Below are 144,179 nucleotides of genomic sequence, written 5' to 3'. Positions count from 1 at the left end.
AGTCAAAATTATTGGAATCCCTGAGGAGAAGGAGAAAGAAAGAAGACTAGAGGATAGGGTTGAACAAATTCTTCATGAAAATCGTCCCAATTTGGGGAATGGAACCAGCATTTGTGTCCAAGAGGCAGAAAGGAATCCCCCCAAGATAACAGAATTTAGAAAGACATAGAGACACCTGATTGTGAAACTGATGAATCATAATTTCAGACAGGAGCTCTTGAGAGCAGCTAGGGGGAAAGTTTCCTTATGTACAGAGGAAAGCCCATCAGAATAACGTCAGACCTGTCCATAGAAACTTGGCAAGCCAGAGAGGGCTGGCAAGATGTATTCAGGGCACTAAATGAGAAGAACATGCAGCCAAGAACATTTTAACCTGCCAGGCTGATTTTCAAAATGGATGAAGAGATAAAGAGATTCCAAGACTGACAATGTTTAAAAGAGTATGTGACCACCAAGCCAGCACTACAGGAAATATTAAGGGGGGTTCTATAGAGGAAGAAAAAATCCAAGAGTGTCATAGAACAGAAATTTACATAGACAAGCTATAGAAACAAAGACTTCACAGGTAACATGATGTCAATAAAAACGTATCTCTCAATAATCACTCTGTACTTGAATGGCCTAAACACTCCCATAAAATGGCACAGGGTTGCAGATTGGATAAAACGACAGGACCCATCCATGTGTTGTCTACAAGAGACCCATTTTGAACCTAAGGATACATCCAGACTGAAAGTGAAGGGATGGAGAAGCATCTTTCATGCCAATGGGCCTGCAAAGAACGCTTGGGTAGCGATTCTCATATCAGATAAATTAGATTTTAAACTAAATACTAGTCAGAGATACAGGAGGACCCTACATCATTGTTAAAGAGTTTATCTACCAAGAAGATCTAACAATTGTAAATATTATGTCCCCGATACAGGAATAGCAAACTACATAAGACAACTGTTAATCAAGATAAAGAGTCATATTGATATGAAAACATTAGTAGGAGATCTTAACATGCCATTCTCAGTAATAGATCATCCAAGCAGAAAATCAATAAAGAAACAAGAACATTGAATGACACATTGGACCAGATGGACCTCATAGATATATACAGAACATTCCACCCTAAAACAACAAAATACATATTCTTCTCAAGTGCACATGGAACCTTCTCCAGAATAGAACATATACTGGGTCACAAATCAGGACTCAACCAATACCAAAAGAATGAGATTATTCCCTGCATATTCTCAGACCACAATGTTTTGAAACTGGAACTCAATCACAAGAAAAATATTGGAAAGAATTCAAATACCTGGAAGCTAAAGATCACTTTGCTTCACAATGTTTGGATCAACCAGGAAATCAAAGAAGAAGTTGAACAATTCATGGAAACCAATGAGAATGAAGACACTTCACTCCAAAACCTATGGGATATAGCAAAGGCGGTCCTAAGTGGGAAATACATAGCCATCCAAGCTACCCTCAAAAAAAAAAAAAAAAAAACTGAAAAATCCAGAATACACCAGCTGTCTTTACACCTTGAAGAACTGGAGAATCAACAACAAATTAAACCAACATCACGCATAAGGGAAATAATCAAGATTAGAGCAGAGATCAATGAGATAGAAACTAGAACTCATCAGCGAAACTAGAAGCTGGTTTTTAAAAGAATCAATAAGATTGATAAACCATTGGCCAAACTAATAAAAAAAAAGAGAGAGGATCCAAATTAATAAAATTATGAATGAAAGGGGAGAGATCATGACTAACACCAAGGAAATAGAAACAATCACCAGAAATTATTATCAACAGTTATATGCCAGTAAGTTAAGCAACTTAGACTTTCCTGGAAAACTGTAAACTTCCAAAACTGAATCAGGAAGAAATTGACAACCTGAATAGAGCAATATCTAGTAACGAGATTGAAGCAGTGATCAAAAACCTCCCAAAAAACAAGAGCCCAGGACCTGACTGATTCCCTGGGGAATTCTACCAAACATTTGAGAAGAAATACTACCTATTCTCCTGAAGCATTTTCAAAAATAGAAGCAGAAGGAAGACTTCCAGACTCTTTTCATGAAGCCAGCATTACCCTGATCCACAAACCAGGAAAAGACCCCACCAAAGAGGAGAATTTCAGACTAATATCCTGATGAATACAGATGCTAAGATTCTTAACAAGATCCTAGCTAATAGGATCCAACATTATGTTAAAACGATTATCCACCATGACAAGGTGGGATTTATCCATGGGATGCATGGGTGGTTCAACATTCGCAGATCAATCAATGTGATGGAACAAATCAATAAGAGAGGAGAGAAGAACCACATAGTCCTCTCAATTGATGCAGAAAAAGCATTTGACAAGATACACCATCCGTTCCCGATTAAAATGGTTTAAAGTATAAGGAGAGAGGAAACATTCTTCAACTTCATAAAATCTAACAATGAAAAACCCACAGCAAATATCATCCTCAATGGGAAAAAGCTTGACAGTCAGAATGGTGAAAATTAACAAGACAGTAAACAACGTGTGTTGGAGAGGATGTGGCGTAAGGGGAACCCTCTTACACTGTTGGTGGGAATGCAAGTTGGTGCAGCCACTTTGGAGAACAGTGTGGAGATTCCTTAAGAAACTAAGAATAGAGCTTCCCTATGACGCTGCGATTGCACTAGTGGGTATTTACCCCAAAGATACAGATGTAGTGAAAAGAAGGGCCATCTGTACCCCAATGTTCATAGCAGCAATGGCCACAGTCACCAAACTGTCAAAAGAACCAAGATGCCCTTTGACGGATGAATGGATAAGGAAGATGTGGTCCATATACACTATGGAGTATTATACTTTCATCAGAAAGGATGAATACCCAACTTTTGTATCAACATAGATGGGAATGGAGGAGATTATGCTGAATAAGTGAAATAAGTCAAGCAAAGATAGTCAATTATCATAGGGTTTCACTTATTTGTGGAGCACAAGAAATAACACAGAGGACATGGGGAGATGGAGAGAAGGGAGTTGGGGAAAATTGGAGGGGGAGCTGAACCATTACAGACTAGGGACTCTGAAAAACAATCTGAGGGTTTTGGAGGGGCAGGGTGTGGGAGTTTGGGTGGGCTTGGCGGTGGGTATTATGGAGGGCACGTATTGCATGGAACACTGGGTGTGGTACATAAATAATGAATTCTGGAACACTGAAAAGAAATTTAAAAATTTTTTTTAATTTTTTAAAAAATTAAAAGTGAGCATGCAATATGTTGAACTAAACATGTAGTTCAAATGATAAGTAGGTTAAAAAAAAAAAAACAAAACAGAAGAAACATGAGAAAGAATTTAAAACAAAAGGAAAAGTTGTATCTGAGAAATACACAGGCTGTGAGGCCACACCAAGAGCTTAATATACTGTATTCCTCTGGCATTGGGGTTTTAAACTTTTATGGGGACCCTGGGATTGTTGTTCTCTTTTTCTTCCAATTTGTCTTCCTGGGGAGGGGTCTGCTGAGTTGTTTTTCAGTCAATTCTGCTCGGGTAGAGTTGCCCTGCTCCCTGTCAAGGGGCTGGGCTCCATGGAAACCAGTTTCTTGGTCTTTTGTTCTTTGGCTGCTTTTGATCTCTGGCAGATTTTTGCACCTTTTTGGGGGGTCAGAGCAAAGGAAAATGTCTGCATCCAGACCTCCACCCCAGAGGAGAGAAGCCACTGTCTGCTGCTCTCTGAATCTTCTAGAACACAGAGTCTCCCCCTCAGTAAGTGCCACTGAATACCACAACCTCCCACCACAGCCTTCTTTTCACTACATCTGTGTCTTTGGGGTAAATACCCCGTAGTGAAATTGCTGGGTCCTAGGGTAGCTCTAATTTTAACTTCTTGAGGAACCTCCATACAGTTACCTAGATTGGCTCCACCAGCTTGCATTCCTACCAACAGTCTAAGAGGGTTCCCTATCTCCACATCTTCGCCAATATTTGTTGATTTCTTTCTTGTTAATTTTTACCATTCTAACTGGTGTAAGGTGGTATCTCATTGTGGGTTTGATTTGTATTTCCCTGATGGCAAGTGACTGGAGCATTTTTTCATGTGTCTATTATCCACTTATATGTCTTCCTTGGAGAAATGTCTGTTCATGTCTTCTACCATTTCTTGACTGCATTATTTATTTTTTGGGTGCCGAGTGTAAGAAGTTCTTTACAGATCTTGGATACAAGCCCTTTATCTGCAACGTCATTTGCAAATCTCTTTTCCCATTCCACAGGTTGCCTTTTAATTTTGTTGATTGTTTCCTTTGCTGTGCAAAAGCTTTTTATGTTGGTGAATTCCCAGTATTTCATTTTTGCTTTTGTTTCCCTTTCCTTTAGAGACATGTCTAGCAAGAACTTACTGTGGCCAAGGCCAGAGGGATTGCTGCCCATATTTTCCTCTAGGATCTTGATAGATTCCTGTTTTATCATGAGGTCTTTCATCCATTTTGTGTTTATTGTTGTGTATGCTGCATGAGAATGGTCCTGTTTCATTCTTCTACATGTGGCTAATTTTTCTAGCAGCATTTATTGAAGAGATCACCTTTTTTCCCCCATTACATAATCTTTCCTGCTCTACCGAAGATCAGTTGACCATAGACTTGAAGGTCTATTTCTGAAATCACTATTCCATTCCATTGATCTATGTGTCTGGTTTTTTGCCAGTACCACGCTATCTTGATGATCACAGCTTTGTGATATTGAGGTATATTCCTCCTATCCCTACATTTTGAAAAGTTTTAGTCAAGAAATGATGCTGTATTTTGTCAAATGCTTTTTCTGAATCAATTGAGAGAACCATATGGTTCTTGTCTTTTCTTTTATTAATGTGATCTACAATGTTGAATGATTTCCAAATGTTGAACTACCCTTGAATCCTAAGAGTAAATCACACCTGGTCATGGTACATAATCCTTTTAATGTACTGTTGGATCCTATTGGCTAGTAATTTGTTGAGTATTTTGGCATCCATGTTCATCAGGGATATTGGTTTGTAATTTCCCTTTTTGATGGGGTCTTTATCTGTTTTTTGGATCAGGGTAATGCTCATTCTATCAGTTTGGAAGTTTTCCTTCTATTTCTGTTTTTTGAAACAGCTTCAGGAGAATAGGTATGATTTCTTCTTTAAATGTCTGATACCCTGGGAAGCCATCTGGCCATGGACTCTTGTTTTGGGGGAGGTTTTTGATTACTGCTTCAGTTTTGTTACTACTTCTGATCTATTCAGATTGTCTGTTTCTTCCCGTTTCAGTCTTGGTAGTTTAAGTTTCCAGGAATGCTCCATTTCTTCCAGATTGGCTAGTTTGTTGGCATATAGTTGCTGGTAATAAATTCTAATAATCGTTTAGATTTCCTTTGTGTTAGTCGTAATTTACTACCTTCTATTTATGATTTTATTAGTTTGGGTCAATTCGCTTTCCTTTTGGATAAGTCTGGCCAGAGGTTTATTGATATTAATTCTTTCAAAGAACCAGCTTCTGGTTTTTCTCATCTGTTCTACTTTTTTCTGGTTTTTATTTCATTGATTTCTTCTCTATTCTTTATTATTTCTCTTCTCTTGCTTAGTTTAGGCTTTATTTGCTGTTCTTCCTCCAGATGCTATAGGTGTAAGATTAGCTTGTGCATTTGGGACTTTTCTAATTTTTTGAGAGGAGCTTGGATGGCTATGTATTTCTCCTAAGGAATGCCTTTGCAGTATCCCACAGGTTTTGTACTGATGTGGTTTCATTCTCATTAGTTTCCGTGAATTGTTTTAAGTTCTTTATTTTACTGGTTCACCCAATCATTCTTTTTTTTTTTAATTTTATTTATTTATTTGACAGAGAGATCACAAGCAGGCAGAGAGGCAGGCAGAGAGAGAGGAGGAAGCAGGCTCCCCGCTGAGCAGAGAGCCCGACGCGGGGCTCGATCCCAGGACTCCGAGATCATGACCTGAGCCAAAGGCAGCGGCCTAACCCACTGAGCCACCCAGGTGCCCCCACCCAATCATTCTTTAGCAGGATGCTCTTTAACCTCCAAGTGTTTGTGTTCCTTTTAAATTTCTTCTTGTGATTGAGCTCTAGTTTCAAAACATTTTGATCTGACAATATGAAAGGGATAATCTCAAGCATTTCATATCAGTTTAGATATGATTTGTGACCCAGTATGTGGTCTATTCTGGAGGAAGTTCCATGTATACTCAAGAAGAATGAGTACTCTTTTGTTTTAGGATGGAATGTTCCATATATATCTATGAAGTCCATCTGGTCTAATGTGTAATTAAAAGCTCTTGTTTCTTTCTTGATCTTCTGCCTGGATGATCTGTCCTTTGCTGTGTGTGGTGTGTTGAGGTCTCCTACTATTAATGTATTATTATCAATACATTTCTTTATTTTGCTTATCAATTGGTTTATATAATTGGATGCTCCCGTGCTGGGGGCAGAGATATTTATAATCTCAAGATCTTCTTATTAGATAGACCCTTTAGGTATAATACAGTGTCCCTCTATATCTTTTAATGGTCCCTTGGTTTAAAATCTACTTTTTTTGATATGAGGATTGCTAACCAAGCTTTCTTTTGAAGTCCATTAGCATAGTAAATGGTTCTCCATCACCTCACTTTCTGTCTGGAGATATCTTAGGTTCAAAATGAATCTCTTGTGGACAGCATATAGATGGTTCCTTCTTTTTTTATTAAAAATTTTAAATTTCTCTTCAGTGTTCCAGAGTTCATTGTTTATACACCACACCAAGTGTTCCATGCAATACGTGCCCTCCATAATACCCACCACTAGGCTCACCCAACCCCCCTTCCCCTCTCCCCTCCAAATCCCTCAGTTTGTTTTTCAGAGTCCACATTCTCTCATGGTTCCTCACCCCCTCCAATTTCTCCCCAATCACTTCTCTCCATCTCCCCATGTTCTATGTGTTATTCCTTATGCTCCACAAATAAGTGAAACCATATGATAATTGACTCTCTCTGCTGGACGTATTTCATTCAGCATAATCTCTACCCATCCCGTCCATGTTGATACAAAAGTTGGGTATTCATCCTTTCTGATAGAGGCATAATACTCCATAGTATATATGGACAATATCTTCTTTATCCATTCCTTCATTAAGTGGAATCTTGGTTCTTTCCATGGTATGGTGACTGTGGCCATTGCTGCTATGAACATTGGGGTACAGATGGCCTTCTTTTCACTACATCTGTATCTTTAGGGTAAATACACACTAGTGCAATTGCAGGGTCATGGGGAAGCTCTATTTTTAATTTCTTAAGGAATATCCACACAGTTTTCCAAAGTGGCTGCACCAACTTGCATTCCCACCAAAAGTGTAGGAGGGTTCCCCTTCCTCCACATCCTCTTCAACATTTCTTGTTTCTTCCCTTGTCTATTTTTGACATTCTAACTGGTGTAATGTGTTATCTCAGTGTGGTTTTGATTTGAATCACCCTGATGGCTAGTTATGATATACATTTTTTCCATGTCTCTGTTAGCCATTTGTATGTCTTCCTTGGAGAAGTGTCTGTTCATGTCTTCTGACCATTTTTTGATATGCTTATCTGTTTTATGTGTGAGTTTGAGGAGTTCTTTATAGATCCTGGATATCAGCCTTTTGTCTGTACTGTCATTTGTGAATATCTTCTCCCATTCCATGGGTTGCCTCTTTGTATTGTTGACTGTTTCCTTTGCTGGCAGAAGCTTTTGATCTTGACAAAGTCCCAAAAGTTTATTTTTGCTTTTGTTTCCTTTGCCTTTGGAGACATATCTTGAAAGAAGTTCCTGTGGCCAATATTGAAAAGGTTACTGCTTATGTTCTTCTCTAGGATTCTGATGGATTCCTGTCTCACATTGAGGTTTTATTCATTTCGAGTTTATCTTTGTATATGGTATAAGAGAATGGTTGAGTTTCATTCTTCTACACATAGCTGTCCAATTTTCCCAAAACCATTTATTGAAGAGACTATTTTTTTTCCACTGGATATTTTTTCCTGCTTTGTCGAAGATTATTTGACCATAGAGCTGAGGGTCCACATCTGGGCTCTCTACTCTGTTCCACTGGTCTATGTGTCTGTTTTTGTGCAAGTATCATGCTGTCTTGGTGATCACGGCTTTGTAGTGAAGAATGAAATCAGACAACATGATGTCCCCAGTTTTATTTTTTTTTTCAACATTTCCTTAGTAATTGGGGTCTCTTTTGATTCCATACAAATTTTAGGACTGTTTGCTCCAGCTCTTTGAAAACTGCCAGTGGAATTTTGATAGGAATGGCATTAAAAGTATAGATTGCTCTAGACGATATAGACATTTTAACAATGTTTATTCTTCCGATCCAAGAGCATGGAATGGTCTTCCATCTTTTTGTGTCTTCTTCAATTTCTTTCATGAGTGTTCTGTAGTTCCTCGCGTACAGATCTTTTACCTCTTTGGTTAGGTTTATTCCCAGGCATCTTATGGTTCTTGGTGCTATAGTAAATGGAATTAATTCTCTAATTTCCCTTTCTGTATTTTCATTGTTAGTGTATAAGAAAGCCACCGATTTCTGTACATTGACTTTGTATTCTGTCACGTTACTGAATTGCTGTATGAGTTCTAGTAGTTTGGGGGTGGAGTCTTTTGGGTTTTCCATATAAAGAATCATGTCATCTGTGAAGAGAGAGAGTTTGACTTCTTCATTGCCAATTTGGATACCTTTTATTTCTCTTTATTGTCTGATTGCTGTTGCTACGACTTCTAATACTATGTTGAACAAGAGTGGTGAGAGTGGGCATCCTTGTCGTGTTCCTGATCTCAACGGGAAGGGTGCAAGCTTTTGCCCATTGAGGATGATATTTGCTTTGGGTCTTTCATAGATAGATTTGATGAAGTTCAGGAATGTTCCCTCTATCCCTATACTTTGAAGCATTTTAATCAGGAACAGATACTGGATTTTGTCAAATGCTTTTTCTGCATCAATTGAGAGGACCATATGGTTCTTCTCTCTTCTCCAATTAATTTGTTCTATCACATTGATTGATTTACGAATGTTGAACCATCCTTGTAGCCCAGGAATGAATCCCACCTGGTCATGATGGATAATCTTTTTAATGTGCTGCTGGATCCTGTTTGCTAGGATCTTGTTGAGAATCTTAGCATCCATATTCTTCAGTGATATTGGTTTGAAATTCTCCATTTTGGTAGGGTCTTTGCCTGGTTTGGGGATCAGGGTAATGCAGGCTTCATAGAAAGAGTCTGGAAGTTTTCCTTCTGCTTCAATTTTTTGAAACAGCTTCAGGAGAATAGGTGTTATTTCTTCTTTGAAAGTTTGGTGGAATTCCCCAGGGAATCCGTCAGGTCCTGGGCTCTTGTTTTTTGGGAGGTTTTTGATCACTGCTTCAATCTCGTTACTAGATATCCGTCTATTCATGTTGTCAATTTCTTCCTGGTTCAATTTTTGGAGTTTATAGTTTTCCAGGAATGCATCCATTTCATCTAGGTTGCTTAGCTTATTGGCATATAACTGTTGATAATAACTTCTGATGATTGTTTCTACTTCCTTGGTGTTAGTTGTGATCTCTCCCTTTTTATTCATAATTTTATTAATTTGGGCTTTCTCTCTTTTCTTTTGGATTAGTGTGGCCAATGGTTTATCGATCTTATTGATTCCTTCAAAAAACCAGCTTCTAGTTTCATTGATATGTTCTACTGTATCTCTGGTTTCTATCTCATTGATCTCAGCTTTAATCTTGATTATTTCCCTTCTTTATGTGTGGAGTTGGTTTGATTTGTTGTTGATTCTCTAGTTCTTTAAGGTGTAGAGACAGCTGGTGTGTTCTGGATTTTTCAAATTTTTTTAAAGATTATTTATTTATTTATTTATTTGACAGAGAGAGAGAGATCACATGTAGGCAGAGAGGCAGGCAGAGAGAGAGGAGGAAGCAGGCTCCCCGCTGAGCAGAGAGCCCAATGTGGGGCTCGATCCCAGGACCCTGAGATCATGACCTGAGCCGAAGGCAGAGGCTTCAACCCACTAAGCCACCCAGGCGCCTCGGATTTTTCAATTTTTTTGAGGGAGGCTTAGATGGCTATGTATTTCCCCCTTAGAACCGCCTTTGCTGTATCCCATAGGTTTTGGACCAAAGTGTCTTCATTCTCATTGGTTTCCATGAATTGTTTCAGTTCTTCTTTGATCTCCTGGTTGATCCAAGCATTCTTAAGCAAGGTGATCTTTAGCTTCCAGGTGTTTGAGTTCCTTCCGAAATTTTCCTTGTGATTGAGCTCCAGTTTCAAAGCATTGTGATCTGAGAATATGCAGGGAATAATCTCAGTCTTTTGGTATCAGTTGAGTCCTGATTTGTGACCCAGTATGTGGTCTATTCTGGAGAAGGTTCCATGTGCACTTGAGAAGAATGAGTATTCTGTTGTTTTAGGGTGGAATGTTCCCTATATATCTATGAGGTCCATCTGGTCCAATGTGTCATTCAATGCTCTTGTTTTTTTATTGATTTTCTGCTTCGATGATCTATTTCTCAGAGAGGCGTGTTAAGATCTCCTACTATTAATGTATCATATCGATATGACTCTTTATCTTGATTAACAGTTTTCTTATGTAATTGGTTGCTTGCATATTGGGGGCATAAATATTTACAATTGTTAGATCTTCTTGGTGGATAGTCCCTTTAAGAATTATGTCGTATCCTTCTGTATCTCTGACTACATTCTTTAATTGAAAATCTGATTTATCTGATATGAGAATTGCTATCCCAGCCTTCTCTTGAGGCCCATTGCCATGAAAGATGCTTCTCCGTCCCTTCACTTTCAGTCTGGATGTATCCTTAGGTTCAAATTGGGTCTCTTGTAGACAACATATGGATGGGTCCTGTCGTTTTATCCAGTCTGCAGCCTTATGCCATTTTATAGGCGCATTTAGGCCATTCACATTGAGAGTGATTATTGAGACATACGTTTTTATTGACATCCTGTTCCCTGTGAAGTCTTTGTTTCTATAGATTGCCTCCATATATTTTTGTTCAATGATATTTTTAGCTTTTTCCCTCTTTTATAGAACCCCCCTTAATATTTCTTGCAGTGCCGGCATGGTGGTCACAAACTCTTTTAAACATTGCCAGTCTTGGAAGCTCTTTATCTCTTCATCCATTTTAAATGTCAGTCTTGCAGGATAAAGAATTCTTGGCTGCATGTTCTTCTCATTTAGTGCCCTGAATGCATCTTGCCAGCCTTTTCTGGCTTGCCAGGTTTCTGTGGACAGGTCTGATGTTATTCTGATGGGCTTTCTTTTGTACATAAGGAATCTCTTCTCCCTAGCTTCTTTCAAGAGCTTCTGTCTGAAATTATGATTTATCAGTTTCACAAACACGTGTCTTGAGGTTTTTCTAGATTCTATGATTTTGGGGGCACACCTTTCTGCCTCTCGGACACAAATGTTGGTTTCATTCCCCAGATTGGGAAATTTTTCATGGAGAATTTGTTCAACCCTATCCTCTAGTCTTCTTTCTTTCTCCTCCCTCTCTGGGATTCCAATAATTCTGACTTTGGAACGTTTCATGGCGTCATTTATTTCCCTAATTCTGTTTTCATGGCTTCTAAGCTGTTTGTTCCAGGCTTCCTACTGATCCCTTTTCTCTATCAGTTTGTCCTCCAGATCACTAATTCTATCTTCTGCCTCAGTTATCCTAGCTTTTAGAGAATTTAGATTAGATTGGAACTCATTGAGAGCCTTGTTAACATCATCCCTGTTGGCTTTCACTTCTGCCCTTATCAATTCCATTTTGTCATCAAAGGCTTTCTCCAACCTAGCTATTGCCTGGATAATTGTTAGCCTGAATTCCCTTTGCAACATACTGTTTATGTCCCTATCCAAAAGCTCTGATGGAGAAGGCCCAGTCTCTAAATTTTTCCTCTGTTGGACATTCCTCCTCCTAGTCATTTTTGTGAGAGATGGCAGAACGGATGTGTAGCTGAATGTATCAACCGTGGTGCAGGCAAGGTGCTCTGTGGAATGCTTCTGAGCAATCGAGAACCCTCAGCAAAAAGAAAGAAAAAAGAAAAGAGAGAGAAAGAGAGAGACGGGAAAAAAAAAAAAGAAAGAAAAAAGAGAAGGCCCAGCCCAAATGGGCCCCAAAGGTGATTTATAAAGTACACAAACAAAACAGACAAACAAAAAGAGTGACAAAAGTAGATAAGAGAAAATAAATAAATAAACAAATAAAAAGAACCCAGGCGAAATGAACCCCAAGTATAAGATTTATATACTACCAGAACAAAAACAAATATGCAGAAACACTGACAGAAGAAAAAGATGGGAGGGTGGTTATAATTTCTCAGTGTGGGCCAGGAAGGTTATTTTGAGTCTTCCTGGATGTATCTTGATATCTTTGTTAAAGGACTCTACTTTCTTGAGATAAAAGGACATTAAAACTGGTTTACATATAGGGGTAGCATTGACTGGGAAAAAAGGATTACCTTAAAGCTTACCTCTATGAATTTTAAAAATAAAATAAAATAAAATAAGAAATAGAAAAGCAAAAGAAAAACACAGGTATATGTATCAAAAAAGTTCAGGTTAAAAGGTTTTTATGGAATTTGATGTACTGAGAATCTCATTGTGATGGTAAATAGGTTAAAAACTTACATTAAAAAAATGAGAAGAACCACAATAGTGGGAATGAATTAAAAATAAAAGTTGTATCTATGAAGTAGTGGTGGTTGTCCTCTTGTTTTTTTTGGAGGCTGGGAATCTGGCTTTCTGTAGGAGGAGCCTGCCCCTTTATTTTTCAGGTAGTCTTTCTAGAGTTGAGTCCTCCTACCCCATCAAGGAGCTGGGCTCTGAGGCAACCGGTTTTTTAGGCTTTGGTTCTCTGGAGCTTTTTTTGTGGGTTTTTTTGTTTTGTTTTGTTTTTGTTGTTGTTGTTTGTTTTTTCTCCCCTTGGCAGTTTTTGGCGGTTCTTTGGGGTTTAGAGGAAAGCAAACTGCATCCAGATCTCCATCTCAGAGAGAAGCCTCAGTCTGTTCCCCTCTGGGTGCTCCAGAGCACATAAATTCCCCCTCTGCCACTGGCAGAGCACATCCCCAGATACAGTCTCTGGGGTCACAGGAACTCCCACTTGTACCCAAAACAACAAGAAATACTAGCCGTGGTTGTCTGGGCAGGTCCAGATCTCAGGGAGGTTGCAACCAGAGGGAGCACACTGAGATTTTCACGCTGGCCCAGGCTGAGAGTGTTCAGAATCTCCCAATCCTAGAGAGCACTGGCTAGTGCCTGCATGGACCTCTCTCAGGGGAGGGTGTGGAGCATGGCTCAGACCCTGGTCATGCAGCATGCATGCAGAGCACACTAGAGAGCACCAGCTGGCGTCCACACCAGACTCCTTCATGGGAGCCACTATCCAAATGCTCTCAGGCATGCTGGTGGCTCAGGGACCAAGATCTGGCTTCTTCACTGAGCTCTTTGGTTCTCTGCCAGCAGTAGCTGTCCTGGGTCCCTGGGCTTAAGTCTCTGTCCCTAACTGCCCAATTCCACCAATTTCCTCTTAAGGTCTTTTGCTCTTTTTGAGTGTTTTCAACCAAACTCCAAGTTAATGCTGGTCCCCAACCACAGGGCATGCTCGTATTGGGGTATTACTTTCCAATGGGTCACTTCTGGTGTCTCTCTACCCCTTTTGTTTATCTTCCGGTATCAGTCCGATGTTCCCACTCCGCCTTACCTGTCCACTGGTGTCTTCTGCCCCTGTAGAGATCCAGAAGTGTATAATTCTAATCTCAGGATGATTTCATAGGTTATCAGAGTTCTTTGGTAGGTAATCAGCTCACTTTAGGGACCAGTTGAAACAGCACCTCCTACTTCTCTGCCATCTTGTCTCCTCTGGCCCCATGATCACTTTTAACATGAATTTTTTCCACACGTATTTTTTCTTTTTCTTTATATGTGGATAGATATATATATAGATGTAGATCTAGATATAGATATAAGCTTCAATGTAGTCCTTTTTCCCATTCAATACTATATATATATATATATGTACATATATATATACACACACACACACCAGTTTTAATTTCCCTGTATCTTTGGGAAGTAGTATTCTTTAACAAAGAGTATAAAATACACCCAGGAAAAACTGAAACACTACCTCGCACACATCAAGGAATTATAGGCCCCTTCCCTACACCCATCTTTTTTTTATTTCTTGTGGGTTTTTTTTGTTATTTGTTTTGTTTTGTTCTGTTTGTTTGTTTTTGTTTTTGTACTCTGTAAATCTGATTCTTGGGTTTCATTTTGGCAGGTTTTTTTTGTTTGTTTGTTTTGTTTTGTTTTGTTTTGTTTTGTTTTGTTTTGTTTTGGTGATAGCTTCCAATTGCTCTAAAATTTCCCAAGGTGCACATTACCTAGATTGTGATTGATATTTTTGACTGTGCATCCCCTCAGCCACAACACAACGGAATGATTAGGAGGAGAAACTCCCAGCAAAGAAAAGAACCAGAGACAATGGCCTCTCCCACAGACTTAATGGATATGGATATAAGCAAGATGTCAGAAATAGACCTCAGGGCAACAGTTATGAAGACAATAGCTAGGCTGGAGAAAACCATTAATGGCAACATACAGGCTCTAGGGGTAGAAATGAGATCTAATAAGGCCAAACTTAAAAATGTTATAAATGACATACAGTGTAAACTAGATACTCTAACAGCTAAGGTAAATAAGTCAGAAAAATGAATTTTTAATCTAGAAGACAAACTGATAGAAAAGAAGGAACAGGGGGAGGTCTGGAACAAACATCTTAAAATCCATGAAAACAGAATTAGAGATATAAATGATGCCCAGCAATGTTCCAATGTTATAATTATTGGGATCCCTGAGAGGGTGGAGCGAGAAGGAGGACTAGAGGATATATTTAAGCAAATTCTAGTGGAGAAGTTCCCCAATGGGGGGAAAGAAACAAGCATTCGTGTTCTAGAGGCAGAGACGACCTGTCCCAAGGTCAAAAACAGATCAACATTCAGGCATATAATAGTTAAAGTTGCAAATCTCAGAACCAAAGAAACCATCTTAAGGGCAATTAGGGAAAAAGACTTCTTATGTACAGAGGGAGAAACATCAGAATAACATCAGAAGTGTCCATAGAGCCTAAGGAAGCCCAAAAGGGCTAGCAAGACATATTCAGGGTACTAAATGAGAAGAACATGAAGCCAAGAATACTTTATCTGGCAAGGCTGTCATTCAGAATGGATGGATAGATAAAGAGCATCCAGGACCAGCAGAAACTGAAAGAATATGTGACCTCTAAGCCAGTCTTGCAAAAAGTATTAAGGGGGGCTTCTATAAAAGGACAGACCCCAAGAGTAATATAGACCAGAAATTTACACAATCTATAGAAACAAGGACCTCACAGGCAACATGATGAAAATAAAATTGAATCTTTCATTAATCACTCTCAACGTGAATGGCCTAAATGTTCCCATGCAATGGCACAAGGTTGCAGATTGGATAAAAAGACAAGACCCATTCATATGCTCTCTATGAGAGACTCATTTTGAACTTAATGATACATCCAGACAGAAAGTAAAGGGATAGAGAACCACTTTTTCATGGCAATGGATCTCAAAAGCAAGTGGGTGTACCAATTCTCATATCAGATAAATTAGATTTTAAGCTAAAGACTGTAGTTAGAGATACAGAAGGGCACTATATCATTCTTGAAGGGTCTATCCAGCAAGGGGATCTAACAATTGTAAATATTTATGCTCCAAAAATGGGAGCAGCCAACTACATAAGCCAGCTGTTAACCAAAATAAAAGACATATTGATAACAATATGTTAATAGTAAGATACCTCAACACTCTACTCTCAGCAATAGAAAGATCATCTAAGCAGAAAAATATACAAAGAAACATGAGCTTTGAATGACACATTGGACCAGACGGATTTCATATGGAATGTTGGACTTCACAAAACAGATGGACTTCACAGAACATTCCATCTGAAAACAAAAACAAAAACAAAAACAGAATACTCATTCTTCCTTGATGCATATGGACATTTCTCCAGAATACACCACATGCTGGGTCACAAATCAGGTCTCAATCGATATCAAAAGATTGAGATTATTCCCTGCATATTCTCAAACCACGACGCTTTGAAACTGGAACTCAATCACAAGAAAAAGTGTGGAAGAAATTCAAACACTTGGAAACTAAAGACCATCCTGCTTAAGAATGTTTGGGTAAACCAGGAAATCAAAGAAGAACTTAAACAATTCATGGAAATCAATGAAAATGAAAACACATTTGTCCAAAACTTATGGGATAAGGCAAAGGCAGTCCTAAGGGGGAAATACATGCCATCCAAACCTCACTCAAAAAAACTGAAAAATCCCAAATTCACCAAGTAACTTTGCACCTTAAAGAACTGGAGAAAAAACAACAAATAAAGCCTAAGTCATGCACAAGAAAGAAAATAATAATGTTTAGAGTGGAGATCAATTATCAATTGACAAATTGATCAAATATCAATTATTAAAGAATTAATAAGATTGATAAACCACTGGCCAGACTTCTTCAAAAGAAAAGAGAAAGGACCCAAATTAATAAAATTATGAATGAAAGGGGATAAATCATGACAAATACCAAAGAAATAGAAACAATCATCAGAAATTATTATGAACAACTATATGCTAATAAATTAAGCAACCTAAAAGAAATGGATGCATTCCTGGAAACCTATAAACTTCCAAGACTGAAACAGGAAGAAATTGACAACCTGAATAGACAAGTATGTACTAATGAGATTAAAGCAGTGATCAAAAACCTCCCAAAAAAACAAGAGTCCAGGACCTGACGAATTCTCTGGGGAATTCTACCAAACATTGAAAGAAGAAACACTACCTGTTCTCCTGAAGCCGTTTCAGAAAATAGAAACAGAAGGAAAACTTCCAGACTCTCTCTATGAGTTCAGCATTATCTTGATCCCCAAACCAGGCAAAGACCCAATCAAAGAAGAGATTTTCCCCAAACCAATATCCCTGATGAATATGGATGCCAAAATTCTCAGTAAGATTCTATCTAATAGGATCCAATAGTACATTCAGTGGATTATCCACCACTACCAGGTGGGATTTATCCCTGGGATACAAGGGTGGTTCAATATTCACAAGTCAATCAATGTGATAGAACTAATTAATAAGAGGAGAGAGAACCATACGATCCTCTAAATTGATGCATAGAAAGCATTTGACAAAATACAGCATCCTTTCCTGATTAAAATTCTTCAGAATGTAGGGATAGAGGGAACATTCCTCAATTTCATAAAATCCATCTAGGAAAAGCCCAAAGCGAATATCATTCTACATGGGGAAAGCTGAGAGCCTTTCCCTTAAGATAAGGAACATGACAAGGATGCCCCCTCTCTGCACTATTGTTCAACATAGTATTAGAAGTCCTAGCAACAGTAATCAGACAACAACAACAACACAAAATAAAAGTAATTCAAATTGGCAAATACAAAGTCAAACTCTCTCTTTGCAGATGACATGATACTTGTTGTGGAAAACCCAAAAGACCCCACCCTCCAAATTTCTAGAACTTGCACAGCAATTCAGTAATGTGGCAGGATACAAAATCAATGCACTGCAATCAGTTACTTTTCTATACACTAATATTTTAACTGTAGAAACAGAAATTAGGGAATCAATTCCATTTACAATAGCACCAAAAATCATAAGATACCTTGGAATAAACCTAACCAAAGAGGTAAATGTTCTATACTCTAGAAACTACAGAACACTCATGAAAGAAATTGAAGAAGACACAGAAAGATGGGAAAGCACTCCGTGATCATGGATCAGAAGAATAAACATTGTTAAAATCTCTGTATCCCTGAGCAGTCTATACTTTCAATGCCATCCTGATCAAAATACCAACTGCATTTTTCAAAGTGCTGGAACAATCCTAAAATATTTATAGGACTAGAAAACACCATGAATCGCCAAGGAACTGCTGAAAAGTAAAAAAACAAAGCTAGGAGCATCACCTTGCCTGATTTCAAGGTATAATACAAACATGTGATCACCAAGACAGCATGGGACTGGCGCAAAACAGGCACATATATCAATTGAACAGAATAGAGAGCCCATGTAGGGACTCTCAATTCTGTGGTCAACTAATCTTCAACAAAGCAGAAAAAATTTCCAGTGGAAAAAAGTCTCTTCAATAAATGGTCCTGGGAAAATTGGGTAGCTATAAACAGAAGGATGAAACTCTATCATTCTCTTGCACCATACACAAAGATAAGCTCCAAATGAATGAAAGACCTCAATGTGACATAGGGATCCATCAAAATCTTAGAAGAAAACATAGGCACTAACTTCTTTGACATGGGCCACAGTAACTTCTTTCAGGACACGTCTCCAGGGCACTTGGCTCAGGTCATGATCCTGGGATCAAGTACCACATTGGGCTCCCAGCTCCACAGGGAGTCTGCTTCTCCCTCTGACCTTCTCCCCTCTCATGCTCTCTCTCACTGTCTCTCTCTCAAATAAATAAATAAAATCCTAAAAAAAAGACATGTCTCCAAAGGCAAGGGGAACAAAAGCAAAAATGAATTTTTGGGACTTTATCAAGATCAAAAGCTTCTGCACATCTAAGAAAACAGTAATAAAAAAAAAGACAAAGAGGCAACCCATAGAATGGGAGAAGATATTTGCAAATGACACTACAGACTAAGGGTTGATATCCACGATCTATAAAGAACTCCTCAAACTCAAAACCCAAAAAACAAATAATCAAGTCCAACAATGGGCAGATGACATGAACAGACACTTCTCCAAAGAAGACATACAAATGGATAACAGACACATGAAAAAATGTTCATCATCATTGCCATCAGGGAGATTTCATTCAAAACCACATTGAGATACCACTTTACAGGAGTTACGATGGCCAAAATTGACAATGCAAGAAACCACAAATGTTGGAGAGGTTCTGAAGAAAGGTGAACACTCTTACACTGTTGGTGGGAATGCAAAGTGGTATAGCCACTTTGGAAAACAGTGTGGTGGTTCCTCAAAAAGTCAAAAATAGAGCTACCCTATGACCCAGCAGTTGCACTATGGGGTATTTACCCCAATTACACAGATATAGTGAAAATAAGGGGCACATGCATCCAATATTTATAGCAGCAATGTCCACAATAGCCAAAGTGTGGAAAGAGCTGAGATGTCCATCAACAGATGAATGGATAAAGAAGATGTGGTCCATATACACAATGGAATATTACTCAGCCATCAGAAAGGATGAATACCCAACTTTTGCATCAACATGGATGGAACTGGAGGAGATTATGCTAAGTGAAATAAGTCAAGCAAAGAATTTCAATTATCATATGGTTTTACTTATTTGTGGAACATAAGGAATACCATGGAGGACATTAGGTCAAGGAAGGGAAAAATGGAAAGGGGTGAAATAAGGGATGGTGAAAACCATGAGAAACTATGGACTCTTGGAAACAAATGGAGTTTTAGAGGGGAGAGCAGGGGGGAATGGGTTATACCAGTGATGGGTATTAAGGAAGGCAAGTATTGCATGGAGCACTGGGTATTATACACAAGCTATGAATCATGGAACACTACATCAAAAACTAATGATATACTATATGGTGACTAACATAACATAAAGAAAAAAGAATGAAACAAAAATTTACAACCTAAGAAACTAACTAAATAAATTAGTTTTAAATAAAAGTTACCAAAAATGTAACAAATACAGAAAGTATATATAAATATAAGTTTTAGAAATAATAAAATTTTTAAATATAGTTGGAAAATTTAAGAAAATAAAGGAAAAATAAGAAAGAATTAAGTTAAAGAAAGCTGGATCATATTTCCCCTAGAACTGTAGCTCACAGCACTCTGTGATTAGTATACTTGGTGTGAGGGAGTTGTTTATGTTAGCCTTCTGGGTTAGGGGACTGTTGTGCTGATTCTCAAGTGGAGTTGCCTTAGTAGAAATGTGACTCCAAGCCCAGGGTGCTCGTTTAATATAAGGATCTCTTTCCCTCACTAGGTGGGCACTCTTTCCTTCCCTGAATTCTTTCAGGGCTGATGGGCATGATGAATATGGGTTTATCTAGCTCTCTATTCCTGGAGCTGAAATTTCTTGACCAGAATCTTCAGTGTCTCTTAGAAGAGCAATTAATCACTCTTGTGTCCCTATTCTCCATGAACACCATATTCACCCTGCCCGTGTCTGATCCCATCCATCTCAGGTGTGTGACTGAGCTCCAAAACTCTAAATTTTATGGACTCCCAGGGCACAGACCCATGCTGCTCCCCCAGGGGAGGGTCTTGCCATGCTTTTGCCACTGGCCAGCCCATCCCAGGCAAAGTTCACAGGACCACACAGTGGTTTGCTGTCCATTGCAAAAGAGTTCAGAGTCCTGGCACCAAGACCTGCTTCTCTTGGCCTGCCTCCCTGCCACTATTACTGAGAACACTGCAGCACTTTCATACCACATTCTTATTTTGACCCAGGGGATCTTCAGCCCATCTCGTTGCACCTGGGATTTCACTCCAGTTTGCCACCTAAGCGGCCCCAAACCAGGCACATTCCCCATAGTAGCAGACTTCTAAAAGTTCGGATTTTGCACTCTTTTGCTTATAATACTTTGTACAGCCTCCATAATCATGTTCCCTCCCTGTTGCCATATACACAGCTATGTCTGCCCCAATCAACTTCTGTACCTCTTACCTTCCATAGGGTGGTTTCTTTTCTACTTGTAGACTTGTAGTTTTTGTTCTCTCAGACCTCCAATTGATCTCTTGGGTGTTCAGACAGATTTGATAACTATCCATCTGTGTTTGTCAGATGAGACGAACTTAGGTTCCCCCCACTCCTTTACTATCTTAACTCCTCTCCTGGAGTTCAATAATTTTTTATGTAAAAAGTCAAAGTCCTCACCCTGAGAAGTCAAACATTATTGACATTTGACAGTGTCTTCCGTAGGGCAGGATGGACACTGGCAGGTAGATGTTGCTTCCAAACTAAGCAAAATATGCATGTGAGAGGAAAAGTGTGATCTAGGAGGCATTTGGAGTTAGTCATGCACCTTAGGATCAGTATGGCAAGAACTAATCTGTCTGAACCTCATCACTAACCATCCACAACACTACCATAGTCCTAGAAATGTTTCCAGAGGCTCCAGTAATGCAGTTTAGGGTATTTGTCTCCAACAACATCCTTGCTTCCTTCATTTAATCCCTGTTTCCCACCTACCCCAACATTTCCCATCCTGCCCCCTCCCATTTGGGATGCAGCAGTAGGAGCCAATGGGAATAACTAAGAGTAGCCACACTTAAATCTGTTCCTTCTCAACCTCTGCCTGTTTTCCCTTGAGCTCACAGTCAGACTTCCCAAAGACCATTGAGGTGAGGTGGAGCTTATCTGTCTTTTCCTAACTGATTTCAACAATAATTACAAGGAAAGCTTCAGCTACTGCTGATCAAACTTCGGGAAGGGCCAAGGTAAGTGTTTTCTCCTGAGCTGCTTGTCCTGATTGCCCTAGCCCTTCCTCTGTGCATGTGCCATTACCATCCAGTTCTAACACCTATCTTTTGCCTCTCTGTTCTTTATATAAATATTTTTTAATTTACTGAAATATTGTATGCATACCATATATTTAAGTCTTTTGAAATATTATTTAGTATATTCAGTGGTGTATAGTATATTCACAGTTATATAACCACTACTACTACCTAATTTTAGAAAATTTTCATTACCACAAAAGGAAACCTGGTACACATTAAGAATCATTCTCAATTCCTTCCTCCAAACACTGCCTAACCAATAATCTATTTTCTATCTCTATGTATTTGCCTGTTCTGCACACTTCATATAAATTGAACCATACAATGGCCTTTTGTGACTGGCTTTTTTCACTTAGCAAATTTACAAGTTTCATCCATATTATTGCATATATAACTTCATCACTTTTACTGCCAAAAAATATTCCATTATATGGACATGCCATATTTGATTTATACATTTATCAGCTTATGGATAGTTGGGTTGTTTAAACTTTTTAACTATTATGAATTATTTTTGTGAGGACACATTTTAATTTCTCTTCTGTATATACTTAAAAGCGAAATGCAAGTTCACATGGTAACTTTATGTTTAACATTTTGAGAAACTGCCAGACTTCTTTCCAAAGTGTGTGCACCATTTTTTATTCCTATCTGCAATTAATTAGTCTTTCTAGGAATCTCCATTTCATCTGGGTTATCTAATTTGTTGGCATGCATGTGTTGTTTATAGTATTCCTTTCTAATTCTTTATATTTCTGTAAGGTCGATAGTAACACCTGTTCTTTCATTCTTGATTTTAGTGATTAGAATCTTTTTCTTTCCCTTGGTTGCTCAGGGTGTGTCAATTTTGCTGATCATTTCAAAGAATCAACATTTGAGTTCATTAATTTTCTCCATACATTTTCTGTTCTCTATTTCATTTATATCTACTCTAGTCTTTTATTTCCTTCCTTCTCTTACTTTGGGTTTAGTGTGCTTTTCTTTTTCTTTTTTTTAAGGTGAAAAGATAGGTTGTTGATCATAGGCCTTTATCTAGAGGTTGTTGAACTTAGGCCTTTATCTATTAATATGAGTATTTACAATCATAACTTTCCTTCTATGCCCTGCTTTACTGTATCCCATATGTTTTAATGTGTTGTGTTTTCATTTACATTGATATGAAAGTATTTTTCTAATTTTTCTTGTGATTTATTCTTTGATCCTTTGGTTTTTCAAAAGTGTGAAGTTAATTCAAATTAAAATCCATTGTGGTCATAAAAGGTACATGGTATTATTTCAATTCTTTGAAATTATTAAGACTTTTTGTGGTCTAACATATGGTCTATCACGATGAATGTCTCATGGACCCCTGAGAAGAATGTGTTTTCTGCATTATTGGGTAAAGGATCCTATAGATTTATGTAGGGCTAGTTGATTTATAGTGTTGTTCAAGTCTTCTCTTTACATGTTGATCTGCCTAGTTGTGCTATACATTAGTGAAAATAGGATATTGAAGAATCTATTATTGTTGGATGGTCTATCTCTCTTTTCAATTCTTTTTTTGTCTCATGTATTTTGAGGCTCTTCTGAGGTGCATATATGTTTTCCAATTGTTATCTTTTCGATGGATTGAGCATTTTATTATAAAATATCCTTTTTGTCTCTAATAACTGCTTTTGCCTTAAAGTCTATTTTGTCTGATAAGTGCAGACATCCCAGTTCCTATGTCACTATGTGCATGTTATGTCTGTTTTCCACCATCTTTCAATTTATTAGTGTCTTTGAATCTAAAATGTGTTTCTTCTAGACAGCATATCATTGGATTCTTGGATTCTGTTTTCCTTGCCTTTCACTTGGAGGTTCTAATCCATTTACATTTAATGTAACTACTGATTAAAATAAGACTTACAATTGCTATTCTGCTATTTGTTTTCTTTGTGTCTGGTCCTTTTTGTTCCTCTATTTCTCCATTACTGTTTTTTGAGATGTGTTAAATATTTTCTAGTGAACAGTTTTAATTCCTTTTCTTACACTATTTTGAAGCATATTTTTATTGTTTCTGTGAGGATTACATTAACATCTTAACTTTAAACAATCTAGAATGGATTAATATCCACTTCATTTTCACAGAATATTTTTCTCCAATAAAACTCCAATTCTTCCCTTCTCTTTTGTGTTGTTACTGTCATGCAGACTACATATTTAAAAATTATCTGCCATCACAAGTGTTGTATGTGAGTGATAAATCACTAATTTTACACCTGAAACTGGTATTGAACTTAAATAACTTGAATTTAAATAAAAACTTGAAAAAATTATCTGCCATGAGCACAGTTTTATAACTACTGCTTTGTGTAGTTGTGTTTTACACCATTTGGAGAAGGAAAATGTTACAAATAAAAATACATTTTACTGTCTTTTATATATATACATATATATATATACACACATACATATACATACATACACGTATGTATATACATATACATATATATATTTATTTATTTATTTATTTTAAGATTTTATTTATTTATTTGACAGGTGGAGATCACAGAGAAGCAGGCAGAGAGAGAAGAGGAAACAGGCTCCCTGTAGAGCAGAGAGCCCGATGCAGGGCTCAGTCCCAGGACCCTGGGATCATGACCCGAGTCAAAGGCAGAGGCCTTAACCCACTGAGCCACCCAGGCGCCCCTATATATTTATTATACCTATATGTATATATACATATACCTATGTATATATTTTATTTATTAGTGATCTTTATTTTTTCATGTGGAATTGCATTACTCTCTGTGTCTACTTAGTTCAACCTATAGAATTTCTTTTAGTTTTTTCATAGGGAAGATGAGATAAAGACAAATTCTCTTAATTTTTTTCATTGGGGGCAGTCTTAATTTTTCCTTGGTTTTGAAGGATATTTTGTCTGGACATAGAATTCTTGGTTGACGTATATTTTCTTTTAGCACTTGGAATATGTAATCCCACTGCCTTCTGGTTTCAATGGCTTTTCAAGAGAGTCAGCTGCTAATTTTTTATGGATTCCTTGTATATCACAAGTTCTTTATTTTTTTCTTGCTGCTTTCAAGATGCTCTCTTTGTCTTTATCTTCTGATAGTTTTAATATGATTTACTTCACTCTGAATCCTTTGGAGTTTATCCTACTTGGAGTTTGTTGTCTTTCTTAGTTTTAGATTGCTTTTCAGCAAATATGGAAAGTCTTTTATCAGTTTTAATCAAATATTCTCTCTGTCCCATTCTTTCCTTCTGAGTCTTCCCCTTATAACCATAATTGTATGTTTGATGAGGTCTATGAAGCTCTATTCATTTTTCTTCAGTGGTTTTTCTTTTTGTTTCTCAGACCGAGTAATTTCAATTGACCTATATATTGGTTTCCTATGGCTGTTGTAACAAATTACCACAAATTTTGTGACTTAATTACAAAAATTTACTGTTTAACAGTTTTGGCCAAAAGTTGAAATAAGGGTGCTATCAGTGCCATGCTCCTTCTGGAAGTTCTATTTCCAGAGGAAAAAAGGAACACCTATTTCTTGTCCCTTTCAGCTTCTGGTGGCAGCATTCTTTGGCTTCAGATTGTAGCACTGTAATCTCTGCTTCCCTTTTCACATCGTCTCCTGTGTATGTGTGCATGAGTGTGTTGGTGTTTGTGTGCAATCTCCCTCTAGAATCTCTCTTATAAGAATATTGCAGTAACATTTAGAGCCCAACAAGGTATTCTTATCTCAAGATCCCAAACTTAATCACATCTGCAAAAACTAATTTTCCAAATAATGTAACAGTTACATTTCAGGGATAAGAACAGTTCCAGGGATAAGAACAGGGACATATCTTTGGAGCCATTAACAATACATCCCAATATTCAAATTCACTGATTCTTTTCTTTGCCAGCTCAAGTCTGTTGCTGAGCCCCTTTATTGAATTTTTCATTTTGGTTGTTGCATTTTTCAACTCCAGAAAATATATTTTGCACCTTACAATTTTTCAGTGTCCTTATTGATATTCTCTATTTGGTGAAACACTCTTCACATAATTTCCTTTAATTCTTTACATATGGCTTCCTGCAGTATTTTGAACAAATAGCCTATTTAGTCTTTGCCTATTAAACCCAATCTCAGAGAATTGTCCTCAGGGACAATTTGTATTAACTTCTTTTTTCCCCTATGTATGGGCTATACTTTTCCTGTTCTTTGCTTTTATCACTTAGTTGTTGTTTTTGTTGTTGAAAACTGGCAATTTTGCATGATACAAAATGGCAACTCTAGATATCAGAATCCTTTCACCCCTCAGGATTTGTTGTTGCTATTCTGTTGTCATTACTAGTGATGTTATAATTGTTCTGTTTAGTGAGTTTCCTTGACTAATTCTGTACATTTTGCATTCGCTGTTATATGAAGGCACTGTAACTCTGCTCAGTTAGCTTAATGGTCAGCTAATGATTGAACAGAGATTTCCTTAAATTATCTGAACCAGTAAGTCTGTCATCCTTTACTGTGGACCTCTGTGTGTACTTTGAGATACACCTTAAATATTCTGGCAAGCAGATAACAACCCAGTCTTAGCTCAACTTCCTGCTTGTGCAGAGCCTTGAGTACAGCCAATGATGACAGCTTCTGGTCTCTTATTTCCTGGACAAACATACAGGCCTGCACATGTACATGTCCTTCTAAATGCCTAGGAATATACTGGAATTTTTCAATGCCCACTACACGCATCTCATTACACAAATTTTCTTATTTTGGACAACTTTTTATTTGATCCAACTAGTATCACTGCCTCAGGCATCTGCAATATTAAAAAAATGCAGTGATTGGTTTGAACAAATGCCTTGGGGGTGTAACTTTGCCTACTGAGCAGAGGGTCTGAGTCAGGTCAAATAATGACAAGCCCTATGAATGGTTTTTCTTTTTTTTTTCTTTCTTTTTTTAAATGAAGGGTTTCCCTCCTTTTCTTTTTTAAAGATTTTAATTATTTATTTGACAGAGAGGGATCACAAGTAGGCAGAGAGGCAGGCAGAAAGAGAGGAAGAAGCAGGCTCCCTGCCAAGCAGAGAGCCCGATGCAGGACTCGATCCTAGGACCCTGAGACCATGACCTGAGCTGAAGGCATAGGCTTAACCCACTGAGCCACCCAGGTGCACCTGAATGGTGATTTTCTAGGGAAATTCCTGACACATAAAATGACAACTTTCAGAGGATGGCTCTTTTGGAGGAATTCCAAACTCACTCTACTAAATTGTTTGCTTTCATAGCTACCAAGTTTGTGATGCTACTAGTTCTCAAGGCTACAACAGAGAACATGACTGACTGTGCCCTGGAAATGGGATAACCTGGTCAAATAAGGATTAAAAAAACTTGCTTCTTTTTACCTTTTTTTAAAAGTGGGCTCCATGCCCAGCATGGAACCCAACCCAGGGCACAAACTCATTACACTGAGATTAAGACCTGAGATGAAATCAAAAGCTGGCTGCTTAACCAAGGTGACCAAGTGGCCCTCAAAAGATTTGTTTCTTAAAGAACTTTAATCCAGGGTGTGTGGGTGGCTCAGCCAGTTAAGTGTCTGCCTTTGGCTCAGGTCATGATCCCAGAGTCCTGGGGTTGAGTCATGTATCCTGCCCCCCCACTCAGCAGGGAGTCTGCTTCTCCCTCTTTCCCTCCTCCCCATATGTGCTTGCTCTCTCTTTCAAGAGCAAATACATAAAATCATTAAAAAAACTTTAATCCACAGAAAGGTTGGTAGAACTTCACCAAAGCTTATGGGAACATCAAGGTCATAATTGACTTATCCACTTTCTCAGATATGGTGAGCTACTTGGAATATTCCATCAAAATCAGACATGCACCAAACTGTACCAAAGAAGGGATCAGAGATCTACACAGTAGCTCTACATACAGGAGGCTTGTTCAAGGAGGGCTCACAGAAATGGAATTTCCCATTGAAAATACAACCCAATCACTCTCCCTTTCACCAATTCACTCACGAGTGTATGATAACCAAGAGTTATGTGTGCAATGTGTGTGTGTATCTGCAAGCAAAATTTTCAGATGAAATTATCGTAGGGCAAGTATGCAATTATGTTTCCATAGGAAATTCAGCCTGTATTTTGTTGTCATTTGGCAAAAAAAAAGTTAATATTTAATTTTTCTTTGGCACAACTCAGTGGTGTAAGTGATAGGCAGGAGCAGCAGAAGTTGTTTTCAAATAAGGAAGGCTGCTACATCAAAGAGGTTGTTGATGGATTCTATATAGTTTCAGAGAGCAGAACAAGAAAGGCTCATAACAAACTCAGAAAAAGCTACCAGGAACAGATATCAGTTCATATTAATAATATGGCTTTTGTATCAGGGAGATTCAAATCAAAACCACATTGAGATACCACATTACACCAGTTAGAAAGCCAAAATTAACAAGATAGTAAACGTGTGTTGGAAAGGATGTAGAGAAAGGGGAATCCTCTTATGCTGTTGGTGGGAATGCAAGTTGGTGCAGCCACTTTGGAAAACAGTGAGGAGATTCCTTAAGAAATTAAAAATAGAGCTTCCCTATGACCTGCAATTGCACTATTGGGTATTTACCCCACAGACACAGATGTAGTGAAAAGAAGGGCCATCCATACCCCAATGTTCATAGCAGCAATGGCCACAGTCGCCAAACTGTCAAAAGAACCAAGATGCCCTTCAACAGATGAATGGATAAGGACGATGTGGTCCATATATACTATGGAGTATTATGTCTCCATCAGAAAGGGTGAATACCCAACTTTTGTATCAACATGGATGGGACTGGAAGAGATTATGCTGAGTGGAATAAGTCAAGCAGAGAGAGTCAATTATCATATTGTTTTGCTTATTTGTGGAGCATAAGAAAGAACATGGAGGACATGGGGAGATGGAGAGGAGAAGGGAGTTGGGGGAAATTGGAAGGGGAGGTGAACCATGAGAGACTGTGGGCTCTGAGAAACCATCTGAAGGTTTTGGAGGGATGGGGGGTGGGAGGTTGGGTGAGGCTGGTGGTGGGTATTATGGAGGGCATGTATTGCATGGAGCACTGGGTGTGGTGCATAAACAATGAATTTTGGAACACTGAAAAAAATTTAAAAAATAAATAAAAAATTTAAAAAAAGAATATGGCTTTTGGGGAGTTAAGATAGCAGAGGTGCGGGTGATCCTAATTTTGTCTGGTTCCTGGAATTCAACTAGATATTTATCAAATCATTCTGAACACCTGCAAAATCAATTGGATATCTAAGAAATGAATTGGTACATTCTACAAATAAGAAAGTGACCACTTTTTGCAAGATAGGAAGTGCAGAGATGTGAATCCAGGATGATATTCAGAAGATAAACCATGGAGGGAAGGGAGCCTGCTTAAGGAGGTTACCAGAAAGTATTATAAGCAGCAGAGTGCAAAATCAGAACTTTTAGAAGTCTGCTACAGTTGGGGATGTCCTTGGCATAAAGGTCCTTGGGTGGCAAAGTGGGCCAAAATCCCACGTGGGACAGTATGGACTCAAGATCCCTGGGGTCACAAAAAGAATGGGGGAGCCCAAGTGCAGCAGAGTTCCAGGCATCAGATTGGAGAAGCCAGCTGAAAAGAGCTAGTCTAGGTGCAGACTTTCTGCTTGGTATTGCCATAAACTACAAACTGCTGCACAGTCATGCAACCACTCTCCTGGCATGGGTCCAGCCAAAGTCAGAAGTGTGGTGAGAACCCCCTCCATCCCTAGGGAGGAATGAAATGGGTCCAGGCCACAAGAGTCTGAAAAGTTTGCAGAATGGAAACTGTGTTGTTTGTGTGCCTGAGATAAAAATGTTCAGTCATAGGCTGGATGAAAACAGAGTTAAGATGGAAACCTGGTAGACAAGACAATTGCTTCTCTGTGAGGGCTCACTGAAGAGTGAGGGGAGTGAACTCAGTATCAAGTTTGTTGTTTTGTTCTGTTTTACTTTTTGTTTGACTTAAAAAATTTTTGTTTCCTTTTGGTTTGTTTTGTTCCTACTTTTCTGTTGTTCTTGTTGTTATTTTTGCCTTTTCTCTCTCCTTCATCTATTCATTTCTGGACATAATAAGATGGAAAAACTTACCAAAAAAGAAAGAACAGGAGGTCATACTCACTGCCAAGGATTTAATCAACAAAGATAAAATATGTCTGAATTAGAATTTTAAAAAAAGTTATAAAGACACTAGCTGGGCTTGAAAAGGCATAGAAGACACTGGAGAATCCCTTATGTAGAAAGAAAATAACTAAAATCTAATCAGGCCAATATTAAAAATGCTATTACCAAAATTCAATCACAAATAAAGCCTCTAATAGGGAGAAGAGGAAAGGCAGAAGAGAGAGTCATTGATATAGAAGATAATATGATGGAAAATAAAGAACCTATAAAGAACAGAGAAAGACAACTAATGGATCATGAAGGTAGACTTCAAAAACTCAGCAATTCCATAAAGCAAAACAGTACTTGGAAAATAGGGGTCCCAGGAGATAGAGTGAGAGAGAGGGACAAAAGATTTATTTTTAACATTTTATAGATAAGAAGTTCCCTAATTTGGGGAAGGAAACAGGCATTCCAGTACAACCGGCACAGAAAACCTCCTTCAAAAATAAATCAAAATAAATCAACATCTCAACATATAGTAGTGAAACATGCAAATTTCAAAGAGAAAATGAAAATCCTAAAAGCACCTTGGGACAAGAGGTCCTAAACTTACAAGTGTAGAAACAGAATGCTGGCATCAGACCTGTCCACAGAGACATGGCAGGCCAGAAAAGACTGGCATGATATATTCAACATAAGAAATTGGAAACATATGCAGTTAAGAAGACATTATCCAGCAAGGCTATTCATTCAAAATAGGAGAGATAAGAGTTTCCAGAATAAATAAAAACTCAAGAAATTTGTGAACAGTAAATTTTAACAAGAAATATTACAGGGGATCCTTTGAACAGAGAGAGAGTTCCAAAGTAACAAATATCAGAAAGGAAAAGAGAAAGTATAAGGAAAGAGCAACTTTACAGGTAACACAATGGAACTGAATTAATATAATTCAATAATTACTCTGAATGTAAAAGGACTAAATTATCCAGTCAAAAGATATAGGGTGTTGGGGTACCTGGATAGTGCTCAGTTAGTTAAGCATCTGTATTTGAGTCAGGTAGGAATCCCAAGGTCCTGAATTGAGCCCCACTTTGAGCTCCTTGCTTGGTGGGGAGACTGCTTCTCCCTCTTCTCCCTTCTCATGCTCCCTCTCACTACCTCTGTCTTTCACTCAAATAAATAAGAAAATCTTTAAAAAATACACATAAAAATAATGAATGAATGAATGATATATGGTATCAGATTGGATAAAGAAGAAAGACTAATCAATATGCTATATAGAAGATACACAGTTTAGACAGAAGACACCACCAGATTTAAAGTGAGGGTGTGGAGAACAAATAAAAGTGCAAATGGACTTCAAAAGAAAGCTGAGGTAGCAATCCCCATATCAGACAAATTAGGTTTTAAACAAAAGACTGTGGTAAGTGTTGAAGTGGGCCACTATATCATACTTAAAGGTCTATCCAACAAGAAGATCAAATAATTATACGTATTTATGCTCCTAACATGGCAGCAGCCAATTATATTAACCAATTAATAAGCAAGTTAAAGAAACATATTGATAAAAATACAATATTATTAGGGGACTTGAACACCCCACTCAGAGAAAAGAACAAGTCATCTAAGCAGAAGTTCAACAAAGAAACAAAGGATTTGAATAACACATTGGACCAGATGGACTTCACAGACACATACAGAGAATTTTTTTTATTTTTTAAATCATTTTTTAAAATTTATTTTCAACATAACAGTATTCATTGTTTTTGTACCACACCCAGTGCTCCATGCAATCTGTGCCCTCTCTAATACCCACCACCTGGTTCCCCCAACCTCCCACCCCCCCCACCTCTTCAAACCCTTCAGATTGTTTTTCAGAGTCCATAGTCTCTCATTGTTCACCTCCCCTTCCAATTTCCCCCAACTCCCTTCTCCTAACTCCCCATGTCCTCCATGCTATTTGTTATGTTCCACAAATAAGTGAAACCATATGATAATTGACTCCCTCTGCTTGACTTATTTCACTCAGCATAATCTCTTCCAGTCCCATCCATGTTGCTACAAAAGTTGGGTATTCATCCTTTCTGATGGAGGCATAATACTCCATAGTGTATATGGACCACATCTTCCTTATCCATTCGTCTGTTGAAGGGCATCTTGGTTCTTTCCACAGTTTGGCAACCGTGGCCATTGCTGCTATAAACATTGGGGTACAGATGGCCCTTCTTTTCACTACATCTGTATCTTTGGGGTAAATACCCAGTAGTGCAATTGCAGGGTCATAGGGAAGCTCTATTTTTAATTTCTTAAGGAATCTCCACACTGTTCTCCAAAGAGGCTGCACCAACTTGCATTCCCACCAACAGTGTTGGTGGGAACACATACAGAGAATTTGTAGTGCAATTGCGGGGTTATAGGGAAGCTCTATTTTTAATTTCTTGAGGAATCTCCACACTGTTATTCAAAGAGGCTGCACCAACTTGCATTCCCACCAGCACTGTTGGTGGGAACACATACAGAAAATTTGATCCTAAAGCAACAGAATACACATTTGTCTCGAGAGCAAAGGAACATGCTGAAGAATAGATCACATACTGGGTCATAAATCAGGTCTCAACCAATACCAAAAGATTGAGATAATTCCCTGCATATTTTCAGACCACAATGCTTTTAAAATTGAACTCAATCACAAGAGGAAATTGGAAAGAACACAAGCACTTGGAGGCTAAAAAGCATCCTACTAAAGAAAGGATGGGTCAGCCAGGAAATTAAAGAACTTAAAAAATTCATGGAAATAAATGAAAATACAGCTGTTCAAAAACCTTTAGTTAGAGCAAATGCAGTCCTAAGAAGGAAGTATATTGCAAAAAAAAGCCTCTCTCAAAAAATTAGAAAACTCTCAAATGCACAAACTAAACTTAAACCTAAGGAATTGGAGCAAGAACAACAAATAAAGCCTAAGTCAAGCATAAAAAAAATGAAAGTATAATAATTAGAGCAGAAATCAATGGAATGGAAACCAGAACAGTAGAACAGAATAAGGGAACTAGAAGCTGGTTCTCTGAAAGAATTAATAAGATTGATAAGCCCATAGACAAAATTTTCAAAAGGAAAAGAGAAAGGACCCAAATTAATACAATCATGAATGGAAAAAGAGAGATCACAACCAACACCAAAGAAATAGAAACAATTTTAAGAACATATTATAAGCAAATATATGCCAACAGATTAGGCAATTTGGAAGAAATGGATGCATTTCTGAAAACTTACAAACTACCAACTCTGAAACAGGAAGAAATAGAAGATCTGAACAGACCCATAACCAGCAAGGGAATTGAAGCAGTAATTAAAAACTTACCAAAAAACAAGAGTGCAGGGCCAGATGGCTTCACAGGGGAATTCTACCAAGCATTTAAAGAAGAAATAATACCTATTCTATTGAAGCTGTTTCCAAAAATAGAAATGTAAGCAAAACTTCCAAAGTCGTCTATGAGGCCAGAATTACCCTAATCCCAAAACCACACCAAGACACCTCAAAAAGAATTACAGACCAATATCCATGATGAAAATGGATGCCAAAATTCTCACCAAATTATTAGCCAATAGGATACAACAGTACATTAAAAGGATTATTCAACACAACCAAATGGGATGTATTCCTGGGATAAAAGGGTGGTTCAAATTTGCAAATCAATCAACATAATACATCACATTAATAAAAGAAAGAACAAGAAGCATATGAATCTCTCAATTGATGCAGAGAAAGCATTTGACAAAATACACTATTCTTTCTTAATTAAAACTCTCTACAGCATAGGGATAGAGGAAACATATCTCAATATCATAAAAGCCATCTATAAAAAGCCCACAGTAAGTATCATTCTCAATGGGGAAAAACTGAGAGCTTTTCCCTTAAGGTCAGGAACAGAATAGGGATACCCACTCTTACCATTACTGTTCAACATAGTACTAGATGTCCTAGCCTAAGCAATCATACAACAAAGAGAAATAAAAGGCATTCAAATTTTCAAAGAAGTCGAACTCTCTTCACAGATGACATGATATTTTATGTGGAAAACCCAAAACACTCCACCACAAAATTTCTGTAACTCAGACAAAAATCCAGCAAAGTGGCAGGATATAAAATCAAGGCACAGAAATCAGTTGCATTTCTATGCACTATAATGAAACAGAAGAAAGAGAAATTAAGGAACTAGTCTCATTTACAACTGAACCAAAAACCTTAAGATACCTAGGAATAAACCTAACCAAAGAGGTAAAAGATATGTGCTCTATAAACTACAGAACACTTATGAAAGAAATTCAGGAAGAAACAAAGAAATGGAAAAACACTACATGTTAAGGGACTGGAAAAAATATTGTTAAAATTTCTATGCTACCCAAAGCAATTTACATATTCAATGAAATCCTTATTGAAATAGCATCAACATATTTTTTCACAGAGCTGGGGCAAATAATCTTAAAATATGTATGGAACCAAAAAGACCCGAATAGCCAAAAGAATGTTGAAAAAGAAAGCCAATGCTGGCGGCATCACAATGCCTGACTGTAAACTATATTACAAAGCTGTGGTCATCAAGACAGCATGGTACTGGCACAAAAAGAGATACATAGATCAATGAAAAAGAATAGAGAGCCCAGATATGGACTCTCAACTCTATGGTTAACTGATCTTTGACAAAGCAGGAAAGAATATTAAACAGAAAAAAAAAAAGACAGTCTCTTCAATAAATGACACTGGGAAAATTGGAATACAGAAGAATAAAACTGGACCATTCTCTTACATCATACAAAAAAATAAACTCTAAATGGATGAAAGACCTGAATGTGAGACAGGAATCCACCAAAATCCTAGAGGAGAACACAAGCAGTAACCTCTTCGACATTGGCTGCAGCAACTTCTCTCAAGACACTATCTAAAGGCAAGGGAAAAAAAGCAAAAATGAACTATTGGGACTTCATCAAGTTAGAAACCTTCTGTACAGCAAAGGAAACAGTCAACAAAAGTAAAAGCAATGTATGGAACTAGAGAAGATGTTTGCAAATGACAAATTTGCAAATGACAAATTTATAGTTAAAGGGCTAGATCTATAAAGAACTTCTCAAAATCAACACCAAAAGAACCCCAAATAATCCAGTCATGAAATGGCCAGAAGACATGAACAGACACTTCTCCAAAGAAGTGTCTCCAACAAACACATGAAAAAATGTTTCACATAATTTTCCATCAGATAAATACAAATCTAAGCCACAATGAGATACCACCTCACACCAGTTAGAATGGCAAAAATTACCAAGGCAAGAAAAAACAAATGTTGGAGAGGTTGTGGAAAAAGGGTAACTCTCTTACACTGTTGGTGGGAATGTAAGCTGGTACTCGGAGAAACAGTATGGAGGTCCCTCAGGATGTTAAAAGTAGAGCTACCATATGACCCAGCAATTGCACTATTGGGTATTTACCCCAAAGATACAGATGTAGTGAAAAGAACGGGCACCTGCATCTCAATGTTTATAGCAGCAATGTCCACAATAGCCAAACAGTGGAAGAAGCCAAGATGCCCTTCAACAGATGAATGGATAAAGAACATGTGGTTCATATATGCAATGAAATATTACTCAGCCATCAGAAAGGATGAATACTTACCATTTGCATAGATATGGATGGAACTGGAGGGTATTATGCTGAGTGAAATAAGTCAAGCAGAGAAAGACAATTATCATATGGTCTCATTCATATGTTGAATATAAGAAATAGGGCAGAGGAGATTATGCTGAATGAAGTAAGTCAAGCAAAGAGAGTCAATTATCATATGGTTTCACTTATTTGTGGAGCATAACAAATAACATGGAGGACATGGGGAGATGGAGAGAAGGGAGCTGAGGGAAATTGGAAGGGGAGGTGAACCATGAGAGACTATGGACTCTGAAAAACAACCTGAGGGTTTTGAAGGGGCGGGGGGTGGGAGGTTGGGGGAACCAGGTGGTGGGTATTAGGGAGGGCACGTATTGCATGGAGCACTGGGTGTGGTGCAAAAACAATGAATACTGTTATGCTGAAAATAAATTAAAAAAAAAAGAAATAGGGCAGAGGGCAATAGGGGAAGGGAGGGAAAACTGAATGGGAAAAATCAGAGAAGGAAACAAACAATGGGAGACTCTTGATTCTAAAAACAAAACTGAGGGTTGTGGAAATGTAGGTGGGTGGCAGAATGGGGTAATTGGGTGATGGGCATTAAGGACATGTGAGGTGATGAGCAATGGGTTTTTCTAGCAACTGATGAATCATAGGACATTATATCAAAACTATTGATGTTCTAGATGTTGGTTAATTGAATTTAAATAAAAAAACCAAATACCATTGTCATTTTTTCACAGAACTGGAAACAACAATCCTATAATTTGTATGGAAATAGAAAAGACTGAATAAGAAAAGTAAAGTTGAAAAGGAAAACCAAAGCTGGAGGCATCAGAATTCCCCACTTCAAGTTGTATTTCAAAACTGTAATCATAAAGAGTATATGGTACTAGGACAAAGACCAATCCACAGATCAATAGAATATAATTGAGAACCCAGAAATGGACCCTGAACTTTATGGTGAACTGATCTTCAACAAAGCAGGAAAGAATATCCATTGGCAGAACGAAAGTCTCTTCAACAAATGGTGCTGTGAAAATTGGACAGCCACATGCTGAAGAATGAAACTAGACCACTGTACACCATACACAAAAATAAACTCAAAATGGATTAAATACCTAGCTGTGAGACAGTAATCCATCAAAATCCTAGAAGAGAACATCGGCAGCAACCTCCTTGACCTACAGTGGAACAATTTTTTGCAAGACATGGCTCAAAATTCAAGAGAAACAAAAGGAAAAATGAACTATTGGGACCTCATCTAAATAAAAAGCTTTTGCAGAGCAAAGAAACAATAAAAAATCTAAAAGGCAACCTATGTAACAGGAGAAGATATTTACAAGTGATATATCAGATAAAGGGCTAGTATTCAAGATCTGTAAAGAACTTATGAAACTCAACACCCCCAAAATAAGTAATCCAGTCAAAAAATGAGCAGAAGACATGAACAGACATTTTCCAAAGAAGCCATTAAAATGGCCAACAGACACATGAAAAAATGGTCAATATCTCTTGGCATCAGGGACATGCAAATCAAAACCACAATGAGATACCACTCACACCAATCAGAATTGCTAAAATTAAGAACTTAGGAAAAAACAGATGCTTGTGAGGATGGGGAGGAAGGGGATCCCTCTTACAATGTTTTTGGGAATGCAAACTGGCACAGCCACTCTGTAAAACAGAATGGATGTTCCTCGAAAAGTTAAAAATAGAGCTACACCGTGACACAGCACCTGCAGTACTAGGTATTTATCCACAAGGTAGAATCAGTAATTTGAAGTGGCACCTGCACCCCAATGTTTATAGCAGCAATGTCCACAATAGACAAAATATGGAAATAGCCCAGTTGTCTATCGGAAGATGAATGGATAAAGATGTCATTCATATACATATGAATTTCATATATATATAATGGGATGTCATTCACATATATATACATACACACATACATGCATATGTATATACACATGTATCTACATATACATATATATGTGTGTGTGTGTGTGTGTGTGTGTGTGTGTGTGTGTATATAATGGGATGTCACTCAGAAATCAAAAAACAAAATCATGCCATTTGCACGGACATCAGTTGAAGTAGAAGGTGAAGTGCTAAGCGAAATAAGTCAGTCAGAGAAAGACAAATACCACACAATTTCACTCATATGTGAAATTTCAGAAACAAAACACCTCAACACAGGGGAAGGGAAGGAAAAACAAAATAAGAGAAAATAGAGAGCAAGGCAAAGTGTAAGAGACGCTGAACTCTAGGAAACAGACTGAGGGTTGCTGGAGGGAAGATTGGTGGGCAGAAGGCAAAATTGGTGATGGGCATTAAGGAGGGCATTAATGTAATGAACCCTTGGTGTTATATGCATCTGATGAATCACTAAATTCTACCCAATCACTAAATTCTAAACCAAGAATATAGTATATGTTAACTAAATTGAATTTAAATAAAGAATTTATATTTACAAATTTGTGTTTAAATATAAATTAAAAATTTATTTTTTAAAAAAGATAGCTAAAATTAACAACTGAAGAAACAACAGATTTTGGCAAGGATGCAGAGAATGGAGAGCCCTCTTACACTATTGGGGGGGGGAATGCAAACTGGTGTAGTATGGAGGTTCCTCAGAAAGGTAAATTGGAACTACCATGTGACCCACAAGTTGCCCTACCTGGGCATATTAAATAACCAAAGGATACAAAAATAGTGATTCAAAGAGGTAAATGCACCACAATGTTTACACCAACACTATCCATAGTAGCCCAAATATGGAAACAGCACAAATATCCACCAATGGTTGAATGGATAAAGATGATGTGGTATATACATTTAATGGAATATTAGCCATAAAAAAGGAAATCTTGCCATTTACAATTACATGCATGGAACTAGAGTGTATTATGCTAATCAAAATGAGTCAGAGAAAGAAAAATACTATGATTTAACTCATATGTGGAATTCAAGAAACAAAACAGATCAAAATAGGGGAAAGGAAGGAAAAATAAAATAAGATAAAATTAGATAGGGAAGCAAATCCTAAGAGACTCTTAGGTATAGGGAAAAAAATCATGTTTGCTGGAGGGGTTGTGGATGGGGGGATGTGGTAAATGGGCTTTAGGCATTAAGGAAGGCACTTGTAATGAGCATTGGGTGTTAAATGCAAGCGATAAATTACTAAATTCTACCCCTGAAACTAATACTACATTATGTGTTAACTTGGATTTTAAGTCAAATTTTGAAATTAAAAAAAATGAAATATGGTAAGAAAACACAAAACTTCAAGTTAAAAAACATCATCCCCACTGTGTCAAAAATGTAAAGAAGTCCTCAGACCGGGTTATTCCAAGACTGGAAGACCTGAGTTCTAGTTGTGGTTTTAGTTGCTCTTAACTTGCTTTGTGACATTGGTCAAGTCCGTTCCCTTCTCTGGGTCTCATCTTTAAAATATCATGATAATAATACATGCAGTACTAGCAGTACAGGGTATTAACATAAGTATATAAGCATCAAATGAGAATGCTGAAAAGGTGCTTGAAGTGTAAATAATTTTACCATGCAATTAAATTCCTTTACTCTCCTCCTTCTCAACCTTTTCTCTCTTTTTTTCATTTTTTTAAAGACTTTATTTATTTATCTGAGCGTGAGAGGGAGAGATCATAAGCAGGGGGAAGTGTAGGGGGATCAGGGAGCCTGATGTGGGACTTGATTCCAGGACTCTGGGATCATGACCTGAGCTGAAGGCAAACACTTAACTGACTGAGACACTCAGATGCCCCCCAAATTTTCTCTCTTGTCCATCCCCATTGTCTTCTTATTTCACTCTATTTTTAATTCCCTCTCTTTTCTTCTTCATTTTGCTTTAAGCAGGTCTCAGACTTCCTGCCAGTAGTGTAGTTAGGTAGAAGGAACACAGCCTTAGAGCAAGAGGGACCTGGGCTGTGCATTTTTCTTAGTTGTTGGGCAATAATTTACCTCTTCGAGCCACAGTTTCATCATTTATAAAATGGGCACAAATAACACCTTCTTTGCAAGGTTGTTGGAAATTGTGGTAGATTGTCTGCAGATATGGCCAGCAATTCCTCCCATCTCTGACAAGCATGTAGCCCTTCCCATTAGGATATTCCCCACTTCTTAAATCTGGGTTAGCTGTGTGACTTGTTTAGACTGTTATAGTGCAGCAGCAGTATTGCTATATCACTTCTGGTCTTATGCCACAAAAGGCTTTGTTTTTTACCCTTTGGAAGCCTGGCACCACATGAAAAAATATGACTAATCTACTTAGAAGAGAGGCCAAAAGGAGGGGAAGCTGTGGAAGATAAAATACTAACAAGGCATGCGGGAAGACTGGGCAGCCCAGCTGAGGTGCCAGACATGAGAGTGCCGACATCATGGATCTTTCAGACCTAGCCAAGCTGTCTGAGGCAACATCACATGTAATATAAATAAGATATTCCCAGCAAGTCTTGTACAAATTGCAGATCACGAGTGGCTTTAAAGCCACTAAGTTTTGGTTTGTTTCACAACAATAGATAAATGAACCAAGGAAACTAAATAAGGTAGTAGAACCCCACTTGGTGGCTAACAGGTGTAGATGCTCAACACATGATTGTTCCTTCCCATTCAGAAGCATCTCTGGGAAATGGCTGATCTATTTAGTGATGCGAAAATTGACTTTTAGAATTCACACATCTGACCTCCAGTGTCCAAGGATGCAGAGCAATTAACCACCTCTCATATACTTATAGGGACCTACTGAGGCCTATACAGGTTAGGATATACCCCCAGTCACACAGCTGAGTGTCCTCCCTTTGCCCACAGTGAGCCCGGGCCACCTCAAAAGCATGCTCATAGATGAACAAAATCTGGGGTGATGATGTAATATCAGGTAAGAAAAATAGTATTTCTTTGACTAGTCATTCAATGATCTGAAGGAAATTAACACTTATGGAGTACTTACTATGTACCTAACATCTCTTACAATAGCCCCAGAAGTGGGTATTATTATATTCTTCATTTTCCCGATGAGGACACTGAGGCACAGAGGCATTTTGGTCAGCTAATGGGTTACTGGGAAGCTATGGGACTACTTACTGTACAGGATGTTAATTAGGGAGGCCTTGGAATTAACACTTGTAGAGGAGAAACATTAGAGAAGGCAAGGTTGAGCAGAGGGTGCTGATGAACTACAGTCCAGTCTTAATGGAAACCTCAGTCCACCCTATGGAGAACTCTGAAACTAGGATGGTCTTGCTCTGAAACTAGAATGGTCTTTCACTGTTGTTCCCTATTGTATCTCTATGGGGAACCAGGCCATTGTATTCCTGCATCAGTCACTGGATTCCTAGACCTTAATTTCTAGCTTAGAGTTATTTCAACTACTCCAATCATCAAGCCATCCCAAAAGGGAGAAAGGCTTAAAGAAATAAAGTGATCATAGAGAAAAGTAGAAACATACGGGCTCTAAAATCAAATCTGGATTCAAATCTTGAAATTTCTCTTTAGTTCTTTAAAGCCCAGTTACTTTACCAGTTATTTAACTTATTTATTTATTTATTTAAGTTATTATATATGTATGTATGTATGTATGTATTTATTTACTTAAGTTATTTAGTATCTTACCAGTTATTCAACTCTGGGCAAGTTATTTAATTTCTCTGAGCTTTGGTTTACCTTTTTGGGAAATGGTAATAAAAATACTTAGCTTGAAAGATTGTATTAAAAATTAAATACAATCATGTACATAAAACATCTTGCAGAGACGTGGCACAGTGTAAATAGTGAATAAATGAGAATTATAACAATAATAAATTATTGTGCACTGGTATGTTTGGTTCCCTTACTTACAGGGTTGAGTGAGTAAAAGTTAAGAGCTACCCAGAAGGAGAAAAGTCACTGTATCTTTTATATTACTTGGTACTTATAGACAATTGTCAGCATTCACTCCAATGAACAAATGTTTATTTAAAAGAATTTGTACAGGCATAACACTCTTATTTTCAAAGAGTGGGGGAACTTTTTATAGTATGAATAAAAAAACCACTGTGGCAACTTAAAACTACGGTTAAGAAAGGAAGGGAAAATACCCCCTTTCCCCAGTCAGGGACTGAGACTTGGATCTAAAGACAACCCCCATCTCTGTCCTTTAAGTCTGAGAGTGACTTGACTAGAGATCTGATTTTGGTAGAGAGGAGAATTGTAGGGCCTGGGGAGTCCTGTGCCTTTTCTTTTATAAGGGAAGGCCACCAACAGAATCTATTGGAAAGGGGATAGCCTGCAGCTGACCTGAGCTGAGGCTACCTTACAGAAGAGGGCAGACCCAAGAGAGGGAGAGATGAATGGAAGGGAAGTCCCACCCTTTTATATATGTAAAATGGTTGGCACTCACTTGAATCTCAACTCATGCCTCTAACCCCTAAGATATATCATTGAGTAAATGCCAGAATAATGGTTTTAAACAAAAATGGTTTTGAACATTTGGTAAAACAGATGTGCTGGGCCCTTCTCATCCTAAGGTTTCCCTACGGTAGAGCCCAATGATTTAGGCAGCAAGTTATTTAGGACTTGCAGAGGGGACGTGGCTCCCTAATTCCACTGTAGGGAACTTCTGCCACTGATTTGAAAAATGAAGGTAATGGGAAAGGCCTGTAGGCCTCAGGATCTCTGGACACACAACCTGTATTTGAGAACTTTAGCATATCTGGGAGACTGGCATGGAAGTGAACTCCATAATAACAGCTAAGCCTCCCAAATGAATGAAAAGGAGGGCTTGTCCAACTTTCCTCTGGGCCTTGCTTAGATGAGATGAAATTAGGGGGCATATGAGGAAGATATATACACCAAGTCTACTGGAAAGTCCAGCAAGAAGACTGTTGTCCCTTCAGAGCCTAAGGCAAAAGTACAGGGAGGGGGCACACTGGAGCCTTCACCTGAAACAAGGTCCTCCTCCAGCCCTCAACCCTTAGGCCCCAGGCCTCAGACACAAGAGGCAGAGAATCACATATGGGCCTTCTGCCCTTCCCTCAGCTTCAAACAAGGTCAGGGATTGAAATGTGGGTGGGAGAGAAGGGCTCATCAGATACACTGTCACTAGCACCTGAACCATATCTCTTCTTAAGTCAGAAACCCCAAGAGAAGAAAGAAATAAGAGCAAAGTGAGAGGGGTTGTGCTTCCATCACATCAAATAGGAAACTCAGTAGAGGTGGGGTAGGGTGGTTTCAAATCAGGACATTAATCACTCTGGCCAAGAGGAAGGGTTATGGTAGCAGAGCTCTATGTGTTCTCCATTTCTTCATTCGTCCTGCTTCCGTTTTGGCTTTTTGGGGTTCCGGGACCGGCTCTTGGCTTTGCACAGAGGACATATAGGTGCATTTCGATGAATTTGTTGATGACATGACAAGCAGGCCTGGTGGAAGAACACAGGATAAATAAAGTCAGTAATTATATTCTTCTAGCCAATGGTTCAGCCTTCTGATCCCCAAGGGTCCAGAAAGAAATTATGACTTCCCAACAGGAAGAGATTACTACTACTTCTCAACAAGTGAGACCCAAGTAAAGAGATCAGTGCCAGATGTAAGGGAAGTAAAGGCTATAAGGAGATGAGGGTCAAAGAGAGTTATTGAGGTAAAATATCCAGAATTTGGAAATAAGGCAAAATGAGAATTACATAGCATTTTAACATTATATTGGAACATGGACCAACAGGCCCTATTAAGGATTATTTAATTCTCTAGGATAGGTATCAGTAAACTTTCTATGCAAATGCCAGGAGAGTAAATATTTTAGACTTTTCAGATTATATTGTGTTAGTTGCAACTACTCAACTATAATTGTTCTACATGAAAGAAGTTACAGATAATACATAAACACAAAAAACATGTGTGTATGCCAGTAAAACTTTATTTACAAAAACTGGGAGCAAGTCAGACTTGGCCTGTGGGTTCTAGTTTGCTGACCCCTGCTCTAGGAGACTGTCCCTTTGTTTGACTATTTACTATTGATCAGGGCCCAAACTGTGATTTATGCTAATAAGCTACAAATGGTTTTGCCCAGTAGAAATGCAGAATATTTCTGTTCCAAAGAAAAGATAATCACAAAGGTTACAGTTTATTGCCCTGTAGGACATCAACCAGTTCTGTATTTAATTTTGCAAACTTAGTTCAAGCATTCCTTTCCTTTTCTTACTATATAGTTATCTGTTTCTCAAATGCTTTTGGAACCAGTTTTGTAATCCTGCTGACTACCTCATTAACAACACATTGTCACTATATATTTGCACAGGTCTTATTTTAACTTTTAAAAATTGTGCTTAGGAGAGCCACCAACTTTCCTGCATTGTAGCCTCTTAGGGAATATGAAACAATAAAACCAGATGGTCTGCTATAGCATGTATACACCAACTCTTCCTCTGTGTCCCAAGCAAAGGCTACTTTAGAAAGGGACCAAATTGGTAACTACAAAGCCCCAGTCCTAGCCTTCCTTGGGGCTCCATGAAGATACTTTGCTTCCTCCACAACCCCTAGCCAGATCACTTACCTTCATAGGTGGGGGCTGCTGCCTAAAGGTGGCTGTCTGCCGAGTGTCCTGCTTTCTAGCCACTTGGAGTTGCTGGGCAGCAGCGGCTGCAGCGGCCAGAGACTCAGGGATGGGGGGCTCCTGAGGCTCCGTCTGCCACTCCGCTTTCTGCTTCTCAAAGTAACTTTGGAGATGAAAGACATTAGCTGGATCATTCTGAAAGCAAGGATAACCTTGCCCCTCTTAAAGACTCCATGCCACAGAACCAAAGAGGTTGGGCTGTGGCTCACTATAGAAAGTTTCTGCACACTCCCCAGGACAAGGTTCTTCTCATTGGGTATCTGGGCCATTGTCTGCTGGGAAGGGTAATCTTCCTCCTCCTTGGTTTTGACAGATCCAGAAAATAAAGACTACCAGGGCTAGCAAAGTCCTTAAAGGGCATTTGCCTACTCTTCATCCCATGAACCCTTACAATAGTCTCATTAAGTATCCTCAGGCCTTTGTTGACATACTTCTAGGAATATGATGCTCATCACTTTCACAGGCAGCCTGCCCTACTTTAAGGAAGTGTGCTTCCTTCTACTGAATTGAACTCTCTCTGTAAGATTAGTGTAGTTCTTAATTCTGGGTCTTAAGATGAAGCTCCAGGCTCGCCCCTGAAGACCATAAATGCCCAGACTTCTATGTTTTCAAAGGTTTCTAGACACCTCTGTTAGACCTTGACTTGCGAGGTGACCTCTTGAGTCACACGAGCATGCACACGCACACACACACACACACACACACACACACAGAGTCATAGACACAGTCTCGTGTTATCAAAATTGCACAAAGAATTTTAAAAATTACCTGGTAATACTAGTCTAATCATCCTAACTTTGATACACAGAGACTTGCCCAAGGTCATAAAATGAGTCTGTAACTAACAGGCCTGAAGCCAGGACTGGGTTACATGACTTTTAAATAAAGCTTTATGTGTATATATGCCCCTCTGTATTTTTGTGTGTGTATGTGTTTGTGTGTGTATGTGTTGTGTGTAAGTTACAGGGACAGGAAATAGGCAGCTTACTCCAAGGAGAGCTTCTCCTCCTCTTCACATAGGTCAGGGAGCCTCTGCAGGCCTAGAGTCATGCGTAGGGCATCAACATGTTCCTTCAGTGGCTTATACTCATCATGTAGCCGCCGGGTAGACTCTAGCAACTTATTTAGGTCATTCTCAGACTGTTTGATGGTGTTTTCCATCTGGAACACAGAGTGAGGTAGGTACAGAGAAAAGACACTATCATTCTCTGCAAGGCTCTACAGCTAAGTGAATAAAATAGCCCAGGCCCCAGATCCAGACCAATCTATGGTCAAGTCCTTCATTTGCCATGTATTTATTCTATGTGCCTCTTGTCAAGCTTTAGTTTTTTTTTTTTTTTTCATCTTTATAATGGTGATAACAATAGTTTCTACATCTCTAATCCAGACTGATTTGAGTAAACAGGGAATATTCTCCATTGTCTCTGTGATCTGAGAAACATTAAACTTGAGAAAACTCACTGCCTGGATTGGAAAAAGATTAATAGTATCTACCTCATATAAATCTTATAAAGATTCAGTGATTGAATTTATATAAAGCTCTCAGTAAAGGGGCTACTGCAGAGTAAACTCTCAATAAATGTTAGTTATTATTCAAATATAGCACCTTAAATGAGCACTTAAGAGTTCATTTAGTCCATCCCACCATCATTTTACTGATCAGAGAATTGAGACTCAGAAAGAAGAAGCTTAAGAAACTTCCCCAGAGAAATGCTTCTTAGGGGAAAAGCATAGACAAAGACACAGGGCTTAAGCTTCCAAGGCTGGTTTTCAAAATGTAGTCACCAAATCAGCAGCATTAGCATCATCTGGAAACTCATTAGGAATGTAAATTCTTTTAAAGGTTTTTTTAAAATTTATTAATTAATTTATTTATTTGACAGAGAGAGAGATCACAAGTAGATGGAGAGGCAGGCAGAGAGAGAGAGAGGGAAGCAGGATCTCTGCCGAGCAGAGAACCCGATGCGGGACTCGATCCCAGGACCCTGAGATCATGACCTGAGCCGAAGGCAGCGGCTTAACCCACTGAGCCACCCAGGTGCCCCAGGAATGTAAATTCTTAAGCATGGCCCCAGACATATAGAAATAAGAAATCCTGGGGTAGGGTCCAATAATCTATGTTTCAGGAACCTTTTCAGGTGAACTGGATTCATGCTTAAGTTTGACTTCCACTGGCTTAGATTTTCAGCCCCTTTGTGGCTAATATTTTGTTATTTGTATTGGATTTGTATACTCTGTTAGCTGGCAGCAGGTCATGAAACCCTGGAATCCTGTGATCTTATGATAGAAAATACCAAGTACCTACTATCCAAATCATAGTCCTATTTCCTTTAAGATCCCAGGCTTGACAATGTGAGGAAATAAGTATTGCCATAGAAATAAATTTTCGAAGAATAGAAACAACTCCTTCAAATGTAATTTCTAAAAAAAAAGTTTCTCATTGTCTTAGGCTCTAAAGATTGGGGAGGACTTTATAAGTCAACACCTCCATCTTTCCTCCTGGTGCATGAATTCTGTAGCCGAGACAGGTGATCATTCAGACTATCCTTGAATAACTCCAAAAATTGGGGAACTTATCACCTTAGCAGGCAGTTCCTTCCCCTGTTTCAGGTATCTCCAAAAAAAGAAACTCTAATGAGGGGGGTACACTTTAGTAGGCTTACAAGGATTGTTTAGCTTACTTGGAAGATTTGGAGCCCTTTGAGCTAGACCTCAGAGGCAGCTGCTCGCTCTGCATTACTCCAAGGCTATCTCTCAACTCCCAGACTCCCAGGATAAGAGCACATTAGTGTTGAAAGAGACCTTAGAGGTGACTGAATCCCTGTCATAGTAAAGTGAGAAAATGGGGCCCAGGAGAAAAAGGGACTTGTCCAGTGATATACAGTCAATCAGTGACAGAGCCAGAGCTAGATTTCAGAACTCCTGGATTCTTCCATTCCATCACAGCCGATGCTTACTTCCCCAAGTTGGCCACAGCCACATCTCAAGCAGAGGCCATAGTACTCACTACTGTCTATTCCTCAAAGGGCCCAGAGGTAGGCTTTGGGAAGCCATCCACATACCACGTTGATATCAGCATGGATCAGTCGGAGTTCCTCCACATGGGCCATCTTCTCCTGTAGCAGCAGGTCCATCTCCTGCTTATATTCCTTCAGGTGCCTCTCCTCTGATTCAAGGGCCTCAAACTCAGCCTTCAAACGTGACTTGATCTTCTCCATCTGCAGAGTCTTGTTCCTACAATTACCAAAAAGCAAGAAACAGACCAGCAGGAAAAGAGAGGAAAATGGGAATGGAGTATGGACTTAGGCCCTGAGCCAAGTCTATTTTTCTAAGCCACCTTTCTAAGCCTTTTTTTCTCTAGGCAGATTTAACCTGAAGCCTCCCCCAAAAGTAGAAGATCCTTTATTCTAAGATTGAAGGTCAGTGGGTCTCAAAAGGGGATAATTTTATGGATTTTGTTATTAGACTGATTCAAGAGAGAGCACTATTGTCATGTAGTGGGCATGGGCCAGAGATGCTAAACAGACTCTCAGTTCACAGGAAAGTCCCACACCACAAATAACTCCCACCCAAGATGCCAAACATGACCCTTGAGAAACTTTTAAAGGAGCATTGTCCATTAAATTTTCTACAATGATGGGCTTTCTGCCTGTGGACGCCGCCGAGTAAGCATCGTTAAAGTCTCCCCTCCCACCTCCGTCAGGTCTAAGTCAGAGTCTCCCAAAGAGCCTGAACAGCTGCGGAAGCTCTTCATCAGAGGTCTGAGCTTTGAAACAACTGATGAGAGTCTGAGGAGCCATTTTGAGCAATGGGGAACACTTACGGACTGTGTGGTAATGAGAGACCCGAACACCAAGCGCTCCAGAGGCTTTGGGTTTGTCACATATGCCACTGTGGAGGAGGTGGATACAGCCATGAATGCAAGGCCACACGAGGTGGATGGAAGAGTTGTGGAACCAAAGAGGGCTGTCTCAAGAGAAGATTCTCAAAGACCTGGTGCCCACTTAACTGTGAAAAAGATTTTTGTTGGTGGCATTAAAGAAGACACTGAAGGACATCATCTAAGAGATTATTTCGAACAGTATGGGAAAATCGAAGTGATTGAGATCATGACTGACTGAGGCAGTGGCAAAAAGAGGGGGTTTGCTTTTGTAACATTTGATGACCATGATTCTGTAGACAAGATTGTCATTCAAAAATACCATACTGTGAATGGCCAAAACTGTGAAGTAAGGAAAGCGCTCTCATCCAGCCAAAGAGGTCAAAGTGGTTCTGGAAACTTTGGTGGTGGTTGTGGAGGTGGTTTTGGTGGGAATGACAACTTTGGTCACGGAGGAAACTTCAGTGGTCGAGGTGGCTTTGGTGGCAGTCGAGGTGGTGGTGGATATGGTGGCAGTGGGGATGGCTATAACGGATTTGGTAATGATGGAAGCAACTTTGGAGGTGGCAGAAGCTATAATGATTTTGGCAATTACAACAATCAATCCTCAAATTTTGGACCCATGAAAGGAGGCAATTTTGGAGGCAGAAGCTCTGGCCCTTATGGTGGTGGAGGCCAATACTTCGCCAAACCACAAAACCAAGGTGGCTATGGTGGTTCCAGCAGCAGCAGCAGCTACGGCAGTGGCAGAAGGTTTTAATTACTGCCAGAAAACAAAGCTTAGCAGGAGAGGAGAGCCAGAGAAGTGACAGGGAAGCTACAGGTTACAACAGATTTGTGAACTCAGCCAAGCACAGTGGTGGCAGGGCCTAGCTGCTACAAAGAAGACATGTTTTAGACAATACTCATGTGTATGGGCAAAAAAACTCGAGGACTGTATTTGTGACTAATTGTATAACAGGTTATTTTAGTTTCTGTTCTGTGGAAAGTGTAAAGCATTCCAACAAAGGGTTTTAATGTAGATTTTTTTTTTGCACCCATGCTGTTGATTGCTAAATGAAATAATCTGATCATGAAGCTGAATAAATGTGTCTTTTTTTAAAACGTGCTGTGTAAAGTTAGTCTACTCGGAAGCCATCTTGGTATACTACCCCAAGAGTGTGAAGTTAGAATTCCTTCAGGGTGATGCCAGGTTCCATTCGAAATTTATTTGCAACCTGCTTGAGCACAGAAGCCATTGTCTCCACAAACCTTGGTGTAGTTGAACAGTTAATGTGTTGTGACCTGGAGTTCACCATTAAAAGGTCACGCAAGCAAAGTCCTGGAGTTTATTTGGTTATTAATATGATTGTTGGCACATCCTATGCAATATATCTAAATTGAATTATGGTATCAGATAAAATTATAGATGGGATTAAAGCTTGTGTATCATCCATTATCATGTGTAATCAATAAACGATTTAATATTCAAAAAAAATTTTCTACAATGATGGAAATGTTCTATATCTATACTTTCCCATACACTAGGCACATGTAGATACAGGGTACTTGAAATGTGGCTAGTTCAGCTGAAGAATTGAATTTTGAATTTTATTTAATTTTAATTAATTTAACTTTAAACCATCACATGTGGTTAATTGGACAGCACTGCTCTACAGGGTCCACTCCTCTCTTCCAGAAGAGGAAGGGTAATGGAAGAACTATAGTTCATTTCTTTTCCTAAAAAATAAAACCTGTATATGGTTGTTAAATCCCAATTGTATACTCTCTGGTTCAGTAATCACACACCCGTGAATTTATTCTAAGGAAATAATTAGAGGAAACAAAAAGTTAATACACAGGAATATTCATTCTGGACTATGAGCAAAATTGTAATATGTAGGAAGCCATTAAAAGAATCACTATGAAGACTTGTGACGTGGAAAATGTTGAAGATATACTCAATGAAAAAGTATATACAGTTAGGTTGAATTTTTCAAAGTATACATGCACAAAGTATACTGGCACAGTTTCAAAGACCTTTAACACCATTTGAAGCCTGCCTAAATGAAAGAGCCACAAAGCTTTGGAAGGAGGCTCCTATAGAGCACATTGTTTTACTCCCACTGGCTCTCTGTGCTTTCTGTTTTTTAGGTACTGCCTAGCTGTTACCCATCACTCAGATTTAGCATCTCCTGTCCTCTGCATTGGTACCTGGCTTTCACCTTTGCTCCAGCCCATCCCATGGGTGCTCTTGCTCTACACACTAGACACTGGCCTCTGGCTTTAGCCTGTTTTTGTCTTTAGTTTCTCTCTCCTGTGGATACTGCCTTAAGAGGTGACCATCAGTGGTGCAGAACCACAAAGAGTACTGTATTATGTGGCTAGGGCAATGGGAGAAAATTTTTTCTTTATTCAAAACTTCTTTCATGTTAATATTTTGTTACCTTAGAAAAGGGTAAAAACGTTGGGTGTTATTATCCTATTTGTAAAAGAAAAAAAAAAAAGAAATTGAGGTTCGGGTATTAACTTGCCCTAGACCACAGAACTAGTAAATAGGATGTAAACACTTGAATGCAGGGCTCTAAAATGCCACCCACTATTCCACACTGCCTAAGTGGGGTTGCCCAGACTAAAGAGCATAAACATATTGAGGGTTCTTGGTATACTTGTTCAACTGTCTTGCAAAGGATGAAACTGACTTGTATTGGTCAATTAACTATTTAGAGTCCCTCCTATCTAGACATCCATTTTCTTCCTCTAGATTACATGCAGAACAATCTGAACTTCACCTATCCTTATCCCAATTTACAGATAAGAAACTAATGAGATTCAAAGTGATACAGTATATCACACTAAGTCGTAGAGCCAGTTTGTGGCAGTGCTCACCCTACAACCTGTTTCTGTATTAAGCATAGCAATATTAGGAAGGGAACACAAGCTTTAGATTCAGGCCTGGATATAAATCTGTGTTCTGCCCTTGACTAGTTATTTGTTTTTGGAAAATAATAATAACAGTTGTTATATGCAACTGATGAATTCTTGAACACTACAACTGAAACTCATGATATACTACATGTTGGTTAATTGACTTTAAATTAAAAAAAAGGGGGGAGGCAAGATGGTGGGAGAGTAAGGGACCTCAGTTCATCTGGTCCGTCATATTTAGCTGTATATCTATGAAACCATTCTGAACACACATAAATTCAGCCTGAGATGTAAGAAAATATATCTGGAGCTCTACAAATGGAAAAACAACAGCTTTTTGCAAGGTAGGAAGTGCAGAATCATTAATCTTCAGGAAATGTTGGAAGATAAAGAGACAGGGGATGGAGCCTCCATAAGCTGGCTACCAGAAGTGCAAAAATCAGAACCATTAGAAACCTTCTCCAGGGAGAGACATCCCTTTCTGAAAAGGGAACAGGGATTAAAAGAGCAGAATTTTATGTGCATCACTTTGGTCTCAGGATACCAGGAAACAAAGAAAAACAGGGCTGCCTGATCTGAAACAGTGTCCAAGCAGTGGAGTGGGAAAACTGGATATGGTCAGTGAGCCCAGAAGGGACTCTCAGCCCCAGTTACCATAAACTGCAAGGCAGACCAGTAGGGAGACTGCTCTCTTCCTAAGCACCCTGAAAAAGACTGGGACATGTGGGCCATTTAACATCCCTGGGAGTGACAAAACAGCTGAGCCTATGACTGAGCAACAGCTCTCAGGGCAGTGGTGGTCCCAGAAAGGATAGTAGGATGGCACCCAGCTATGAGCTGGGAGCAGTGAAGTTTGAAGCAGGGCATGCATGCAAGCTCCCAGTAGCTCACAGTTGCAAAGACACAAAGTGAAGTGTTACTCATGGACCCTGGGGGCTCCACCCAGGATAATTGCAGTGCGGGTGAACAATGAGAGTCTATGGGTTTGGTGAACACAGAAGTGGAGATGGTTTGACTTGGAGGGTTTACTAAAGAAGTATGGTTGACTTGGAGGGTTTACTGAAGAAGGGGGACCATGACCTTGCAGCTCTGGGCCAGAGATCCTGGCACAGCTGGTTTTGTTCTGACCTTCTGAAGAGGTGAAGAAAGCCACCAGGGAATAAAAGCCACACAGAGAACCAGCTAACCTTAAGCCCAACCCCTGACAAGGGATGGGGTAATTCCACCCAAGCAAGAAGGGAAAGCCAAAACAGCAGGCCCTTCCCCTTGAAGACAGATGGGAAGAACTGGTGAATGACAGGCTTATATATCTGACAGGACTGTAAAACTCCAGCACCAGGGGAAAACAATATATTGAGTTCCAGGTGTTTCCTCCCAAATCATTTATACCTTAGTCTAAAATTTTATATTTCTTATTTTTATAAACATTTTCCCCATTGCAACTAGAGTCTTTTACCACCTTATATTTTTAAATCACTTTTTAACTTTTTCCCCCTCACATCCACATTTTATAGATTTATGCCTCACTCTAGTCCTTTTTTCACTATAGCCAAAATTCAATCAGGAACAAGAAGATCACACTGCTTTGTCTACCCTATGAGATTATAGTATCTACCCTCCCCCCTTTTTATTGTTTTGGCTCATCTTGGGTTTATTTCCTTTTCTTTGATGACTTCAAACTACTCCACATTTTTTCCAGGGTGAATATGTCTTGGCTCATGGTTGATATTTTGGACTCTGTTCATTCACTCAGCCATCCTTCCCTGGGCAGAATAAAGGAAAGAACCAGAGGCAGTGTTCTCTGCAACAGAGCTAATTGATATGGCTATAAGCAAGATGTCAGAGATAAAACTCAGGATAGCAATCAAAAAGTTAATGGCTAGGCTTTAAAAAGCATAAATGAAAATACAGAATCTCTAAGGGTGGAAATAAGATCTAATGAGGCCAAACTATGCTATGAATGAGATGCAGTTTAAACTGAATGCTCTAACAGCTAGGGTAAATGAGACAGAAGAGAGAATAAGTGATCTAGAGGACAGGCTGATAGAAAGGAATGAAGTGGAGGAAAAGAGAGAAAGACAACTAATTGCCCATGAAGGAAGGCTTCAGGAATTTAATAATGCCTTGAAACAAACCAATGTCCAAATTACAGGGATCTCAGAGGAGGTGGAGAGAGAATCTAGAAGGTCTATTTGAGCAAATCATTACTGAAAACTTCCCTAATCTTGCGAAGGAAATAAGCATTCATGTCCATGAGGCAGAGAGGACCCCTCCCAAAATCAATAAAAATATATGAACACTCTGACATATAATAGTGAAGCTTGCAAATCTTAGAGCCAAAGAAGATATGCTGAGAGCAGCTAGGGAGAGATTTCTTATGTATGGAGAGAGGAACATCAGAATAACATCAGACCTAACCACGGAAACCTGGCAAGACAGAAAGAGCTGGAAAGACATATTCAGGGTACTAAATGAGAAGAACATGCAGCCAAGAGTACTTTATCCAGCAAGGCTCTCATTCAGAATGGAAGGAGAGATAACGAGTTCCCAGGACACTCAGAAACTGAAAGAATATGTGACAACCAAGCCAGCCCTGCGAGAAATATGAAGAGGGACCATGTAAGTGAAGACACAACCCACAAGTAATATAGACCAGAAATTTACACAGAAACAGGGACTTTGGGAGAGGGAGGCATGATGGTGACTGAGTGGAGGACCTTGTTTCATCTAGTCCCTCAAGTATAGCTGGATATCTATCAAACCATTCTGAATACACACGAATTCAACCTGAGATGTGAGTCGATTTATCTGGATCTCCACAAGCAGAAAAATGACTACTTTTTTTGAAGTAGGAGGTGTGGCGCAAAAAAAAAAATGAAACCCTTGGAAATCCACTCTAGTGAGAGGCACCCCCTTCTGAAAAGGGCACAGGGGGTGAGTAGGGCAGAATTCTAGGTGGACCATTGTGCTTTCAGGGTTCCAGAAGACTCAGGAAGAATGGGAGAGCTTAAACCAATGGAGTGCTTAAGCAATGGAGTAGGGGGACTGGTTGTGGTCAGGAAGCCCAGAGGGGGCTTTCAGCTCTGAACACCATAAACTGTGAGCCAAGCTGTTAGGAAGGCCACCCATCCTGAAAAAGACTAGAAGGTGCGGGCTGTCAAACATCTTAGGGGAGATATAGAACTGCTTGCACCCATGACAGGGACAGCTTTCAGGGCAGAGTGGCCTATGAGGAGATGCTGGGGCCACCCAGGAATGGGGCGGCACACAGTGTGATCTAGGAGCTGCAGAGGAGGGTGCACATGCGAGCCCACAGCTGCGGGCAGTTGTGGAGTCACATGGTGCAGAGGTACTCACGGGTTCCCATGGCTCCCTTGGGAGAAGAGTACCTGGTGGGAATCACAGGATTCAGCAGTTTGGTATATAAAGACCTGCTCCCATGACTGGGCAACAGCATTCAGGGCAGTGTGACCCCCAAGGGACACTGGGGCAGCACACAATATAACCTGGGAGATGTGGAAGAGGGTGCACGTATGAGCCAATGGATGTTACCAATTGCAGAGTCACAAAGCAGAGATACTTGCAGGTCCCCATGACTCCCCTGGGAGAGGTGGGGTAGGCACGAATTGCGTGAGTGTGTAGAGTCTGGTACATGCAGCGGTGGAGAAGGATTGGCCTGGAGAATTTGATGGGGGTGAGGGATGGACCTCAACATTGCAGCTCTGGGCCGGAGATTCCTGAAGGGCCACATTTGCTGTGACCCTCTAAAGAGAAGCAGAAAGACGACAGGGAACGAAAGCTATGCAGCCAACCCGCTCACATTAAGCTCATCCCCCTGATAAGGGATGGGACAACTTCACCCAGGAAAAGACTCCTGAGAAGCTAAGAAGCATACCCCTCATCGAGAAGGCAGATTATGAATGATGAGCTTACTTGTCACAATACTATAAAATTCCAGTGCCAGAGGAAAATAATACAGGGAGCTCCAGGTGTTTTCTCCTGGCTCGCTCATATTTCAGACAAAAATTTTACATTTCGTTTTTAGTTTCTTTTCTTATTTTTTCTTTTCTTTTTTTTAACCCTGCTTCCATTTCAAAAAGATTTGTATTTCCCAGCCTATATTTTTTAAGTCACTTAACTTTAATTTTCTTTCTCTATATTTGTTTCTATTTTTATTTTTATTTCTATAACTCTTACTTCTATTTTCTGTATATCTTCATAGATTTATGCCCCATATAAGCCCGTTTTTCACTCTATTCAATTTTATCTTGGTATACATGTAAGTTCTGATTTCTTTGCAATTTTGGGAAATAGTGTCTTCTAACACACTGGCCAAAAATCAAGCAGGAACAGCCACACCCCCTGCTCTGTTCACATTGAGAGATTATAATCTTTCTCCTGATCCCCTCTTTATTTTTTCTCTTATCTCTTTTCTTTTTTATTGTTTTGGATCATCTTGGCTTTGGTGGCATATCTGTGGTAGTTTCTACCACTTCAGATTTTTTTGTAGGTGCATTTTGCTTTGGTTGTGGTTGATATTTTGGACTCTGTACATTCCCTCAACCATCCCTCAACAGAATAACTAGGAGGAGGAACTCCCAAAAAAGAAAAGAACCAGAGATGACGTGCTCTGCTACAGATCTAAGGGATATGGATACAAGCAAGATGTCAGAGATAGACTTCAGGGTACCAATTATGAAGTCAACAGATAGGCCTGAGAAAAACATTAGCAATTAGAAAGAATCTCTAAGGGAAGAAATGAAATCTAATCAGGCCAAATTAAAAAAATGCTATGAATGAGATTCAGTCTAAACTGGATACTCTAACAGCCAGGGTAAATGACACAGAAGAACAAATAAGTGATCTAGAAGATAAGCTGATAGAAAGGAAGGAAGCTGAGGAAGATAGGCATAGATAGCTAGAAGCCCATGAGAAAAGACTTAGAGAGATCAATGGCACCATGAAACATTGCAATGTCAGAATTATCGGGATCCCTAAGGGGGTGGAGAGAGAGAGGGCTAGAAGATATATATGAGGAAATCATAGCTCAGAACTTCCTTAATCTGGGGAAGGAAACAAGCATTCTTGTCCAAGAGGCAGAAAGAACCCCTTCCAAATCAATAAAAACAGACCAACACCCCAGTATATAACAGAGAAACTTGCAAATCTTATAGGGACAGAAGCTATCTGGAGAGCAGTTAGGGGTAAGAGATTTCTGACATACAGAGGGAGGAACATTGAAATAACATCAGACATATCCACAGAGACCTGGCAAGCCAGAAAGGGCTGGCAAGACATAATCAGGGTACTAAATGAGAAGAACATGCAGCCAAGAATACTCTATCCAGCAAGGCTGTGATTCATAATGGACAGAGAGATAAAGAGCTTCCAGGGCAGGGAGAAACTGAAAGAATATGTGACCACCAAGCCGGCCCTGCAAGAAATATAGTGGAGAGTCTGTAAAAGAAGAATATAGACCAAAAATTTACAGAGACAATCTACCGAAACAGGGACTTTATAAGCAATATTATGGCACTAAATTCATCTTTTAATAGTTATTGTCAACATGAACAGACTGAAAGCTCCCATCAAACGGCACAGGGTTTCAGATGAGATAAAAAAGCAGGACCCATTCAATGCTGTTGTTTCCTTATTGATTTTCTCTTTGGATGATCTATTACTGAGAGTGGTGTGTTAAGATCCCCATCTATTAATGTATTTATATCAATATAAGTCTTTATCTTGATTAATAGTTGGCTTATGTAGTTGGCTGCTCCTGTATTGGGAGCATAAATATTTACAATTGTTAGATCTTCTTGGTGGATAGACCCTTTAAGAATGATGTAGTGTCCTTCTGTATCTCTGACTACAGTCTTTAGTTTAAAATCTAATTTATCTGAGATGAGAATCGCTACCCAAGCCCTCTTTGCAGGCCCATTGGCATGAAAGATGCTTCTCCATCCCTTCACTTTCAGTCTGGATGTATCCTTAGGTTCAAAATGGGTCTCTATGTAGACAACATATGGATGGGTCCTGTCATTTTATCCAATCTGCAACCCTGTGCTATTTTATGGGAGTGTTTAGGTGATTCACGTACAGTGATTATTGAGAGATACGTTTTTATTGACATCATGTTGCCTGTAAAGTCCTTGTTTCTAAAGATTGTCCCTGTAAATTTCTGTTCTATGACACTCTTGTGTTCTTTCTTCTTCTATAGAACCCTTCCCCCCTTAATATTTCTTGTAGTGCCAGCATGGTGGTCACATACTCTTTTAAACCTTGCCAGTCTTGGAAGCTCTTTATCTCTCCATCTATTTTGAATGTCAGCTTGCTGGTAAGTATTCTTGGCTGCATGTTCTTCTCACTTAGTGCCCTGAATATGTCTTGTCAGCCCTTTCCAGCTTGCCAGGTTTCTGTGGACAGGTCTGATGCTATTCTGATGGGCCTTCCTCTGTACATAAGGAATCTCTTCCCCCTAGCTGCTCAAGAGCTCCTGTCTAAAATTATGATTCATCAGTTTCACAATCAGGTGTCTCGAGGTCTTTCTAGATTCTATGATCTTGGGGGGGTAGACCTTTTTGCCTCTAGGACATGAATGCTGATTCTGGAACATTCCCCAGATTGGGACAATTTTCATGGAGAATTTGTTCAACCCTATCCTCTAGTCTTCTTTCTTTCTCCTCCCCCTCAGGGATTCTAATAATTCTGAATTTGGAACATTTCATGGCATCATTTATTTCCCTAATTCTGTTTTCATGGCTTCTCAGCTATTTGTTCCAGGCCTCCTCCTGATCCTTTTTCTCTATCAGTTTGTCCTTTAGATCATTAATTCTATCTTCTGCTTCAGTTATCCTAGCTGTTAGAGAATTTAGATTAGATTAGAACTCGTTGACAGCAATTTTAACTTCTTCCCTGGTGGCTTTCACTTCTGCCTTCATCGAGTCCATGTTGTCATTAATGGTTTTCTCCAACCTAGCCATTGCCTGGATAATTGTTACCCTGAATTCCCTTTCCAACATACTGTTTATGTCCATATCCAATAGCTGATGGAGAGGGCACAGTCTCTGAATTTTTCCTCTGTTGGGCATTCCTCCTCCTAGTCATTTTGGTGAGAGAGGGCTGAGGGGATGTTTAGCTGAATGTATCAACTATGATCCAGCCAAGATGCACTCTGGAACGCTTTGAGCAATCAGGAGTCCCTGCCAAAAAGAAAGAAAGAGAGAGAGAGAGAGAGAGAGAAAAGAAAAAGAAAAAAAAAAAAAAAACAGAGAAGATTCAGCCAGAATGGGCCCCAAAGGTAGGATTTATAAGGCATATGAACTGAAACAGATAAAGAAAAAGACTGACAAAAGTAAATGAGAAGAAAAAAAGAACCCAGGCAAAATGAAGCCCAAGTATAAGATTTACATAATACCAGAACAAAAACAAATACACAGAAACACAGACAGAAGGAAAAGACAGGAGGGTGGTTATAAATCCTCAGTGTGGGCGAGGAAGGTTATTTTGATTCCTCCTGGGTGTATCTTGATATCTTTGTTAAAGGACTCAAATTTCCAGAAATAAAGGGGCATTAAAAGTGGTTTATATATAGGGGTAGTATTGATTAGGGAAAGAGGATTACCTTTAAGTTTTTCTCTAAATGAATATTAAGAGAAATAGAAAAGCAAAAGAAAAACACAGATATATGTCTCAAAAAAGTTCAAGTTCAAAAGTTATTATAGAATTTGTTGCATTGAACCTCTCGTTATGATGGTAAATAGGCTAAAAATTAAAAAAAGAAAAATAATAAGAATAGTGGGAATGAATTTAAAAAATTAAAAATTAAAAATTAAAAAAGTTGTATCTGAGAAATATAAAGGTTTTAGGGCAATACTCCACACTTAATATCTTCTTTTCCCTTAATATTGGGGTTTTACAGTTTTATGGGGACCCTGTGGTGGTTGTCCTCTCGTTTTCTTTGGCTGGCTTTCTGGGGGAGGGGCCTGCTGCACTGTTTTTCAGGCAGCCTTGCTTGGGTTGAGTTCTCCTGCCCTCTAAGAAGGGGCTGAGCTCTGAGGAAACTGGCTTTTCAGGCTTTTGTTTTCTGGACGTTCCCTATACCAGTTTTTGTTTTTGTTTTTTGTTTTTTCCTTTTTTTCCCCCTTGGTGGCCGTTGTCAGTTCTTTAGAGGATTAGAGTAAAGCAAACTGCACCCAGACCTCCATTTCAGAAAGAAGCCTCAGTCTGTTCCCCTCTGGATGGTTCACAGCACACAGACTCCCCCTCTGCCACCTCCCACCAGCAGAGCACATCCATAGCCACTGTCTCAGGGGTCTCAGGATCTCCTACTTGTCTCTGTACCCCCGTGCCACCAAAGCCGCGAGCAATGTTGGTCTAGGGAGCCTGCTTCCAGTGGCTGCCTTTGCCGGGCTGCTCTCTGGGCAGGTCTAGACCGTCAGAGAGATCCCAACCAGAGATAGCAGTGAGATCTTCATTCTGGCTCTAGCTGGGAGTGTTCAGACTCTCGGCCGGTCCTAGAGACCACAGGCTAGTGCCCACACGGACCTCTCTCAGGGGAGTGTGTGGAGCATGGCCCAGGCCCTGGTCGGTCACACAGCAGGCATGCACAGTGAAAAAAGTTGTGGTTCTAGAGAGCGCTGACTGATGTCCACCCAGACTCTCTCACGCCCACCTGGAGCTCAGGGCCCATGGCCTGGAGGCTTTGCTGCACTCTCTCTGGCATGAGTGTTCACTGGCAATAGCTATCCTGGGTCCATGGGCTTAAGCCTGTGATCATAACTGCCTGATTCTACCAGTTGCCCCTTAAGACCTTTTGCTCTTTTTGAGTGCTTTTAACCAGACTTCAAGTTAATGCTGGTCCCCAATCATAGGGCACTGTCATATTGGGGTATTACTTTCCAATGGGTCGTTTCTGGTGTCTGCTTCCCCCTTCTGTTTCTTCTCAAATATAAATCTGATTGTTCAAACTCCACTGCTTTAACTCACCACTGGTATCTTCTTCCCCTGTAGAGATCCAGAAGTGTATAATCCTACATCTCAGGCTGATTTCATGGATGTTCAGAGTGTTTTGGTAGATAATCAGCTCACTTTAGGGGAAAGTTGAGACAGCATCTCCTACTTCTCTGCCATCATGCCCCCATCCCTATTTTTAATTTCTTAAGGAATCTCCACACTGTTTTCCAAAGTGGCTGCACCAACTTGCATTCCCTGCAACAGTGTAAGAGGGTTCCCCTTTCTCCACATCCTATCCAACACATGTTGTTTACTGTCTTGTTAATTTTGGCCATTCTTACTGGCACAAGATGGTATTTCAATGTGGTTTTGATTTGAATCTCCCTGATGGCTAATGATAATGAATATTTTTTTCATATATCTGCTAGCCATTTGTATGTCTTCCTTGGAGAAGTCTCTATTCATGTCTTCTGCCTATTGTGTGACGTGATTATTTGTTTCTTGACTGTTGAGTTTGTGGAGTTCTTTATAGATCCTGGATATCAATCCTTGTTTATAGAGTCATTTGTAAATATCTTCTCCCATTCTGTGGGTTTCCTCCTGTTGACTGTTTCCTTTGCTGTGCAGAAGCTTTTGATCTTGAGGAAGTCCCAAAAGTTCATTTTTGCTTTTGTTTCCTTTGCCTTTGGAGACATATCTTGAAAGAAGTTGCTGTGGCCAATGTCGAAGAGGTTACTGCTTATGTTCTCCTCTAGAATTTTGATAGATTGCTGCCTCACGTTGAAGTCTTTTATCCATCTCAAGTTTATCTTGTGAATGGTGTAAGAGAATGGTCAAGTTTCATTCTTCTACACATAGCTGTCCAATTTTCCCAAAACCATTTATTGAAGAGACTGTCTTTTTTCCACTGGATATTTTTTCCTGCTTTGTCAAAGATTATTTGACTATAAAGTTGAGGGTCCATATCTGGGCTCTCTACTCTGTTCCACTGGTCTATGTGTCTGTTTTTGTGCCAGTACCATGCTGTCTTGGTGATCATAGCTTTGTAGTAAAGCTTGAAATCAGACAACCTGATGCACCCAGTTTTGTTTTTCTTTTTCGGGGTATCTGCTGGTTCCATACAAATTTTAAGATTGTTTGTTCCAGCACTTTGAAAAATGCCTGTGGATTTTTGATCAGGATGGCATTGAAAGTATAGTTTACTTTAGGCAGTATAGACATTTTAACAATGTTGATTCTTCTGATCCATGAGCATGTCAATGAAACTAGAAGATGGTTCTTTGAAAGAATCAATAAGATCTATAAACTACCGTCCAAACTGATCCAAAAGAAAAGAGAGAGAACCGAAATTATTAAAATTATAAGTGAAAGGGGAGAGATCACGACTAACACCAAGAAATAGAAACAATCACCAGAAATTATTTTCAAGAATTATATGCCAATAAATTAAGAAACTTAGAAGACATGGATGCATTCCTGGAAACACACAAACTTCCAAAATTGAATTAAGAAGATATTGACAACCTGAATAGACCAATAACTAGTAACAAGACTGAATCAGTGATCAAAAACCTCCCTAAAAACAAGAGCTCAGGACCTGAAAGATTCCCTGGGGAGTTATACCAAACTTTCAAAGAAGAAATAATACCTATTCTCCTGAAGCTGTTTCAAAAAATAGAAACAGAAGGAATACTTCCAGACTCTTTTTATGAAGCCAGCATTACCCTGAGCCCTAAACCAGGAAAAGAACCCACCAAAAAGGAGAATTTTAAACTAATATCCCTGATGAATATGGATGCTATGATTCTCAACAATCTTAGCTAATGGGATCCAACAGTACATTAAAAATATTATCCACCATGACCAGGTAGGATTTATCCATGGGAGGCTGGGGTGGTTCAACATTTCCAGATCAATGTGATAGAACAAATCAATAAGAGAAGAGAGAAGAACCACATAGTTCTCTCAATTGATGCAGAAAAACCATTTGACAAGTTACAGCATCTGTTCCTGATTAAAAATCTTCAAGGTATAGGGATAGAGGGAACATTCCTCAACTTCATAAAATCTATGAAATCTATGAAAAATCTATGAAAGACACACAGTGAATATTATTTTCAATAGGGAAAAGCTGACAGCCTTCCCTTTGAGATCAGAAACACAATAAGGATGCCCACTCTCACCACTCTTGTTCAACGTAGTACTAGAAGTCCTAGCAACATCAATCAGACAACAAAAATAAATAAAAGGTATTCAGATTGGCAATGAAGTCAAACTCTCTCTCTTCACAGATGACATGATACTTTATATGGAAAACCCAAAAGACACCACCCACAAACTACTAGAACTCATAGACCAATACAGTAATGTGGCAGGATGCAAAATCAATGCAAAGAAATCAGTTGCTTTCTTATACTCTAAGAATGAAAATATAGGAAGGGAAATTAGAGAATTGATTCCATTTACTATAGCACCAAGAACCATAAGATACCTGGGAATAAACCTAACCAAAGAGGTAAAGGATCTGTATTCAAGGAACTACAGAACACTCATGAAAGAAATTGAAGAAGACACAAAAAGATGGAATACGATTCCATGCTGATGGAACAGAAGAATAAACATTGTTAAAATGTTTATACTGCCTAGAGCAATCTATACTTTCAATGCCATTCCAATCAAAATTCCACCAGCATTTTTCAAAGAGCTGGAACAAACAGCCCTAAAATTTGTATGGAACCAGAAGAGACACCAAATTGCTAAGGAAATGGTGAAAAAGAAAAACAAAACTGGGTGCATCATGTTGCCTGATTTCAAGCTTTACTACAAAGCTGTGATCACCAAGACAGCATGGTACTGGCACAAAAACAGACACATAGACCAGTGGAACAGAATAGAGAGCCCAGATATGGACCCTCAACTTCATGGTCAAATAATATTCCACAAAGTAGGAAAAAATATCCAGTGAAAATAAGACAGTCTCTTCAATAAATTGTTTTGGGAAAATTGGACAGCTATGTATAGAAGAATGAAACTTGACCATTCTCTTACACCATTCACAAAGATAAACTCAAAATGGATAAGACATGAATGTGAGGCAGGAATCCATCAGAATCCTAGAGGAGAACATAAGCAGTAACCTCTTCGACATTGGCCACAACAACTTCTTTCAAGATATGTCTCCAAAGGCAAAGGAAACAAAAGCAAAAATGGACTTTTGGGACCTCATCAAGATCAAAAGCTTTTACACAACAAAGAAAACAGTCAACAAAACAAAAAGGCAACCCTCGGAATGGGAGATTTCACAAATGGCACTACAGACAAAGGGCTGATATCCAAGATCTATACGAACTCGTCAAACACAACACACACAAAACTGATGATCATGTTGCATAATGGGCAGAAGATATGAACAGACATTTCTCCAATGAAGACATACAAATAGCTAACAAACATATGAAAAAGTGTTCCTCATCATTAGCCATCAGGGAGATTTAAATCAAAACGATACTGAGATACCACCTTACACCACTTAGCATGGCCAAAATTAACAAGACAGTAAACAACATGTGTTGGAGAGGATATGGAGAAAGGGGAACCCTCTTATACTCCTGGTGAGAATGCAAGTTGGTGCAGCCATTTTGGAAAACAGTGTGGAGATTCCTTAAGAAATTAAAAATAGAGCTTCCGTATGACTCTACAATTGCCCTACAGGGTATTTACCCCAAAGATACAGATGCAGTGAAGTGAACAGAAGGGCCATCTGTACCCCAATGTTTATAGCCACAATGGCTGCAGTCGCCAAACTGTGGAAAGAGCCAGGATGCCCTTCAATGGATGAATGAATAAAGAAGATGTGGTCCATATATACTATGGAATATTATGCCTCCATCAGAATGGATGAATATCCAACTCTTGTATCAACATGAACGGGACTGGAAGAGATTATGCTGAGTGAAATAAGTCAAGCAGAGAGAGTCAATTATCATATGGTTTCACTTATTTGTGGAGCATAACAAATAACATGGAGGACATGGTGAGCTGGAGAGGAGAAGGGAGTTGAGGAAAATGGAGAGGGAGAAGAACCATGAGAGACTGTGGACTCTGAGAAATAAACTGAGGGTTTTGGAGGGGAGTGGGGTGGGCGATTGGGTGAGCCTGGTGGTGAGTACTATGGAGGGCTCATGTTGCATGGAGCACTGGGTTTGGTGCATAAACAATGAATTCTGGAACACTGAAAAGAAATATTTAAAAAAGCAGGACCCATCCATATGCTGTCTACAAGAGACTCACTTTGAGCCTAAAGAAAACTCCAGTTGAAAATAAGGAGATGGTAAACCATTTATCATGCCAACTGACCTCAAAAGAGACCTGGGGTAGCAATCCATTTATCAGACAAATTAGATATTAAACCAAAGACAGTAGTAAGAGATGTAAAAGTACACTATATCATATTTAAAGGCTTTATCCAATAAGAAAATCTAACAATTGTAAATATCTATGCCCCCAATATGGGAGAAGCCAACAATACAAACTATTAACTGAAATAAAGAATCATATTTATAATAATACATTAATAGTAGGAGAGTTCAACACTCCACTCACAGCAATGGATAGATCATGTAGGCAAAAGATCAATGAAGAAACAAGACCTTTGAAGGACACATTGGGCAAGATGGACTTTGTAGATATATACAGTACATTTCATTCTAAAACAAGAGACTACTCATTCTTCTCGAGTGCACATGGAACCTTCTCCAGAATAGATCACGCACTGTGTCACAAATTAGGTCTCAACCAATACCAAAAAATTGAGATTATTCCCTACATATTTTCAGACCACAATACATTGAAACTGGAACTCAAGCACAAGGAAAACATTGGAAGGAATACAAACACTTGGAGGTCAGAAAGCATCCTGCTAAAGAATGTATGGGTCAAACAGGAAATTTGATGCAAACACATGAGAATAAAAACACATCAGTTCAGAACCTATGGGATACTGCAAAGGCAGTCCTTAGAGGGAAGTACATAGCCATCCAAGCCTCTCTCAAAAAATTAGAAAAATTCCAAATGCACAGTCTAACATTACACCTAAAGGATTTGGAGAAAGAACAGCAAATAAAGCCTATACCAAACAGTCAAAGAGAAGTAATAAAGAACAGAAATCAATGAACTAGAAACTGGAAGAATAGTATAACAGAAAAACAAAACTAGAAGCTGGTTCTTTGAAACAATTAATAAGATCGATAAACCTCTGGCCAGAATTATCCAAAAGAAAGAGAAAGGACCTAAATTGGTAAAATTATGAATGAAGGTGGAGAGATCATGACTAATACCAAAGAAATGGATGCAATTAGTAGAAATTATTACCAACAGCTATATGCCAACTAACTAGGCAATTTGGAAGAAATGGATGTAATCCTGGAAGCATATGAACTACCAAGACTGAAACAGGAAAAAATAGACAATCTAAATAGACCAGAACCAATAATGAAATTGAAGCAGTAATCAAAAACCTCCCAAAAAACATGAGTCCAAGGCCAGATGGCTTCCAAGGAAAGTTCAGCCAAACATTTAAAGTAGAAATTATATGTTTTCTACTGAAGCTGTTCCAAAAAAATAGAAATAAAACTTCCAAACTCATTTATGAGGCCAGCATTACCTTGATCCCAAAACCAGACAAAGACCACATCAGAAAGGAGAATTACAGACAAATACGCCTAATGTACCTGGATCCTAAAATACTCAACAAGATCCTAGCCAACAGGATCCAACAGTACATTAAAGAGATTATTCACCACGACCAGGTGGGATTTATTCCTGGGATGAAGGGTGGTTCAACATTCGCAAATCAATCAACAAGATAGATTAACAAAAGAAGAGACAAGAGGCATACGAATCTCTAAATTGATGCAGAAAAAGCATGTGACAAAATACAGCATCCTCTCCTGATTTAAATTCTTCAAAATATAGGGATAGAGAGAACATACCTCAATATCACAAAAGGCATCTATGAAAAGCCCATAGCAAATATCATTCTCAATGGGGAAAAACTGAGACCTTTTCTTTAAGGTTAGGAACATGACAGGGATGCCCACTCTCACCACTACTGTTCAACATAGTACCAGATGTTCTAGCTTAAGCAATCAGACAACAAAAATAAATAGGCTCTCAAATTGGCAAAGCAAAAGTCAAACTCTTTCTCTTCACAGATGACATGATACTTTATGTGGAGAGCCCCAAAGACTCCACCCCCCAAATTATTAGAACTTATACAGCAATTCAGCAATGTGGCTGGATATAAAATCAATGCACAGAAATCAGTTGCACTTCTATATATTAACAATGTGACTGAAGAAAGATAAATTAAGGAATTTATTCCTTTATAATAGCACCAAAACCATTAGATACCCAAGAATAAACCTAACCAAAGGGGTAAAGTATCTATATTCTAAGAACTACAGAAGATTTATGAAGAAATTGAGGAATACAAAGAGATGGAAAAACATTCCATTTTCATGGATTGGAAGGATAAATATTGTGAAAATGTCTATGTTGCTCAGAGAATCTACACTTTAAATGCAATACCTATCAAAATACCATTGACATTTTTTGCAGACCTGGAAGAAACAATCCTAAAATTTATATGGAACTAGAAATGACCTCTAATTGCCAGGGGAATGTTGAAAAAGAAAAATAAAGCTGGGGGCATCACAATGCTTAACTTCAAGCTATATTACAAAGCTGTGATAATCAAGACAGCATGCACTGACATAAAAAGAAACACATCGATCAGTGGAACAAAATAGAGAACCCAGAAATGGACCCTCAAATCTATGGTCAACTAATCTTTGGCAAATGAGGAAAGAATATCCAATGGAAAAGGACAGTCTCTTCAATAAATGGTGCTGGGAAAATTGGATAGCCTCATGCAGAAGAATTAAACTTGTCCATTATTTTGCACCATACACAAATGTAAAATCAAAATTGATGGAGGATGTAAATGTGAGACAGGAATCCATCAAAAGCTTAGAGGGGAACACAGGCAATCACCTCTTCAGCATCAGCGACAGCAACTTCTTGCAAGATATGTCTCTAAAAGCAAGGGGAGCAAAAGCATAAATGAACTATTGGGACTTCATCAAGATAAAAGTCTTCTGCATGGCAAAGGAAACAGTCAACATAACTAAAAGGCAACCTACAGAACAGGCGAAGACATTTGCAAATGACATAACAGATAAAGGACTGATATCCAAGATTTATAAAGAACGTCTCAAACTCAACACCCAAAAAACAAATAATCAGATTATGAAATGGGTAGAAGACATGAATAGACACTTCTCCAAATAAGACATACAAATAGCTAAAAGAACCATGAAAAAATGCTCCACATCACTTGTCATCAGAGAAGTGCAAATAAAAACCACAATGAGATATCACTTTATACCAGTTAGAATGTTAAATTTAATAGGATAGGGAACAACAAATGTTGGAGAGGTTGTGGAGAAAGGGGGACCCTCTTACACTGTTGGTGAGAATGCAAGCTGGTAGACCCACTTTGGAAAACAGTATGGAGGTTCCTCAGGATGTTAAAAGTAGAGCTACCATATGACCCAGCAATTGCACTACGGTTATTTACCCCAAAGATATAAATGTAGTGAAAAGAAGGGGCACCTGCACCCCATTGTTCATAGCAGCAATGTCCACAATAGCCAAACTGTGGAAAAAAGACAATATGTCCTTCAACAGATGAGTGGATACAGAACATATGGTTTATATATACCATGGGATATTACTCAGCCATCAGAAAGGATGAATATCTACCATTTACATCAACATGGATGGAAATGGAGTGGATTATACTAAGTGAATAAGTCAATCAGAGAAAGACAATTACCATATGGTTTCACTCATATGTGGAGTATTAGAAGTAGCACAGAGGATCATAGGGGACGGGAGGGAAAACTGAATGGAAGAAATCATAAAGTGAGACAAACCATGGGAGTCTCTTGATTCTGGGAAACAAACTGAGGGTAGAGGAAGGGGAGGTGGGTGGGGTAATAGGGCAACAGGGTGATGGGCATTAAGGAGGGCATGTAATGTGATGAGTTCTAGGTGTTGTACACAACTGATGAATTATTGAACACTACATCTGAAACTGTTAATGTAGTATAAATTGGCTAATTGAATTTAAATTAAAAAAGTAGCAGATGATCAGGAAGAGCATTTAAGGTAGTAATGCAGGAAGGAATGGCAGACACAGAGTGAAAAAGTGTGATCTCAGAATTTCCTCTACAGTAAAATTATAATGGCAAAAGAAAAGGGACCCTTAACAATTTATTTTTTAATTTAAATTCCTGAACACACTGTCCATGAAAAACTATGGGATGAGATGCAGAATTCAATGGAAAAACACAACAAAGGGATCTAATATAGTCTGAGGGACACTGTAGAGTCAAGAGGGCAGTCAGGGGACGCTTCCCTGGGAATCTGTGGATGGGACATTAAGCTAAGACTTGGAAAATGAGTCAGAGGTAGCTGGTGAGTGCAGGTTGTCACAGAGGAAAGCAGTCCAGGCAGAAAGAACAGCATGGGCAATGTCCTTGGAGCACAAAAGAATATGGCACAATAGAGGAATTAAACAAAGGTCAGTGTGGGTGGAGTTTTACTATAAGAGGGAGGGGGTCTGAGATAGAACTTGGATGGATGCCAGAACGTGGCCTGGAGATTGAGGATTTGGGACTTTTATCTTTTGGAAGAAGGGGAATCATTGTAACATTTCAAGCATCAGAAGAGTTACATAAATCTGGGGTGCCTGGGTGGCTCAGTGGGTTAAAGCCTCTGCCTTCGGTTCAGGTCGTGATCCCAGGGTCCTGGGATCGAGTCCCGCATCGGGCTCTCTGCTCAGCAGGGAGCCTGCTTCCCTTCCTCTCTCTGCCTGTGTCTCTGCCTACCTGTGATCTCTGTCTGTCAAATAAATAAAATCTTAAAAAAAAAAAAGAAGAGTTACATAAATCTAATTATCTCACTTTACTTCTTGCAGCCTTAACTTCCACATTAGTAACACAGGAATAATAATAGCACCTACTTCACTGGTTATGTGGTGAGGGTTAAATGAGCCAAGACATGTAAAGTTCCCAAGCAGAGTGTGTGGCACTTGGTGAGGAGTGAACAAATTATAGTGCCCTTCTCTTCCCTTTCTGCCCAACTCTTCTGCTATGGTTATCTCCCACAGTGGTTTTAACTTTATTATAAAAAGCCTACAGTGAATAGGGTCTGTGTGTGTGCATGTGCATGTGTGCATTTGTGTGCATGTGCATGTGTGTACATGTACTAGCATGAGCAGCAAGATATATTAACACTTGCTAAGATTATAATAAAAATCATTAGCATAAGCCACCTCCTAACTTCAACATAAATAATTTTATAGAACTGGGGTGATCCTTCCTAATTTGTAAACAACTCAGTTAAGATGTCAACTACTACTAAATGAAATCAGGGTGAGAGATCTCTCCCACTAACGCTTCATAGAAACCAGCATGGTACATCTTTCCCTGTTTGGATGAGTGCCTTTCATGTTATCCTCCCTCCTTCTTTCCTCCACGCTTAATTCTGCTTATAGAACCTCATGTTTTAAGGCAGGAAAGACATTACAGTCCCAGATTAAATAAATAAAAAAAAAAACCAAAGACTTTTCACCTGATTGGTTCATAGTCAAGTGCTCCCTGGAATTGGAAAATCAAAGGCAGAAAGTCTTCCTTAAAGTATCAGTGTTATTTCCTTTTTCTGAGAAGGAGAGCTGTCCCCAGCAAAATGGCAGCTCCATCCTTTGAGTATGAGGCCCAGGGTAACCACAATGTCTGCCTCTATCCACGGTGTTTTGGAGCTTTTTGTAATTGTCGATGCCTTGCAAGAAATAGCAAGGACTAGAAACCTTGATTAAGGGGCAGAAGGGCCATGTCTCCTATTTAGAGAAAGGAAACAGTTATGAAAATGGGTTTCAGAAACAGCCTCTCTTTAATGCTGTTTCTTTTTTTTTAAATTATCTGTCTATCTATCATCTATCTATTTATCTATCATCTTTTATCTATCTATCATCATCTATCTATTTATTACTTGAGAAAGAGCGAGAGAGAGAGAGAGAGAGAGCAGAGAGGGAGAGTCAGAGGGAGAAGACTGTGGAGAGCTCATCTCAGCCTGATCCCAGGACCCTGAGATCATGATCTGAGCCAAAGGCAGACATTTAACTGAGCCACCCAGGCACCGCTCTTTAATGCTATTTCTAAAGTCTGTTTCTGTGGGAGGAATCTAGCCCAGGCTTTAGTGGAGGGACAGCAGTGTCACTGTGGCTTTGCTGGTATACTATCGTTACCTCTCAGCAGTGATATACCAAGGGCAGGAAAGTGGAAGCAGTCCATCCTGGGTGCAGATAATAAAAGGTACATTGTGTGTAGAGATTTAAAAGTAATCATAGAACCAACTAAAGCTGGTCTGCTCTTTATTATCACAAGGGACTGACAATTCTAAACAATGCCCACTAAGGACATCTGTGCTGATTCTAGTTATTGTAAATTGTAAATTATGAACAAAGCTGCTATGAATATCAATGTAGAAGTTTTAGTGTGACCATAGTTTTCATTTCTTTAGAATAAATGACAAAGACTGAAATTGCGGGATTGTATGGTAATTACGTGTTTATTTTTTCTAGTAACTTTTAATCTGTTTTCCAGAGTGGTTGTACCATTCCACATGTTCACCAATCATGCATGAGTGATCCAGTTCCTCTACCTGGTCAGCCATTTTACTTGAGCTGTTTCAGTAGGCATGTGGTGATACCTCAAAATGATCTTTTTTTTTTTTTTAAGATTTTGTTTATTTATTTGACAGGGAGAGAGGGAACACAAGTCAGGGGGGGTGGGAGAGGGAGAAGCAGGCTTCCCACTGAGCAGGGAGCCTGATGCAAGGTTTAATACCAGGACCCTGGGATCATGAACTGAGCTGAAGGCAGACACTTAACAACTGAGTCACCCAGGTGCCCCCCTCAAAGTGATCTTAATTGGCAGTTCCTTAATGACTAGTGATGTTGAACATCCTTTCATGTACTTGTTTGTCAACTGTATATCTTTTCCCATAAAATGGCTATTGGTGTTTATTCCATTTTTAATTGGATTATTTGTTTTCTAACAGTTGAGTTTTTTTTTTTTTAAAGATTTTATTTATTTATTTGACAGAGAGAGATCACAAGTAGGCAGAGAGGCAGGCAGAGAGAGAGAGAGAGAGGGAAGCAGGCTCCCTGCTGAGCAGAGAGCCCGATGCGGGACCCGATCCCAGGACCCTGAGATCATGACCTGAGCCGAAGGCAGCGGCCTAACCCACTGAGCCACCCAGGCACCCCTAACAGTTGAGTTTTGAGAGTCTTTATATATCCTAGACATAAGTACTTTGTCATATATGTGGTTTGCAAATATGTTCTCCCAGTCAGTAGCTTATGTTTCACATCTTAATCAGGTTTTTAGCAGAATATTAAAAAAAAATTTGAGGTCCAATTTATCAAATTTTTCTTTCATAGATAATGCTTTGGTGTCAGGTCTAAGGCTCTTCACCAACCTCCAGGTTCTGCAGATTTTCCCTTATATTATCTCTTAAATTTTTTATAGTTACATTTATATCTATGAGCAACTTTGAGTTAATTTTTGTATAAAGTGTGAAGTTTAGGCTGTGATTCCCCCCCCCCCTTTTTTTTCTTGCTTATGGATATCAATTGCTCCAGCGCCATTTGTTGTAAAGACTGTTCTTCCTATGTTGGATTATTTTGCATCTCTGTCAAAAAACAGTTAGCCACACTGTGTGGGTCAATTTCTCAGTCCTCAATGTTGTTCCATTTATTTATGTGTCTGTCCCTTTGCCAATACCACATAGCCTTGATTATTGTAGCTATTAGATCTAGCACTTTTTTACATTTCTGTTGTTTTCAATTTATTGGGATTTCCTACATAGACAATTATGTTATCTGCAAACAAGGACAATTCTATTTCTTCCTTTTCATTTGTAGGGTTTTTTTTTTTTTAATTTTTTGACTAATTGTCCTGTCTAGAGCCTCTAGTACTATACTGACTAGCAGTGCTGAGAATGGACATCCCTACTTTCTTCTTGGCCTTGGAGGGATAGCATTATACTTCTTTCACAATGAAGTATAATGTTAGCTATCTGGAAAGTTTTTATAGGTACACTTTATCAAGTTGAGAAAAATTTCCCTTATTCTTAGTTTTCTAAGATATATTATCATAAATGTGTTGAGTTTTGTCAAATGCAGTTATCTGTGTTAATTGACATGATCATATGACTTTCCTTTTTTAGTCTGTTAATATAAGTAACACTGACTTTTTTTTTAATTTTTTTTATTCATTTGACAGAGAGAGAGAGAGAGAGAGATCACAAGTAGGCAGAGAGGCAGGCAGAGAGAGAGGGAAGCAGGCTCACCGCTGAGCAGAGAGCCTGATGCGGGGCTCGATCCCAGGACCCTGAGATCATGACCTGAGCCGAAGGCAGAGGCTTAATCCACTGAGCCACCCAGGTGCCCCAACACTGACTTTTTTAGTAGCAAACCAGCCTTACAACTCTGGAATAAATCCCAGTTAATTACGGTATATAATTCTTTTTATGTATGCTAAAATCTATTTGTATTTTTATAAAGGTTTTTATGTCTTTATTCTTGAGTATGATTTTATTAATGTCAGAGAACACTCTGTTTTCAATTCTTTTGAATTTTGGGGACATTATTCTGTATCCCAGGATATGGCCTATGTGTCTTGGTACATATTCCATGGGCACTTGAATATATAACTTGTCTTTGGGTTAAGTGTTCTATGAATGTTAAGTAGGTCCTGTTGCTAATGGTGTTGTGGCATTCTATAACCTTGCTGATTTTCTGTCTAGTTCTACCAAATGATAGAGGAATGTTAAATTTTCAACTATAATTGGATTTATCTAATTTTTTTCCCTTTGGTTCTGTCAGATTTGCTTCATGTCTTTGGCAATTCTTTTGTCTGGTGTACACCCACTTAGGACTACTATGTCTTCTTGGTGAATTGACACTTTTATCATTATGAGATATACCTCTATGTATGCAATAATATTCTTTGCTCTGAAATCTACTTTATCTGATATTAGTATTTCCAGTCCTGTTTTCCTGAATGAACACATTGTATATCTTCTTCCACTATCTGCACTGCTATCCTGTAAATAGCATATAAATGGGTCACATTTTTAATTATCTTGGCTAATCAGTATCTAATTGCTGTACTTAGGTCATTATATTTAGTGTACTTATTGACAAGTTAGAACTTAAGTTGTATCAATCCATTTTTGTATACCATTTGATCTTCTATATGAGTCTGTCTTTTTTAAGCTGCTGTCCTGTGTTTAATTAATTTTATTTCAGAGTCATATTTTGTCTATAGTGTTTCTTCTAAAATTTTTATTTATTTTTAAATTTCTTTTCAGTGTTCCAGAATTTATTGTTTATGCACCATTCCCAGTGCTCCATGCCATACGTGCCCTCCATAATACCAACCACCAGGCTCACCCAACCTCCCACCCTCCTCCCCTCCAAAACCCTCAGTTTGTTTCTCAGAGTCCACAGTCTCTCATGGTTCATTTCCCCCTCCAATTGCCCCCAACTCCCTTCTCCTCTCCAGCTCACCATGTCCTCCATGTTATTCCTTATGCTCCACAAATAAGCAAAACCATATGATAATTGACTCTCTCTGCTTGACTTATTTCACTCAATATAATCTCTTCCAGTCCTGTCCATGTTGATACAAAAGTTGGGTATTCATCCTTTCTGTTGGAGGCATAATAGTGTATATGGACCACATCTTCTTATCCATTCCTCTGTTGAAGGGTGTCTTGGTTCTCTCCACAGTTTGGCGACTGTGGCCATTGGAGCTATGAACATTGGGGTATAGATGACCCTTCTTTTCACTACATCTGTGGGGTAAATACCCAGTAGTGCAATTGCAGGGTCATAGGGAAACTCTATTTTTCATTTCCTAAGGAATCTCCACACTGTTTTCCAAAGTGGCTGCACCAACTTGCATTCCCACCAACAGTGTAAGAAGGTTCCCCTTTTTCCACATCCTCTCCAACCCATGTTGTTTACTGTCTTGTTAATTTTAGCCATTCTAACTGGTGTAAGGTGGTTATCTCTCTATAGCGTTTTTAAGTGTATCTCTTTCTATAGTTTTTTAGTGGTTGCTCTAGGTATTACATTTCATAATTTTGTATTCTGTTGTGTCATCATTTTTTTAACTAAAAGATTTTATTTATTTATTTGACAGAGAGAGAGATCACAAGTAATCAGAGAGGCAGGCAGAGAGAGAGGGAGAAGCAGACTCCCTGCTGAGCAGAGAGCCCAACCTGGGGCTTGATCCCAGGACCCTGAGACCATGACCTGTGCCAAAGGCAGAGGCCTAACCCACTGAGCCACCCAGGCACCCCTGTGTCATCATTTTATTGGTATGATAGTAGAAACATTACCTACCTTTATGCCCCTTTGCTTTCCACTGTTTATAACTATCTGAAATATTTCTTCTACATACATACATTATTGCTTCCACCACCAGGAACGATTCAGAAAACTAAACAGGAGGAGGAAAATGTATTGTATTTTAATCACATATTTATTCTTTCTTTTTTTTCTTTCTGATATTTCATGTTTTGTTCTTTTATTTCCTTTTAAAAATTCCCCTTTTTTAGGGTAGATATGGATATTTTTGCTACATATAAAATTTAGGGTTTGGTTATGGATTGCATTGTGTCTCTCAAAAATTCCCATGTTGAAGCCCTAACTCCCAATGTGAATGCATTTAGTTTGAGGTCCTTAAGAAATTAAAGTTAAATGAAGCATAAATGTGGTACCCTAATCTAATTGGATTGGTCCTCTTATAAGAAAAGAGTTACCAGAAATTGCTGTCTCCCTGAATGCACCAAGGAAAGGCCATATGAAGACACAGCAACAAGGTGGCAGACTGAAAGTCACAAAGAGAGCCTTCACCACAAAGCTAGTTTGCTACACTTTGACCATAACTGCCTCCATAAGTGAGAAAATAAATGTCTGTTGTATAAGTCACCGAGTTTGTGATATTTTGTTGTAGAAGACTGAGGAGCTTTTGGTCTTGTGAAGTGGGGTGCTACTTTTAAAAATACCTAAAAATGTGGAAGTGACTTTGGAACTGGGTGATGAATGTTTGGGGTGTATTTAAAAAAGCCCAGATTGCACTGAAGGGACTGTTGCTAGAAATACGGACATTAAAGGTGTTTCTCATGAGTTGTCATAGAGAAAAGAAGACCATGCTTTTGGAAACTGGAGGAAAGGTGATCCGTGTTAGAAAGTGGCAAAGAATTTGAATTTTGTTCTAGTATTTTGTGAAAGGTAGTAATGTGAGGAATGACATTGGATTTTTTAGCTGAAGAGATTTTTAAGGAAAATGTTGAAGGTGAGGTTTGGCTTCTCCTTGTCACTTATAGTTAAATGCAAGAGGAGAAAGAGAAACTGAAAGAATCATTAAGCAAAAAGGAACCAGAACTTGAAGATTTAGAAAACTCTAATTCTATCTGTATTGCAAAATATGATAAAACATGTTATGGAAAGAACATCAAGGATGTGCCTGGAAATCACTCTATGAGGAGATTACTTATCATTTTAATCAGGTATCTCAGTATACTTCAGGAACAGAAATGAGATTACACAAGCACAGACACTGTCAGTCTGGACCAAGGAAAGGAGAAATATAAAATAAAGTTTTTGGAACTCCAGGATTCTACAGTAAAGGACAATAGACTTATTTGACTCAAACATGCTTTATCTTTCAAGTAAAGGGAAGAATTATGCTGAACATGATTCAAATATCATCAGGGCTGCCACTTGCACCACAGGCCCAGAACTAATGGACCCAGGTGCAAGGCTCTTTTCTCCTCAGTTTCAAAGGGTGGGCTCCTCTCCTCAGTTTCAGAGGCCAGGATACCTCTGACTAGTATTTCAGGAAAAAGGTGACTGCAAAGAGCTGTCAAGATGAGGCTGCCACAAGGAGCTGTAGGGGTGATGCTGCTCAAATTATCTAGCCAAAGAAGTTGTTTCTTGAGTCTTTTTTTTTTTTAAAGATTTTATTTATTTGTCAGAGAGAGAGGGAGAGAGAGCGAGTGCAGGCAGACAGAATGGCAGGCAGAGGCAGAGGCAGAGGGAGAAGCAGGCTCCCTGCTGAGCAAGGAGCCCGATGCGGGACTCGATCCCAGGACGCTGGGATCATGACCTGAGCCGAAGGCAGCTGCTTAACCAACTGAGCCACCCAGGCGCCCAGTTTCTTGAGTCTTAATGCAACTTAACATGCTAGGTTTTGTACTTCATTGGGAACCATCAATCTGATCTTTTGGATTTCTCCTTTTTAAGAAGGGAATGTCTATCCTATACCTGCCCTACCACTATACTTGGGAAACAGATACTTTGTCTGCTTTCACAGATGGAGAGGAATTTTGACTCTGGATGAATCATACCACAAGACTTACCCAAACATAATTTAGATGATATTTAGATGAGATTATGTGCTCAGAATATATGCTTCAATGGGCTAAGAGAGTTGGGGTTATGAGAAGGAATGAACAACTTTTACATGTAAGAAGGAAGTGTCTGGGGGCACAGAGTGGGAAGTAAAGAATGCATAAATACATATATTCAAATCCTAACCCCCAAAGTGACAATATTTCAAGAGAACATTTTTAGGGAGGCATAAGGTTAAATAAGGTCTTAACAGCAGATCACAAATCTAATAGTATTGGTGGACTTATACATAGAAGCAGAGATATGTGAGCTGTTTCTATGCCCACACAAGAACAGAGGATAAACTCAAAATGGATAAAAGATCTAATCATGAAACCTGAAACCATAAAACTTCTAAGAGAGCATAAGCAATAATCTCTTGCACATCAGCCTTTGCAACATATTTATGGATATGTCTCCTCAGATAAGGAAAACAAAAGCAAAAATACTCTATTGGGACAATACCAAAATAAAAAGCAAAGGAAACCATCAATGAAGTGAAAAGGAAACTACTAAGTGAAAGAAGATATTTGAAAATGATATATTTGATAAGAGATTAATATCTAAAATATATAAAAAACTTATACAACTCAAGACACATTAAAAAAACAAGTAATTTGATTAAAAATGGGCAGAGAATCTGAGTAGCTAGACTCAGAAAGACAAGAAATAAGTGGTGAGAATGTGGAGAAAAAGGAACCTTTACACCTTGTTGTTGGCAATGTAAATTGGTACACTCACTGTGAAAAAATCTGTAGTTTCCTCAAAAAATTAAAAATAGAAATACCAAATGACCCAATAATTTGACTACAGGGTATTTACACAAAGAAAAGAATCATTAATTCAAAAAGATGTATGAACCCTGGTATTTATTGAGTTTTATTTACATCAAGAAGTGGGAGCAATGCAAGTGTGTACCAATAGATGAATGCATAAAGAAAATGTGGTATATAAATATATAATGGAATATAAATCAGTCATAAAAAGAAGGAGATCTTGCCATTGTGACAACATTGATGGACCTAGAGGGCATTCAGCTAAGTGGAATAACTCAGACAAAGACAAATACCATATGATTCCACTCATATTGTGGGATCAAAAAATAAATAAAGGAAAAAACAGTAAGTATTAAAAATGGAGAACAAACTGGTGGGTACCACTGAAAAGATGGACAGGGGAAGCTGGGTGAAACAGATAAAGGGTATTAAAAAGTATAAAGTCTAGTTATAAAATAAATAGTCATGGAGGTAAAAAGCACAGCACAAAAATATAATCAATAATATTGTAATGATGTAGTAAGGTGACAGATGGTGACAAAAATTACAGTAGTGAACAATTAGTAATGTACAGATGGTTGAATTACTCTGTTACATACCTGAGACTAATATAACATTATATGTCCACTATACTTCAATAATAACTTAAAAAGTAACAGTGACATAATGTCATAAAGATACACAAATGGAACTATGAAGCAAAAAAGAAAGTCCAGAAGTAAACCCATAAATATATGGACAACTGATTTCTGACAAAGGTATAACAACAATGCCATGGAGAAAGAATGTCCTTTTCAAGAACTGGTCCTGATACAATTGTATATGCACATGCAGAATATAAACAAACAAACAAACAAACTTTACTTATATTCTGCATCATATACAACAATTAAAGTGGATCATAGGACAATGTGTGAAACCTAAAAAAATAAGCTTCCTGGAAGAAAACTCAGAAGAAAATATTTGTGACACAAACATAGAGAAAGGTTTTGTGAATTTTTCTTGGGCAAAGATTACATTTTAGCCATCATAGTGGTGTAAACTACAAAGAATTACTACTTCACACCACTATGATGGCTAAAATGTCCTTTTTTAGACACCCAATTTACAAGTGTCAGGGAGGTAGAACAAGTGCAATCTTCATACACTACTTCTAGTGATGGAAATTGCCACAGCACTTTGGAAGACAGTTTCCAATGCCATTAAATGTTATATGTATGCTTATAGTATGACCTAGAAATTCCACTCCTAGGAATCTAATCAGGAGAAATTAAAATGTATTTCCATGCAAATAATCAACAAAGCTAAAAGGAAACATATGGAATGAGAGAAGATATTTGCAAATGACGTAATAAGGGGAAGTATAAGATATATAATTATAAATCTCAGTACCGAAAAAACCAAATAAACCAATTTAAAAATGGGCATAGGACATGAATAGATATCTTTCTAAAGAAGACATTAGAATGGCCAATAGACACATGAAAAGATGCTCAACACATCACTCATTATTAGGGAAATACAAATCAAAACTATAATAAGATATGACCTTGCACCTGTCAGAATGACTAAAATCAACAACACAAGAAACAACGGGTGTTGGAGAGGATGTGGAGAAATGGGAACCCCCTTGCACTGTTGGTGGGAATGCAAAGTAGTGCAGCCACTCCAGAAAACAATATGGAGGTGACTCAAAAAGTGAAAAATATAACTATCCTATGATCCAGCAATTACACTACTAAGTATTTACCAAGAGAATATAAAAATCCTAATTCAGGGGCACCTGGGTGTCTCAGATGGTTAAACATCTGCTTTCAGCTCAGGTCATGATCTTAGGGTCCTGGGATCAAGCCCCATGTCAGGTTCCCAGCTCAGCAGGGAGTCTGCTTTTCCCTCTCCCTTTCCCTCCCCCTCTGCTTGTGCTTTCTCTGTCTCTTTCAAATGAATAAATAAAATCTTAAAAAAAATACTAATTCGAAGGAATGATGCACCCCCATGTTTATAGAAGCATTATGTACAGTAGCCAAATAATGGGAACATCCCAAGTGTCCATCAACTGATGAATGGATAAAGAAGTGCCACACCCCCCCCACACACAGAGGAATATTACTCATCCATAAAAAAGAATCAGATCTTGCTATTTGTAAGAACATGGATGGAGCTAGAGTGTATTATGCTAATGAAATAAGTAGTCAGAGAAAGACAAATACTACATAATTTCACTAATATGTGGAATTTAAAAAACAAAACGAAGGGAAAAAAGAGAGAGGCAAATCAAGAAACAGACTCTTTGTGGAGATTAGAAAGAGAGAGAAGAGAAGAGCACAGGGGATCACACAAGGAAAACACTTCTCCAAAGACATTGACTGGGAAAACAAGAGGGGTTGATTTTTTTTTTTCCAACCAGCAGAGCTCAAAGACCGGAGTTTTAGTGGTGCATGGTGTAGCTGGTATATAGCATTGAGGACACATCAGTGCTCCTGCAGAGAAGGCAGTCAGGCAGATGGCAGCATCTCAGGATCTCCCAAGACACACTGGGAGAGAAAATTCCCCTTCGTGGAGCACATAGGAGAAAGTGCCTCTCTGGGGACAAAGGAGCTGGTGGGGGACATTACCCTCCCCTGCACCTCAGCACAGCAGAGAGACATCTGCGAGGGTGGCTAACCCAGACACTAGCCACTTAGCAAAGCCATTTTCTTTGCTCCAAATTCCATGTGCCTGAGCTCTGGTGCAACTGCCTTTTTGGGTCAAATCTGCATCAATCCCAGGACAGTAAGACCCTCCCACAGAAGACCAGCATAGGTCCCCCTCCATGCCAGGTCTTTAAGCTTTGGAGTTTTAAAACTCAACTGGCCTGGATGGGCTAACCCTAAAGTGCACTGCACTTCTCCAGACAGGCAAGTGACCCGGATACAGAGTGTATAAGCAGTGACCTGAAAAATGCTTAGGATCCTTGAGGCAAATTTATTCACTCTTCTAGGAGGGCTTCCCTGACATCAGTGAACATGAATTAACCTCTCTGAAGACGAGCTGGCTGGCACCACTTCTTTCCCCTGTCCCTTAGCATAATCTAACTTCAATAAATAGCACAGGGTCAACACTGGAGGTCTAAATTGCTTACATCAAAACTTGTCTCACCTGTGCTTTGCTGGTACTGCTTTCCTCAAGCAAGTGTGGCTGAGAACCAGTGCACTGGGACCCTCTCCCAGAAGACCAGCAAAAACTCCACCACACACCCCATCACACACCATGTCTACTGGCCATAAAGTTCTGCAAATCTTCAGCACTGGTGGAAGTAGTATCAGGTCTTTTATAACAAGAAGACCAGAGCACACTTCATTTAAGACTCACCACATTCTGGCCAAGGTGCAAACACTCCCCACCGCAGGTAAGAAAATACTGTGTAGAGGACTGACCTGATAGAGCAGTCATAACACAGCAGCAGAGTACATGCAACATACACAAAACACAATTCCTGAAGAACAAGGCTCTGGACATTATATGACCTCTTCTTCATAAAGCCATTATTCGCAGGAGCAGGAAACATAGCAGGCTTTCCTAGCATAGAGAAGATGACAAAGACCCAGACAAAATGCCAAATGGAGAAATTCATCCCAAAAGCAAGAAAAAGAAAGCATAATCTCCAGGGATCTAACTGAAACAGATATAGGTGATATTCCTGATTCAGAACTTAAAGCAACAATTATGAGGATACTAGCTGGACTTCAGAAAAGCATAGATGACATCAGGGAGATCAATGCCACAGAGATAAAGGAGCAAAAAATGAATCAGGTTGGAGCAAAAAATGAATCAGGTTGAAACAAAAAATGCAATAACCAAGATTCAAAACCAACTGGCTATAATGAACTCAAGGATGGAAGACTTCTTCCAAATAAATGATACAGAAAATAGAATTATGGAAAATAATGAAGCTGATCAAAAGAGGGAAATAAAAATCTTGCATCAGGAAAGTAGACTTAGGGAACCCCAGAACTACATGAAATGTAATAGTATTCATATCATAGGAGCCCCAGAAAAAGAGGAGAGAGAAAAAGGGGGCAGGTTTATTTGAGGAAGTTATAGCTGAACATTTCCCTAATCTGGAGAATGAACAGATTTCCAAATCCAGGAAGCATACAGAACTCTCACCAAAATCAAGAAAAGCAGGCCAACACCAAGATGTCTTTAGTTAAATTTTTAAAATATAGAGATTAAAAACAGATGAACGAACAAGCAAAAAATCAAGACTAAAAGCAGCAAGGAAAAACAAGTCCCTAACTTACAAGAGAAGACAAATAAGGTTAACAGCACACCTCTTCATAGAAACATGGCAGACCAGAAGAAAGCTATCCCGCAAGCCTGTCATTAACAATAAAAGGAGAGATAATGATTTTCCCACACAAACAAAAACGAAAGGAGTTTATGACCACTAAAACAGCCCTTCAAGAAATATTAATGGGGACTTGCTGAGTGGGAAAAAGACTAGAAGGGGACAGAGAAAATCTCCAGAAATAGTGACAAAACAAGCAATAAGATGGCACTAAATTCACATATATCACTAATTACCCTGAGTGTAAATGAAACAAGTGCTCCAATCAAAAGACATAGGGTGTCAGAATGGATACAAAACCAAGACACATTTTACATGTTTCTAAAAGAGACTCATTTTAGACCTAAAGACACCTGCAGATTAAAAGTGAGGGGATGGAGAAATATTTATCATGTTAATGGACATCAAAAGAAAGCTGGAGTAGCTACACTTACATCAGATGAACTAGATTTTAAACTGAAGACTGTAACAAAAGATGAAGAAGGGGGGGCATCTGGGTGGTTCAGTGGATTTGGCATCTGGCTCTTGATTTTGGCTCAGGTCATGATCACAGGGATGTGGGATCAAGGTGCAGGTTTTGAGCTGAGTGGGGAATAGGCTTGAGATTGTCTCCCTTTCACTATGCCCCCTCCCCCCTTGCACTTTCACTGTCTCTCTCTCAAACAAACAAATGAATAAATCTTTTAAAACGGAGATGAAGAAGGGCACTACATCATAATAAAGGAGTCTATGCAACAAGATCTAACAATTATAAATTGTTATCCTCCTGAATTGGGAGCATCCAATATACAAAGCAATTAATAACAAACATAAAGGAATTCATTGTTAATAATGCAATGATTCTAGGGGAATTTAATAGCCACTTACATCAATGGACAGGTCATCTAAGCAGGAAATCAGCAAAGAAACAATGACTTTGAAACACACACTGGACCAAATGGACAGAAAAGTTATATTCAGAACATTTCATCCTAAAGCAGCAGGATGCATATTTGTAAAGTGCACATGGGACATTCTTTAGAATAGATCAAATACTAGGTCATGAATCAGGCCTCAACAAGTACAAAAAATTGACGTCATAACGTATATTTTCAGACCACAATACTATGAAACTTGGAAATCAACCACAGGAAACATTTAGAAAGACCACAAATATGTGGAGGATAAAGAACATCTTACTAGAGAATGTGAAGGTCATTCAAAGACCAGGAAATTAAAGAAGAAATTAAAAAAATACATGGAAATAAATGAAAGTAAAAACAGGATGTTCCAAAACATTTTGGATGCAGCCAAGGTGGTAATAAGGGCAAACTATACAGTAATATAGGTCTACCTCAAAAAGTAAGGTAAATATCAAATATGCAACCTAACCTCACACCTAAAGGAGCTAGAAAGAGAAGAGAAAATGAGGCCTAAACCAAGCAGGGAAGGGAAATAATAATGACTGGAGCAGAAATAAAAGATGTAGAAACAACAACAACAGAAACCAGTAAAAACAAATTAACAAAACCAGGAGCTGCTTCTTTGACAAAATTAATAAAATTGATAAACCCTTAGCCAGACCTATCAAAAAGAAAAGGGAAAGGACCAAACAAATAAAATCATGAATGAAAAAGGAGATCACAACCAACATCACAGAAATACAAACAATCATAAGAGTATATTATGAAAACTTATATGTCAGCAAATTGGGCAATTGGGAAGAAGTGGATAAATTACAAGAAACATATAAACCACCAAAACTGAAACAGGAAGAAATAGAAAAGCTGAAAAGACAACCAGCAAAGAATTTGAATCACAAATCAGTATCTCCCAACGAAGATAAGTCCAGGGCCATATGACTTCTCTGGTGAATTCTACCAAACAGTTATTATTTTTTAAGATTTTATTTGTTTATTTGAGAGAGGGAGAGCAAGAGAGAAAGAGAGTGAGGGAGAAAGTATGAGCAATGGAGATGGACACAGAGAGAGGGAGAAGCAGACTCTCCACTGAGCAGGCTCGATCCCAGGACCCTGAGATCATGACCTCTGCCAAAGGCAGATGCTTAACTGTATCTTCTACCCAAGGGCCCCTTCTACCAAACATTTAAAGAAGAATTAATACTTATTCTTCTGAAACTGTTTCAAAACATAGAAATGGAAGTAAAACTTCTAAATTCATTCTATGAGGCCAGTATCACCTTGATTCCAAAATGTGACAAAGACCCCACTAAAAAGGAGTATCACAGACCAATATCCCCTATGAAATGGATATAAAATTTCTCAACAAAATACAAACAAAATACTAGCAAATCAAATACAACAGTACATTGAAAGAATTATTCACTATGACCAAGTGGGATTTATTCATGTGCTACAGGGACAGTTCAATATTTGCCAACAAATCAATGTAATATAACACATTAAAAAAAGAAAGGATAAGAACAATCTCAATCAATAGATGTAGAAAAAGCATTTGACAAAGTATAACATCCATTCTTGATAAAAACCCTCAACAAAGTAGGGATAGAAGAAACATATCTCCACATCATAAAGTCCATATATGAAGGACCCACAGCTAATATCGTTCTTAGTGGAGAAACCTGAGAGCTTTTCCTCTGGTCAGGAACAAGACAGGACATCTACTATCACCACTGTTAATTTAACATGGTACTAGAAATCCTAGTTTCAGCAATCAGACAACAAAAATAAAAGGCATTCAAATTGGAAAAGAAGTCAAACTCTGTCTTCCCAGATGACATGATACTTTGTGTGGAAAACAAAAAGACTCCACCCCAAAATTGCTAGGACGGATACACGAATTAAGTAAAGCTGAAGGATACAAAATCAAGGTACATAAATCTGTTGCATTTCTATACACCAATAATGAAGCAGCAGAAAGAGAAACCAAGGAATCGATCCCATTTACAACTGCAACCCAAACCATAAGATACCTAGGAATAAACCTAAGCAAGGAGGTAAAAAGATTTCTACTCTGGGGACACCTGGGTGGCTCAGTGGGTTAAGGCCTCTGCCTTCGGCTCAGGTCATGATCTCAGGGTCCTGGGATCGAGCCCCATATGGGGCTTTCCTGCTCAGCAGGGAGCCTGCTTCCTCCTCTCTCTCTCTCTCTCTCTCTCTCTCTCTCTGCCTGCCTCTCAGCTTACTTGTGATCTTTGTCTGTCAAATAAATAAATAAAATCTTTAAAAAAAAGATTTCTACTCTGAAACTATAGAACACTTATGGAAAAAATGAAGGTGACACAAAGAAATGGAAAAACATTCCATGCTCATGGACTGGAAGAATAAATTCTGTTAAAATGTCTATACTACCCAAAGCAATTTATACATTCAATGTAATCCCTATCAAAATATCACAGCATTTTTCAGTTAGAACAAATAATCCTAAAATTTGTATGTAACAGCAAAAGACCCTGAATAGCCAAAGAAATCTTGAAAAAGAAAAGCAAGCTGGAAGCATCACAATTCGACTTCAAGCTATATTACCAAGGTACAGTCATCAAGACATTATGGTACTGACACAAAAAGAGACACATAGATCAATGGAACAGAAGACCCAGAAATGGACCCACAACAATATGGTCAACTAATCTTTTACAAAGCAGGAACGAATATCCAATGGAAAAAAAATGACAATTTCTTCAACAAATGGTGTTAGGAAAATGGGACAGCCATATGCAGAAAAATGAAATTGGACCACCATCTTTTACCATACATAAAAATAAATTCAAAATGAATGAAAGACATAAATGTAAGACAGGAATCCATCAAAATCCTAGAGGAGAACACAGGTAGCAAACTCTTTGACATTGGCTGTCACAACTTCTTACCAGACACGTCTCCTGATGCAAGGGGAACAAAAAAAACTAACCAATGAGACTTCATCATGATAAAAAGCTTCTGCCCAGTGAAGGAAACAATCAGCAAAACTAAAAGGTGACTTTCAGAATGGGAGAAGATATTTTCAAGTGACATATCTGATAAAGGGTTATTATTCAAAATCTATAAAGAATTTATCAAACACCCAAGAAACAAATAACCCAGTTAAGAAATGGACAAAATGAAGACATTTTTCCAACGAAGACATCCAGATGGCCAATAGACACATGCAAAGATGCTCAACACATTTCTCATCATCAGGAAAATACAAATCAAAACTACAATGACATATCATCTCACACATGTCAGAATGGCTAAAATTAACAACAGAAAAAAAATCAGGGACAAGAATGTGGAAAAACTGTTGATGAAAATGCAAAGCGGTGCGGCCACTCTGGAAAACAGTATGGAGGTTCCTCAAAAAGTGAAAAATGGAGCTACCCTATGAACAAGCAATTGCAATACTAGGTATTTACCCAAAGAATACAAAAATACTAATTCAAAGGGATACTTGTACCCTGATGTTTTAGTAACATTACCTACAATAGCCAAATTATAGAAACAGGTCAAGTGCCCACTGACTGATGAATGGATAAATAAGTTATGGTATATATAGGCCATTTTTTTTCAAGTCATAACCAGTTTTATTGCAAAAGGACTCTGTACACATTTATCAATTCTAGTACCTTAATAGCTACCCAACAAGTCATTAACATACAGAAACATGCATCATGAGAAGCAAGAAGTATCACCCATCCCTTCTGCATATTAGCAACTTGTCACTCCTGAGCAACAGTGCTCACATCACTGAGGTCTGTGAACAGTCACTTTTCGCATTCATCCTGAGTGAAAGATGGAATGACTTAAGTACAAATGCAACATATTATAAACAATTTCTTACAAAAAAAGTCACAAATTAAACCAAAAGTATTTTACAGAATTTACTACAAAACACCATAAAAACTGCCTTCACTTAAGCTCTCTCTCCCCGTATCCGGCGAGCCAACTGGATGTCTTTGGGCATGATGGTGACTCTCTTAGCGTGGATGGCACACAGATTAGTATCTTCAAATAAACCCACCAGGTACGCTTCACTGGCCTCCTGAAGGGCGCCAATGGCGGCACTCTGAAACCTTAGATCGGTTTTGAAATCCTGGGCGATCTCCCTCACCAACCTCTGGAAAGGCAGCTCATGTATATTGCTCATGTATAAAAAGAATGAAATCTTGCTATTTGCAATGATATGGATGGAGCTAGAGAATATTATGCTCAGTGAAATAAGTCAGTCAGAGAAAGATGTATACCTAATGATTTCATTCATATGTGGAATTTAAGAAACAAAACAAAAGAAGAAAGAGGAAAAAAGAGAGAGACAAACCAAGGAATGTACTCTTAACCATAAAGGACAAAGTGATGGTTACCAGAGGGGAAGTGAATGGGAGGGATGGGTTAAATAAGTGATGGGGATTAAGGAAGGCACTTGTGATGAACACTAGGTGTTGTATGGAAATGTTGAATTGCTATATTGTACACCTAAAACTAGTGTTATACTGTATGTTAACTAACTGGAATTTGAATAAAAACCTAAAAATAAAATATAGTTCCATACAATGACTTATATGTCTATGTTCAAAGAAACATTCATAGAAGCTGAAAAGTGAACACAACCCAAATGTTCATTAATTGTTCAGCAAATGAACAAAATGTGGTACACCCACACAATGAAAAACTATTTGTCAATAAAAAGGAAAGAAACAGTAGCATATGTTACAATGTGTACAAAGCCTCAAAACCATCATGCTAAGTTATATGCAAAGTCCTATAATTGCAAATCTATAGAAACAGAAAGTGGATTACTTGTTGCCTGAAGCTGTGGGTGAGAATGGAGATCAATTTAAATTGGGCATAAGAGCTCTTTGTGGGGGGGCACCTGGGTGGTTCAGTGGGTTAAGCCTCTGCTTTTGGCTCAGGTCATGATCCCAGGGTCCTGGGATCGAGCCCCGCATCAGGCTCTCTGCTCAGCAGGGAGCCTGCTTCCCCCTCTCTCCTTCTGCCTGCCTCTCTGCCTACTTGTGATCTCTGTCTGTCAAATAAATAAATAAAATCTTAAAAAAAAAAAGAGCTCTTTGTGGGATGAGGAAATGTTCCAAAATTGTATTGAGGTGATAGTTGTACAACTCTGTAAAGTAAAAGCCACTGAATTGAGGCCACCAAAAATGGATGTTTTCTACTGTATGTAAACTACAACTCAATAGGTCTGTTAAACATATATCGTCCAATGATTTTTTACTGTACTCAGAATTAATCTAAATTCACAATACCATCTGAACCCAAAGTCTAAGCTGTTTCTACTCTGTTCCTGTTTCTCCAGGAAATAAATGACATGCCAAAACCCTTGTGTAAAAGAAATAGATTTTTTTATGGAGTTTGTCAATTGAGGTACCCAGGAGGACTAAGGAGGGGATTAACGATGAAACAAAGAATGCAGACATGTCACCCTTGTACACAATTGCCTTTCCTATGCTCTTCAGGCTTAGTATCTAATGCCCCACTTTCCATGCTCTGTCCAGTAACTGGGTAGTTTGGGCTAAGATTAAATTTCCCAAATCTACAGAATAGACATCATGCTAATTTCCTTCTATTCACATTTTCTATCAATCAAGTGGACAAAGAAAGTTTATTAATCAAGTACCAGTTTCTCCAACTATGTGCTGGATCCTGTGGGTGACTGATGAACAGACAAATAAAATATAAATGTGTGATCCAATGTAGAAAATAGAAAAAAAAATGTAACTGTATGGCTGAAATGGAAGCGGGACCCCCAGAGTCCTTATTCTCTCTTCAAATCCAACTCTTCCTGACTCTATTAGAGTGGTTCATCATATACCTCCATGGAAATCCCAGGACTCCTCAGAACATATTTCAAATCCACCAATAAAATTCATCCTCTTCATTTCAGAGATGAAGAAACAAATGTCCAAAACAGGCAAAGAAGTAGCCCAAGAGAATGCAGCTGTGGCCTTCTGGGTCCTCTAAATGTACAGAGTTACACATGAAGCAATTTAAGATCCAGATAATTATACATACAAGAGCTTTCTGGAAACTGGCAGTTTCATACTTTTCTCCATCATAGTGCTTTGGCTATAAGTAGGGCTCAGCAATTATATTTGGAGTGACAAAATGAAACCAAATAGGTAGTAAGTTTAGGGTATTGACTGAAATTTAAGTAGTCTCAAAGAAAGAAGATATTACTGTGGGTGGGGGAAGATTTGATTCATTCAGTCAACATTTATTAAGAGTCTATAAGTGCCAGGAACTGAGAAGCAATTGGGTGTTCATAAAAGTTCTGTTTAATAATAGTAGGGCTGTGTGTGCACGCATGTGTGTGTGTGTGTGTGTGTGTGTGTGTGTGTTATGTACCAGCAATGGTGCTAAGCATTTTATATGTCATCTAATTTCCCCATCATGATAAAATGAATAGGTATGTTTAGCTTCATTTTTACAGATGAAAATTCCGAGGTTGAGAGAACTAAAGTGGCTTGTCAAAGATCACAAAGCCAGGAAGTGGAGACTTGTGAGACTAATCAGCTTTGCCACCATACCAAGGAACTTTCCTCATATGATAGATCTCAAGTGATAGAAAATAAGGCAATGGAAGTAAATCTTGTCCTGGTTTAGACACCAGTTTTCAGGGTGAAATAGGGCATATCATGGAACCTCCTGGAACCTTGGAAATTCTGCCTGAGAAGTAGAACTCAGTGTAGCCTCACACAGAGGTCTCAGATGACTCCATGAGGTAGAATCTGTAACATATTTGGCCTTACCAAGTGAGGAAAGCATCCAAGTCATTAAAGATGTGATTTTATGTGTAAAGTATTGTAATGAAATCCTCCCAAGAGGATAAAGTGCACCAGATGTGGCTGCAGAATCACAGGAAAACCAAAATATACTTCTTTTTTTTTAAATCCACAATCACTGGGGTCGTTACCTAACTGTTGAACCAAGATACCTGAGCTCCCTAGGCCACAGCTATCCAAACAGAATCCTGAGTCAAAACAAAAACCAGTCATCTGGCTGACTTCTTTCCAATGGCTTTTTGCTGGCTAACATGGAGTAGGAAGTGGAGAGCGGTTAATGGAATATCCATTCCTGGGCCAAACTTGGCAGGCTCATGTGTCATCCAGCTTTAGAGGTGACTTAGTCCTCACAAAACCCTTACTCACTCTTACTTACAATGCTTACTTACTTGCAAACCTTAGCCCTTACTCACACAGAAAACTGCACAGATTTGTTGATGAGCTACGAAAATGGTGAGAAGTGGAGATTCAGAATATATTATGTAGGTATATCCCACCAGGTCTTACTAATGCAGTGGTTTTTCAAGTGTGATCCCTGAAACAGCAGTAACACTATTGCCTGGGAACTTGTTAGAAATGCATATGTTTAGGCTCCACCTTGATCTACTGAATCAGAGACTCTGGAGAAGGGACCCAGCAATCTATTTCAATGGTCCTTCAGGTAGAGTCTGATGCAAAACCAGTGTGTTAATGTTTGATAATCACTATGCTAATATTTCAATGTAGGGGGTCAGAGAGAGGGACAGATGAAGAATGATACCAGATTTGGGGGTGGGGAGACATTTACTACTGATGGGGCAGACTAGGAAAGGATAATGTTACAGTGGGAGTGAAACTGAAAGTTCTGTTGGAGCATATTTGAGATGCCAGTGACACATCCAATGGGGTTGGTTAAGTGGGAAGTTGGATATATGAGTCTGGAACTCAGGGGAGAGTTCACAGCTATTCACCTTAATTCTAAGATCCTTGAGAACAAGTCTAATTCACCTTAGTTGTCCCCACAGAATATACCAGTCTAGTGTATGGCCCAGAACAAGTGGTAGATAAATGTCACTGAATGAAGAAATGCTCCACAAATAAGTGAAACCATATGATAATTGACTCTCTCTGCTTGACTTATTTCATTCAGCGTAATCTCTTCCAGTCCCGTCCATGTTGCTACAAAAGTTGGGTATTCATCCTTTCTGATGGAGGCATAATACTCCATAGTGTATATGGACCACATCTTCCTTATCCATTCGTCTGTTGAAGGGCATCTTGGTTCTTTCCACAGTTTGGCGACCGTGTCCATTGCTGCTATAAACATTGGGGTACAGATGGCCCTTCTTTTCACTACATCTGTATCTTTGGGGTAAATACCCAGTAGTGCAATTGCGGGCTCATAGGGAAGCTCTATTTTTAATTTCTTGAGGAATCTCCACACTGTTCTCCAAAGTGGCTGTTTATTTTGTTCTCTCATTCATCCATTCTATTCTAGGAAAAATGACTAGAAGGAGGAATTCACAACAAAAGAAAGAGCCAGAGGTAATACTCTCTGCCACAGATCTAATTGATATGAATAAAAGGAGTGGTGGAATAGGTGTGCCCACAACAAGACAACAGCTCTCAGGGCAGTGGCCCTGTAAAAAAACAGTATGGAGGCACTCAGTTGTCCCCCATTGGGGTGGTGTGGAGTGGGAACAGGCACAATCCCAGGACCACTCTTAGTGCCAGGACCTTACAAAGGGCAGTAATGTGAGACTCTCAGACTCCCCCGGGAGGACTGCTGTGGGCATGCACCACACATTCTGCAGAGTTCGATGTGCAAGAAAGTGAAGACATTTTATCCCAGAGGGTTTACTACATAAAGGGGACTGCAATCTCTCAACTCTGGAGCTGGAGAATGGGTCATGGCCATTTTCGTTTTTATCCTCTAAACAGGTAAGGAAAGCCTTCAGGAAACAAAAGCCACCCAGAGGACCAGATCATATTGAGCCCATCCCCCTGGCAAAGGGATGGTACACAGCTATCCAGGAAAAGATACGTGAGAAGTACCACAGAAGGACCCTCCCCAGAAGATCAACTGGAAGAACATGTGCAGGATATAAAATCAATGCACACAAACCAATTGCATAGCTATATAATAACAACGTGATTGAAGAAAGAGAAATCAAAGAATTGATTCCATTTACAATTGCACCAAAAACTGTAAGATACCTAGGAATAAAAGTAACCAGAGAGATAAAAATTACAGATTGTTTATGAAATAAATTGAGGAATACACAAAGAGACAGAAAAACATTCCATGCTCATGGGTTGGAAGAACTAATATTGTTAAAATGTCTATGCTGCCTAGAGCAATCTACACATTCAAAGCATTCCCTGTCAAAATACCATGTACCATTTTCACAGAGATAGAACAACAAATCCTAAAATTTTTATGGAACCAGAAAAGACCCTGAATCACTAGGGGAAATTTGAAAAATAAAACCAAAGCTGGGGGCCATCACAATGCCTGACTTCAAGCTATATTACAAAGCTGTGACCATCAAGACAGCATGGTATTGTCACAAAACACAAACACATAGATTAAAGGAACAGAACAGAGAGCTCAGAAATGGACCCTTAAGTCTATGGTCAACTAATCTTCAACAAAGCAGGAAAGAATATCCAATGGAAAGGGACAGTTTCTCCAATAAATGGTGCTGGGAAAATTGGACAGCCACATGCAGAAGAATGAAACTGACCATTCTCTTACACCATACACAAAGGCAAAACTCAATATGGATGAAAGACCTAAATGTGAAACAGGAATCCATCAAAATCCTAGAGAACACAGGCAGCAACCTCTTCGGCCTCGGCCACAGCAACTTCTTGCAAGACACGTCTCTAAAGGCAAAGGAAACAAAACCAAAAGTGAACTTTGGGACTTCATCAAGATAAAACTTTTCTGCACAGCAAAGAAAGAGTCAACAAAACTAAAATGCAATCTATAGAATGGGAGAAGATATTTGAATATGACACATCACATAGAGGGCTGATATCCAAGATCTATAAAGAACTTATCAAACTCAACACCAAAAAACAAATAATCCAGTCTAGAAAATGGCAGAAGACATGAACAGACATTTCTCCAAAAAAGACAAAAATGACAAACAAAGACCTGAAAAATGCTGAAGATCACTTGTCATCAGGAAAATACAAATCAAAACCGTAATGAGTTATCACCTCACACTAAATGAGTTACCACCTCACACTAGTCAGAATGGCTAAAATTAACAATATAGGAAAGAACAAATATTGGTGAGGATGCAGAGAAAGGGGAGCCCTCTTACACTGTTGGTGGGAATGCAAGCTAGTACAGCTACTCTGGAAAACAGTATGGATTTTCCTCTTGAAGTGAAAAATATAACTACCCTACGACCCTGTAATTCTACTACTAGGCACTTACACCAAAGATAGAAATGTAGTGGGGGCACCTGTACCTCAATGTTTATAACAGCAATGTCCACAATAGCCAAATTGTGCAAAGAGCTGAGATGTTGACAGATGAATGGATAAAGCAGTGACATACATATACAATAGACTATTACTCAGCCATCAGAAAGGATGAATACTTAAAATTTACATGGACGTGGATGGAACTTGGTGGTACTATGCTGAGCAAAGTAAGTTGATCAGAGAAAGATAATTATCATATGGCTTCGCTCATATGTGGATTATAAAAAATGGCACACAGGGCTGTAGGGGAAGGGAGGGAAAACTGAATGGGAAGTCAACAGAGAGGGAGAAAAACCATGAGAGACTTAACTACAGGAAAGAAACTGAGGCTTGGTGAAAGGGAGGTTGGTAAGGGGAAGGTTCAGTTGGGTGTTGGACATTAAGGAAGGCACATGATTTGATGAGCACTGAGTGTTATACTCAACTGATAAATTGAACACTACATCTAAAATTAACAATGTACCATCTGTTGGCTAATTGCATTTAAATAAAAAATAAAATATTTTCAAAATATTTTACAGATGCTACTTGAAACTGATTAGTTTTCTCATGAAACATATTATTCATGACCTGTGTTTTGAAAAACATTGCTATAGGCAACGGGAAGTTGATACATGTGTTTGAGGGAGAAGATAATAACACCAAAGCTTTAGGAAGACAGTTCTTATAGCAATTTGGATGGCATTGAATACAGGGAAAGAAAATGAATACAGGAAAGTAATTCTGTAGGTAGAATTACAAATATGCAGTTCAGTCATGATAAAGGCATAAAATGGGGCAGTTATTGTGGAAGTGAAGGTGGGGCAGGAATTTGACCCATATGGCAAATATAGAAATGGTAGGACTTGGTAAGAGTCAGAGATAATTTGTAAAAAGGAAAGTGTAAGCAACACTGATATTTAGGTTTCAATAGTTATATTCAAGAATAATGGCATTAAACCAGAACCTGGACTGAGGTAGGGAGAGACAGAGTCATAAGAATTGGCCAACTTAAGCAGCATCTGTGGAACAACCAGGTGGACAAACCCACTACAGTGTAGGATGTATTGGGATGAAGTTTGGAAGGAAGCTAGGGGGATGGAGATTGGGGATTTGAAGGTAATATTTGAAGCCATGGGAGTATAGCTGGTCACCCAGGAGAATGTGTAAAGAAAGAAAAAGAGAGAACCCAGAGCAGAAACTTACACTTAAGGGAATCTACTTCATATTACAAAACAGGCATGTTTCTGAGATATTGTGGGTTATGTTCCAGATCACTGCAATACAGTGAATATTGCAATAGAGAGAGCCAATATGTTTTTGTTTTCCAGTGCATTTATTCTCTGTTTACACTGTACTGTAGTCTACTAAATGTGAAATAGCATTATGTCTAAAAAATGTACATACATTAATTTAAAAGTACCTTATTGCTAGAAAACTGCTAACCATCATGTGACCTTTTAATGAGTCATAATATTCTTGCTAGTTGGTGGTCTTCCCTTGATCTTGATGTCTGTTGACTGATCAGGGTGATAGTTGGCAAAAGGTGGGGTTGCTTTGGCAATTTCTTAAAATAAGACAATGGCATTTGCCATATCAATTGACTCTTCCTTTCATGAAAGATGTCTCTGTGGCACGTAATGTTGTTTGATACCATTTTACCCACAGACATTCTTTCAGAATTGGAGTGAATCCTCCCAAACACTGCTGTTACTTTAACAACTAATATTTATATATTATTCTAAATCTTTTATTGTTATCTCAACAATATTTACAGCATCTTCACCAGGAGTAGGTTCTATCTCAAGAAACCATTTTCCTTGCTCATCCAAGAGAAGCAATTCCTCATCTGTTAAGGTTTTATCAAGAGATTGCAGCAATCCAGTCACATCTTCAGATTCTACTTCTAATTTCAGTTCTATTATTTCTACCAACTCTGCAGTTACTTCCTTCATTGAAGGCTTGAACCCTTCAAAGTCATTCAGGAGGGTGCAATTAATTTCGTAAACACTTGTCAATGTTGATATTTTGACTACTTTCCATGAACTATGAGTGTTCTTAATGACATCTAGAATGAACATTTTCCAGAAGGTTTCAATTTACTTTGCCCAGATACATCAAAGGAATCATCATATGGCAGCTATACCCTTAGAAAATGTATTTCTTAAAGGTGAAATTACTCCTTAATATACAGGCTACATAATGGATGCAGTGTTTTCAGAAATGGAAACAACATTAATTTTGATGTTTATTTCCATCTAAGCTCTTGGATGACCAGGTGCCAATGAGTAGCAAAATTTTGAAAGGAATCATTTTTTTTTCTTAATATTAGATCTCAACAGTAAGCTTGGGAGGCGGGGCAAGATGACGGAGAAGTAGGAGACCCTGTTTCAACCGGTCCCCTAAAGTGAACTAAATATCTACCAGAACTCTCTGAAGACCCATGAAATCAGCTTGAGATGGAAGATTATCTTCTGGATCTCTAAGGGTGCAGAAGACATCAGTGGAGAAGTAAAGGGGAATGAGAACACTCAGACAGATATTGGAGGATAAACAGAAGGGGGAGGGAGCCACCAGAAGTGACCCATTGGAAAGTAATACCACAATAACAAAGTGCCCAGTGACTCGGGAGCAGCATTAACTTGGAGTCTAGTTAAAAGCACTCAAAAAGAGCAAAAGATCTTAAAGGGCAACTGGTGGAATCAAATGGTCATGGGCACGTGCCTTAGCCAATGATCCCAGGATGGCCACCAATGGAGACCACCTGTGCCAGAGAGAGTCCAGCAGGGCCTCCAGTCCGTGCGCCCTGAGCCTGCGACTTTCTGCTGCTTACACCCACTGCTCAGCTGGGTGCACTCCCGCCCATGCCTGAGAGAGCCTGATGTGAGGGCCGGCTGGCACTCTCTAGGATGGCAGCCTTCCATGACCAGCTGTGCCTGAGAGTACCCAGCGGTATCTCCAGTCTGGATCCCTCTGCCAGCAGCCTTCCCTGACTCATGCAACTACTGGGTCTGAGCAAGCCCGGTGTGGGCCTGGACTCCAGATAGCAGTCCCAGCAAAGGCAGCAACCAGAAATGGGCTCCCTGAGCCAATATTGCTCCTGGTTTTAGTGGCATGGGCGTGCAGAGACAAGTGGGGGCTTCAGGTGACCACTGGGATGGTGGCTGGGGGTTCACACCGTCTGTGGGAGGTTGCATTGTTCAGTGGAGTTTGCAGAGGGGGAGTCTGTGTGTTCTGGATCACCCAGAGGGGAACATTCTGAGGCTTTTCTCTGAGGCAGAGGTCTGGGTGCAGACAGATTCTTTCTTTGCTTTGATCCTCTGAAAAGCCACAAAACAAAGAACAAAAACCTGAAAAACCATTTTCCACAGAGCCCAACCCTTTGATAACCTGCAGGGTAACTCAACCAAAGCAAGACTGACAGGAGAATGAAGCAGCAGGCACCTCCCCCAGAAGACAAGCCAAAAGAACAAGAGGGCAACCACCACAGGGTACCCATAAAGCTGTAAACACCAACATCAGGGGGAAACAATATATTAAGCTCCGGTATTGCCCTAAAATCTGTATATTTCATAGATACAACTTATATTTTTTTAATCTCACAATTCTTGTTCTTTTAATTTTTTAAACCTACTTACCATTACAACTAGAGGTTTAATACAACATATTCCTTAATAACTTTTTAAATTGAACTTTTTCATACATGTACCTATATGTATCTTTTTCTTTTTTTAAAATATACATATAGATATAAGCTTCAAGGTAATCCTTTTTCCCTATTCAATACTATCACTATATATAAACCAGTTTCAATTTCCCTGTATCTTTGGAAAGTTGAGTCCTTTAACAAAGATATCAAGATACACCCAGGAAGAAATGAAATAACCTTCCTTACCCACATCGAGGATTTATAACCACCCTCCCATTTTATTCTTCTGTCAGGGTTTCTGTGTATTTGTTGTTGTTCTGATATTATATAAATCTTATTCTTGGGTTCATGTTGGCTGGGTTCTTCTTTTTTTCTTGTCATTTACTTTTGTCATCTTTTTGCTTGTTTGTTTTTGTTCATATACCTTATAAATCTTACTTTTAGGGCTCATTTTGGCTGATTTTTCTCTTTCTCTATTTTTTTTTCTTTTTTTCTTTCTTCTTGGTAATGACTTCCGATTACTCTGAAACTTTCCAGGGTGCACCTTGCCTAGATCGTGGTTGATATACTCAGCTTTACAACCCCTCAACCACCTCTCATCAAAATGAACACCCAACAGAGGAAAAATTCAGAGACTGTGCCCTCTGCCACAGAACTACTGGATATGGACATAAACAGTATGTTGGAAAGGGAATTCAGGGTAACAATTATCCAGGCAATGGCTAGGTTGGAGAAAACCATGAGTGATAACATAAAGTCTCTAAGGGCAGAAGTGAGAGCTGATCTGGCAGAAGTTCAAGATGCTATCAATGAGATCCAATCTAATCTAAATACTCTAACAGCTGGGATAACTGAATCAGAAGATAGAAGGACAAACTGATAGAGAAAAAGGATCAGAAGGAGGCCTAGAACAAACAGTGTAGAAGCCACAAAAACAGAATTAGGGAAATAAATGATGCCATGAAACATTCCAATGTCAGAATTACTAGGCTCCCTGAGGGGGTGGAGAAAGAGAGAAGACTAGAAGATATAGTTGAACAAATTCTGAACATGAAAATTTCTCCAATCTGGGGAGTGGAACAAATGTTCATGTCCTAGAGGCAGAAACACCTCCCAAGATCAACGAATCTAGAAAGACCTCCAGAAACTTGATTGTGAAGTTCAAAAATCATAATTTTAGAAAACAGGTCCTAAGGGCAACTGTGCATAACTTCCTTATGCACAGAGGAAGGTCCATCAGAATAACGTCAGACCTGTCCACAGAAACCTGACAAGCCAGAAAGGGCTGGCAAGACATACTCAGGGCACTAAATGAGAAGAACATGCAGCCAAGAATACTTTATCCAGCAAGGCTGACATTCAAAATAGATTGAGATAAAGAGCTTCCAAGGCCGGCAATGGTTAAAAGAGTATGTGACCACCAAGCCAGCACTATTAAGAGGGGTTCTATAAAAAAAGGAAGAATACAAGAGTGACATAGAACAGAAATTTACAAAGACAATCTATAGAAACAAGGACTTCACAGGCAACACAATATCAATTAAAAACTTATCTTTCAATAATCACTCTCAATGTGAAGAGCCTAAATGCTCCCATAAAACAGCACAGGGTTGAAGACTGGATAAAACGACAGGACCCATCCACATGCTGTCTACAAGAGACACATTTGGAAGCTAACCATACATCAAGACTGAAAGTGAAGGGATGGAGAACCATCTTTCATGCCAATGCACCTCAAAAGAAAGCTGGGGTAGTGATTCTTATATCAGATAAATTAGATTTTAAGCTAAAGACTGTAGTCAGAGATACAAAAGGAGACTACATCATTCTTAAAGGGTCTATCCACTAAGAAGATTTAACAATTGTAAATATTTATACCCCCAAAATAGGAGCAGCCAACTATGGAAGCCAACTGTTAACCAAAATAGAGTCATAATGGCATGAATACATTAATTGTAGGGGTACCTTAACATGCCACTCTCAGTAACACACAAATCATCCAAGCAGAAAATCAATAAAGAAACAAGAGCATTAAATGACACATTGGACCAGATGTACCTCATAGATATACACAGAACATTCTACCCTAAAACAACAGAATACTCATTCTTCTTGAGCACACATGGAACTTTCTCCAGAATAGACTACATACTGGGTCAAAAATCAGGGCTCGACTTATACCAAAAGACTGAGATTAATCCCTGCATATTCTCAGACCATAATGCTTTGAAACTGGAACTCAACCACAAGAAAAGGTTTGGAAGGAATTCAAACACTTGGAAGCTAAAGACCATCCTGCTCAAGAATGTTTAGATCATCCAGGAAATCCAATAAAAACATAAACAAGTCATGGAAATCAGGGGGAATGAAGACACATTGGTCAAAAACCTATGGTATACAGCAAAGGCAGTCCTAAGTGTAAATACATAGCCATCCAAGCCTCACTCAAAAAAAAAAAAAAAAAAACCCTGAAAAATTCTGACTACACCAACTCTCTTTACACCTTAAAGAACTGGAAAATCAACAACAAATTAAGCCAACCCCATGCACAAGAAGGGAAATAATTAAGAAACTAGACTTAAATAAATAATTTAAATTAATTTTTAAAAATTAAGAAACTAAAGATACAGTAGAACACATCAATAAAGCTAGAAGCTGGTTCTTTGAAAGAATCAATAAGATTGGTAAGCCACTGGCCAGACTAAATCAAAAGAAAAGAGAAAGGACACAAATTAATAAAATTATGAATGAAAGGGGAGAGATCAGGACTAACACCAAGGAAATAGAAACAATCATCAGAAATTATTATCAACAATTATATGCCAATAAGTTAAGCAACCTAGAAGAAATAGATGCATTCCTGGAAACCTATAAACTTCCAAGATTGAAACAGGAAGAAATTGACAACATGAATAGACTGATATCTAGTAATTAGATTGAAGCAGTGATCAAAAACCTCCCAAGAAACAAAAGCCGAGGACCTGACGGATTCCCTAGGGAATTCTACCAAACATTCAAAGAAGGGATCTGTACTTGAGGAACTACAGAACACTAATGAAAGAAATTGAAAAAGACACAAAAAGATGGAAAAGTATTACATGCTCATGGATCAGAAGAATAATCACTGGGTGAGCCTGGTGGTGGGTATTAAGGAGGGCACATATTGCAGGGAGCACTGGCTGTGGTGCATAAACAATGAATCCTGGAAGACTGAAAAAATAAAATAAAATTAAAAAAACAGTAGGGTTAAAATATGCAGTAAGCTATGTTGTTAACAGATGTGCTCTCATCAAGGCTTGTTGTTCCATTTATGGACCACAGGCAGAATAGATTAAGGATAATTCTTAAGGGCACTAGAATCTTCAGAACAGTAAATGGGGGGGGGGCACCTGAGTGGCTCAGTGGGCTAAAGCCTCTGCCTTCGGCTCAGGTTGTGATCCCAGGGTCCTGGGATCGAGCCCTGCATCGGGCTCTCTGCTTAGCAGGGAACCTGCTTCCTCCTCTCTCTCCTGCCTGCCTCTCTGACTACTTGTGATCTCTATCAAATTAAAAAAAAAATAACCATTCAAAGTCTTAAAAAAAAAAAGAACAGTAAATGGGCCTTGCCTTCAACTTTAAAGTCACCAGTTGTATCAGCCCTTAACAAGAGAGTCAGCCTATTCTTTGAAGCTTTCAAACTAGTCATTGACTTCTCTCTAGCTATGGAAGTCTTAGAAGGCATCTACTTCCAATACAAGGCTATTTAATTTACACTGAAAATCTGTTATTTAGTGTGCTCACATTCATTAATTATGTTAGCTACATTTCTGGATAACTTGTTGCAGCTTCTACATCAGCACTTGAGCTGCTTCCCCTTATACTTCTGTGTTATGGAGAAGGCTTCTTTCCTTAAACCTCATGAACCAGCCTCTGCTAGCTTCAAACTTTTCTTATGTAGCTTTCTCACCTCTCTCAGCCTTCACAGAAATGAAAAAGGTTAGGGTCTTGCTCTGGGTTTGGATTTGGCTGGAGGGAATGTTGTGGCATATTTTATGTTTTATCCAGACTACTAAAACTTTCTCCATATCAGCAGTAAGGTTGTTTTGCTCCCTTATCATTCACTGGAGCAGCATTTTCAACTTCTTCAAGAACTTTTCCTTTGTATTCCCAACCTCATTTACTGTTTGGCACAATAGGCCTAGCTTTTGGTTTATCTCAGCTTTTGACTTGCCTTCAATAAGTTTATTAATTTCTAGTTTTTTATTTAAAATGAGAGATGTATTTCTCTCTTGAACACTTAGATACCACTGTAGACTTATTAATTGGCCTAATTTCAATATTGATGTGTCTCATAGAACAGGAAAGCTCAAGGAGTTGGAGAAAGATGGAAAACAGTTGGGCAGTTGAGCAGTAAGAACAGACATTTACTGATTAAGTCCATCATTTTATATGGGTGCAGTTCAGGGCAACCTGAAACAATTACAATAGTACATCAAAGATTACTAACCACTGATCACCAAAACAAATATAATAATAATGAAAAAAGTTAGAAATGTTACAAGAATTACCAAAATATGACATGGAGACATGAAGTGAGCAAATGCTATAGTAAAAATGTCACACAAAATCTTGCTTGATGCAGGGTTGACACAAACCTTTAATCTGTAAAAACAAATCAAAACTATCTGCAAAGTACAATAAAATAAGGTACCCCTGTTTATACTTCCAAAATGTGTTTTCCTTTCTTAAGTGGGGAAAACTCTTTGTGTATAGATATGTATGCACCAGGGCGTGGGTGGGTGTGTGCATATGAATGGCATGTGCAGGATAAGGAGATATTAGTACGCATTTGGGGAGCTGGTGAAGGGCTCTACTTCATCTAGTGGTGGTTGCACCTTGTCTGCCTCATAGCTTATTTTCTTCCCTCTTTTCCATCTCCTTTCTTTTGTTCTAGTCTCCTCATCCCCTTTCTACATATCTGCATACTCCCTTACAACCAATTGAAAGCCTAATAAATGGGCTGGCAAAACAGACCAGTGTGAGATTTGGGGCCTGTGGTCTGAAACACAGTATTGGGAGTGTGACTGAGATAGGGAGGAAGGACAGGGCTGGATATGTGGTCAGAGTCAGGAGTGGGGAATGGCCTGTGGTGGAAAATCTATTCCTGAAACATTTTCCATTTCAAATTCTACCATCGGTATGCATGAACACTGAGTATGAATGTGTTTCTTTCTGGTCCTGGTCCTGGGGGTCTGTCTAGCTTCCAGCTTGTCTTAATTAGTTCTTTGTTGTTGATGATGGCATGTTGCCATCATCACTTATACTTAAGCTCAGAAGTGACATTATTATTATTTTTTAACAGAAATAGGCTGCTCTGCTCATAACTTCTAGGGATTTGAGACTAGAGCAGTTAAAGATCTGTAAATAATAGTTAATATGAGTATCAGCATTTGTTAAAATATGTATGCCATGTGAATGGGAGGGTGTATTCTCTCTTCCTTTCCTAGCTCTATGACCATAAATAGGTTATATTACTTCTCTGAACCTCAGTATCCTTACTGTATAATGGGGATAATAATTCCTACCACAGATTTTCACTAGGAAGAATAAATATAAATGAGCCAAGAGCTCTGAAATTAGATGATCAACAACAAATGTGAGCTCCTTTTTCCAGTTCCTTCTACCCCTTCCCCTACCCTACTTCTTTCCCCCTCCCATACATGTTTACCTTTCCCATGTGTGAACATCAAGTATGTACTTATAGTACTTTCCCCACTTTAAATTCTTAAACCAAGTGATGTAATCTTTGTATATTACTGCAAAATTGTCTAACGCAAACTAATTTAAATGACTTTTGGGGCATACATATTTAGAATTGTTATGTCTTCTTGGTGGCTTGACCCTTTCTCATTAATGTAATATCCCACTCTGTTCCTGGGATTTGTCTTTGCTCTAAAATCTGCTTTATCTGACATTAACATAGCTGCTCCTGGTTTCTTTTAATTAAAGTTTCCATAGTAATTTTTCCCCAACTTTTACTCTCAGCTTACCTATATCATTATATTTGAAGTGCATTTCTTTATAGATAACATATGGTTAAATTTTTTTAATCCACTCTTTCACATTGGTGTATTTAGATCATTTATATGCACACAATTATTAATATGTTAAGGCTCAGCCTGCCATTTTAGTTACCTGTTTGTTCTACTTGGTTTTAGTTTTTGTTTTTGTTTGTTTTTGGTTTTTTGCCCTGCTTTTCTGTGGGTAGCTTGAACACTTTAAAATTCCATTTTGACTTACCTATAATGTTTTTGAGTGCATCTCTTTGTACAGCTTTTTTAGTGTTTCTTCTTATTATTACATTATGCATGCATAATTTATCAGTCATCTAATGTCATCATTGTATCAGCTCAAGTGAAATATACAAACCTCACCTCCTTTTACACTCCTCTATTTGTGACATGAATATCTTAAATGTTTACATACACTGAGAACCGCATGAGACAGTATGAACCGTATGAACCGCATGAGGCATGATACAACTTTTGATCCAGTCATCAAGCATAATTCAGACAACTCAAGAGGACAAGACTTTTCTTGTATTTACCCATGTTTTTTCTCATTGTATTCTTCCTTGTAAATGTCCTTTTATTGTTTATTTTGTATTTGAGGAACTTACTTTAGACATTCTTATAAAGTAGACCTCCTATTGATAAATTCCCTGCTTCAATTCATTTTAGAATGTCTTGATTAATCCTTTTATTCATATAGGACATTATCACTGGATATAGGATGTTGGGTTTCATTTGGAATTTCATTCAGGGTTCATGATTCTCTTCCTTCAATACTTGGAAAATTTGTGTCACTTTCTGCTAGGACCTCATCACTGACTATGAGAAATCTGTTATTGTCTTCTAAATTTTTTCCCCTGAAGGTATAGATAAAGTGTTGTTTCTTTTTGGTTGTTTTCTAAATCTTTTCTTTGCCCTTTGTTTAGAAGGTTGATTATGATGTGTCTTGGTGTGAATTTTTTCACATTTGTCCTGAGAGTGTTTGTTTTGCTTGTTGAATCTGGAGTTCATGTTCTTTGCTCAATTTGAGAAGTTTTAGCCACTATTTCTTTAAGTACCTTCCTAGTCCTGATTCTTTCTCAGGACACTTGCTGAAATAAGCAAGAGTGGGTCAATGAACTTTGTATACTAGGTGCTCAATAAATAATAATTCCCTTCCCTTTACACCCTTGCAAAAGTAGAGATGCAACCCCTCAAAGGACAAAAAAAGCTGAAGTGCTTCCTTATACTACCTACATGTGTGAGTCTCATCAAAGACATTCACTCCAAGGGTTAAGCTTCTTGTTCCAAGGTCTTATTTCTTAAAGAGGCACACTTGATATCCACATCATTTTCCCTAGGTTCCATGAAAGCACTAAAGGGAGACTGTCCAACCCAGGCCACCCTCAGAATGAGGGTGGAAGTTGGGGTCGTGGAGGGGGGACTTGTTCTGGCAAAGCAGAGTAGGTGAAGGAAAGCCTGCTACCAGCCCAAACAGTTCACTTACCTGACTACACTGTATTCTGAGCAAGAACAACATTATCGCCTTGCCACAAGCTGCGACTGGAAGGAAAGGGTCAGGACGCAGGCAACTCCCACTTTATTGGCCTGTGCTTCACCTCTGGCGCCTCAAAGCTGCAGCTGAGTTCCCACCATCTGGCACAGAAACCACCTCCCCCGTCTCCATTTCTCTCATCCCCCTTACAGAGCAACGGGTAGGAGAGGAAGAGGGTGGTGAATGTGTGAATGCAAAAAATAATCACGCGCAAGTGCTAGCGGTCCTACTAGTCCCAGCCTGCCAGATACTTCTGCATCCTCAGCTCTCAGTCCCTGGCGGCCACCACCAGCCCAAATGCGCTGTTGTTCTCAAAAGGCTAGCCTGAGCTCTAGGTCCTGAAGTTAATGAGGCTGAAAAAATTCTTTACTCGGAGAGAGAAAGGAGTCACATACACCACGGAGCCAACAAACACTTAAAATAAATAAATAAATAAATAAATAAATAAATAAATAAATAAAATGGATCTAAGAATGCCGCCCCCCAACTCCCACTCCAAGATGAAAAAAGCTGTCTTGGAACGACCACCACCACCACTACCGCCACCCACAGCCCACTCCCACTCCACCCATGCCGTGTTCTCCCCAACCCCCGTGTGTCTCCATCTGGCTTTCTCTCTGACATCTGGTAAATGGTCTCTCTTGGTCAGTCTCTCCGCTTGGTTCAGTTCCGACGCTTTCCAGCCTCTCTCCCATCCCTGAATTCCATGAATCTGTTTCTTTCCCGCCCCTCTCCACAAGTAGCTTAACAATAGATACTTTCTGTAGGTAACTCCGCTCTCTCCCTCCCGCAGCGTGGGGATTCTGGGGGCCTCAAGGGATCTGAGGGGGTGCTGCAATGTTCCGCTTACCTGATCTCTTTAATGCTTTCCAATTTGCACATGATTTCTTGCTCATCTGCCATGCTTTTCACTCTCAATTTCACGTCCCGAGAATTGTACAAACACACACGACCAGGGATACAATAGACACGGCGCAACCAACGCCTCCGGGCATGGGGCTCTGAGCCTGTGCGATAGGGATTCAAAGCAGCCTTGGGAGCTGTAGTCCGCAGCTCCAGGACCAGCCAGGCAGCCCAGGGAGGAGCGGGACTACAAATCCCAGAAGGCCAAGCGAGATATGCCAGTTTCTCTTCCTGCAGTCACATTTTAAATCAATTTGTCACGGATAATTGTCAAAGGTTGTGAGGTGTTCAAGGGGATTAGGCTATTCGACTGGCCCCTGCGGAAAAAATGGGAAAAAATACCCCAGAAGGCAACTGGAGAGATAAGAGACATACTCACTTACACCCTTCCTGGGGCCCCTATGCCTACACACTCCCAAAAAGTAACCAGGAGTCCCTAATTAGTGGATGCTTTCAGTATGGAAAGAAACCCTGCAGAAGAATTCTCTTTTGAGATGTTGGATGTACTGGCTGCTGCCTGGGAATTAGTGGCTTTGGCATTCAGATGGAGATGAGGGGGGTGGGATTAGAGAAGAGGCGGGAGAGGGAGGAGGGAGCAGCTGCTAAAGCTGGGGAAATGGGGGAGTGACCTAGTTCCTTTCAGTCCTCCATCCATTCTAAAAACAGCTACTGAGCTCAGATCTTTTTATTCTTTTCTTTTCTTTTTTTTTTTTTAAATTCAATGTGGTGTAGTGTTCAATGATTCATTAGTTGTGTGTAAACTCAGTGCTCATAAGATCAGGTGCCCTCCTTAATGCCCATTACCCAGTTACCTCATCCCCCCACCCACCTCCCTTTTCCACAATCCTCAGTTTGTTTCCCAGAGTCAAGAGTCTCTCATGATTTTTCTTCCTCTCTGATCTCTTTCCATTTAGTTTTCTTTCCCTTCCACTGTGATCCTCTGTTCTATTTCTTATATTCCACATATGAGTGAAACCATATGATTATCTTTCACTGACTGACTTATTTCATTTAGCATAATCCCCTCCAGTTCCATCTATGCCAGTGTAAATGGTAGGTATTCATCCTTTCTGATGGCTGAGGAATATTTATTGTACATATGAACCACATCTTCTTTATCCATTCATCTGCTGAAGGACATCTTGGCTCCTTCCACAGTTTGGATGTTGGAGACAGATTTTGCCAGTCAATGAAGGAGATACTGGCAGGGGGGTGGGGTGGGGGGAGATCACTGGGTGAGGCAAAAATAAATAAAAACAAGTCCTTAGCTTTGAGGAAAAGGAGACTGTAAGGTGACCCATTAATTATGGTACAGTGTTCTATCATAATACAGGAATGAATAAGGTGTAACCTGAGCAGAAAAGATGTAAGTAGTTTTTAAAAGGTGACTGAGAGGGATGTCTGGGTGGCTCAGTGGGTTAAAGCCTCTGCCTTTGGCTCAGGTCATGATCTCAGGGTCCTGGGATAGAGCCCTGCATAGGGCTCTTTGCTCAGCAGGGAGCCTGCTTCCCTTCCTCTCTCTGCCTGCCTCTCTGCCTACTTGTGATCTCTGTCTGTCAAATAAATAATTTTTTAAAAAAGGTGACTGAGAATTTGCCAGACCATTGAGGAAGATGGACTTTCCAGGAGAAGGCACAGCACATGTAGAAAGGAAAGAACAAGTAGGCCATAGTGTCGCAGTATAAGGTTCACATAAGGGGTGTGGAGGTGGAAAAGAGGAGTGGGAAAAGTATTTAGAAAAGGTCGGCTGGGGCCAGAATGTGAAAGACCTTGAATGTCACACTAAAGAATTTGGACTTAATCATATAGGCACACATTTATTCAATACACATTTATTAAATGCTTACTTGTGTGCCAAATAATGCCAAATGATTTTATGTTTCAAAGCATGGGAATAATAAGATTGGAGGGATGTCTTAGGGAGGTGACTCTAGAGGCAAAGTGAAAAAAAAATGGTTTAGTGGTGATGAGAGCATGTGAGAAAGAGTTACTCTGAGAGCACAGGCCCAGAGAACTGGGCTTCAGACAAAAAGAGGACTTTGGTTCACTCTCAACTAAAGGTGAATCAGAACTCTCTATTTAGCCCTACTTTAAAGGCTTGTTGTGAGTACGCAGTGAAAACTTCCCCAATGGTACAGAATACAGGGTCTGATATTTTTAGGTGCTAGAGAAAAGTTAGTGGAATATAAATCTCAGGACATTCTGAATGTCCACACTGATTTAAATATATCTCGGGGGGGGGGAAGCCCTTCTCTTCTTTGGATCCTAGACATACCTTTCACAACAAAGAAATTCTTGGCAGTGTCACCCGATACTTTCTTTATGGTCTTGAAGATCCTTGTCATATAGTACTACTAGCTAGCATTTGAAGACTCTACAGTTAGTTGATCACAAAGACTGGGTCTGAGCTACCCTACCATAGAGTCCAGAGTCAAGAATTGGCCCAAGCCCTGTCTTATAAGAGGAAAGTAAAGGGAACAGGTCCATGTAAATGCCTGGCCTGTATCAGCTATTGTGCTGAGAGGCGCACGTGCAGTCACTTATTTCATCTTCAAAACCTCTATGAAGGTGGTAAGTAGATTCATCCCCTCTTACAAGGAAGAAAACTGACTCATATAAAGAAAGTGGTTTGGCCCAAGGCCACACATTAAGTTGCAAAACTAGAGCCTGGGCTCACGTTGGACCCAGTTAGCTGTAGATTAAAAAGGGAATCTGTATGAAAAAATATGGAGATCAAAAGTAAAATGGGGTTTTAGATTATGTATTTATGTCAAACATAAATTGCATTATAATACAAGTTAACAATGGTTTGAGGAGAAATGGAAGGTGTGTATGGTGATGTGTGGGAAGCAATTTAGGAATTTCCTTAGAGATTTTAAAACTAATGTTTCTTTATCTCACTATCCACTTACTCTTAGAATCTTAGTCTTGCTCTGTTCACATATCTGGTAAGGGTCTAGATGTGGCTTTGCATCTGTTTAAATTAAATGTATTAATAGCTTCACAGTCTGATTTTGAAAGTAATTTTGCAAATATCTTGTCTTTTAAGCCTCATTAAATCCCCATTTCACAGACAAGGGAACAGTCTACAAGAGGCAAAAGACTTGTCCAAAGTCACCCACCCTGTCTGACACAGAAACAGGACTCCTAACTCAGGGTCTTGTGCTCTTCCTGTAGACCCATACTGCCAATATCAAGCTGCTGTGGTCCCCATGGAATCCAAATGTCTCTGTTCAGCCAGGTGGTGTTCTCCAATTGGGGAACCTGCAGAGCGCCAAGTATGTCCTATGCTCCCAATCCATAGATATTAAAAGGAGATGAAAAGTTAATCTAGGAGGAGGGATCTTGGGAGCCCCTAAAGCTTGAAAGGTTTATGCTATGTGTAACAATCAAGTTGTCCAATTAAGGAAATGGTTCTTAAGCCTCTTAACATCAATGAGTTTATCTTGGCTTCTTAACCTCTTTAATAACAGGTATCTCACCTGCTCTTTACTGAGTTGTAAGAAACCAGGCTAGCAAGAAGGGAAGGGAATTTTTAAAGACAAGAGAGGGGAATAGAAAGAAATTATAGCCTTCTGCTCCTTCTCCTGAAGCAGTACTTAAAACAATACCTTTAAGCCAAGCTGGTAACCTTCCTACAGTAAGTGTTTAATAACTCTCAATTGATTAGAAGTCTGTAATGGATGAGAGAATATTTAGGAGCCCTGCTAACAGTGCGTTCTAATGCATTATTTTATTTAGAAAAACTGATTGATTTGAGGTGGTGGGGGAAAAATTAGTCCTATCAGGTCCAACATTGTCCTTATTAATAAGAAAGAGGTAAGAAGGACAAGGAATGTTGGGGTGAATATCATTAAAATGCAAGAAATTAGCAAAGGAGAAGCTAGCCAGATACTTGTTTACATTATGCTTTCAGGAAATAGATCAAGATTTAAGAGTGGAGGCCAAAATGTTTGAATTCATGTATCTTTTCCTGTGCTTCAATACCGAACTGAGCCAAAAGAGGAGGCAGAGGTGTGACAATTTTAAATCTGAAATGCCTTTCAAAAAATGCTGAAAATGCTTATTAAGTTTCTCAAATCATGTTTCTAAAGTAACATTTCTTTTTTTAATTTTTATTTATTTGACAGAGAGATATCACAAGTAGGCAGGATCCTGGGATCACGACCTGAGCCGAAGGCAGAGGCTTAACCCACTGAGCCACCCAGGCACCCCATCTTAAGTAGCATTTCTAAGAGAAAAATAAGTCAAAGTTTTGGGGTCATTTAGCTAAAAAACATTTATTGTGTACCTATTATGTCAGGCACTATGGTAGGCAGGCAAGATCCCATAATAGATATAACAGACATAGGCCCTGCCCTCAACAAGTTGCAGGTTTGTTTGTTTGTTTGCTTGAGAAAGAGACCAGTTATATGACAAATATCACACAAAATTATATAGCAATAACCAGCAATTAGGGATTGGAAGAAGTCTGGGTTCTGTGAGTACAAGTAACAGGAGAACAAACTAAGTACTAGACAGAGGGCAGGGTTATAGTAAAAGGAAATCTTCCCAAAGGAAATGAGGCAGGAAAGGAGCAAAGGAGTAGGAGGCATCAAGGATTTATTCTTGCAGTCAGCCTCCAAATATTTTTGGGGCACCTACTACATGCTAGACACTCTTCTAGATACTGAGGATGTAGTGCTTTGCATGTATTAATTCAGATTAATTTTTGCAAGAACTCAAAGAAGTATTACTGTTATTATCCCCATTTTATAGACAGGCAAGCTAAGGCATAGAGAACTTAGGTAACTTTGCCAGAGTCACTCAGCTAATAAGTGGCAGAACTGAGATTTGAATTTAGACAGTCTGGCTCTGGAAGTCATGCTCCTAACCACTATGTTCTATTGCTTCCCTAAGTTTTCTGTCCACATGAAGTTTACATTCTAGTGGGAGGAAAAGACAATAATCATGGAAGAAAAAAATATATTAATTTTATGTGTAGATAAAGCCAATAAACAAACTAAAAGAAGAAAATGGAATTACAGTAGTGTAATAATTTAGGTAGAATTGCCAATGAAGGGTTCTCTTCAGAGATGACACTGAAAAGGAACCAGTCATCCAATGGTCTGGAGAAAGAGTATTCCAGGCAGAGAGAACAGCCAGCGTAATGGTCCTGAGGCAGAAACATGCTTGACTTACGAAAGTAGGCAGGACTCTGACTGACTGAGGGGAGCAGTAGTAGATTGAGGAGATAGGCAGAGATAATGTCTTATAAACACTAGTGAGAAGTTTGGATTTTATTCTAATTGCAATGGTATCCATTGAAGATTTTAAGTAGTGGAGTCACATGATCTAGTTTTATTTTTATTTCTGTTTTTTTTCTTTTTAAGATTTTATTTATTTGAGGGAGAGAACGAGAGCGTGAGCACCAGCAGGGGGAAGGGCAGAGGGACAAGCAGACCTTCCAGGGGTGCAGAGCCCAATTCAGGGCTCCACTCCAGGACCTTGAGACCATGACCTGAGCCAAAGTCAGATTGAGCCACCCAGGTGCCCCATCATCTAATTTTTAAAGATCACTCTGACTGATGTGAAAATAATAGATTGTACTGGGTCAAGAGTGGAAGCAGGAAAACCATCCAAGGGATATTGGAGTTATCCAGAAAATAGTGATGGTTTGGGGTAGTAACAGTGGGTATGAAGAAAAACAGACTGACTGGAAACATATTATTGGATGCAGAACTGGTATGATTCGCTCATGGATTGGATAAAGAAGTATAGAGGGGAAGATAGGGCATCTAAAATGACTCCTGGATTTGTAGAGTGGATAATAGGATAGTGCCATTCATTGAGAATGGGAAGAATGGAAGAGAACCATAGCACATTAGATTTAGAAGAGCTCCCACATGTGGCATATGGAAAAACTGAAGATCAGATATGGTAAATGACCTGTCTGGGGTCAACCAGTAAGTTGGGAGCAGAGACAGGCAATCCCATTTTCACAGTCTTCCAGATAAGTTTATGTTCTCTATCTCTTCAATTAATCTGGCCTAGTAATTCTTATAATGCATATGGAAGGGGGTAATTGAAGACTTACCCAAGAATACCTTAGGAGATGGGAATTGTGGGTCATGAGCATATAATTTGCACCTGCTGCATGGATTGTGCTAGGTATTTTCAGGCAATGTTTCAGCTGAGATTCTTGCTATTTTTGATGGCTTTTTGTCGCTGAACTGTCTTGCTCTTCTATCCTTTCTCACTTACCCAATGTCACTGACCTAAATACCTCAATGAAAGTCCAGAGCATAAAGCAATGCTGTCAGAATAGGGAAGATCCACTCCAAGTCCATAAACCCTATTGTGAAGAAGCATATTATAAAAGTAGCCTAGTATACCTCTACTAAATTTTCTCAATAAACATTCATCAACTTCCTCCAGAACTCAAGGAAAAAGATACACTGACTACTGAGTCTATGACCTGGGATTCAAATCCCACTTTCACACTGCTTCCCTGTGTCTTGGGAAATTCCCTTCCCCTACTGAGTCTCAATCTTCCCATCTTTAAAATGATAGGATGGCACTCTCTAGTGTACCTTGGAACATAAAAGAAAATATCTAACAGAGTATACATGCTTAAAAGCTCCATTTTCTAAGACCAACAAGATGTGAATCTAGGGCCCTTTCTTATTTGTTTCCCTGCATCTTCCATTCCCCCAACTCCCAGTAGATGTGAGTCATTTAAGCCATCTTCCCTTGCTCTTTCCTGTTTATCCTGTTCTAAAGGATACAGATCTCTCTTTCCTTGAACTTCCTCCTTATGTGCTTGTTCCCACAGCTCTTGTATTCTGACTGGGACAGGTGAGATATCATGAGAACAACTTGCTTTGTTGTATTAATTTCTTAAATTTATGCAGGTTTTCTAAATCTGTATAGATCAGCTTCCATGAAGGGGCAGGATAAGGAAGCAGGAGAGTTGTGTTGAGGGGCTGGCTGCACCACTAACTAGCCAAGAATTCCCTGGGCCTCAGTTTCCTTATTTGTAAAATAACCTCACACTAGATGATGAACTCCAGGGCCTGCTCTATTAATAACTTTCTCAGATTCTATTTTCTAACACATATACTTTTAAAAATTCATCAACTTACTGGGAACATTTGCCACCATTCCTTTCCTCGTTCATTTCTCATTTACTCTGAATCATGCAGAGGAGAGAAGGAGGCAAGAGACCTGGCTTCTCTGCCCAGCTTTACCATTAACTCTCTGTGTGACCTGTGGAAGTCTGTTTCCTTCTCTGTGCTCTGTTCCAACATTTTTTATTATATTTTTTATTAACACGTAATGTATTATTAGCCCCAGGGGTACAGGTCTGTGAATCGCCAGGTTTACACACTTTGCAGCACTCACCATAGCACATACCTTCCCCAATGTCCATAACCCCACCACCCTCTCCTGACTCCCCTCCATTGGCAACCCTCAGTTTGTTTTGTGAGATTAAGAGTCTCTTACAGTTTGTCTCCCTCCTGATCCCATTTTGTTTCATTTATTCTTTTCCCACCCCCAAGCCCCCCATGTTGCATCTCCACTTCCTCATATCAGGGAGATCATATGATAGCTGTCTTTCTCCGACTGACTTATTTTGCTAAGCATAATACCCTCTAGTTCCACAACATCGCAAATGGCAAGATTTCATTTCTTTTGATGGCTGCATAGTATTTCATTGCATATATATACACCATATCTTCTTTATCCATTCATCTGTTGATGGACATCTAGGTTCTTCCCATAGTTTGGCTATTGTGGACATTGCTGCTATAAACATTCAGGTGCATGTGACCCTTCGGATCACTACATTTGTATCTTTAGGGTAAATACCCAGTAGTGCAATTGCTGGGTCGTAGGTTAGCTCTATTTTCAACTTTCTGAGGAACCTCTATGCTGTTTTCCAGAGTGGTTGCACCAGCGTGCATTCCCACGAACAGTGTAGGAGGGTTCCTCTTTCTCCGCGTCTTTGCCAGCATCTGTCATTTTCTGACTTGTTAATTTTAGACATTCTGACTGGTGTGAGGTGGTATCTCATTGTGGTTTTCATTTGTATTTCCCTGATGCCGAGTGATGTGGAGCACTTTTTCATGTGTCTGTTGGCCATCTGGATGTCTTCTTTGCAGAAATGTCTGTTCATGTCCTCTGCCCATTTCTTGATTGGATTCTTTGTTCTTTGGGTGTTGAGTTTGATAAGCTCTTTATAGATTTTGGATACTAGCCCTTTATCTGATATGTCATTTGCAAATATCTTCTCCCACTCTGTCAATTGTCTTTTGGTTTTGTTAACTGTTTCCTTTGCTGTGCAAAAGTTTTTGATCTTGATGAAGTCCCAATAGTTCATTTTTTCCCCTTGCTTCCCTTGCCTTTGGCGATGTTCCTAGGAAGAAGTTGCTGTGGCTGAGGTCAAAGAGGTTGTTGCCTGTGTTCTCCTCAAGGATTTTGATGAATTCCTTTCTCACATTGAGGTCCTTCATCCATTTGGAGTCTATTTTTGTGTGTGGTGTAAGGAAATGGTCCAGTTTCATTTATCTGCATGTGGCTGTCCAATTTTCCCAACACCATTTGTTGAAGAGACTGTCTTTTTTCCATTGGACATTCTCTCCTGCTTTGTTGAAGATTAGTTGACCATAGAGTTGAGGGTCTATTTCTGGGCTCTCTATTCTGTTCCATTGATCTATGTGTCTGTTTTGTGCCAGTACCATACTGTCTTAATGATGACAGCTTTGTAATAGAACTTGAAGTCCGGAATCATGATGCCACCAACTTTGGCTTTCTTTTTCAATATTTTTGTGGCTATTCAAGGTCTTTTCTGGTTCCACATAAATTTTAGGATTATTTGTTCCATTTCTTTGAAAAAAATGAATGGGATTTTGATAGGGATTGCATTAAATGCGTAGATTGCTTTTGATAGCATAAACATTTTCACAATATTTGTTCTTCCAATCCATGAGCATGGAACATTTTTCCATTTCTTTGTGTCTCCCTCAATTTCTTTCATGAGTACTTTATAGTTTTCTGAGTATAGATTCTTTGCCTCTTTGGTTAGGTTTATTCCTAGGTATCTTATGGTTTGGGGTGCAATTGTAAATGGGACTGACTCCTTAATTTCTCTTTCTTCCGTCTTGTTGTTGGTGTAAAGAAATGCAACTGATTTATGTGCTGTTCTTAACATTTTTAACACAATGGGGTTAGACTAGCTGGTCTGGTACTCTAGTTTAGTCACTTTTGGATTCTATGATCTTTGAGGATTGACTTATCTTTGCGGATTTCTAGGTAGATAAAAGAGCTGGATAGCTGGATAACTATATTTATCACTTTTCTTACTCCTTGGATATTGCTCCCAAACACATAAGCTGGTAATGGTCAGAATTTTCCAAGATTTGTGTTCACCTGAGTGTGAATATGTTTGCCGTTCAACTATATGTTTCATTTTTTTGCAACCTGTCATAGTTCTGATTTGGCTTCTATGGTAGAGGAGCAGCAGGCTTGTTTCTAGGCTCTAAGTTGCTGCCCACGAAGATGGTTAGAGCCATGTTCTTGGAGTGACATCATACTGAAATGGCATTCCTTCCCTTGGCTTTCAAGCCACAGCACCGTTATTACTGCCTTTTTCTCTTGAGTGCATTTCTTCTCCTTTGCTCTTCTTCTTCCTCCTGACTTCAAAATAGAAACAATCCTCAAGGTATTGACATCAAATCTCTTCTCTTTTTTTTTTCTGCTTTTTCCCTCAGGAAAGTAACAACAGCCCTCCCTCTTCCTTCAATTCTTACCTTTTTGAGGATGACCAAGCTGTATGTCTAACTCAAATGACCTTCAGGCCATCATTGCCAAATGCCTGCTTTGTATCTCCAAGACGAAGTACAGAGCTGGGCTTCTAGAAGGGCTGAATGTTATCAGGGTCCTCTCATATTTTTCCCAGTTTGGGGCAACTTGGAACTACCCATAGGTCCCTCCTCCCCCTCATACAGCTGTTTAAGGATTAAATGAAAAAAAAAAATAAGTTGTGGAAAAGCACCCAGCACAATGGCTGAAATACTGTAGTCATTCAGTACCTATTAATACACTTACTGTCCTCTCCACCTCTCCTAATTCTCAGAGTTTCTTGTGCCCCAAAATTCAGAGAGAATTTAATGAATAGAAGTAGGAGCAGATAATGAAAAATGATAGTTTGTCTTGATTTATGCATAAGAAGACAATGATAGAAGTTTCACTTTAGACAGGGCAGTATATGGTGTGAAGGTTGGAGTCATCATCTCTCCCTGAATATAAGGCAAAAACAGCTTTAATTATAGTAGAAGCTTAGAGGGATGATAACTTGTAAACAAAGAAACAACCCCAAGGGAAAATATGAACAGATTCAACTGTATAAAGATTGAAACTGTACAATAAAAAGTGATACTCATAAAATAAAATTAAAAACAGACTATGAAATAAAAACTCTTAAGGCTTAGTGTTACCTCACCCAAGTGTTGGTTGCATTATGAACAGAAGACCAAATCTTAAGTGAAAGGAATAAATCTTAATTAATGAAACACCATCAGACATCTTCAAGTGAATTGAGTGGGAGATAAGTGAAAAGGCAAATGTCTTTTCCCTGAGTTTTCAAAATCCCCTTGCATGGAGCCATATAATTACACAGGTTGACTACTGCATATATTCCTTCCTTTCTTAGCACAGGTGGCAGTATACAGAGCGCTGAGACACCCAGACTCTGTAGTCAGGCTGCATGTCGGTGCCCTGATATGTTTAACTGTTTGACTTATGGACAAATCACTTGCTTTCTCTGAATTTTGTTCTTATCTGGAAAATTTGGGTAATACTAATTATAACTACCTTTTAGAGTTGCAAAGAAATTTGAGTTAATACTTGGAACTGGCTTAAACCCAGTTCCAGTTACCAGCATAGTAAGCAATATAGAAATATTTGCTATTACAAGAGGGATATATTTCAATAAAGTTCTTGTCACCTTCTTATTTACCACCATTGGCAACCTAGCCCACATCAGTTAGGTTCCCATTATCCTCTAGATCTTAAGGATTGAAAGGAAGGATTGAGCCTATCTGCTTAGAAATGAAAAATGCCAAATAAGTACAGCAATGATGTGGCCACCAATCTGTCATAAAATTGAATATTCAAAAAATTAAAATTTCTGACATCCTTTAAAAATAGAGAAATCACAGGACACCTAGGTAGCTCAGTTGGTTAAGCATCTGTCTTTGGCTCAGGTCATGATCCTGGCATCCTGGAATTAAGCTCCCTGCTTAGTGGGGAGTCTGCTTCGCCCTCTCCACCGTCCCATGCCCCACTCCTGTCCCATGCTTTCACTATCTCTCTCCCTCTCAAATAAATAAAATAGAGAAATCATATTCTTGGTCCTATAAAATGGCCATTAATTTACTATATACATTGATCACATGATCTACTTTTTATGTTAATCAAATAATGTTAGACAAACCCTACTTATAGTACATTGGCACATAAAAATCCATCTCAACTTTATCATAAGTCAGATAAAAATCAATACACTAACTCTATTGAAGACTAAAAATTTAATTAACATGTTTGCCTTCTTTAAATTAAGGTAAGCTTTTTGGAGAATGATTGGAATGATTTGGGTTTCTTGGGGGAAAATTTTTCAAGGAAGGAAGAAAAGAATTCAAGAAACATTTTTTTCTTCTCTTTTTAAAAAAATTTTATTTTATTTAAATTCAATTAATATATAGTGTATCATTAGTTTCAGAGGTAGACTTCAGTTATTCATCAGTTGCATATAACACCCAATTCTTGTTACATCACATGCCTTCCTTAATGTCTATCACCAACTTACCCTATCCTCCCACCTTCTGTCCAGCAACCTTCAGTTTGTTTCCTATAATTAAGAGTCTCTTATTGTTTGTCTCCCTCTCTGATTTTGTCTTATTTTTCCCTCCCTTCCTCTATGATCCTGCTTTGTTTCTTAAATTCCACATTGAGTGAAATCATATGATAATTGTCTTTCTCTGATTGTCATTTTTTGCTTAACATAATACCTTCTAATTCCTTTCATGTCACTGAAAATGGTAAGATTTCATTTTTTGATGGCTGAGTAATATTCCTATCCGTTCATCTGTCAATGGACATATGTTCTTTTTCCATAGTTTGGATATTGTGCACATTGCTGCTATAAACATTAGGGTGCTTGAACCCCTTTGGATCACTTTCTTTGTATCCTTTTGGTAAATACCTAGTAGTGCAATTGCTGGGTGATAAGGCAGCTCTATTTTTAACTTTTTGAGGAATCTCTATACTGTAGAAATATTTTTTTCTTGATCCAACATTTCACTTCAACAAATGTTTATTGAATAAGCTGTTTATTTTAGGTGTTATTCTAGGGGCTGGAGGTCCAGAGAAATAAGAACAGTTCTTCATTTCAGAATGTTTAAAGCCTAGTTTGATATGGGCTGGTAAATAAGCAATAGCAATACACTGTGAGTTGTGTTATAATGAAGAAGTGGATAGCATGCTCTGGGATCACATAGAAAAGATGAAGGAACTCCAAACTGGATAATCATGAGGGTGTTCCCAGACAGATATTATCAGAGCTGGGACTGCTGCAGGCACCATTAAAAAGCTTGAATCAATTTCCCTATGACAAGCAAAGGCATGCATATTACTAGAACCATTGCCCTTCTAAATCAACACATCTTGAATAAAGACTGACTCAACATTTCTCCTCCTCCTGACCGTCTTACTTCTTGGTATATTTAGTGCCACAAAGGTAGTGAATATCAGCTCAGGAAAGGCCTCTCAGAAGTCAACTAGCTCAATGGTTTTCAAATTAATTTTGAGAAAGCTCCAAAAACTTCAGAGTAAAGGGAAGCCACCCCATTCCTGGTTCAACTAGAGCTCAGCGAGTATTGCCTTTATATTTGGGGTTTTCATAAAAGAGATTTTTCAACATAGTGCTCTGTTGTTATAAACATACTGGATTTTAAAGAAAAACAGTAATTTAGTCCTGCTTGTCTTTATTTTAACAGTAGGTAAACTGAGGATCAGAGTAAGCAGGACCTGGCCAAAGACCAAAGAAATATAAGAAGAAAACAAATGCTATTGAGACAAACATGCTTATCTTTTGTTTGTCAAAAACAGCTTTGCCAAAGTGCCTTTTAGACTCTAAGTCCTCCGGTCCTAAGCCAGAAGTCCTGCCTAGGAGTGCCTGGGTGGCTCAGTTGGTTAAGCATCTGCCTTTGGCTCAGATAATGATCCCAGGGTCCTGGAATGGGATGCAATCTTGGGTCAGGCTCCCTGCTCAGCAGAAAGTCTGCTCGTCTCTTTTCCTCTGCCCCTCACCCAACTTGTGGTGCCTCTCTCAAGTACTCTCTCTCTCTCTCAAATGAATAAATAAACTCTTGTGTGTGTGTGTGTGTGTGTGTGTGTGTGTGTGTGTGTGTGCATGCACATTTTAAGAAGCCCTGCTTATTGTGGCCTTATTAGCAGTGGAAAACCCAGTAAAGCTGAAGAGGACCAGAATCCAGGGCCAATAATTCTCCTCATTCCACATATGCACATTGGTTACAACAAATGCACATTGGTGTTAGATCAGTGTTTAGGGAAGACTTAGGCCCTACATAGAAAGCTGGATTAGGTATATTACCTGACAAGCCACAGGCCAGAGAGTTAGTTGGAGTGTAATATGAATTAACAGGAGTATGCCCACCGGTGCTAAATGCAAAGCAAGAAGACTCCAAAGGACTAACATAGTTGGAAGATCCCAGTAGGTAGCTGCCTCCAAAGTAGTGTGTCCGTAAAGACAAGGGCTCTAGCCACTAGACTTCAGTGAGTCTCTGATATGAAAATAATGGAGGAAGGTAGGCACACTGTCCAGTGAGATAAAAACAGGTCTCTGTTGTATAGGGATTGGAGAATTGAGCAACAAATTAAGGCATAGGGAGAAAGGTGAGAACCTAATGATTAACACTGGGACAAAATGTTGACACTTCCTAAATTGATATATAAATTTAATGTAATTGATATAAAAATACACAAAAATAGGAGTAGCTAGAGGCAAGATAATTCTAAAATTGGTATGGAAAGGTAGAGGAACTGGAAGAAGTAAAAACAATTTTGAAAGAGAAGAATGAAGTGAAAGAAATCATGGTAACCTACTTCAATACTTATTAAATAGCTACAGTCTTTAGTACCCTGTGGTATTGGTGGAGGAATAAACACAGAAATCAATGGAATAACATAGAGAGCCTAGAAACAGACTCAGACAAATACACCCAACTGGTTTTTGGCAAAGGTACAAAAGCGTTTCAGTGGAACAAGGATGGGTTTTTCCATAAACGATGCTGGACCAAGTGGCCATCCAATGGCAAAACAACAACAATAAATTAATCTTGACCTAAACGTCACATCTTATGCAAAAATTAACTCAAAATTGATGATGGACTTAAATGCAAAATGTAAAAGTATAAAAATTTTAGGAAAGAAAAACAGGAGAAAATCCTCGGAATTTAGGGCTAGGCAAATACTTCTTATATTTATGCCAAAAGCATAAACCATAAAAGGAGAAATTGATAAATTGGGCTTTATCAGGATTTAAAACTTCTGCTAAGAGAAGATGAAAAGACAAGCTGCAAGCTGTAAAAAATATATTAAAATGATATATTCAACAAAGGACTAGCATCTAGACTATATAAAGAACCATCAAATTTCAACAGTAAAAACGGACAAATGGATAAGGAAGATGCGGTCCATATACACTATGGAGGAGTATGCCTCCATCAGAAAGGATGAATACCCAACTTTTGTAGCAACATGGACGGGACTGGAAGAAATTATGCTGAGTGAAATAAGTCAAGCAGAGAGAGTCAATTATCATATGGTTTCACTTATTTGTGGAGCATAACAAATAACATGGAGGACATAGGGAGATGGAGAGGAGAAGGGACTTGGGGGAAATTGGAAGGGGAGGTGAACCATGAGAGACTATGGATTCTGAAAAACAATCTGAGGGTTTTGAAGGGGCAGAGGGTGAGAGGTTGGGGGAGCCAGGTGGTGGGTATCAAGGAGGGCACATATTGCATGGAGCACTGGGTGTGGTGCAAAAACAATGAATTCTGTTATGCTGAAAAGAAAACAAGAATTTCAACAGTAAAAAACAACCAATCTGATTAGAAAATGGGCAAAAGATATGAAGAGATATTTCACAGAAGAGGATATTCAGATAGCAACTAAGTAAGTGAAAAGATGTTCAACAACGTTAGCCATTTAGGAAGTAAAATTAAGACCACAATGAAATATTGTTACACACTGATCATAAAGGCTAAATTTTTGAAAAATAGTGATAATACCAAATGCCAGCAAGGAGTCAGAGAAACTGGATCACTTATTTATTGCTAGTGAGCATATAAATGGTATGGCCACTATGGAAAATGGTTTGGAAGTCTCTTTTGAAAAAAAGAACATGTAGGGCCGCCTGGGTCGCTCAGTGGGTTAAGCCGCTGCCTTCAGCTCAGGTCATGATCTCAGGGTCCTGGGATCGGCCCCCGCATCGGGCTCTCTGCTCGGCAGGGAACCTGCTTCCTCCTCTCTCTCTGCCTGCCTCTCTGCCTGCTTGTGATCTCTCTCTGTCAAATAAATAAATAAAATCTTTAAAAAAAAAGAGCATGTAATTATCATACAATATGGTAATTGCACTCTTGGGCATTTATCCTAGAAAAGTGAAAATTTATATTTACACTAAAGCCATATGTTTATAACCATTTTATTTTTAATAACCCAAACCTGGAAATAAACCAGATGCTATTCAACACATGAATGTTTAAACAAGCTGTGGTACATTCATACCATGGAATACTACTCAGCAATAAAAACATAATTATGCAGAGTGAAAAAAAGGCCAATCTCCAAAGGTTACATACTATATGATTTTATTATGTAACATTCTTCAAATGAAAAAACTATAGAAACATAACAAATTAATGGTTGCCAAGATTAAAAGAGGGAAATGGGCATAACTATAAAAGGGCAATGTGAGGAATCCTTGCACTGGTAAAAATGTTCCATATCTTGACTGTATCATCAGTATTCTCTTTGTGATATTGTATTATAGATTTTGCAGGAGTTACTATTGCAGAAAACACAGTAAAGTGTACCCAGGATCTATCCGTGTTATTTTTAGAGCTGTATATGAATCTACAATTATCTAAAAATAAAAAATAAGAAAAAAATATGGTTTATCTTGATTACTCTGTTTGTTGGATCCCCTTAAAATTCTTCCCAAAACAAAAACCTCATTCATTTCCCCTTAGGACCAGCCTTTTACTTTCTCTTCTGTATCCCAGGGCCTAGCATAGACCAGGCCTTCAGTGGATTCACACTGTACAGACTGGGAGTGGATAATTCCCTTCAGATAAATTATTCCTGGCAATTCTACCTTCACAGGGAAAAACAAAATTCCTTGTCTCCTTCTGTCCATGTTTATTCATTTTCCTTTTGGCATAAAGATCAATTTTCAACATTGTGGAGGCAATCTGGATTCAGTTTATGAGCCCAAATTTATCAGTGATCTTCACCTTTTCTAGAGGTGTTAAAAGGCATACACCTTAGTGTAAAGGAACCTCGACCAGGTGTTGAAATCCTTAGCATCTAATGCAAGACCAGAAACTCACCGACTTTAGGACATTTGACAAGTCACTTGAACTCTTGGAGACTCAGTTTCCTCATCTGCCAAATGGGAATAATAATACCTTCTTGTCAGAAAAGTTTTGTAACCTGGAAATTACAATGTATCTAAAAGACATGTAAAAATCCATTTTACACCTCCCTACCTCTGTGAAGTAAATAGTTACAAGAGAGAAGGTGTGGGAAGAAGGAAAGTAAGACCCCATTTGCACGTGGCAGTGTTATATTGGTATAGTTCTTTCTTTTGGAACCTGAAGATCATCCCAGTAGTGAAAACTGACTAAGAGTAGGATTTCTCAGTGGTGAAGAGTCTCAGATTTAATTTCATTTTTGAAGCCTCTTGGGAATATTAAAAAGGAAAAGTTGATAGATCCTCAATAAGTCAAAGTGACAATGTAACCCATCAATTCCACACCTAGGCATACACCCAAGAGAAAAGAAAACCAAATTTAAAAAAAGGAAAAAAGAAAGGGGCGCCTGGGTGGCTCAGTGGGTTAAGCCGCTGCCTTCGGCTCAGGTCATGATCTCAGAGTTCTGGGATCGAGCCCCGTATCAGGCTCTCTGCTCTCTAGGGGAGCCTGCTTCCTCCTCTCTCTCTGCCTGCCTCTCTGCCTGCTTGTGATCTCTCTGTCAAATAAATAAATAAAATCTTTAAAAAAAAAAAGGGAAAAAAGAAAAAGAAAAGAAATGAAAACCTATGCCTATGTCCACAGAAAAACTTGTATATGAATATAGCAGCATTATTCATAAAACCCTGAAAGGTAGAAATATGCCCCCAAAGTCCATCAACTGACAAATGGATAACTAAAATATAGTCTATCCTTAAATGAAATATTATTTATCCATTAAAGAATGAAATACTTATCACCTGCTAAAACGTGGATGAACCTTGAAAACATGCTAAGTGAAAGAGGCCAACTAGAAAAGGCCACAGATTGTATGATTTTACTTATATGTAATATTCAGAATAAGCAAATCTGTAGACAGAAGGTAGATTGCCAGGAGGAGTGAGGAATACAGTGACTTCTTAATGGGTATGGGTTTTCTTTCAGTGGTTATGAAAATATTTTAGAATTAGACAGTGGAAATTGTTGCACAACACTGTAGATGTAATAAAAACCACTGAATTTAAAAAGTAATTGTACATTTTAAGAAGGGTGAAATTTATGTTATGTGAATTATATCTCAAAAAACAATGTCAAATCATGTCTTGTACCAGCGACAGTATTTAAACATATCTGGAGATAATGCCAAAAGTCTCAACTTAAGACCTTACATGAATGTGACTTATAGGCCAAATGGGTCTTCTCATCCCCCGTACCTCCTGACCCTGTCCTATGATAGGCTGTGATTGAGAATCCCTCAATGTATGCCATCCACATGTCTGTTAAAATTGTAGCTGAATCTTTTAATGCTGCTATCTAGGCTCCGAACTGCCTGTTTCTGAGCACTTGGCAAGACATATAACTCTGCCCACTGCTCTATGGGGTTTAGAATTACTCACATTCTCAAATTTGGGTGTTCCTTCACAATAGCTGAATGTCCCAAGCCTTCTTTCTCCCAGGCGTACTAATGGCCCAGTGGCCTCAGAGACCAGACTTGGTCATGTCATTGATCTCATTCCCTAACTCCAACTTGCTGGGTCTGCCCTACTTTTGCTCAGATCTGCAGAGCTAAGTTTCTGCTACTTTCCCATTTGTGTTTGATGGTTGCTGTGGTTGATACTGCCAAGTTTCACTCCTTCCTTTCCTCCCACAGATACAAAGCACTACCAGGGTTCATTATTCTTCACCCTGCTTTTATTGCTTACCAGTGCCTTTACTTGGGTCATTACAAGTGGTCTACATCAGAATTTTTAAAATTTTGTGTTTTCATTTTAAAAATTAATTTTTTTGTTTGCTAGTTATGGAAACATCACTTCATTTTTTTTTGCATGATGATTCATCATTGAATAATAACATTTATTGAGTACTTACTATTCTAGGCACAATGTATAAATAAATTTATCTTAAAAGAACTTCATGAATTATGCATTACCATTATACTCATGTTATAGCTGCAGAAACAGAGTCAGAGAGAGGTAGGTAATATAACTAGCCCAAGATCACTTAGTTGATAAGTGACACCCCTAGGATCAAACAGAGGCAAACTGGGTGAAGGGCTCATATGCTTAACACTATATATGAATAAGTTAAATAAAATTTTAGTTTCTTAGATCTGTGTTTTTAAAATTAGGGTGTTCTTAGGGATCCAAGACACATTTTTCCTTATATTAGTCAATGTCCAGAAACTTTGTACTCTTGTATTTCTGAGTTGTTGCAGTAATCTTCATCTATCCCAGCTTATGGACATTTAGTTGAAAGACATGTTCAGAAACACAATTATGAATTATTAGCTATGATATGCTTTTTGTGTTCTTCCAGGCTTTCTTTTTTTACTGATGCCATTAAATAGTGTTAAAGCAACAGGATTTTAACAGATACTTAAGATGAATTATTTCCCAGTTTTAAGATGGATAGGTAGTAAGTGAAAATATTGGCATTTTAATCATATTCTCCTCTTTATGTCTCACCTCCTTCCGCAAAAAGAATTTCATGCAGTTTACAGAGATACACACATTGTTTAAAAATTGAATAAATGAAGTGAAAAAAGAAAGAGAAATAACGGGAAATAAATGCATAAAATAAGATAAGGACAGAGGTTGAGGAGGGGCAAGATGGCAGAGGAGTAGGAGACCTTATTTCAACCAGCTCCCTGAATTAAAGTAGATATCTATCAGAGCACTCTGAACACCCATGTATTCAACCTGAGATGTAAGATTACACACTTTTGGATCTCTATGGGGTCAGAAAATCATCAATGGAGAGGTACAGAGGAGTTGGGAGTGGGCAGGCAGATATCAGAGGATAAATAGAAGGGGGAAGGAGTCACCAGAAGGGAGCCTTTGGAAAGTAATACACCAATGCGAAAGTGCCTGCACTTGGGGACAAGTAATAACTTAAAGACCAGTGGCTGTGAGTCAGGAAGGGACTGATAAGAACACTCAAACAGAACAAAGGGACTTACGGGACAATTGCTGGGACCAGGCAGCCATAGGCACAGACCCAAGTCCACAGTCCCAGGACCGCCTCAGCCAGCACCCTCCTGCAGCTGGTACCTGCCCACACTTGAGCAGGCCCATTGTGGGCTCCAGTCAGTGGTCCCTGGGCCTGCCTGTGACCACCACAACCACCTCCACTGCCTCCACCACCACTGAGGCTAAGCGCACCTGGCATGGGCTGGAGTCAGTCGTCCTGGGAAAGGCAGCTGCCAGGACCAGGTTCACCTGGACCAGTACTACTTGCAGTTTTGGTGGCATGGGGGTACAGAGACAAGCGGGGGCCTTGAGCAACCACTGAGATGGTGGCTAGGGTTCACACTGTCTGTGGGAGGCTGCAGTGTTCAACAGAGTTTGCAGGGGGTGTCTGTGTGCTCTGGACCATTCAGAGAGTAGCAGACTGTGGCTTCTCTCTGAGGTTGTGGTCTGGTTGCGGACCATTTACATTGCTCTAACCCTCTGAAAAGGCACAAAAAGCTATGAGAAAACAAAAACCTCCAGAGAGAAAAATCCCGAAAAACCAGTTTCCACAGAGCCCAGTTAAGCAGGATTGACTGAAAAACAACAGGGCAGCCCCCTCCCCCAGAAGACAAGTCAAAGGAACAAGAGGACAACAACCACAGGGTCCCCATAAAACTGTAAAACCTCAACATCAGGGGAAAACAATATATTAAGCTCCTGGTATTGCCTCACAGCCTGCATATTTCTTAGATACAAATTTTCTTTTTTTTTAATTTATTCTCATAATTCTTGTTCTTTCATTTATTTAATTTTTATCTACTTACCTTTTCAATAAGATGTTTAATACAACATATTCCATAGAACTTTTTAACTTAAACTTTTTTCATACATATACTTTTTTCTTTATATATATATGCATATATGTACACACAGATATAGATATATCAATATTGATATAACTATATATCTATATATATATAGATGATATAGATATAGATAGATATAGATATAGATATAGATATATATCGATATGTAGATAACAAGACCCAGGAAGAACTGAAATACCATTCCTCACTCATGTCAATGTATTATAACCAGCTTCCCATCACCCTTACCTTTATATTTTGTGTTTTTATTTTTTTCTTTCTCTTTTGACTGTCTTTCTGTTTGTTTGGTTTTGTTTTTGTACCTTACAAATCTTATTCTTGGGGTTCATTTTGGCTGGGTTTTTCTTTTTTTTTCCTTTTTATTGTTGTTCTTGTTGTTTGTTCTTGTTTTTGTACTTTATAAATCTTACTCTTGGGGCTCATTTTGGCTGTGTTTTTTTTTTTAATTTTCTTTTTCATATTTCTTTTTAGTGGTGACTTCTGAATGCTCCAAAACTTTCCTGGGTGCAGCTTGCCTGGATTACATTTGTTATTTTCAGTGATACATCCCCTCAACCACCTCTCACAAGAATGACTAAGAGAAGGAATCCCCAACAGAGAAAAATTCAGAGACTGTGACCTCTTCCACAGAACTATTAAATATGCACACAGGCAAGATGTTGGAAATAGAATTCAGGGTAACAGTTATTCAGACCATTACTAAGTTTGAGAAAAACATTAGTGGCAACATAGAATCTCTAAGGGCAGAAGTAAGAGCTGATCTGGCAGAATTTAAAAATACTATCAGTGAGATCCAATCTGATCTAGATATTCTAACAGCTAGGGTAAATGAGGCAGAAGATAGAATTAGTGATCTAGAAGAAAAACTGATAGAAAAGAAGGATCAGGAGGAGGCCTGGAACAAATAGCATAGACGCCATGAAAACAGACTTAAGGAAATAAATGATGCCATAAAATGTTCCAATGTCAGAATTATTGGGATCCCTGAGTGGGTGGAGAGAGAGGACTAGAAGATATAGTTGAGCAAATCATAGTTGAGAATTAACATTATTTGGGGAATGGAACAAGTGTTGATGTCCTAGAGGCAGAGAGGACACCCCCCCCCACCAACAAGGATAGAAAGACCTCCAGACATGTAATTGTGAAAATCCAGAATTGTAAATTCAGAGAAATTGTCTTAAGGGGAGCTAGGGGGAAGAGATTCCTAACATACAGAGGGAGGAAATTCAAGATAACATCAGACCTATGCACAGAAACCTGGCAAAACAGAAAGGGTTGGAAAGACATATTCAGGGCACTAAATTAGAGAAACATGCATCCAAAATACTTTATTTGGGAATGCTGACATTCAGAATGGATGGAGAGACAAAGAACTTTCAAGACTGGCAAAGACTAAAAGAATATGTCACCACCAAGCCGGTACAACAAGAAATAGGAAGGGGGGTTCTATAAAAGAAGAAAGACCCATAGAGTGATATAGAACAAGAATTTACAGAGAAAATCTATAGAACCAATTTTCTCACAGGCAACGTGATGACAATAAAAATATATATTTCAATTATCACTCTCAATGTGAATGGCCTAATTGCTTCCATAAAATGGAACAGGGTTGCAGATTGGATAATAAGACAGGAACCATCCATATGCTGTCTATGAGAGACTCATTTTGAACCTAAATATACACCCATACTGAAAGTGAAGAGATGGAGAACCATCTTTCATGCCAATAGGCCACAAAAGAAAAGTGGAGTAGTGATTCTCATATCAGATAAATCAGATTTTAACCTAAAGACTGTAGTTAGAGATAGAGAAGGACACCACATCATTCTTAAAGGGTCTATCCTCCAAGAAGATCTAACAATTACAAATATTTATGCCCCTAACATGGGAGCATCCAACTACCTAAGCCAGATGTTAATCAAAATAAAGAGACATATTGATAAGAATACATTAATTATAGGGCATCTTAAATGCCACTATCAGCAACAGACAGATCATCTAAGCAGAAAACCAACAAAGAAAGAAGAGCTTTGAATGACACATTGGACTGGATAGACCTCATATATATATACAGAACATTTCACCCTAAAACAACAGAATACTCATTCTTCTTGAAAGCACATGGAACTTTCTCCAGAATAAACCACTTATTGGGACATAAATCGGGTCACAACTGATATTGAAAGATTTAGATCATTCCCTGAATATTCTATGACCACTGTGTTTTGAAACTGGAGCTGATTCACAAGAAAAAGTTTGGAAAAAATTCAAACACTTGGAAGCTAAAGACAATCCTGATCAAGAATGTTTGGATAAACAAGAAGATCAATGAAGAACTTAAACAATTAATGAAAACCAGTTAGAATGAAGACACATCAGTCCAAAACCTATGGGATATGGCAAAGGTGGTCCTATGGGTGAAATACATAGCCATTCAAGCCTCACTCAAAAAAAAAATTGAAAAATCCTGAATACACCAACTCTCTTTACACCTTAAAGAACTGGATAATCAACAACAAATTAAGCCTTCCCCATGCACAGGAAGGGAAATAATTAAGATTAGAATGACGATCAATGAGTTAGAAAGCAGAGATTCAGTAGAACACATCAACAAAACTAGAAGCTGGTTCTTTGAAGGAATCAATAAGATTGATAAACCACTGGCCAGACTAATCCAAAAGAAAAGGGAAAGGACACAAATTAATAAAATTATGAATGAAAAGGAGAGATCATGACTAACACCAAGGAAATAGAAACAATCATCAGAAATTATTATCAACAGTTATATGCCAATAAGTTAAGCAACCTAGAAGAAATGGATGCATTCCTGGAAACCTATAAACTTCCAAGACTGAAACAGAAAGAAACTGACAACATGAATAGACCAAAGTTTAGTAATGAGATTGAAGCAGTGATCAAAAACTTCCCAAAAAACAAGAGCCCAGGACCTGACGGATTCCCTGGGGAATTCTACCAAACATTCAAAGAAGAAATAATACCTATTCTCCTGTAGCTGTTTCAAAATATAGAAAATATAAACAGAAGGAAAACTTCCAGACTCTTTCTATGAAGCCAGCATTACTTTGACCCCATATCAGGCAATGACCCCCTCAAAAAGGAGAATTTCAGGCCAATATCCCTGATGAATATATATGACAAGATTCTCAACAAGATCCTAGCTAATAGGATCCAACAGTACATTAAAAAGATTATCCACCATGACAAGGTGGGATTTATCCTTGGAAGGCAAGAGTGGTTCAACATTCACAAATCAATCAATGTGATAGAACAAATCAATGAGAGAAGAGATAAGAAACACATGGTCCTCACAATTGATGCAGAAAATGCATTTGACAAAATACAGCATCTGTTCCTCATTAAAACTCTCCAAAATATAGGGATAGAAGGAACATCCCTCAACTTCATAAAATCGATCTATGGAAAACCCACAACAAATATCATTCTCAATGGGGAAAAGCTGACTGCCTTCCCTTTGAGATCAGGCACACGAGGATGTCCACTCTCCCTACTGTTGTTCAACATAGTGCTAGAAGTTCTAGCAACAGGAATCAGACAACAAAAATAAATAAAAGGTATTCAAATTGGCAATGAAGAAGTCAAACTCTCTCACTTTGTAGATGACTTGATACTTTATACAGAAAACCCAAAAGACTCCACCCCCAAAGTACTAGAATGCAGACAGCAATTCAGTAATATGGCAGGAAACAATGCACAGAAATCAGTTGCTTTCTTATACACTAACAGTAAAAATATGGAAAGGGAAATTAGAGAATCAGTTCCATTTACTATAGCACCAAGATCCATAAGATACCTGGAAATAAACCTAACCAAAGAGGTAAAGGATCTGTACTCAAGGAACTACAGAACTCTCATGAAAGAAACTGAAAAAGATGGAAAAGTATTCCATGCTCATGGATCAGAAGAATAATCATTGAGTGAACCTAGTTGTGGGTATTAAGGAGGGCATATATTGCAGGGAGCGCTGGATGTGGTGCATAAACAATGAATCTTGGAACACTGAAAAAATAAAATGAAATTTAAAAAAGAATAACAATCCTTGTTAAAATATCTATACTGCCTAGAGCAAACTATACTTTCAGGGCCGTCCCAATTAAAATTAAACTGGCATTTTTCAAAGTGCTGGAACAAACAATCCTAAAATTTATATGGAACCAGAAAAGACCCTGAATTTTCAAGAAATTGTTGAAAAAGAAAAACAAAGCTGGGGGCATCACATTTCCTTATTTCAAGTTGTATTACAAAGCTGTGATCACCAAGACAGCGTGATACTGGTGCAAAAATGGACACAGACCACTGGAACAGAGTAGATCCAGATATAGATCTGTGACTCTATGGTCAAATAATCTTTGACAAAGTATGAAAAAATATTCAGTGGAAAAAAGACAGTCTCTTCAATAAATGGTGCTGGGAAAATTGGACAGCTATGTATAAGAGAATGAAACTTGACCATTCTCTTACATCATACACAAAGATAAACTCTAAATGGATGAAAGACCTCAACATGAGGCAGGAATCTGTCAAAATCCTAGAGGAGGACATAAGAAGTAACCTCTTTGACATTGGCCATGGCAACTTCTTTCAAGACATATCTCCAAAGGCAAAGGAAACAAACGTGAAAATGAACTTTTGGGACTTCATCAAGATCAAAAGTTTCGGCACAGCAAAGGAAACAGTCGACAAAACAAAGAGGCAACCCATGGAATGGAAGAAAATATTCGCAAATGACACTACAGACAAAGGGCTGATATCCAAGATCTATAAAGAACTCCTCAAACTCAACACACACGAAAAAACAGATAATCATGTCAAAAAATGGGCAGAAGACTTGAACAGACACTTCTGCAATGAAGACATACAACTTGATAGCAGACACATGAAAAAATGTTTATCATCATTAGCCATTAGGGAAATTCAAATCAAAAGCACATTGAGATATGACCTTTCACCAGTTAGAATGTCAAAAATAAACAAGGCAAGAAACAAGAAATGTTGGAGACAATGTAGGGAAAGGGGAACCCTCTTACATTGTTGGTGGGAAAGCAAGTTGGTGCAGCCACTTTGGAAAACAGTGTGGAGGTTCCTCAAAAAATTAAAAAGAGTTTCCTTATGACCCAGAAATTGCAGCACTGTGTATTTACCCCAGATACAGATGTAGTGAAAGAAAGGGCCTTATACATCCCAATGTTCATAGCAACAATTGCCAAACTTGGAAAGAGCCAAATGTCCTTCAACAGAAGAATGGATAAAGAAGATGTGGCCCGAGGGCACCTGGGTGGCTCAGTGGGTTAAAGCCTCTGCCTTCGGCTCAGGTCATGGTCCTAGGGTCCTGGGATTGAGCCCCACATCGAGCCCTCTGCTCAGCAGGGAGCCTGCTTCCTCCTTTCTCTCTGCCTGCTTCTCTGTGATCTCCGTCTGTCAAATAAATAAATAAAATCTTAAAAAAAAAAAGAAGATGTGGTCCGTATATACAATGGAATATTACTCAGCCATCAGAAAGGATCAATACCCAACTTTGGCATCAACGTGGAGGGGACTGGAGACTATGGTGAGTGAAATAAGTCAAATGGAGAAAGTCAATTATCACATGGTTTCACTTATTTTGTAGAACATAGAGGATAACATGGAGGACATTAGGAAAAGGAGAGGAAAAGTGAAGGGGTGAAATCAGAGTGGCAGACAAACCATGAGGGATTTTGGACTCTGACAAATAAACTGAGGGTTTTAGAGGGGAGAGGGTAGGTGATGGGTGAGCATGGTGCTGGGTGTTAAGGAGAGCACATATGTGGAGCACAGGGTGTTATATGTAAAAAAATGAATCTTGGAACACCACATCAAAAACTAACTATTTATTGTATGATGAATAACATAACACAATATAAATAAATCAATCAATCTTCAAAAAGGAAAAAAAAATAAAGGCAGGGGTAAATACAGAAAAAGGAATTCTTGCATAATTGTTGGTACTAGCCATAATCTATCTCTGAGTTTCTGAGCAGCCAAAGGCAGAATGAAATTGCAAACCCAATCATGCTTCCCATAGGATTCAGTGGAAAAAAAAAAAGTTTCTCAGGATTCCCTTTTCCTTAAAACAATGGATTCTAGAGGAGCCTGGGTGGCTCAGTGGGTTAAGCCTCTGCCTCCAGTTCAGGTCATGGTCTCAGGGTCCTGCTCTCTGCTCAGTGGAGAGCCTGCTTCCTCCTCTCCCTCTGCCTGCCTCTCTGCCTACTTTTTATCTTTCTATCTAAGTCAAATAAATCAATGAAATCTTAAAAAAACAATGGATTCTAGGTGACACCAGGAAAATGACAAGAGTAGGCAGCTCCATTTCCATCCCTTAACAAAGCAATGAAAAACAAGCAAAATATTGTTACAACCATCTTTTTGAGAATTCTGGAAAACAGTCAAAGGTTCACAGCAATCAAGAGTTTTTTAATCAAGAAATTCTTGTGGAAAGATATTGCAGGAAATCTTGTAGTGTTTTTATTTGTCATTGTCCTACCTTCTCCTCAGATTGACAATGATTTTGAAGAGGCCAGCTGCATTTGCAGAGTGAGACTCTAGTACCTGGTTCCAGAAGAAGCACAACAGACCTCATTTGCAATTTATCATATAAGCTCTTCTAATCTGTATGTGGGCTAATGAAAAGACTGATGAAAACATTCATGTCTGTTTCACCTAACTTGGAATTTACCCAGGCCAGAAAACTGGTTGATGTTGCTTAAAAACATGGTCATGGCAAACAAACCACACGTTAATGGGGGCAAGACTACTGTGCAGATATGCAATAGACCCCCTGAGGCCTGGGAGAAAAATTTGGAGGAGAGTTTCCTTGGAAAGTTAGGGCATTCAAAAGTATCTATGTTGGGGTCCCTGGGTAGTGAATTCAGTTAAGCATCAGATCTTGGTTTTGGCTCAAGGTTGTGATCTCAGAGTTGTGAGGTCAAGCCCATATATGGCTCCCTGTTCAGTGCAGAATCTACTTAAAACTCTCTCTCCCTCTATCCCTCCTGCTCTCTAAAATAAATAAATAAATCTTTAATAAAGTACCCATGTATTTGGAGCAATTTAGAAAGCCACATAGTATACAGGGCAAGATGCATGCTCACAAAAGTCTTGTGAAGACCTTAAGCTTACACTTTGAACTGATTCTTAGGTTTGATGATTACAAGTGAGGTGCAGGCTAAGTGTCAAAGAAAGGGCCCACACATGGCCAATCTACAAAGACAGGGAGAGGTGACTGTTTGCTTGTTTTCTTGGTAAGGTCCTGACATTTACAGCAATATGTTTACACAAGGGGGACAGCAGCTAAGAAAATAAAAATTCAAAAGCCATACACAATAAGAAATGCAGTTCTGTAAATTAAACAAAGTCACTAGACAGACTATCACAGCTTTAAGAAACCCATAACAGTAAATCTTGGGGAAGAATGATAATTGACCATGTGAAAGATGGTGGAAGAGTAGGAGACCTCATTTCATTTGGTCATTTGAATTTAGTTAGATAACTATCATGCCATTCTGAACACCAATGAATTCAGCCTGAGATGTAAGAAAAAAATATCTGGAATTCTACAAGTAGAAAATTGACCACTTTTTGCAAAGTAGGAGGTGTGGAGAAGTGAATCTGAGGGGAGATATTGGAAGATAAATAGAGGCAAAAGGGAGCATTGATAAGTAGGCTACCAGAAAGTGTGTTATAGCCCTGGAGGACAAAATGGAAATCCTTAGAAATATGCTCCAGTTGAGAGGCATCCCTGCCTGAAAGGTGATCAGGGGATGAAACTGGCAGAATTCCAGGTGGGTCAGTGTGGTCCTAAGATCTCAGGAGTCAAAGAACTAACGGGAATGTCTGAGTCATTAGAGTTCCCAAGCAGTGGAGCAGAGAAACTTGTGGTCAGAAAGCCCAGGAGGGGGCACTCAGCTCTATTCATCATAAACTGCCAGCTAGGACTGAATGGGTGACTGCTCTCTACCCAGAGATGTATGTCATCCCCTGGGAGGGGCAGAACAACTGCATGTATGACTGGGGAAGAACTCTCAGGGTGAGGTCCCTGTAAAGGACAGTACGGGGTGACCTATCTTCTCAGGGAGGGGAAGAGCAGTACATGCAAGATCCCATGACTGCTCTCAGTTCTGGGGCCCTACAAAGGGCAGTAACAGGGGACCATCTAACTTCCCCCAGGAGGATCACTGCGGGCCTGCACAGTAGGAATCTACAGAGTTTGGCACACAAAAAATGAAAATGGTTTATCCCAGAAGGTTTACTAAAGAAAGGGGGCTGTGATCTTTTGACTCTTGGGCTGGAGATTGGGACACAGCCATTTTTATTTTGATCCTTCAAAGAAGCAAGGAAAGCCTTCAGAGAACAAAAAGCACAGAGGACCAGCTTACACTGAGCCCAGTCACCTGGTGAGGAGCGGTGCAACTCTACCCAGGCAAAGACACCTGAGAAGCAGCACAGTAGGCACCTCCCCTAGAAGACCAACTGGAAGAACAGGGGCAAAGCAGCTTTACAGATACCATAAGACTGTAAAACTCAAGTGTTAAAAGGCAATAGTATATGAACCTGTCGTTCATGTATACAGTGGAATATTATTCAGCCATCAGAAAGGATGAATACTCTACTTTTGCATCAACAGGGATGGGACTGGAAGAAATTATGTTCAGTGAAATAAGTCAGGCAAAGAAAGTCAATTATCATATAGTTTCACTTACTTATGGAACATAAGGAATAACATGAAGGACATTTGGAGTAGGAAAGGATAAATGAATGGGGGAATTAGAGGGGCAGATGAACCATGAGAGACTGTGGACTCCAAGAAACACACTGAGGGTTTTGGGGGTGGGTGGGTGAGTGTAGTGGAGGGTATTAAGAAGGGCACATATTGCATGGAGCACTGGGTGTTATAATCTTGGAACACTACCTCAAAAACTAATGATGTATTGTATGGTTTCTAACATAACAGTAAAAAATGTTAATCTTATCATGTCACTCTGGTAATCCTGTAATCTTACTTCTATCCAATCCCTTTCCTCCTGTCCATCAATTCTGTCTATGGATCCTTATAGGCTTTCAGGACAAAATTTGGAGCAATTTGTTGGCTTTTGCCTAACTCTCTAGCTTCATTTAATAGTACTTTCCAGAAAACCCTTTATCTCCAGCCATAAGTAACTACTTTTTATTAGGTTGGACATCTAAACAGAATTAGACATCTTAATGACACCATCCTGAAAAGAGTCCTACCTGGTTTTGTTGTCTCTGGGCATCAGAATCTTGGCTATAATGGTAAGGAAGAGTCTACATGTTAGGAGATAATTCTTGGGATTCTTATACCTTTATACGTTTTGTAAGCAGAGGTACTAATGGCCCTTTTGTTTTCAACTATTTTTTCAAGGGTATTTTTATAGACAACAACCTTGAAAATTAGAGATATTGCCTTCCTCCAGAGCAAAGAACAGGTTGGTTTACTGTCCAGTATAATAAAGGTAATATCTCCCTCCAAAGCAAAAGTCAGGCAAGTTTGCTTACCACCTATTATAAAAAGTAAGGATCCCTCCATTTGATACAAATCCACTGCATGTGCAGTACCCACTTTGGCACCCCTATATGATCCCGCTGGGACTTGGGTGAAAAAGGGAACGAACAGAAACATGATGATCATGATGCTTGTTGTACTGTAATAAATTCCTTTGTCTTTAACCCAGGAGTTCCATGTCTTCCGTCAATACCTATGAAACTGTGTCAAGGTAATCCTTTCAAGAAAGGATAAAGTTTTCAGACTCTTTATAATGTCTGGCACTAAACAGCCTAGGTAGGAAAGACTGGAGGAGTCACATTTAATTCCAGAATTTGCAAAGACACCAAAGGGATATATTGAGGATTATTAAACTTATTCTCTTGAATAAGAACAATATAAATTTTTCCTCTCTATTAACCTAAGCTAATGTATAAAACAACCATTAAAAGATACACATCAGCTTCCAAGTACCCATCATTCACAAATTACTGTAAACCTTATTTTCTTTTTTGGTCCTAACTAAATATCTCTTTGTTTTGGTTCTGTTGATCTCCACCCTGGAATTGGATGTCTTATTACTTCAGGATCCTTATTTTATTTATTTATTTATTTATTTATTTATTTATTTATTTAATGTAATAAACATGGTATTTTCAATCTGTATACTCAGATGTGCAAAAATGTATAAATGTATTGCTCCACAACCAAACTTATGTTAAGTCACATCAGGGTTTTCCTCAGTCTCACTCTAACAATTCAGGATTTTCTAATCTTCTTTTTCATTTTTCTCTGGGTTTGATTTAAGTTCCAAGAACATACATAATGAATGCCTCTGTTATTCCGTGCTGACATCTGCTGACACTGTACCTTTTTGTTTCTTGGGCATGGTCAGGAAAGGTCAGGTGCCCTTTCTACCACTCCAAGTCTATGTAATATTTTGGTTTAGGCTATCTGTTTCTGTAACCATAAATAGTCTTCTCCATTTTGAGTTTTTACACCATAATATCACAGAAACCCTTGCAAAATGGTCCCCTACTCCCAAGTTTTCAGATAAAAAGCAAGCATGAGTGTTGTCTGCTCTTGATTCCCAATCTTTCTATCAGCTCTATTCTTACTGAAACCATTTCTTGATAGCAGGAGGGTGGGATTAGGGAATGGCATACTTTTTAAGAGTGCCCACGAACTAGCTTGTTCTCCTCTTCAATTCCCTATTCCTCTTACTGAAGCTCAGAGGATCTCTATCTAGTCTTTTAAAGAAAGTAGGTAAGCAAGAATTTTTCCAAAATATTTATATTTAAGCCACTTAAATAATTAAATTTAATTTAGGAGAAAGATCACATGTTTGTTTATTAACAGCTTTTGGATTATGTATTTCCTCAGATGTATTCAGTAAAATATATAATTCAAAGCCAATATAAAGAAAATATCATTGATGGAACACAAAAGTGTTATTTTGTATAAACACAGAATTTATTTCTATAGTTATTATTTCCAAACTACTATTTCAATTCTTAAAAAATTGTACTTAATTTAGTCCAATCACATAAATGAGGACATTTCAATAATTTAAGTAACATTGTTGGTAAGTTAGTTCTTTTTTTTTTTTCATTATCAATATCAGGGCTTTCTGAATAAATGGAATTTGAGTTGAGTCTTGAGAGTTGGATAAGACTTCACTAGGCAGAGAAAAATGTATAAGCTTTAGGTATTTTTTCACTGAAAGAATACCTAATCATTCCAGGCACACAATACGGTAATGTACTTTTTAGAAATATTACCAGTTTTATTCCTCATTATTATTACCTCTCTAGGTATTATTATTCCTATATTACTGTTGAAGAATCTGAGGCTCAAAGAAATGACCTACTTATTTAGAATCACTCAGCTAAGAAGTGGCTGAGCCTGGATTTGAGTCTGTCAGACTCTGAAGCCCATGCTCTTCTCCCACTGTGTTATAATATGTTACCTCTTTGTTAAATCCTTTCTCTTAGCTCAGTTTTTCTGATCTTATTATTGGCCCAGTGGTCTGTGAGAGAATCAGCTGGATTTAGAGAGGCCCCAGTAGAGGGAGAGGTCTGAGACCTAGTCCTGATGTTATATAAAGTGTGAGGTAGCGAAGGTATTCTCTGAGAGTTCTTATGGCCTTTGTGTGGCAATCAGATCATGAGTGGTAAACAAAAAGGTGACACCCTTATAGATCAGGACACAAACTGAGATCTACAGATGCACATCAAGGAACTAGGTATTCTGTGGGGGCTGAATAGTTAGTTGCAGTGATGGACCAGTAAGGTTTAGATGCAAGGGATAAAGTATGCCATCTTTGATACAGTTTTCTGATAGACTCCAGTCAAAGATGGCTCTAGAGCTATAGGAGCCATTGGGAAATTTAGTACATTGGACTAATTGCAATCTTTCAGTCTCCTGACTTTTTTTTTTTTTTTTTTGGAATAAGTGGAAAGATTTATTACGCATTATTCTGAATTTAAAATGTGATTTGACTTATATAAAACACATACATTTGATAAATAAATACATAGATATATGAAATTGTCTTAGCTTTTTTTTTTTTTTAAACAGAGCTTTATTAAGATTTTAACCATGGGAAACTATGTGAAAGGCTAAGGACATTTTTTTTCAGTTTATTATTTTTTTAAATTTTTCATTTCTTTTCAGCATTACAGTATTCATTGTTTTTGCACCACACCCAGTGCTCCATGCAATCCGTGCCCTCTCTAATATCCATCACCTAGTTCCCCCAACCTCTCACCCCCCACCCCTTCAAAACCCTCAGATTGTTTTTCAGAGTCCATAGTCTCTCATGGTTCACCTCCCCTTCCAATTTCCCTCAAATCCCTTCTCTTCTCCATCTCCCCTTGTCCTCCAGGCTATTTGTTATGCTCCACAAATAAGTGAAACCATATGATAATTGACTCTCTCTGCTTGACTTATTTCACTCAGCATAATCTCTTCCAGCCCCATCCATGTTGCTACAAAAGTTGGGTATTCATCCTTTCTGATGCAGGCATAATACTCCATAATGTATATGGACCACATCTTCCTTATCCATTCGTCCATTGAAGGGCATCTTGGTTCTTTCCACAGTTTGGCGACCGTGGCCATTGCTGCTATAAACATTGGGGTACAGATGGCCTTTCTTTTCACTACATCTGTATCTTTGGGGTAAATACCCAGTAGTGCAATTGCAGGGTCATAGGGAAGCTCTATTTTTACTTTCTTGAGGAATCTCCACACTGTTTTCCAAAGTGGCTGCACCAACTTGCATTCCCACCAACAGTGTAAGAGGGTTCCACTTTCTCCACAGCCTCTCCAACACATGTTGTTTCCTGTCTTGCTAATTTTGGCCATTCTAACTGGTGTAAGGTGGTATCTCATTCCATTTACCATAGCACCAAGAACCATAAGATACCTGGGAATAAACCTAACCAAAGAGGTAAAGGATCTGTACTTGAGGAACTACAGAACACTCATGAAAGAAATTGAAGAAGACACAAAAAGATGGAAGACCATTCCATGTTCTTGGATCAGAAGAATAAACATTGTTAAAATGTCTATACTGCCCAGAACAATCTATACTTTTAATGCCATTCTGATCAAAATTCCACCGGTATTTTTCAAAGAGCTGGAGCAAATAATCCTAAAATTTGTATGGAACCAGAAGAGACCTCGAATAGCTAAGGAAATGTTGAAAAACAAAAATAAAACTGGGGGGCACCTGGGTGGCTCAGTGGGTTAAAGCCTCTGCCTTCGGCTCAGGTCATGATCCCAGGGTCCTGGGATCGAGCCCCGCATCGGACTCTCTGCTCAGCGGGGAGACTGCTTCCTCCTCTCTCTCTGCCTACCTCTCTGCCTGCCTCTCTGCCTACTTCTAATTTCTGTCTGTCAAATAAATAAATAAAAAAAATCTAAAATAAATAAATAAATAAATAAATAAAACTGGGGGCATCACGTTACCTGATTTCAAGCTTTACTACAAAGCTGTGATCACCAAGGCAGCATGATAGTGGCATAAAAACAGACACATAGACCTGTGGAACAGAGTAGAGAGCCCACATATGGACCCTCAACTCTATCGGCAAATAATCTCCGACAAAACAGTAAAAAATATCCAGTGGAAAAAAGACAGTCTCTTCAACAAATGGTGCTGGGAAAATTGGACAGGTATATGTAGAAAAATGAAACTCGCCCATTCTCTTACACCATACACAAAGATAAACTCAAAATGGATAAAAGACCTCAATGTGAGACAGGAATCCATCAGAATCCTAGAGGAGAACATAGGCAGTAACCTCTTCAATATCAGCCACAGCAACTTCTTTCAAGATAGGTCTCCAAAGGCAAAGGAAACAAAAGCGAAAATGAACTTTTGGGACTTCATCAAGATCAAAAGTTTCTGCACAGCAAAGAAAACAGTCAACAAAACAAAGAGGCAAACCACGGAATGGGAGAAGATATTTGCAAATGACAGTACAGACAAAAGGTTGATATCCAGGATCTATAAAGAACTCCTGAAACTCAACACACACAAAACAGATAATCATGTCAAAAAATGGGCAGAAGATATGAACAGGCACTTCTCCAATGAAGACATACAAATGGCTATCAGACACATGAAAAAATGTTCATCATCACTAGCCATCAGGGAGATTCAAATTAAAACCACATTGAGATACCACCTTACACCAGTCTCCTGACTTTTTTATTAACTCAAGTGTTCACACAAGGCATATTTGTTTGCCAGTTACAGAATTAATAGAAGGATAAAGGATGTTATTGTCTGATATGGCAGACAATCTTGTGGAACCCAATTAGAGGAACTAGATCATGTCTCAAGGGACTGGAAAACTTTTTCTAGGGCGCCTGGGTGGCTCAGTCAGTTAAATGTCTGCCTGTGGCTCAGGTCAAATTCTGTGTCAGACTCCCAGCTCAGCAAGGAATCTACTTCTTCCACTCCCTCTGCTGCTGTTCTCTCTTTCACTCTCTCCTTATCTGTCAAATAAATAAATAAAATCTTAAAATTGTTTTTTGATCTCTTGCTCTTATTCACTTTATTGAACTGCATATCTTACCTTTTTCCCTTGAAACATCTGCTCAACAACCCCATTTTTTCTTGCAATCCAGCATCCTCTTATTTATCAGAACCAATCATGAATTTATTACAGCCAGTTATGGCTTTTCAAAAATGGAAGTTTCAGCCCTCCAGTTTATATGACTACACAAGATAGGCATGCTTTCAGCAACAATAAATAGGAATGACTATAGTGACTTAAACAAATAAGGATTTTTTTTTCATTTAGTAAGTCTAACAATGGACGAATGGTTTAAAAAACTGTGGTACACACACACACACGAATATTTTTCAGCCATAAAAAAGAATGAAATCTTGCTATTTAATACAACATGGGTGGACCTTGAGAACATTAAACTAAGTGAAATAAGTAATAGAAAGATAATCATCATATGATCTCTTATATGTGGAAATCTAAAAGTAAATAAATAAATAACAAAGCTCATAGATCTGGAGAATAGATTGGTGTTTGTCAAAGGTGAGGGATGAAGTGGTAGGAGAAATAGATGGACTGTTTTTGTTTCATTTAAATAAATTGAATTAAACAAGTTTAAATGCAGGGAGTTTTTGCTGTTGATAGACTATTTCATCATGTTAGAGTCAGTATTTCATTGTCTTACCTCACATTGTTGCTAGATGGTTGCTTGAATTCCAGCTATTGTAGCCATAGTCATGGCAGGGAAAGGGAAGACAGGTGGAGAAGAAAATGTTTCTTGTCCCTTTTTTTTTTAATCAGGAAAACAAAGCATTCCAAGAAATTCTTATCGAGTTTTTCCTTACATTTCACTGGCCAGAACTAAGTCTTACGGTCACTTCAAGCTACAAAGGGGGCAGAGAAAAGGAGCTAGGCACATTGTTGCCCTGAACAAAAATCTCAGTTCTGAAATATTTAAGAAAGAATATGAAAATGGATATTACCAGCAGCTAATGATCTCTGCTGCAATGACTTGCCAAGCTCAGTTCCTTGCATCAAGCTACCTGGTCTCTATTTACTAGGTTTGTTGTTGTTGTTGTTGTTGTTTTTACTGTTTACATTCCCCTGTAATTTATTACAGGGAACATAGTGATAAGGGCTGCCTTGTTGGGGATGCACCTGGGATAGATTCCCTAAGAAGGAATATAGAAGAATCTGTAGGAGGTGGTCTCTACAAGGGTCCCCAATAATCCCTGCCTCCTGGAATCCATCGTTTTGTGAAGTCCCCTCTCCTTGACCATAGGCTTGATCAAGTGACCTGCTTCTGATGAATAGAAAATGATGGTTAATCTTCTCTGTCTCAAAAGTTTCATGGGTAATTGTTAAGATAGCCTTTGGTAACCTGAAACTTTAAAGATTTGCTTGGATGACAAATGAGGTTAAATTCTTTGGACATCTAGGTCTTTTCCAATAAGATAATGTGTTAAAGCATTGATCAAAGGATGTAGGTTTGTGCTTTTGACTTATTGCAAAATCAAACAAAACTAAACTAAACTAAAGATATTTGGGTCTGTTGGAAAGCATTCTTTACACTTGACTGATTCATAAAATTGTCATTTAAAGAATTCTGGCATAACAGGTCACAATTGCTTACTGCTTAGTCTTCACTGGAGTCTAAGGTTTTTAAGAGTGCAAAAATCTACTAAGTGTAATTAAGACTGATGGGAATAAGGGAAGCAAATCTGTAGGTAGAAAAGTAGTAGGTATGTAAGAAAGTTATAAGACATGAGGATGAATTTTTGTTGGAGGTAGAAGAGGATAATTTTGTCCTAAATGAGACAGGTTGTTTGGAAAGAAATGGTTTGGGACAGGTACTTTGGAAAACAGTAAGAAGGTTCCTCAAAAAATTAAAAATAGATTTACCCTATGACCCAGCAATTGCACTACCGGTATTTACCTCAAAGATACAGATGTAGTGAAAAGAAGGGCCATATGCATCTCAGTGTTCATAGCAACAATGTTCACAATAGCCAAATGGTGGAAAGAGCAAAGATGCCCTTTGACAGAATAATGGATAAAGAAGATGTGGTCCATATATACAATGGAATATTACTCAGCCATCAGAAAGGACCAATACCCAACTTTTACAGCAACATGGATGGGACTGGAAGAAATTGGGCTGAGTGAAATAAGTCAAGCAGAGAGTCAATTATCATATGATTTCACTTATTTGTGGAACCTAAGGAATAGCACGGAGGACATTAGAAGAAGGAAGGGAAAAATGAAGGGGCGGGGATCGGAGTGGGAGAAGAACGTGAGACTATGGACTCCAGGAAACAAACTGAAGGTTTTATAAGGAAGGAGAGTGGGGGGATGGGTGAATCTGGTGATGGGTGTTAAGGAGGGCACATATTGTATGGAGCACTGGGTGTTATACACAATGAATCATGGAACACTACATCAAAAACTAATGATGTACTGTATGGTGTCTATCATAACATAATAAAAAAAAGAATGTTTTGGGACAAAATCTGAATGCAAAGGAAAGTTGTAGAAGGTTTGTGAAGGGAAATCCTTGGAAAGGAATTCTAGGTGTAGTCAAGGATGGACTACATTTGAAATGAATGGATTTTAAAAGTACACTGGTTTTGATTTGAATCTCCCTGATGGCTAATGATAATGAACATTTTCTCATGTGTCTGTTATCTATTTGTATGTCTTCTTTGGAGAAATGTCTGTTCATGTCTTCTGCCCATTGTTTGATGTGATTATCTGTTTTTTGAGAGGTGAGTTTGAGGAGTTCTTTATAGATCTTGGATATCAGCCCTTTGTCTGTAGTGATATTTGCGAATATCTTCTCCCATTCTGTGGGTTGCCTCTTTGTTTTGTTGACTGTTTCCTTTGCTGTGCAGAAACTTTTGATCTTGATGAGGTCCCAAAAGTTCATTTTTGCTTTTGTTTCCTTTTCCTTTGGTGACATGTCTTTAAAGAAGTTGCTGTGGCTGATGTTGAACAGATTACTGTCTATGTTCTCCTCTAGGGTTTTGATAGATTGCTGCCTCACATTGATGTCTTTTATCTATTTCGAATTTATCTTTGTGTATGGTGTAAGAAAATGGTCAGGTTTCATTCTTCCATACATAGCTGTCGAATTTTCCCAGCACCATTTATTGAAGAGACTGTCTTTTTTCCACTGGATATTTTTTCCTGTTTTGTCAAAGATTAGTTGACCATAGAGCTTTGGGTCCATATCTGAGCTCTCTACTTTGTTCCAGTGGTTTAATGTGTCTGTTTTTGTGGCAGCACCATGCTGCCTTGGTGATCACAGCTTTGTAGTAAAGCTTGAAATCAGGCAACGTGATGCTCCCAGCTTTGTTTTCCTTTTTCAACATCTTAAGAATTCAGGGTCTTTTCTGGTTCCATCAAAATTTTAGTATTGTTTGCTCCAGCATGTTGAAAAATGCCGATGGTATTTTGATCAGGATGGCATTGAAAGTGTAGACTGCTCTGGGCACTATAGACATTTAAACAGTGTTTATTCTTTCAATCCTTGAGCATTGAATGCTTTTCCAACTTTTTGTGTCTTCTTCAATTCCTTTCATGACTGTTCTATAGTTCCTTGAATACAGATCCTTTACTTCCATAGTTAGGTTTATGCCAAGGTATCTCATGGTTCTTGGTGTTATAGTAAATGGAATTGATTCTCATTTCCCTTTCTAAAGTTTCATTGTTAGTGTGTAAGAAAGCAGCTGATTTCTGTACATTAATTTTGTATCCTGCCACATTACTGATTTGCTGTATGAGTTCTAGTAGTTTGGGGATGGAGTCTTTTGGGTTTTCCACATAAAGTATCATGTCATCTGTGAAGAGAGAAAGTTTGACTTCTTTACCAATTTGAATAATGTTTATTCTTTTTTTTTGTCTGAATGCTGTTGCTAGGACTTCTAGTACTATGCTGACCAATAGTACTGAGCGTGGACATCTTTGTCATGTTCCTGATCTCAAAGGGAAGGCTGTCAGCTTTTCCCCATTGAGAATGTATTCACCGTGGGTTTTTCATAGATATATTTTATGAAATTGAGGGATGTTCCCTCTATCCCTATACTTTGAAAAGTTTTAATCAGGAACAGAGGCTGTATTTTGTCAAATGTATTTTCTGCATCCATTGAGAGGACCATGTGGTTTTTCTTCTTTTATTGATTTGCTCTATCACATTGATTTGTTTGCAAATGTTGAACCACACTTGCATTCCAGGGATAAATCCCCACTAGTCATGTTGGATAATTTCTTTAAT

The 144,179-nt window shown here is 38.8% G+C and overlaps 1 protein-coding gene and 1 pseudogene across 2 annotated transcripts; one reads left to right on the top strand and one right to left on the bottom strand.

Moving 5' to 3' along the window:
- Nucleotides 1-42,536: 42,536 nt before the first annotated feature.
- On the bottom strand, nt 42,537-104,746 carry LOC111139324 (zinc finger C4H2-type containing). Of its 2 annotated transcripts, XM_022491583.1 has the most exons (5): nt 104,640-104,746; nt 46,986-47,157; nt 44,912-45,084; nt 43,864-44,026; nt 42,537-42,733 (listed from the first exon to the last, which is right to left on the bottom strand). In XM_022491583.1, exons 1-5 carry the CDS (start codon nt 104,690-104,692, stop codon nt 42,620-42,622), a joined length of 675 nt encoding a protein of 224 aa, XP_022347291.1. In that variant the 5' UTR covers nt 104,693-104,746; the 3' UTR covers nt 42,537-42,619. The 2 variants fall into 2 exon arrangements, with proteins under 2 accessions (XP_022347291.1, XP_022347292.1); XM_022491584.1 differs by lacking the exon at nt 43,864-44,026 and having other exon boundaries at nt 42,601-42,733.
- Nucleotides 47,560-48,900, top strand: LOC111139320 (annotated as a pseudogene).
- Nucleotides 104,747-144,179: the final 39,433 nt, after the last annotated feature.

The sequence above is a fragment of the Enhydra lutris genome, unplaced genomic scaffold (assembly GCF_002288905.1).
Source record: "Enhydra lutris kenyoni isolate GAN:26980312 unplaced genomic scaffold, ASM228890v2 scaffoldscaffold100, whole genome shotgun sequence".
In the NCBI taxonomy this organism is placed as follows: domain Eukaryota; kingdom Metazoa; phylum Chordata; class Mammalia; order Carnivora; family Mustelidae; genus Enhydra; species Enhydra lutris.
Note: the sequence above shows the minus strand (reverse complement) of the source record. Positions and strands in the feature narration are given on the sequence as shown.

What these genes read in the sequence shown, in the direction of transcription:
- LOC111139324 (XM_022491583.1), bottom strand. Translation starts at nt 104,692, where the DNA reads ATGGCAGATGAGCAAGAAATCATGTGCAAATTGGAAAGCATTAAAGAG. An exon ending in GAGGAGAAGCTCTCCTTGGA is followed by an intron (nt 44,027 to 44,911) that starts GTAAGCTGCCTA and finishes TCATCTCCAAAG; the next exon opens with TTACTTTGAGAAGCAGAAAG. An exon ending in AGCAGCCCCCACCTATGAAG is followed by an intron (nt 42,734 to 43,863) that starts GTAAGTGATCTG and finishes TTCTTCCACCAG; the next exon opens with GCCTGCTTGTCATGTCATCA.